This window comes from Mesoplodon mirus (assembly GCF_964341445.2).
Source record: "Mesoplodon mirus genome assembly, chromosome: 2".
In the NCBI taxonomy this organism is placed as follows: domain Eukaryota; kingdom Metazoa; phylum Chordata; class Mammalia; order Artiodactyla; family Ziphiidae; genus Mesoplodon; species Mesoplodon mirus.
This window is the reverse complement of record NC_138977.1, coordinates 109,397,318-109,541,496: the sequence shown is the minus strand read 5'-3', so window position 1 is coordinate 109,541,496 and position 144,179 is coordinate 109,397,318. Positions and strand designations below refer to the sequence as shown.

Below are 144,179 nucleotides of genomic sequence, written 5' to 3'. Positions count from 1 at the left end.
AAGGGTGTTGGCGGGTCCCGAGGCCGAGGATCCTGAACTGCTGATTCTGAGGGTTGCGACTGGAAGAAACGTTAGAGGGTAGTCAGAGGCTGGAGCGAGGGGCGTCCCTGGGTCTGTGGCCTCCAAACGCTGTTGCAGCAAGAGAGATCCATGGGACCATGGACCGTACTGCTTGTTTGCCTATTTTTTGATTGTTTAGTTCTTACTGATTTATAGGAGTTACTTATGTTCTACATACTAATTCTTTGTTGGTTATACGTGTGGTAAATACCTTCTCCCATTCCTTGTCTTGTCTTGCCATTTTTTTCAATAGTATGTTCTCATGGACAGACGTTTCTAATTTTAATGTAGTTTTCACAAAGTTTTAGTGTTTCCCTGAGTTTCACGGAACATTGCTGATCAGATGAGGGCCACCAGATGTGACCAGCCTACCTGTATTGACAAAATTCTGCAACCCACATCCCCTCAACAGAGCATGTGCAGAAGGCAGCTTGCAGTTGGCTAGTCAGGAACCCTATGTCAGCATTTCCCATTAGAGTAAATGGACTCCCAAGAGGAAGTCTGAGGCTCTATTTGCTGCAGATCCTTCCTACCTGGGAGCATGGAGGGGGCCTGGCCGCACTGGGGGCACCTCCCAGGCTTTTCTAGCCCAACTGTATCTCAGACTCAGCTGAATGCAAGCCTATAAAGGGAACGTGTTTTTGTTTTGTTTGTTTGTTTTTTAATTTGTACTGAGCCTGGCTTGGAAAGTGTATTGAACAGGGTGAGTCCCTGAAACATAGCCAGCTGTGTTCAATGTGACCAACTGGCAACCAAGAGCCGTGCTGGGTTGGAGCAGAGAACGTAGGCAGTGTGCAGCCGGGGACCCGCGCTGCCACAGGAAGCAGATAAATCTTAAGCACGACTACACAGCAGGCTGAGGAGAGCGAGTCCAGGACCAGCCTGGTGCCTCCACGCCGCCCAGGCCCGCACATCCATCTCTCCACTGGTGATGGCAGCCTGTAGCACAGACCCACTGTGAGGCCTGACTCCCCAGAACAAAGGTCAGGAGCTCTTATAACATGTGCATTTTAGGCTAGTTATTACTTGCACATGATATTTTAAAAATTCAAACAGTATAACGAAAAGTACACAGTCCTGCTTCTTTCTTGTCCTCATCACCTGGGTTCCCACCTCTCCTTCCCCCCTGATATTTTCTTTATGCAAGTAAATATGAATGTATATTGTTATACCTCTCTGTTTTTACCCCAAAGTAGCATATACAGACAGATTAGGTGTGGTGTCCTAACCACTGGACTGCCAGGGAATTCCCTCATTATCGTTTGTAAATTTTCTTACAAAAGTCTGTGGTCACCCACCAGTCCAAGACAGATGTAAGTCAGGTATAAAAGGGTGATTTTTTTTTTCTTTTTAAATACTTCAGAATCAAAAAAAAAGTTGTGTGATGTGTTTATTAAAGAAGATTTGGAAAATAGAGAAAAGCACAAAGAAGAAAATAAAATTTAAGAGTAATTCTACTAGCAGAAATATTCCAGTGATAACCATTATGGTGTTTAGGATACAGTATTTTATAATGGGTATATTGCATGTCCCAATAAAACACATATACAATTAACATATATTTTAAACTGTAAAATGGAAAAACATTAATCAATGCTTGTTTATTTACCATAATATCACAAACGTTCAATATTTCCAGTCCATTGGTGACAATAATGTGATGTGTTGATGTATGCATTAGCTTGCTCTCTCTCTATATATATGTATATTTAAGTTTTTTTCTATGTGTATAAATATATTCTCTAATGTGTTATTTTTAAAAGGAGTCTTAAGTAGAGGCACGTATTGATTTTTTTGCCTAGTGTAAAGAATTGCATCACCTCTCTATTCAGTTCAAGGCGTTTCAACATGTATTTATTCTCTGCTTTAATTATAGTAGTAATTCCTTACATTTGTATACAGTACCACAGTTTGCAAAAGTCTTCTTTGCTCTTTTGAACAGCCTGTTGAGTGAGGTAGTACTATCCTTATTGGCTGGATAAGGAAACTGAGGATCACAGAGGTTAAGTGTCTTGTCTAAGGCCATCTAGCTAGTTGGGTAGAAGACATGTAGGTTTGGATTCCAAGTCTAGTTCTCATTCCACCAGACCATGGAGCGGACAGAAGAAGAAGAAACACCCTGTGTTCCCAGACCTGTTTAGGTTTACAATGTAGCTGATGAGACGAGTCACAAAACCATTAGACACCCAGAGAAGAAAACACTTGGCCTAACAGAGGCAAATATGATCACCCTCATCAGGCCCTATGCATCATCCTTCATTTAGCCAGTTTCCATCACTTCTCCCTGTTGCCTTACTTGGTCTTCTGGCCTCTGTGGTACCCACCTAGACCTCAAAGGCCTTTGAAGAAAAGCTCCTGATGAGAAATTGGAAAGAACTTTAGCTGATTTCTGGTCCTGGGAATTCCAGACTGTAGGCAAGGCAGAAGATGGGCACTCCTCCAGCAATGGAGATTTTTCATTGACAAGTGAGAATTACGCCTTAAATATTGTGTTTCTCCTGTAGCTTAAAAATGTTTGTCATGCATTTGTTTGATTGTTCAGTCATTTACTCGATCATGTTTGAATTCAACAAGCATCACTGAAGACCCAGCATGTCCTTGGTGTCCTAGGGCACCCTGCTAGTCCTAGAAATGAAACATGAGTTAGCCCCTTAAGGAGTTCCATTTCCACATGACTCTTTTGGTTACTTGGGCAACAGACTTGAGTGCAGCATTATTCTCCTTTTCATACTGTAGTCACTCCTGTGAAGATAAGGGCTCTGTTCCAGGACCAAGATTGAAGGTGGTAGAGTCCAATATGTACAAGACAACCCACATAGGGTGCAAAAAGAAAATATTTTGATGTATCCTTGTAACATTTCTTTTATTGGGAATATGTTCTCCATGATGTATAATATGTTAGTGTTACATGCAGTAGTGCACATATATACTTTCTGAATCCATAACTACACATATGTCATGTGCTCAATAGTGTTTTATCAATGGGGGGGCAATCAAGAGTTTGGGTTTCCCTGCTCTACAGCCACAGCTACACTGCCTCTCCTTTCTCAACAGCATATAAAACTGCTGAAAGGCTCATTTGGGAAGCTTTCCAAAGTCACTGGGTTCAGATTTGGCCTGATGGCTGAGGAGAGACTTATACAAAGTTTCTAGAGCAGTAAAGTTTGAGTGAGGTCCTACAGTCTGTGCCAGATCTTCTCTCTTACACAGAGGAAGGATAGATTTCTTCTTAGCTCAGTAATCCCTTCCTTCCTGCCAGGATCTTGAATTTTAAGAGCGTACTTTTTCCCCTCATACTTGGAGAACTCGTTTTATGTTTATTTGATGTTGGAGCTCTTCTGCAGAGTGAGTTTTCACCTATTTTCCCAAGTAAGCACCGTACTTTATCAACCCCCTTCACTCCTGCCCCTCATCTGGAGTTGGAAGGGAATCAGCTGGGGTCCGAGTTCCCCTCTCTTCTATGGCCAGACATTTACATTTGGCAATAGATGCCAAGCAAGCATCATCTATCATTATCATTCTATCTCTGGAATAGAATTCTAGAGCATTCTACCAACTTCACCAACGAGTTCTGCTCATTTATCCAGTGTCTGGGCACCGAACACTCTTCGCCTACTTTCTTGCCCAGGAATCCTTTCTGCTGTACCATAGTGGATTTCTGGGCTGAGGATTATTTTCACTTTCATCTAAGTGTTCTATTTTCTTCTTTCTCCACTCCACCTCCGCTCTCGCTTCAGTGATATCGTGGAAATCATTACAGCTTCTGAAAAATCTAGGTTGTGTTTCACTAAAAGAATTACTAGTCTATGATATTTCAAAAAGTACTTAGGTGGGGAATGTGGATTGTGATTATTTGAATTGCAAAAAGGTCTTAAAAGATTCTTTTTTATTTTCTTGACATATGATCAGTTTGATAAAAATTTCAATTTTGATCAACTGTTCCAGAGACCCATCTGTTGTGCAATGTGAATTTTACTTGAAGTATCCCTTTCTTCCAGTTCAGGCCTTTGCTAAAGTCCTTGCATAGAGTGTCTGTGTTTTGAGATGAAATTTGGAAAAATTGCTCATCCACGTTAGAGGTAAGCCAGATGATCCCTAAAAACATCCCCATCTGGTTTCGGACAAGAATTCTGAGCTTATCAACTCCCAGGGCCACCTGGGGGCAAAGGCAGTCTGGCAGAATCGTTTTGAGTAAGCCATTTTGTGAGATCTTTTCTTCTAAAGCAAATGAGGGATTCCTGTCCTTGATGCTAAAGTGTAATGATATGTTCATGACATCTATAATTAGATAGGGAAGGCTCACTGCCTACCTATAGTGTAAAATGGCACAAACACAAGAGAAGTTTTATTTTATTTTATTTTTTTTTGGCTACGCCGTGTGGCATCTTAGTTCCCCAACCAGGGATTGAACTTGTGCCCCCTACAGTGGAGGCGTCAAGTCCTAATCACTGGACCGCCAGGGAATTCCCAAGAAGTGTATTTCTTGCTCTGATGAGAGCACTGGGTAATGAAAAGGATGACAGGATGACTCTCCTATAGGCAGTCATTCAGGGACCCAGACGGGTGATGCTCTAGCATCTTCATCCCGTGGCTTCTAGAATTGCCCTAGCAGGCATCTCCATACCAGCCATCCAGAAGGCAGATAAAAACATGGAGCAATGTGCCTGGCCAGGTGTGGACACGGCACACCTCACTTGTCACATTCCATCATCTAAGACACGGTCATATGTCCATGCCTAACTGCAAGCCAGGATGGGAAATGAGGGCTAGTTGGGCGTTGAAGAAGAAAAGGAGAATGTGGGTGCCCATCTCTGCCACCACATCCTTACGCTTTGGCTCATGGAAACATTTATTCCAAAGTTCCCCTTTATTAACCAGTGAGAATCAATTGTGTATTCAGAAGTAGCTCACGGATCCCTTTCCTCGGCAGGCCAGGTACCTTATCATTTTATAGAGGATGACAAACCCATTCTAAATGGCACACAGTGGATTTGAGTGTCTCACCAAAGGATTTCAGATGATCAGCAAATCTCTACGGGAACAAGCAGGGATGACCTCTCCGGAACTGTACACACGAGTGTGGCCTATCTACCTTCTCACTGGAGGCTTATGATCCAGTGTTCCCAAGTGTCTGAAAAGCTGATATACACGGCCTTTTCACTTGATCAGGGGAAATTCTGGTCTTATCTTTGCAAATAAAAATAATTCTTCTGGTGAAATTGCCTACTTGTTATCTGGAAAGACAGCAGGAATTCCTTATCAAGAAAGGCCCTGGCAACCGGCCTCAAACCTGGGCAATGGAAATAGATGGTCTGGGCAAATGCCAGAGACTTTCATCTTTTGGAGAAACTAATACATAGGGCATCAGCTGAGTTTCCATTTCAGTGCAACTTAAGCCTGAGTGATAAAGGCAGCCTGTTCTGTGAACCTTATATTACATAACCCTCATGTGATTCAGGGCTGCTATTTATAGTTTTCCATTGTGTGGAAATGGAGCCGGTTACAGGGATGCAGCTTCCTTCTTCTTCAGCGTCCCAGAAGGAGATCAAAATGACTCTGCATTTATGACCTAGCCTAGGACTTTCAAAACTGCTCTTGCTTTATTGTCAAAAACAATTTTGGCTCCTACCTTACCCTGAAGTTCGTTCATTCGTTCGTTCCTTCCTTCCTTCTTTCATTCATTCATTCATCATCCATTCATTCATTCATTTAACAAATATTTAGTGAGTGCCTACTAGGCACTGAGGATGCAAAGTTGAATAAAACACACATGGAGTGGAGGAAGGGGTTGAAAACACTGATTCCTAGATCCCATCCATCCCAGACCAATGAAAACAAAGTATCTGTGGGTGAGTTCTGGTGGGTATTTTTTTTTTTTTTTTTTCGGTACGCGGGCCTCTCACTGTTGTGGCTTCTCCTGTTGCGGAGCACAGGCTCCGGACGCGCAGGCTCAGCGGCCATGGCTCACGGGCCCAGCCGCTCCGCGGCATGTGGGATCTTCGCGGACTGGGGCACGAACCCGTGTCCCCTGCATTGGCAGGTGGACTCTCAACCACTGCACCACCAGGGAAGCCCAGTGGGTATGTTTTAAAATCTCTCCAAGAGAGTCCAATGTGCAGCTCGGATTGAGAACCACTAGAATTTGTAGACATTGAAGCCAGAGGAATGTATAAGGTTTGATATGTCATGGAGGAGCACTAGAAAGAGAACCAAATAAAGAAGGCATTAAAGAACAGTGCAGGGCTTCCCTGGTGGTGCAGTGGTTAAATCCGCCTGCCAATGCAGGTGACACGTGTTCAAGCCCTGGTCCGGGAAGATCCCACGTGCCGTGGAGCACCTAAGCCCGTGCACCACAACTACTGAGCCTGTGCTCTAGAGCCCGTGAGCCACAACTACTGAGCCCATGTGCCACAACTACTAAAGCCCGTGTGCCTAGAGCCCATGCTCCACAACAAGAGAAGCCACCACATTGAGAAGCCCACACACTGCAACGAAGACCCAACGCAGCCAAAAATACATTTAAAAAAACCCCAAAAAAACAACAGTGCAGAGAGAATTGAAAGTTGCTTGATACAGATAAAGAGAAATAACTTTGGCGTCCGATCCATCTGTGGTGGAACTTCAGCCTTTCTGCTTTTTAGCTTGTGTGATGCTGAGCAAACATTTAACCCTCTGAGCCTCAGCTTCCACGTCTTTATTATTTATTTATTTATTTATTTTTTAATTTTAATTTTTTATTTTTGCCCGCGTTGGGTCTCCACTACTGCGCGATGACTTTCTCTAGTTGCGGCGAGCGGGGGCTACTCTTCGTTGCGGTGCGCGGGCTTCTCATTGCAGTGGCTTCTCTTGTGGAGCACCTGCTCTAGGCGCATGGGCTTCAGTAGTTGTGGCACGCGGGCTCAGTAGTTGTGGCGCATGGGCTTAGTTGCTCCGCAGCATGTGGGATCTTCTCAGACCAGGGCTTGAACCCGTGTCCCCTGCCTTGGCAGGCAGATTCTTAATCACTGCGCCACCAGGGAAGTCCAGCTTCCGTGTTTTTAAAATGAGGATAATAATGATCTTCACATCCTAGGATTGCCGTGAGCATCTAATCAAAATGCCTGGCGTGCAACAAATCTCAGTTATTTTTGTTATTATTTGGAATTCAGGAGGAAAGATCAAGCATAAAAAGTTGGGTAGTTAAAGATGTAAGCATGGATCCCAAGCAATTCTCTCTTGCTGCCAAAACTGGGTGAAGGCCACCATATATCTGTGAGTATCTGAGACCTCAGCCCCATATGGTGCATCTTCCTTGGGGAAAAATAAATCATTATTTTTATCTTAAAATGAATGTAAATATGTTGTTGATGAGAATGTATCAATGTATCAGATTTGTATCAATTAATTAAGAAAAAAGTGTCCACATGGTTTGAAAAGATCCCCCCGTTCTGGGGAGGACACGGTAGTTGGAGTGCTCGGGCCTCCCCGAGGGTACTGTTCACGCCTCTGCTATTAGTCTTCTCTGACCTTCGGGTGGAGAGCATAGCCCTGAGCATCATGAAGGTCTCACCATGTTGAGTGAGTTGAGACATTCAGAGGTCATTCTTTCTGGCTATTTTTTTTTTTTTTTTTTTTTTTGCAGTATGCGGGCCTCTCACTCTTGTGGCCTCTCCCGTTGCGGAGCACAGGCTCCGGACGTGCAGGCTCAGCGGCCATGGCTCACGGGCCCAGCCGCTCCGCGGCATGTGGGATCCTCCCGGACCGGGGCACGAACCGGTGTCCCCTGCATCGGCAGGCAGACTCTCAACCACTGCGCCACCAGGGAAGCCCCTTTCTGGCTATTTAACTAAACACTATTAGCACTTCTTCAAATGAGAGATTATGTAAACATCAGCCGATATGTATATTCAGTGCATTCCTTTTTTGATTTGTAACACAAGATGAAAGCACAGTCTATGCACTTTTTTTTTTTTTTTTTTTTTTTTTTTTTCTTTTTGCGGTATGCGGGCCTCTCACTGCTGTGGCCTCCCCCGTTGCGGAGCACAGGCTCCGGATGCGCAGGCCCAGCGGCCATGGCCCAGGGGCCCAGCCGCTCCGCGGCACATGGGATCCTCCCAGACCGGGGCACGAACCCGTATCCCCTGCATCGGCAGGCGGACTCTCAACCACTGCGCCACCAGGGAGGCCCAGTCTATGCACTTTTAAGCCCTGAATTTTACCTTAACAATATCTCTTGGAGATGATCTATATCCACCCATAAAGAGTGTCATCCTTTTCTTCTTTTATAGCTGCATGGTAGCCTTTTACGTGGGTGTATTATAACTTACTTAACCAATATTCGGTTGATGTTTTCAGCTTTTTGCTGTTTAAACATTGCTGCAATGAATGACCATGTACTTAAGTCATTTTGCATACGGGAGCATCTTTTGTTCTATAAATTCCTGGGAGTGGAATGGCTGGGTCAAAGGATATGGGCATTCACAGACTGCCCTTCACAGGGGCTGTTCTGATTTCCACTTCTGCCGGCAGTGTAGGAGCAGGCCTCTTTCCTCACAACCTCACCAGCACAGTCTCCTACCAAAGTCTCAGGTCTGCCAACGGGCCGGGTGCAAAATGACGCTCCCTGATAGTTGTAAAGTACATCTCTCCAATTGTGAGTGACATTGAACCCCTTTTCAGATGTTTTAAGAACCTTCTGTCTTTTCTGTGCTGGGAAGAGTTGGTTCATATCATTTGCCTATTTTAAAATTTATTTATGTATTTACTTATATTGACGTATAGTTGATTTATAATGTTGCGTTAGTTTCTGGTGTACAGCAAATTGATCCAGTTATACATATGTGTGTGTGTGTATATATATATATATATAAATATATATATTTATATACACACACATTCTTTTTCAGATTCTTTTCCATTATAGGTTATTACAAGATATTGAATATACAGTAGGTCCTTGCTGTTTATCTATTTTGTATATAGTAGTGTGTATCTGTTAACCCCAAAGTCCTAATTTATCCCTCCCCACTTTCCCCTTTGGTAATTTTAAGTTTGTTTTCTATGTCTGTGGGTCGATTTCTGTTTTGTAGATCAGTTCATTTGTATCATTTTTTTAGATTTCACATATAAGTGATATATTTGTCTTTCTCTTTCTGACTTACATCACTTAGTATGATAATCTCTAGGTCCATCCATGTTGCTGCAAATCATTTGCCTAGTTTTTAATTGGGCCATTGGTTTGTTCCTTGTTGATTTTTAGGAATTCTTTATATATTTCGAAAAATTAGCATGGTGTCTATTATAAATATTTTTTCCTTCCAGTTTTGTCATTTGTCTTTGATTTTTTCTGCAGAACATTGTGACTTCTGTGTTTCGTGTGTGTCATAAATGCAAAGGTATTCTGCACTCTGAGATTATTAACTAATTCTCCCATGGTTTCTTATGTCACTTGTCATATGCTATTCTTTTTTACATTTAAATTTTTGTACCACTCGGAATTTTTCCTGGTGAAGTTGTGAGGTATGGGATCCAACTTTATTTTAGATGGCCATCCAGTTGTCCTAAAGCCTTTAATTGAAAAACGTATCTTTTCTCCATGGATTTGAGATACTGTTCTTTAAGCTATATTAAATTTATCACATACTAAATTTCCATGTGCTTTTAGGTCTATTTATGGACTTTTTATTCTCTTTCATTGATCACTTGGTCTATTCATGTATCAGCACTATACACTTTTAATCACTATAGCTTTATAATATGCTTTGATTTCTGGTTTGGAAAAAATCTGGTAATTATTCTTTTTCAGAATTTTCTCAGCTACTTTTGCCTGTTTATTTTTCCAACTAAACTTTAGAATTAACTTATTTAATGTGAAAAGTTAATATTTTATTGGCTTTGTATAACACATTGGTTAACGAAGAGAGGACTGATGGCTGTATGTGTTACCTTTACAGTCAGGGGTCCTGCCCCTTTGTTCATGTGATCCAAAGGATGTTAGATTCTCACAAGTATCACCACTGAAATATCACACTACTCTCCCTAGGGGGTCGAGTGAGTGATGGGGAAGAGAGGCAACCAGAAGGATTTACCGCTCTTTTTTGGGGGGAGTGGAGAAGAAAACCTCTTCTCTTATGGAAACACGAGGAGCATGTGGATAAAGGTGTTCACCATAACAGTGGAATTTGAGGGGCACCTGACAGGAGTTCTTCTCAGGATATATTTCAATGGCTTCTAAAGGAATTTGCTTTTATGATTCTGGAGCTCTGAGACACTAAAGGTGTGTGTAAAGTATTTCATCTGCTGAAAAGGGCGGTGAGAGGCAGGTGTAGTGTAAAGAGCAGGGGCTTTAGAGCCCACTGAGACTGAGTTCAAATCCCAGTCCGACCAGTTGTGTGATTTGGGGCACTTAATTTCTCCAACTCTCACTTTTCTCACTTTTATAGATACCTTGGAGAATTGTCAATCTTAGTACTAACATATGTCAAGATTCTAGCAAAGCACCTGGTATACATTAGGTACTGAAAAAAGAGATGCACATTTTGCACCAAAGACAAACTTGAACTATTTCACAGTTTCTCTGGAGGCCTTGGCAAACCTCTCCTGCAGAGAGTGGCCCCATACACCAGAGAGACCCCGTATCCTCAGCTCCACAGGGAAGGCACCTAAGAGACAGGACAGACCTTTAGGTTTCTGGAATGCCAAGCATTTTAGCTCTCCCTGAGTGACTTTGATCTTGGTCTATGATTCACTCCGGTTCCCTCATCTCAGTGCATTACTATGCGTCTCACTTTGCAGGAATTTTTTTCATGTTTCTGTGTCATCCTGAAATGGAGATATTTTACATATAAACAAACAGAACATTGATCCTTTAAAAAAAAGTGCCAAGTATTTTTCCTGATTATGATTTTAATATATGTTCAGTCAAGAAAAAATAGATAATCGAGAACAGCATAAGAAAGTAAATATTAGTTATTAGTTATAATGCTATGAAACAGAAAATGTTTGTTAGTATATATGTTTTTTTCTGGGCTTGTTTCTGCATCTATGCCCTCCTCCACATGGACCTTGATATTGACATTTATATCCACACTTGTGTAGACTTCTACACCCATGCTGATCTTCACATTGATATGTATATAGGACCTCAACTGATATATAACTTGGTGTTTTGCTCTTCTAACATTACATCATATTTTCTACGTTTTACAAAATTTCTGGTAAGCATAATTTTTTTTCTGTATAATATTTGCTACATTTTTCTTTTAAAAGTCAAGAATTATGCAAGCAGATTTTTATCTCCATTGACACTAGTTAGGGAGAGGAAATAAAGATTGGAGGGTTATTATTTATAGGTTTTCATCTAAATACTAAACAAGTGAAGTAAACAAACCGCCTGTTAGTTTCTGAAAGCTGAGAATTAGAATAAAGAATGAGAGCTTATTTAGAATCACTCTTTCCTGTCCGCTTTTAGGGAGAAGATTTGGGTATTTTTCAGAGTTATTACTGAGTAGCTTGTGCAACATTGTTTTCATGAAGGGGTCCAACAAAAAGCCAAAAAGTAAGAGTTATGTGCTTCTTTCCTCTTCCAGAACACAGCATGTTTATCCTTCCTATGGGGGTAAAGTTCAGTATTTTCCGTAAAGCAAAACAACCTGGAAATCTAGGGTGATTTGAGCCAAGTGGTAAATAAAAAGCAAATAAAGTAAATCAAGAAATACTTATGGGAGAATGAACAGATCACTTCTGTCATCCCACCATGACCACTGTTTGCTGTGTCTCTGGCAGCTGACCACAAGATGTCAGTATGGCATCTTTAATCCTAATAATCATGTAGCTGGCTGGGGGTGGGGAAAGAACAGGGAAAGAAAATCTTACAGTTTTATGCAAAATGGAACAGTTTCCCCACCTACCCCTGGCAGGCAGCCAGGCTAATAAAAAATAAATAAAATTTTTTTTTAACCAACACTGTGAATTGAAAAGGCTTTCAAGAAACATCTGCACAGTGAAACTGTTAACTCCAAAGAAGTCCAACATCATATTTATACTGTATAAATTAAAATGGAAAATAAAAACCCATTTGGGCCAATGTGAAAAATCTCCAAAGCAAGAGAAAAATACTTCTGAAGTCAATCCATTTTCAAAACGATGGCGTTAAATATGGAGGATGTAATAGCAGAAAACAACTGAAATCTTGCCCAGTGAAGCTTTAAACAACCAGTGTCCCAAAACAAATATTGTTAATTAACCAAATTTCCCTCCATGGACTCAAATTTTAGGGGAAAGAAACAAATCATTCTTTAAAAAATGCAAGCTCATCTCATGTTACTTGGGTGAAATGATCTTCAGAAATGGCTAGCACAGTCTGCAGCGTCCCTTCCACAGGACACATCTACAGGTCAGGGGAGGAGAGTCACTGTTCTGGATCATGATTCTGAAGAACTGAAAGTTCCCGAGTCATCAAAAAAAAAAAAATCGTATTTCTTTATGTACGTAGAAGGTGAGAAAGTGCTTTTACAAAGCAGATGTACACAGGATGGATCCTTGTTCCAAAAGATGGAACAGCCATCTTTTGGGTGATCTGCCCAGCTCCCCACCTGGATGTGGGCATCCATACTGCACCCCTCCCCCCAACACCGTCATGGTGTGACTGGCATGCGCTGTGACCCACCCAGCGTTCTCACCAGTGGCTAGCAGCCTGACCAATATCCCTTTTTCAGGAATTTGGGATTAAGTCAGTTGAGTCTCAGTCCTCATGACTGGACAGTGACACATAAGCTCTGGAACTGCTGGCAACTGTATTTTCCATCTTGCCAGCCAAGAAGCAAAAACATAGGTCTACTGAGAGACTGAAGGATGAAGGGGGCACTTAGGACAGAGAAGGAGCCTTGGTGGCATCCAGGTGTCCAGTTCCAACTTGTCCTTGGGTCCCAGAGTCCACGCTTTGGCTGTGGGAGAAAGCCCTGCATCCTCATAGTAAATAATCATTTTGTTCAACCAGACCACTCATGACTTTTCAGGACAATCTGGAACTCAAGTCATTGTAATTTTTTCTACTTGCACCCTAACCTTCCCCTGCTCCCCAGTTGTCCTCTGTGCCCCCCCGGCCCCATCATTTATCCAGACATTTAGGTTATGGGATATTTTATTTAGTCATTTGAACCAGCTCTTATGGCTTGTCGAGGGACAGTGAGAGTAACCTAGAAAGGTCTCAAGGGATGCTTTGAAAGATGACTTTTGGTCTCCATTATTTTTGGGTGAATTGGATCTATAAATTAGGATTCTACAATAGCACTTCCCAAAATTTGTTCCTTAGAATATTAATCCTGAAAATGTTAAGGAAACAAAGTATTCCATAGTAAAATAAGTTTGGGGAAAAAATGCAAAATATATCTCCCTTTTGGAGACTTAGAGGTCATGTTAATATATTAAAGGCTCTGACAAGTCCTGCAGCAAAGAAAGGGATCAAAATTTGTTTAGCCTAGGATTTTCCAAATTTATGTGACAGTCGATTTCTTTGGTGGGGGGAGTTAATCCTTACTGGCAACGTTTTAAATGTTACTTAAAATGTCTGTTTAACTCTGCTTTACAGCCAAACTTGAGTCTGAGGTGGGCTGACCTTGGGAATTTTGATAGGAAAGTCCCTGGAAAATTCCACTCCCTCACCTCCTACTTCACAGCCCTTTATTAGTCAGGCAGTTAGTCAGAAGGCTAGGGAATGGCCTAGACATCCAGTGCTGTGGGAGAGACTGCCTTATGGCCTCTCTCGAAGCCCCTGCATTTCCCAGAATCCTGACTTTATGCCTTAATTTTATGCCTTTTTCAAAATATACACAAAGAAAAGCACATAAATCACAAGTGTATAGTGATGAATTTTTCCAAACTGTTTCACACACTACTGTAACCAGCATTAGGTCAAGAAATGACATTACAGGCTCCCAGAAGCCCGTTCATGCTCTTAGTCACTTTACCACACAAGGGTAACCACTATCCAACTTTATGCCTTTTCTTTCCACATAAATGGCTACATCCTGGAGGATAAGGCACAATCCTTGACCTCCTTGTATCCCTGTGGTGTCTAGAATAGGACTTAGTAAAGGATAGATAGTTGGGCTCATCTATAAAGCAAAAACCATAAAAGTACAAGTGCCCATCAGACTCCTGTACACGGTAGCGGAGGGGCCCTGGAGTCAGACTGCCTGGATTCAAACCTTTGTCTATGAGACTCTTACCTGTCTGGCCATGGGCAGTCACTTAATCTTTAGGAACCTCAATTTCCTGATATGCAAAGAGACTAGCTTGGATTATCTGGGTGGGCCGTGAACACCATCACAAGTATCCTTATGAGAAAGGCAGAGAGAGATTTGAAGGTGGCCTTGAAGACTGGAGTGATACAGCCACAAGCTAAGAATTGACAGCAGCCACCAGAAACTGCAAGAAGCAAAGAACCGATTCTCCCCTACAGCCCCTGGAGGGAGTGTGGCCTTTGCTAACACCTTGATTCTGGCTCAGTGAAACTGATTTCAGACTTCTCGCCTCCAGAAATGTAAAAGAATAATTTTCCGTTGTTTTAAGCCACCAGGTTTGTGGCGGTTTGTTAGGTCAGTCATGGGAATCTAATACAAGTATCAGGCGATCGGTGTTGAGGAGAGAGCAAGAAAGAAAAAGCAGCCTTCATGGAGCTTATATTGTATAGTGGAAGACAGACGATGAACAGATACATGGATGCACAGTCTAATGCCAGAGAGTGCTGCTGTCTACACGGTAAAAATAAAGCAGGTGGTGGAAGCCCATAGAGCTTGGGAGCAGGTTAGAAAGGAAGTTGGGCGGGGTGTGCAGGGCTTGCAGGCCCTGAGTGATAAGGAGATAAGGGCTTTGTATTTTCTTCTAAGTACGGCTTTGGGGATTCTCCGTGTGTGCCAGTGGGTCCCTCTTCAAGTTTTCCTGGGAAGGGCTCAGGACTGGGGTCAGTTGACTGATGTGCCTGTCCTGGGTTAGCCCTATAATTTGCTGTGTCCTCGGGAGATTTCGTTAACCTCTCTAGATTTAAACGTCCTTAGCCCAGGGTGGAGTAACTAATTTATAAGGCTCTGGCTCTTAAAACAAGAAACCAATGCTCACGACCCTCGTCCGAACAAGGAAGCCACGGTCAGAACAATGGCTCCTCCGGCTGTGACGATCCTCCTCGGGGCCGCTAGAGGGAGGCGGGAGAGGCGACCTATGCAGAATTGAATTGTTAAGAAAAGACGGAGGGCGTGTTGTTCTAAAAAGAAAAAAACAAAAACAAAAAACCTTCCCTCACTCCAGGATCTGCTTCTAATTATCCGTAGGGCTAGACTCCTAACCACACACGTTTTTCAGCCAATCCTAGATGCCCCAAGCTCCCTTTTCACCCTCAAAGCAGTCGAGCCACAAGCGGTGCACTTTCAGACCAGAGGAATGGAACGAAGATTCACGGATCCGGCGTCCCACCCACCCTGGCCCTGCGGTCCAGAGCCTCCTGGAACTGAGAGCCGCTGAGGTTAAGCTTCCCTGCAGGCTGTCCTAATTCCTGATGGCCAAAGCTAAGATGGGACGCAAGCGCCGTTCTAAATTCTTCCAACAGTAATTCTCTAATTACTCTTCCTCTTCATGTTGCCTTAGAGACTGGCAAACGATCCTCTTTCCTGCCACATCAAAGTAGGAACAAAATAATTTGCAGTGCATGTAATGAAAACCTCAATTTCTGGGGTTTAAAGGCCCTTTTAAGAAAAATGACAGGGGGAGGTAAATTTTGGAGGCACTTTTAGCACGTATTGTTAAAGCAATGTAAGGATATAATAATAACCTTAAGAGACTTTTTGGTTTTGTTTTTTTTAAAAAAATTTATTGATGTATAATTGATTTGCAATGTTGTGTTAATTTCTGCTGTACAGCAAAATGACTCATATATATATTCATTTTCATTTTGTTTTCCATGTGGCTTATCACAGGATATTGAATATATCGATAGTTCCCTGTGCTATACAGTAGGACCTTGTTGTTTATCCATCCTATATGTAATTGTTTGCATCTGCTAATCCCAAACTCCCAATCCATTCCTCCCCCACCTCCCCTCCCCCTTGGCAACCACAAGTCTGTTCTCTATGTCTGTAAGAGACTTTTCGTTTTCCTCCGTTTAATCCCTCTTAGATCTAAATCCAGAAGCTGAAAAAAGTGGAGTATCTAGAAAAAGATTCACTCGTGTTTTTGTTGAGTAAACTTTCTCCCTTTTAACTCCTTATTTTGACAGTTTCGGACTAACAGAAATTGCACTAATAATGCGAGGAATTTCTGAACTTCCTTTTCCCAAATTCCAAATATTATTTTACCATGTTTGCTCTTTTCTCTCCGACCCCCTCTCTCTCATATTGTTTTCTGAAACATCCGAGTCAATAACAGAAATGATACCTTTCCCCTATTCACGGTGTATTTCCTAAAAACAAGAACATTCTCTGACATAACCGCTGTACAATGATCCAGATCAAGAAATTAACATTGACTATTATTTTCTAATCTACAGACTTTATTCAGGTTTTTCCAATTGCCATTAATATTTTTTAATATTTATTTTATTTATTATCATTTATTTATGGCTGCGTTGGGTCTTCGTTGCTGCGCGCGGGCTTTCTCTAGTTGTGGCAACCGGGGGCTGCTCTTCGTTGGGGTGTGCGGGCTTCTCATTGCAGTGGCTTCTCTTGTTGCAGAGCACGGGCTCTAGGCATGAAGGCTTCAGTAGCTGTGGCACGCGGGCTCTAGAGCGCAGGCTCAGTAGTTGTGGTGCACGGGCTTAGTTGCTCTGTGGCATGTGGGAATCTTCCCGGACCAAGGCACGAACCCATGTCCCCTGCATTGGCAGGCGGATTCTTAACCACTGTGCCACCAGGGAAGCCCAATATTATTTTGTAGTAAAAAACCCCTGGATGATAGGTGGCATTCCATTGTCATATCTTTTTTTTTTTTTTTTTTTTTTTTTTTTTTTTTTTCCGTACGCGGGCCTCTCACTGTTGTGGCCTCTCCCGTTGCGGAGCACAGGCTCCGGACGCGCAGGCTCAGCGGCCATGGCTCACGGGCCCAGCCGCTCCGCGGCATATGGGATCCTCCCAGACCGGGGCACGAACCCGTATCCCCTGCATCGGCAGGCGGACTCCCAACCACTGCGCCACCAGGGAGGCCCCCATTGTCGTATCTTTTTAGCCTAGTTTAAACTGAAACCATTTCTTGGTTTTGCTTTGTTTTTATTTGTATTTTTTTAAAAAAATAATATTGTCCAATTGCCTTCTTTTTTAGTATTTATTTTTATTTTTTGGCCGCATCGGGTCTTAGTTGCAACACTCGGGATCTTCACTGAGGCAAGTGGGATCTTTTGTTGTGGCGTGCTGGCTCTTCACTGTGGCGCGCGGGCTTCTCTCTAGTTGTGGCGCGCGGGTTCCAGAGCGTGTGGGTTCTGTAGCTTGTGGCACACGGGCTCTCTCGTTGAGGCGCGCGAGCTCAGTAGTTGTGGCACTCAGGCTTAGTTGCCCTGCGGCATGGGGACCTTAGTTTCTTGACCAGGGATCGAACCTTCGTCCCCTGCATTGGAAGGCGAATTCTTTACCACTGGGCCACCAGGGAAGTCCCTGTTTGTATATATTTTTTTATTTTTTTGAAATTTATTTACTTCTATTTATTTCTGGCTGTGTTGGGTCTTCGTTGCTGCATGCGGGCTTTCTCTAGTTGCAGCGAGCGGGGGCTACTCTTCGTTGCAGTGTGCCAGGCGGATTCTTAACCACTGCGCCACCAGGGAAGTCCTGTATTTTTTTTCATATATTGACATTTTTTTAAAGTACAAGTAAAATATTTGGTAGATGTCAGTGTTTGGGTTTATCTGAAGTTACTTTACGATTAGATTCAGGATGTACATTTTTGTTAAGAATACCATAGAAAAGATGTTGTGTCTATCTCAGTACATTATTTGGGAAGCATATGATGTTGATTTGTCCCATCACCGGTGATGTTGACTTTGATCACTTTTTAAGATAATAGTAAAATATTATGAAAGCTATAAAATATATTATATATTAACACATATAATATGTAAGCAAAATATAATATACGAGTAAAATATAATATGTAAGCAAAATACAATGTGTAAGCAAAATAGAATAGAATAGAATAGAATAGGAAATGTGCTAGACTGGTGGTTCTTAAACTTCTGGTCTCATCTCAGAAATACTTTACACACTTAAAAATTATTGAGGGTCTCAGAGCTTTTGTTTATTTTAGTTATATTTATCATTACTTACTGTATTAGAAATTAAAACAGAAATTAAAAAATTTTAACTTATTAATTTATTTAAAAATAACAGGGCTTCCCTGGTGGCGCAGTGCTTAAGAATCTGCCTGCCAATGCAGGGGTCACGGGTTTGAGCCCTGGTCCGGGAAGATCCCACATGCCGCGGAGCAACTAAGCCCGTGTGCCACAACTACCAAGCCTGTACTCTAGAGCCTGCGAGCCCCAACTACTGAAGCCCACATGCCTAGATCCTGTGCTCCGCAACAAGAGAAGCCACCACAATGAGAAGCCCGCACACTGCAACGAAGAGTAGCCCCTGCTCTCCACAACTAGAGAAAGCCCGCACATAGTAACGAAGACCCAAAGCAGCCATAGATAAATAAATAAATAAGTAAATAAACTTATTAAAAAAACAATAAAAAATAACAATACTGAACTTGTTACATAGAAACATGAATAATATACGTTTTATGAAAAATAACTATATTTTCCCAAACAAAAGTGAATGGAATGTCATTGTTTTACATTTTTGCAAACCTCTTTAATTTTGGCTTAATAGAGAGCAGCTGAATCCTCATATCTGCTTGCAATATGGATTCAATCTGTTGCAATATGTTTTTTGCTTAAAGTATATGAAGGAAAAGAAAAAAATAGTACGCATTTGGGAAAGGGAGGGATATCTTGGTAGCATTTTCAAATGATTGAGGATAATCTTTGATACTATACCAAAACTCAATAAGTATAACTTCCTAAAGGTTAGTTGCAGTATAAAATCTGAAACCACATCAATGAACATTTTGTTCTCTCTTACGTTAAAATCCACTGTTTTATCCTGCACTTTGAGTGGATCTTTTACCCATGCATGATTTTGTTAACATTATACACTGGTCATTTGGGAAATATTGGCTCCCTGAGCTATACATATCTTCCAAATGTTGCCACTTCTTTACATAACAACCAAAAAAATTTTCACATTTGTTAATATCACCACCAACTTCTCCGGAAAAGTGTTTAGATATTGAGAAGCTATGAAATTCACAGTGGTAGATATAAATTTTCCAAAATTTGAGTCTTCACTTGAAAGCTCAAATTTTTATTATTGTCAATAAATATTGTGAGTTGTTTTCTTTGAAGTGACAGGTTTACTTTGTTTATTTTGAGAAAATGTCCACTAAATTCCCAACTCTGAATAATCATGGTTTGTCTGTCAGTTGTTCTTTCAAGTAAAAACAGTGTTACATGAAAAAAGCCACTGGCTCAGCTCACAGCTCAAACAATGGCACAAATGCTTTTCTGGGACAACACTTGCACGTCAATGTGCAGCAGAAGTGCTTTATGTGTGTCCCCATTTTTCACGCAGAATATTAAAAAGATGAGCATTCAAGGGTCAAGATTTAATAAAATTAATACATTTTAATGCTTAATCAAGGACTTCTTAAGTGCAACTTTCTTTTTTAAAAAAACCAAAAGTGGGCTTCCGTGGTGGCGCAGTGGTTGGGAGTCCGCCTGCCGATGCGGGGGGCGCGGGTTCGTGCCCCGGTCCGGGAAGATCCCACATGCCGCGGAGCGGCTGGGCCCGTGAGCCATGGCTGCTGAGCCTGCGTGTCCGGAGCCTGTGCTCCGCGGCGGGAGGGGCCACGGCGGTGAGACGCCCGCGTACCGCAAAAAAAAAAAAAAACAAAAAAAACCCGAAAGTTCATGGCATTGACGATTACAATGACTACCAGTGCTGTATGGGGCTACTCCCTTGACTTGTGGTAAGGTGCCAGCGGTTTTACACACCATTGCTTTCGTGATTTGTGCAAATGTCAGCCTATGAAAAAGGCAAATGATGGCTTAATATTATTATAAAAAACACTTTGAAATAAAAGTGTCTCAGGGACTCCCAGCATCTAGGGACCACACTTTGAGAAGATAATGAAACATAAACATCTATATAATATGCATCTTCTGTTCTCCATGGACTCGACTTCTAGTTGGGCCAACAGAGCAGATGACAAGAAGCAGGATGAGGGAAGCATCTACAGGTAGACATAAGTTATTGGTAGTATTTTAGTTCTTGTTTTTGGTCATGTGTGCATGGAGTTTGGCTATATTATAAATCTGTGCTGTCCAGTGTGGTAGCCACTGGCCACATAAGACTATTGATCATCTGGAATGTGACTAGACCCAATTAATATATGCTCTAAATGTAAAATATATACCAGATTTTGAAGGCTTCATATGGAAAAAAATGAATGTAAATATCTCATTAATAATGTTTACATTGATTATTTATTGACATAATAATCTTTTGGCTATATTGGGTTAAATAAAATATATTGTTAAAATTAATTGCATACGTTACTTTATACTTTTTTAAATGGGTCGACTAGAAAATTTAAAGCTACATATGTGTCTTCCATTATATTTCTACTGGGCAATATGGTTACAAATAAATACAGAGATAAAATAAAACACTTAACTATAAAACAGGGCCAAGCATAGGCCAGCAATGATAATGCATTACAAACCAAGGATTATTTTTCAACCAATTCTGTGGCTATGAAGTCAAGAGCAAAAAAAGAACTTTATTTAAACAGTGTGGTAAAGATTATTTAAATCATTTGCTAAAGACTCAGGTTGCTGAGGGAGCACAAAGGAGGGGCAACTAGCCCACTTTTGGGGAGAGCACAGGAAGATCTCTTCCCAGAGAAAAGGTTGTCTCGGTTGTAACTGAAAGAAAATTAGAAAATTTTCAGGTGAATTAGGTACAAGTAGGGAGGAAGGGAGAGGGTACTCCAGGGAGAAGGAACAGAATTTGCAAAGACTCAGAGCCTTTGTTCAGAGCACACTTGGAAAACTCCAAGAATTGATAGGGGCTATTGTAATACTGTTACATGACCACCTGCAGCTATTTACATAAAATTCTGTTTTCCCTGAGGCATGTGTATATAAAAGAGCAGATTTATTTTACTTCCCTGAATTTTTTCTCAAGAGGATCATGGATTTTAAATTATATATTTTAAAACCTGGGTAACAACATCCCGGGCTCATACTAGGAGATACCTTGGAATTACTGTTTAGTTTTATAGACACACATGGGGTTTTGCTTATCCACATCTTGCCAGAAATGTGGCCTTTCACATTCAGAATAGTAAAAACCTGACTCCATGACACTTACAGCTGCATATGGCTCTCAGCAAGAAGAAAAGTAAAACAATACAGTCTGCAAAGACATAAAAATCATATTATGCAATGACATCACATAGATATTATGGTTGATGCCAAATCGAGCAGCAGATCCTGGTGTCAGGACCTGGAGAAGTAGCTACCTTCCAGCCCAGCTGCTCCTCCATCAATTGAGAGAACAGGCCCAGGTGAATGGTGGAGACAGGATTTAAACTGCCTCCTATTTTGACGTCTCCCCTCCTTCTCCTTAGATGAATATCATGTCTGAAGTCCTCAATCTTTCAAAAAACTGGAGACTAGGACATCTTCAATCTGAAAAAAGCATAGTCAAACCCTAAACCAACCACTGGAGCTCCCCAATTTACCTCATAACTATCTCACTCAGGCAGCAGCCCACAAACATGATCCTACTTCTCTGTGCTTGCTTGTTTATGGTCCACAGGAGTGTAGATGCTTTGAGAGCTGGGGCCTCATCTGCCTTGTTTGCATGTTGAGAATGATAACGTGTTCTCTTAACCCAGACGCTCTCTCTCCCCCAGGAGGCTAAAGAGGGCAAGACTTAGCACCCGGCCTTCAGCAGTTAAGGCACTGGCAACACTGGGAGAGCGTGAGGTGGGAACAAATGCCACTCCCCGTCTCATCTCTCCCAGCCCCTCCTGCCCTCTGCATCACAGTCACTTCCGCGGACGCAGCGCCTCCTCTGTGCTAAGCTGCGCGCTTCACAAACACCATGTTTAGTTCTTACCGTCACCCTATAAGATGGAGACATTGTCACTGTCTTCATTTTACAAATGAGGAAACCGAGGCCACTTGCTCAAGTCCATGCTGTTGGTAAATAATCCACTTAGCTGGGATTTTTTTTTTTTTTTTTTTTTGCGGTACGCGGGCCTCTCACTGTTGTGGCCTCTCCCGTTGCGGAGCACAGGCTCCGGACGCGCAGGCCCAGCGGCCGTGGCTCACGGGCCCAGCCGCTCCGCGGCATGTGGGATCCTCCCGGACCGGGGCACGAACCCGTGTCCCCTGCATCGGCAGGCGGACTCTCAACCACTGCGCCACCAGGGAAGCCCCACTTAGCTGGGATTTGAACCCTGCTCTGATTTCATCCCAGAGTCTGGCCTTCCTCTTCCATCCCCAGGTAATCTGGTTTCAGGTTCTGGAAGGCCAGCAGCTGGAGGAGGAGAATCAGTGTCTTTGGGGGCACCTGGAAGAAAGTGAAGTGAAGAGCAAGTGGAATCAGGGGCCTTTAACACTTCCTGAGCACGTGCCATGGGCCCGCCCTACACCAGACATGTTACTGGTGCATCTCAATTACTGGTGGATATGATTTTTATGCAGAAAGAAATCTCAGCCTCGGAGAAGTCATAAATTTTGTAATTTTGTGCCAGGCTTTGGAGCTAGTGAGTGGTAGAATCAGAGTTCAGACTTTCATGAATCTGAGGTTCATACTTCTTTTTTTAAAAAAACTAACAATATATATATTTTTGAAAAGGCATTAAATCCATGTGGCTCAAAAAGTTGAAAGGACATTCAAAGATATGCACTTAAAAAGTTTCTCCTATCTATGTCTGGCACCACACACCCTCCTCCTGTTAGTATTTTTCTAATGCTGTTCTGTGCAAAGAAAAGCAAATACAAATAGGGGTTCTTATTTTCTCCCGTTTCTTACACAAAACATAGCATATTATACACCTCCAAACTTTGCTCTTTTCACTTCATGGAATATAAAATTAACTAACATTTATATGGTTCTTCTCTGCTGTGTGCCAGACCCAGTTCTAAGCATCTGATGCATATTAACTCACTTAATACTCTCAGCAACCCTATGAGATAAGTGCTATTATTATCTCCATTTTATAGATGATTATATCAAGACACAGAGAGGTTAAGTGAGTTGCCCAAGATCACACAGATGGGAAGAGGTGGGGTCAGGCTTCTGACTTAGGTACTCTGGCTCCAGACTCTGTGCTCTTAACCTCTCTCCAAGCTGCCTTTCTCAGTATGTATATATATATATATATATATATATATATATATATATATATATATATGGTACACACATATATATGGTACTATACATCATGCATATATAATATAGATCACATATTATAAAAAATCTATTCACTTTCATATAACATGAATTACGTATCTTCTGTATATAGCATTAAATATCTACTATATCAGTACATAGAGGGCTTTCAGACTTTTTTGTTTGTTTTGGGGGTTTTTTGGCCATGCCATGCAGCTTGCGAGATCTCAGTTCCTCGACCAGGGACTGAGCCCAGGTCATGGCAGTGAAAGCGCCATATCCCAACCACTAGACCACCAGGGAACTCCCACCTTCTCACTTTTTAAACATCTATATAGTATTCCATTATGCTGATGTTCTGTAATTATTTAACCATCCATCTTTTACTGATGGATATTTTGGTTGTTTCTAAATCTTTTGCTATAGTAATAATAATAATATAGAATAGAATAATATACACTTATATATAACATACCATAATATAATATACCATTATCATGTATGATTATAACAAAGTAATATAATACTAATATAAATGCTACAATAAATATCAATAATAATAGTATCAATAGAATATAGAGTATAATAATATATACTTATATTATATTGTAATATACAATTATACCATTGTACTATAATATATAATTATAATAAATAACATAATAATAATATAAATGCTACAAGAAGGATCAAGCTCACATTCATTTCCTATGTGTGCAGGTCTATCTGTGGGATACATTCCCAGAAATGGGATTACTGGATTGAAGGCTATGCATTTGTAATTTTTTTTTTTTTTTTTTTTTTGCAGTATGCGGGCCTCTCACCGTTGCGGCCTCTCCCGTTGCGGAGCACAGGCTCCGGACGTGCAGGCTCAGTGGCCATAGCTCACGGGCCCAGCCACTCCGCGGCATGTGCGATCTTCCTGGACCGGGGCACGAACCCGTGTCCCCTGCATCGGCAGGCGACTCTCAACCACTGAGCCACCAGGGAAGCCCCTGCATTTGTAATTTTGATAACTAGTGCCAAATTACCTTCCAAGAGACTGGATCCTTTACCATCCCCACCAGCTATGTACCAAAGTGCCTATTTCACCATTGCAGTGCGCACGCAGCGTGCTGTCATAAGACTCACACTCCTCACACTCACACAACTACTGCACCGTACTGTGTCCCAAGGACAAATTAGTTTGAAAGCTGATTGAGTCCAAGGAAAACTAAGTTATGTAAGAAAAGGTCAGAGAGATTAGGATTGACATATACACACTATTATATATAAAATAGATAACTAAAAGGACCTACTGTATAGCACAGGGAAATCTACTCAATACTCTGCAATGACCTATATGGGAAAATAATCTTAAAAAGAGTGGATATATGTATATGTATAACTGATTCCCTTTGCTGTACAGCAGAAACTAACACAACATTGTAAATCAACTATATTCCAATAAAAATGTAAAAAAAACAGAAAAAAGGAAAAGATCAGAAACTTGACCTGAGTCAAATGTCTGACACAAAGTACTACAAACAGGAAGCAAAACAGAAGGTACTTGATAATTACACTCATGGGAAGCAGTATAAAGACATTTATGCCAATAACTGAGTTCCCATTCTGGAGAGCCTAGGTTTCTAAACGGTTCACTTCCTCTGTAGAGAGAGGAAGGCAGTTGAATTCCAGGAAATGCCACTGGATTCGAAACACAGACAGGAAGCGTGGTACCCTCTAAGTGATGAGGGGCTGGAACTACAAGTCTGGGCTTCCAAAAGCCCTCTGAGCTTACACGAGATAAAACTGCCTTTTCTAGTGCCAACTCTGGTGACCTGGTTGAGTACAAATTTCTGGGAGCTGATCAAAAAGGACCAGGCAGGACCCAGCTTCTTCCGTGGGCTACAGATGCCACGGGAGCTCCAGCTGAGGGTACAGAGGCTTCTAAGTAAATGCCCTGAGCTGGTGATGCAATCCCGGTGATTTGGTTTCTTTCTTAATTCTTTTGGAGTTAGTATTTTCCAGATTTTTAATAGGGAGCATATATTACGTTTACAGCCAGGACAAATAAATAAAGATCATTGAAATGAAAACAGTTCTTTTTTTTTCTTTTTTTTTTTTCCTCCAAAACAATTCTTTCAAAACAGGCCAGCAGGCTTCTATCAATACATGGTCAGATTCAAGGGCCCCAGGAAGTTCCTGGCTACCCCTAAGGCCTTCCATCAGCCTTGTAGCTCCCAGGAATACTGCAGATGCAAGTATGCAACTAAGATGAGCATACCTTCCCTTTTATCTATTTCTTCCAAAATGTGTCTCCAACAATTAACTTCACACTAGAGTACACAGGCCCAGTAGGGATTCATGTGGTGAGGCAGAGGCACTATAGGGCTGAAGGGGAAAGGGACACGGGAAGGCAAGACAGAGGTGGATCAAGGTGGCTGCATGAACAGGAGTAAAGAGCAAATGATGTGGCACCAAGGACATTCTTTTTTTTTTAATTGGAGTATAATTGCTTTACAATGTTGTGTTAGTTTCTGCTGTACAACGAAGTGAATCAGCTATACATATACATATATCCCCTCCCTCTTGGACCTCCTTCCCACCCCCACCCCCAATCCCACTTATCTAGGTCATCACAGAGCACTGAGCTGAGCTCCCTGTGCTCTACCCCAGGTTCCCACTAGCTGTCTGCTTTACACTTCTCTGGCTCCTACAGATTGTCTGCAGCCAGCCCTACACATCACAAATGAGAAGAATCCAGAAGAAAACAATCTTGACTGAGGATGGGTTGCTGAACCTCCACAGCTGGTAGGAAGAGAAATCAATCCAACCTTCATGGAACTTTGGTAAATACAGATGAAGATGCTAACAATGTAATTCTATTTTGGGGTATTTATTCTGAGGACATAAGTTGAAATATGAAAAATGTTGTTAACTGAAAGATAATGGCAGTATTATTCATAAATCTGAAAAATAGGATATAACTTAAATGTCCAATAATAGGGAACGAGTTATATAAATTAGGGTGCATGCGCAAAACGCAGTATTAAGCAGCCATTAAAAAATTTAAGTTATAATTTTAAGTGGGAAGCAATGTGCAAAAGTGATTTACTTTATGATTAAAATTATGCAAAAATATGCATAGAAAGAAGACTATAAGGAAAAATACATTTTAGTATTTTTCCTTATAGTCTTCTTTAAATGTTAGCCTTTGGGTGGTTGGGATTACGAAAATTTTAATATTTTTTCTTTTTTCTAATTTTCTGAGTATGAATATTTTAAAATTAGAAAGATATACTTATCAAAAGCATTATTACATTATTAGCAGATTAAAGATTTAGCTTATATGTATGTACAGTATGTACATGATTAATTGTACTTCAATATATGTGTGTGATTAATATAACTCTGTATATAAAAGTGGGTTAATTTTCTGCACCACCAGTGAACTAGTGAAAGGTTGACTCAGAGTTCAGTGCATTGTCACTGAAGTCAGCACCAGGTACCAATAAAATGCTTCAGGGGGTCTTATTGGAAGTATTTTAAATAACTGGAGATTGATTTTAATCAGTATAAGTTGCCTATAAGAAATAATAGAGTCGATAAAGCCCTTAATTTTTTTCCTTCCTGCTAAGTAGGTTAAACAAACTCCTACAAGTTTTGTTTATGCTGTTATTTTGCTTGGCAAAATATACCCTCAGAGAAAATTCATAGGTCAGTTTCAGACTGGACCATTCCAGTCTTCATTGGATAATCAAAATTAATAAGGTCTTAGTGTTCATATGTATGTACCTTTTTTTTTTTTCTTTTGGCTGCGCTGGGTCTTCATTGCAGTGCACAGGTTTCTCATTGCAGTGGCTTCTCTTGCTGTGGAGCACAGGCTCTAGGCGCGCAGGCTTCAGTAGCTGCAGCACGCGGGCTCAGTAGTTGTGGCTTGCAGGCTCTAGAGCACAGGCTCAGTAGTTGTGGCTCACAGGCTTAGTTGCTCCACGATATGTGGGATCTTCCCAGACCAGGAATCGAACCCGTGTCCCCTGCATTGGCAGGCAGATTCCCAACCACTGCACCAGCAGGGAAGCCCTTGAGCATTGTTTAATAACAGCTATTGATAAATAATTCATATACCATATAATTCACTCATTTGAAGTACACAATTCAGTGGCTTTTAGTATGTTCATAGAGTTGTGCAACCATCACCACAATCAATTTTAGAACATTTTCGTTATCCCCCGCCCAAAGTAACTCTGTATGCATTAGCGATCACTTCCCATTTCCCCCAATCCCTCCATCCCTAGGCAGCCACTAAGATACTTTCTGTCTCTATAGATTTGCCTATTCTGGACATTTAGTGTAAATGGAATCATACAATATGTGGTCCTTTGTATCTGGCTTCTTTCACTTAGCATAATGTTTTCAAGATTCATCCATGTCATAGCATGTGTTACTACTTCATTCCTTTTTAGTACCAAATAATATTCCATTGTATGGATACACCCCATTTCGTTTATCTGTTTATCAGTTGATGGACAATTGGGTTGTTTTCACTTTTTGGCTATTATGAATAACGCTGCTATGAACATTCATCTGTGTATACCTGGGAGTGGAATTGCATGGCTACACACTGTTTCGAAAGATTAGGGTTTTAGGTTGAAGAGGCAGGGAGGGTCAGAGGAGGGAGGAAGAAGGAGGGTGAGAATTGGAAAGTATTTTGCATTTTGAGCAAAACCATGGAGGTATGGAATAAAAAGGCATGTGCAGGAAACTTGAAGTGGTTCTGTATGGGGAGTGGTGATAAATAAGTTTAAAGAGCAAAGAAGAATCCAGGTCTTGGAGGGCCTTGCTGGTCTACCCTTTCTTCTGAAGGTACTGGAGAGCCACTGATTGGCTAAAAGCAAGGCAGGGGCAAGAACATTCTGGAGGTCACGTGGAGGATCGGATTTGGTTTCACAGCTGGGATCCTACCTGGCAGGCAGCTCTGGTCAACATGTTGTTACCTGCAGAGAATTTTGCTCTTCAAAACTATCCACATTAAATATTTGGACTGGCTTACTGGAATCAAAATAATATAATATGGATTTGTGATATGTGATATATTCATAATATGGTTAAGGGAGTTTTAAGATAAGCCATTTTGTTGTCTTGAAAGACACTGCAAAATTGGGTGAGGCTTATTTATGTTGGTAGCACAATGTGTTTGGATTAAGTTTTCGACAGTGAGTGGGCCAATTTGCTTAGATTCTATTCGTTTTCCCCTGCAGTAAGAAATATTCATTTTAGCTAATAAAAAGTATGCCAGAATTGTGATTGAAATGGAGATGACTCATGATTTGAACGTGAATCTTCTGAAATTAAAATCCCTTCTGCATTTGTTGCTCTTAAAAATAGGACATTCAGAGGGTGCTCCTTGTTTATTCCAGGTTGAAGGACAAGAACCTGAATTGACATGTTGTCATTCAGAATGAATACTTTTTGTGTCCCTGTGCTATGAGAATTATTAGACATTATTAAGAATGCTGTTGTGTATTTCCTCTTTCAAAGCTGCAGATATCAAGCTACGATTGATTCTGAGTTTTATTTAATATATTTTCCATTCCTTTTCAGTTAAGGGCCTTCAAAAATAGAATATCTTTGGGCTTCCCTGGTGGCGCAGTGGTTTGAGAGTCCACCTGCCAATGCAGGGGACACGGGTTCGTACCCCGGTCCGGGAAGATCCCACATGCCACGGAGCGGCTGGGCCCATGAGCCATGGCCGCTGAGCCTGCGCGTCTGGAGCCTGTGCTCCGCAATGGGAGAGGCCACAACAGTGAGAGGCCCGCGTACCGCAAAAAAAAAAAAAAAAAGTAAATGAGCAGTATATTAAAATGGCTAAGAGTGTCTGAGCTGAAAACCAGGATCTTTCTCTTATCTATAGTGCAATTTTGGTCAAATTATTTAACCCTAGAGCGTCCTCATCAGTAAAATCAATGTATTCTGTAGTAGTAAGGGTTAAATAAGACATATACGGCAATTAGAACAGCCTGGTATAGAGTAAGCTCTCAGTAATGATTATTCTTGTAGAGCAGAACTTCTCAAGCCCCGAAGTACTCACAGGCATATTGACAGAGGAATAAAGACAATGTGGTATATACATACAATGGGATATCACTCAGCCACAGAAAAGAAGAAAATAATGCCATTTACAGCAACATGGATGGACCTGGAGATTATCATACTAAGTGAAGTAACCCAGACAAAGACAATTATCATATGATATCACTTATATGTGGAATCTGAAAAAAATGATACAAATGAACTTATTTATAAAACAGAAATAGAGTCAGGGACATAGAAAACAAACCTGGTTACCAAAGGGGATGGGGGGGAGGAGAGAGAAATTAGGATTTGGGGATTAACATATACATACTACTATATATAAAATAGATAACCAACGAAGACCTACTATACAGCACAGAGAACTATACTCAATACTTTGTAGGGGCTTCCCTGGTGGCGCAGTGGTTGAGAGTCCGCCTGCCGATGCAGGGGAAGCGGGTTCGTGCCCCGGTCCGGGAAATCCCACATGCCGTGGAGCAGCTGGGCCCGTGAGCCATGGCCGCTGAGCCTGTGCGTCCGGAGCCTGTGCTCCACAACGGGAGAGGCCACAACAGTGAGAGGCCCGTGTAACGCAAAAAAAAAAAAAAAAAAAAAAATACTTTGTAATAAGCTATAAGGGAAAAGAATCTGAAAAAGAATATATATATATATATATACACATATCTGAATCACTTTGCTGTACACCTGAAACTAACACCACATTGTAAATCAACTATACTTCAAGTTTTTAGAAAAAGAAAATAATAAAATTCAGTTGTGAGAAATAAAAAAAAAAAGAGAGAGAGAGAGAGAAAGAGAGAAGTCATGCAACTTCTCCCAAATCTGTTTGACCATAGGACACTTCTGGGATAGGGAGATGAGAGGTAAAAAAGACAGCCCTTGGGCTGGGCCTTGTAAGATGGGAATGCCTAGGTCCAATAAAGATGGGGTACAGGATATTCTAGGGAGAGAAAAGCAAAAGCAAAAAACAAAGTGTCGTTTTAATTGAGGGCAGCAAAAATCTTTTGTAGAAGGTATATTTATTCATGGGGGAAAACATGGACTTAGTGGTGGAAGGAATAAAAGCCAACATGATTGTAGTGGACAGCTACTATTTTGACCTGCCAGAATCCATTCCCCCTTCTTCAGGAAATAGCTTCAGAATTTTCCTTGGGGAACCACCAGAGGTGGGTATACTGTGAAGCTACCGAAGCCTAAGCCTCCAAGCTCTCATTGGCACCACTCTATCTTTCCATCCTGACCTTCCTCATTCACACTTTCCCTTGTGTTTAAAGTATTAGAAGGGCTGAAGGCATATTTTTGAGTCCAGTTAAGGGGAAGTTGAGTTTGTGTTTCAATGGATAACTTTATGTGGTTCATAGTCACTCGATTATAGTTCAGTGTTTGCTGGCATCCTAATGTGACTCCTGACTTCCAGGAATACTCACTACTGCCCACTGCGGTGACTGATCTGATATGACAAGAGGACACTGACAGCAAACTGGTTAATGACTGTGGTCAATTTGAAGAGTATTTAAGATGAGTCAAATTTTGTGAAGCAAAATTGAAATATCTTGAGATCATCCAGCTCATTCATAGGAGAAATATGAAGAAAAGTCCCAAATGTGGCAATGATAATAATATAATAATAATTTGGCATAAAATACATAGCAAATTACCAATACAATATGAAGTTGAAAGTACATTTTAAAGTTATCGGTGATTTAAAAAAATGTTATTCAACCGTAGTAGAAAAAGGAGTGAATTATCTTTCTATTCTCCTTTAAAAAATGATATTTTGGGGCTTCCCTGGTGGCGCAGTGGTTGGGAGTCCGCCTGCCGATGCAGGGGACGAGGGTTCGTGCCCCGGTCCGGGAAGATCCCACATGCCGCGGAGCGGTTGGGCCCGTGAGCCATGGCCGCTGAGCCTGCGCGTCTGGAGCCTGTGCTCCACAATGGGAGAGGCCACAACAGTGAGAGGCCCGCGTACTGCAAACAAAACAAAAAAAGATATTTTGAAGTGATTGTTGTATGAAGAAGTGATTGAAGAGTATTCAGCCAAAAACTGTAGGAAAAAACCAACAATAATAGAGATATTCTAGGGAGGATTTTGTGATAATGGTGACCTTCTTTTGTTTGGGGGGATTTGGGGTTTGTTTTTTCTTCTTTGAAATATTTTCTTTCAATATCTAATTTTGAAGTTTTGAGTTTGTAATTTCTGTCTTTTTCTTATAAAGCTCCCCCTTCCCCCCAGTTGAAAAAATGTTGTAACTCACAAAACTTGATCTGCCTCTGGGAACCACCCGTCTTATCACACTCACTTTATGACATTCAGGTGGAGCTGGGTCCATCCCAGACTCTACAAGGGCAGGTCTTTGAAGGCTGGCCTATACTACACTGCATTTAATTGGTTGGAGAGAATTGTTCAGGGGTTCAGGGTCACATAACCCAATCAGAGCCAAAGAGACTCAGCTCTGGCTTCTGTTGGAAGCTGGTGGGTTGGGAAGCAGAGCCTCTGCTGACAGCAGAGCTGCTGTGGCAAGGGCACAGATCAAGATCATGCCTTACATCTAAAAATGATGAAGTTATAAATCAAGGTACCAAGGTGGTTAATGAGATATTCAGTCCTCCTACCATGACAAATACACCTTCATTATGACAGAATCAAAATGTGTAAAACAGTGGGTTTTATATGATGGAACACTGTCAAATACCCAATGACATAGGAATTAAATTTTTACTGAGCATAATTGGACATTCTCTTAGTGGGCTAGTGATGATTAGATAAGTAATAAAATGAACATACACACACACACACATACACACATACACCACAAATTATGTACTTATTCCATAGCTTTATTTTCCTTTTATTTATATCAGCAAAAATCACTATTTTATTATCAAGGTTTTCACATAACTTATATTCTGTTGACAGTAATGATTGAATGAATTAAAAAATGAAATTTGGGGCTTCCCTGGTGGCGCAGCGGTTGAGAATCTGCCTGCTAATGCAGGGGACATGGGTTCGAGCCCTGGTCTGGGAGGATCCCACATGCCGCGGAGCAACTAGGCCCGTGAGCCACAACTACTGAGCCTGCACGTCTGGAGCCTGCGCTCCGCAACAAGAGAGGCCGCGATAGTGAGAGGCCCGCGTACCGCGATGAAGAGTGGCCCCCGCTTGTCACAACTAGAGAAAGCCCTTGCACAGAAACGAAGACCCAACACAGCAAAAATAAATAAATTAATTAATAAACTCCTACCCCCAACATCTTCTTTAAAAAAAAAAAAAAAAAGAGAGAAGGGCTTCCCTGGTGGCGCAGTGGTTGAGGGTCCGCCTGCCAATGCAGGGAACACAGGTTCGTGCCCCGGTCCGGGAAGATCCCACGTGCCGCAGAGCGGCTGGGCCCGTGAGCCATGGCCGCTGAGCCTGCGCATCCGGAGCCTGTGCTCCGCAACGGGAGAGGCCACAACGGTGAGAGGCCCGTGTACCGCAAAAAAAAAAAAAAAGAAATTTGAACATATTTTCATCAAAAAATATAGAATTAAGGTAAATGTAAATTTAAAAACAATAACAATATTTGTATGTTTTCAAAGTTATTTAGCTTTTAATATTTTAACATTATCTATTAAAATAAAATAAAAATACATATTATAGTTAATATTAAAAATGATAAATCAAAGATATATAATATAGCTTGTTTAAAATTAATTTTGAAATTTTAATTTAATCTTATTAAATTTAAAAAACACTACTCACGATTCTAGTGTTCATTGTTCTTCTAGTTGCCACTGAATTAAATCAGGATCCATTTGTGTGTGTAATAATCTAGACCCATGTGTAAAAGACTTTAATATGATTTCTTGAATATTGTGAAATGTTTCTCAGCTACCATGTGCAGATATTGCAAACACCGCTCTAATTGTTGACTTGCTCTGTAACGATAAATTGGAACATGAAGAAAAAAGAATCCTTGGCACTCCTGGGAATTAATATTTCATTTGCTAGACTTACTGCATTCATGCCAATTGAAAGGATTTGACAAATGAATTCATTTGTCTTTTCTCTTACCTAAAGTCTTCCTTCTTTCAAAGCCCCCCTACATTTCCAAGCAGTCCCCATCTCTGACATTGTCAGTGGGACAACGTGCAGAATTTCATGGCATTCAAATGCAGTTAGTTTGAGGAAATAGAACAAGAGATGGGGAGAAGTATTTCCTTGGGACCTAGAAGTCGTTATGCACAAGAGCGGATTTTTAGCACGTTCTCTCATGAATATAAACATAGTTATGTGTGTGTGTGTTTGTGACTAAATGGAATCCTCTAAACCATGGGGCCCAGGGCAGGGGTGCCTCTTGCCTCTGGGAAGAACTGCCCATCATTCTATTGCTCCACACAATTCCTGGGGCTTAGTCTCCCAGATATACTTCTCCTCTCCAGGGTTGAGAGGGGTGGGTGGGAGATGGAGGTGAGGGGAGCTGTGAGTGCCAGAAGGCCATCTCTCCCCTCGATCTCACTGCTCTCAAAATCTATATTCTCCTGTCTCTCTCAAGGACTCTTTGTATAATCTCTCTAATGAGTTAAGTATTTCAAAAAAACTGACTTCAGCTAACCTCAGATCTCTGGGTGGAGGTGGAGTGGCGGGGAGAGATGACAATCCTGAGGCAAGGAGTTGTGAAGGGTCCGGATGTCTGCTTAAAATAGGAAGAGGGAAGGTCACAGGGAAACCAAACAGAAATTAGTATCTCAGTAAATTCCCCTGCCAGTAACTGGCATGGCTACTTACTTCCCAGCTGATTGGTGGGAAGGTAACTTTCAATTGTTATCTTCAGCCCCTGAATTGCAATGGGGGCCATTCTGGGAACCAGGTTAGAGAAATGGAAACACCTGCAAATCCCACCACCTGAGAGTGATGGCGTTTCTAAGGTCAGCTGACAAAGGGCGTGGGTGAGGCCTGAGTCTGGAGGTCTTCAGTCGCTGGGAGAGGTTTTCCCAGAAGCTTGGAGTGACCCTTTGTCTTCAGGAACGGGTGTTTTTGTTTTTGTTTTTGTTTTTGTTTTTTTGGCGGTGGCTTGCGGGATCTTAGTTCCTGGACCAGGGATCAAAGCCGCGTCCTCGGCAGTGAAAGCTCGGAGTCCTAACCACTGGACCGCCAGGAAATTCCCAGGAACAGGTATGTTTAAACAGCACAGTGACCAGCTAGCCAGCTTGTATTTTATAAGCCTAGCATAAAAAGAGGGGCTGTTTTGCGTCAGATTGAGCAGGCATAATTGCAATATGGGTTACAAAAATGGTAAAAGAAAAAAACCCAGAGGGAAAAAATATCAAAAGTGAATTGTAATTTTATGTTGTGAACTAATTGGAAGCTTTAAATGGCAATTGAAATTCTTTCTGGGCCTCAGGGAGATGAGACTGCCTTCTTCAGGATGTTTGAACTTAATTACCAGGTGCAGCAAGAATGGAATAGATTCTGTAAAATTACTTAAAATAAATAATCATGTTGGGCACCAGAAATGATTCTATTTATCTAAGGGCCTTCACACACCTTTCAAGTTGAAAGATAATTTGTATCATTGAAAATTTAGTAGAATTTTAATGCGTCTACAGATGAGTGGGAGGATGTTTGAAAAATGTGCTTTGTATGGTATGAGAAATTCATTTGGATTTAAAAATGTATATAGCAGCAAATTGATTTTATGTTCTTAAAAATATTTTTAAAAGGTAAAAGTAATACAATAACATTACAAAGTTTTAGAAAAACAACAACAAAAAAATTCACTTATGATCTTACCAGCCTGCTACAAGAGCTCATCTTTTTATAATCTTTTGTGGACATATGGTTTTCATATTGTTATGCAATTTTGTATCCTGTTCTTTTTTTCCTTATTATAAAATAAGTTTTTTCTTATGTTGCTACATATTCCACATTTTAATTTAAAATTTCAGTGGTTACATGATATTCCTTCTAGGAGATGTGCCAAAATTCACTGTTTTCTGTAGGATGAAACATTTAGATTTTTTTTCCATTAAAAAAATGCAATGAATGTATAAAGTGCCCCTCCTTCATCTCTTGTCCTGGTTCCAGACTTTCAATTATTTCTAAGAAAAGGGATTAATGGGTAAAATGGTATAGGACATTTTCTTGGCTCTGAATATTTATTGTTAAATTACTTTTCAAAAGGGTTGTTCCATTGAAATAAAACACTATAGTATATCAAACCAGCACATTCATTATACTCACTAGCATTTTGTCTTTCTCTTTTTTCTTTCTAATTTAATAATAGCCATTTTTAATGTGTGTTTTTTCATTGTGAGCTAGAGCTAAATGTTTTTGCTTGCATTTATTTATTTTTTAATGTCCATTATGTATTTAGGGCTTAAAGATGTGAACCTAAATTCAATTGATGACAAATTTATTAACTTTCTGAGAATTGTAGAAGACAGTAATTTACTCCCAACTTAAGTGAAAAAAAATTTAGTTATATTTGAATTAAAAATTGAATGTTTCTAATGAAGTTCAATACTTTTAGATAACTGTTTGCTCTGGTTACCTCAGCCTCAAACTAATTTCTCTCAAAATGTTAATAAGGATTCACTGAAGAAAAGAGTTCCGTGATCAAAAATGTTGGGAGAAAGCACTCAGGGGGATGGTAGGCAAAAAGAAGAAGGCTTTTTCTGAATAGTTTAGACAAATTGAATCATATAATCCTATATTCGCAGTTTGTAGGGTTCTCAATCTCTTCCAGGGGAACCAGGCTCCAGCCTCCCGGGGCTTTCCGAAGCGTATTAGCATATTAACAGCTCTGGGAGGTCCTATGCTAAATTTTTTTTTCTTTAAGAAGATGTTGGGGGTGGGAGTTTATTAATTAATTTATTTATTTTTGCTGTGTTGGGTCTTCGAAAGCAAGCGGGGGCCACTCCTCATCGCGGTGCGCGGGCCTCTCACTATGGCGGCCTCTCTTGTTGCGGAGCACAGGCTCTAGACGTGCAGGCTCAGTAGTTGTGGCTCACGGGCCTAGTTGCTCCGCGGCATGTGGGATCCTCCCAGACCAGGGCTCGAACCCGTGTCCCCTGCATTAGCAGGCAGATTCTCAACCGCTGTGCCGCCAGAGAAACCCTGCTAAATCTTTTTAACAAATCACTTGATCGTACTATTCACGTTTTTCGTGGGTGTGATCTGGAGAGGTACCTATGACCTTCTATTCTTCAACCAGAGGCATTTCCCTCCTTTGACTCTGCCTCTGCCTACAAAAGCCAAATGAGTAGGAAGCGGGTGTCGGAGCAGGGGTTGCTTATCTGGGTCTGAGGGAGAAGCCTTCATTTGCCTTGGATCTCCGTTTTCTTGCTCTTCTTTGTCATTAAGTGGTAAAATCTGCAGCGGTGGTGGTGGCTGAGGATGCTTTGGGGTGCATAAGAATGTCCACTAGAGCTTTAGGAGAGTTGACTAGAACCTCTAATTATGTTGATTTTTTTCATTTTATCTTTTGGGTGTTTCTATTTCTGTGTATTTGATCACGTAGTGTTGCACATGTTTATAATAGATACACATGTATTAGGGGTACACAACCGAATCTGGATACTAGTGATCTAAAATGGCTAAGAATAGCTTGTGAGTTTAAAAAGAAATAAAGAGGCTGTTCAGTCATTTATTCAAAATTATACTTCTTGAGCAAATATTGAGGGTCAAAGCTACTAGGCACTGAGGATATGATAAGAAACAAGGGTCCCTACCTTCACAGAGCTTTTAGGACTCAGGCTGGAGGGACAAAAGTTCTAGTACCTCCCATGTAATGAATGTGGCTCATTAGACAAGAACTTTGGGATTTGGAGCAAAGGTTTACCTAGAGTTTCCTTTCTGCACATGTCCGTCTTCAAACTGTGATGGCAAACTGTGATTCTCATTAAGAATTTGGGACTGCTATTACCTGGCCTTCTTTCTTGCTGTGTGTTTCCTTATTAAAGATATGATGTACAGTGTGCTTGATTCTAAAATCCGTGATTCGCAAAACTGAGTGCACTTTAGAATTAAGTCTAGCTAAGAGGTTCAACATTATATGAATCGTCCAGTTGATTGATAGCAACTTGGGGTCATATGATGACATCAGTTTGCTAGGGCTGCTGTATGTAACAAAATGCTACAAATGGAGTGGCTTAAAAATTTTTATTTTCTGGAGGCTAGAAGTCTGAAATCGGGGTGTTGACAGGTTTGGTTTGTTCTGAAGGCTCTGAGAGAGAATACGTACCATCCCTCTCTCCTAGCTTCTGGTGGTTTGCTGGCAATCTTTGGCGTTCCTTGACTTGTAGATGCATGCTCCCCATCTCTGTTTTCATCTTCACATGGCATTCTTTCTGTATGTGTCTGTCTCTTGTGTCCAAACTTCCTCTTTCTAGAAGAACACCAGTTATATTGGATTGTCTCACCCTAATGACCTCATCTTAACTCGATCATCTGCAAACACTCCATGGCCAAATCAGATCACATTCACTTGTACTGGGGTTAGGACCTCAACATCTTTGGGGAGGGACACAATTCAACCCATAACAGATGGTTAGAATGTGCTGGCAGCTGGATCTGGAGTCCTACTCTGAACCTGCCCTTGTGGTGGGAACTCGGGCCACCCACCTACCTTTGTGGATCTTGCTCTCCAGGGTGATGGATCCTATCCTTGTCATCCTGGCACTGGTTTCTATTGGAAAAAAATGTGGTTATGTGGGACGGGGAACTGCAGAGGACTCTTGGTGCCTCTAGAGATTTGAGAAGCTTTGTGCTGATATTGAAAATGAGAGAGAAATGGAAAAGGTCATGAAAATATATTGCCACCATAAACACAGACGTGGCAGAAGACAGGACATATACGTAAGTGACAGTGATTTTTATCTTGGAGGGGATGCATTACTCAGTACTCTCTGAAATTATCCTCCACACTAAGGACTCTCTGGGGAATCCTGCTGTCTGTGACTAGGAGTCTCATTTCCTACCCTGTACTTACCTTTATTACAGGTATTACTAGAGTCTGTGCATTTGCTTATCTGCCTGTCTCTTTGCAAGACCGTGAGTCCCTCAGTACTTCATTTTTACATCCTTACCATTTGGCAGGGCACCTGGCATTGAGTAGGTGCTCAATAAACATTTGGTAAATAAATGAAAGATTTAAGTCACTTTTTATTAAACCACGTGGTAAAGGTATCAAAAATTTAAAATAGCCAAAAAATCAAAACAAAAGAAATAATCAACATTAGAGGTGTGGATAGATACATTATGACCAGAACCACACAACAGAACTTCACGATGTGAACAATTATGTTTTCAAAGAAAGTTTAATGACATGAGATAGTACATACTTAAGTTAAAGAGCAGTGTATAAAACTCTATGGCATCATTCCCATTTTATAAAGGATGTTCTATATCTTGGTGCATACGTATGCAAGGGCATAAAACATAATTGTGTGTATATATTAGACATACAGGACATACATGAGGTAGGAAGGAAACAGACCCACATATAATCTGTGATCATCTCTGCTTGGTGAACTAATTGTAATTTTCTTTGATAAAAGTGTCTGCATTTATATTACAAATTTTCTACATGTATTTTTATGTTCTGCGAGAAATTGATGGACTGGGTTAAAAAAATAAAACACAATCTAAGAAGCCTTCATGAAGAGCTGTGAAGGCTGTTTTCATGATGAATACAAAGGGGAACAGGATCATTCATTACTCCAAGGGTAAATTCGAAATTTATCCTCAGGCCTTGAGCGCCTTAAAGGAACCCTCTGCTGTTTCATTTCTAAAAGCAACTCCCTGGAATAACTCCACCTGCCCCGGGACGACCGGGGTCAGCCTGGCTGGTGCCATGTGAGGCATGGCAGCTGCTTGCAATTTTGCTATTTTCCCTGTTGCAGTCCAAGGTGCCATTAGGACAAGAACTCTACACAGAACTGGCCCCAAGTGGTGGCCTCCCCTCTGTCCCGCCGACTCCTTCTGCAGGTACACAGACAGCCTCAGAGGCTGGAGTGGCAAACGTAGCACAACCATGTGCCTGTGCAAAGCGACTTGACTGGCCACAGCTTAAAACCTTCAGGCAAATAATTTCTTATTTAGAAAGAAAAAATGGCAAGTCTTCTCAAGTGAGGGCTATTGACACATTCTGGGACTAATTTAAGAAGGAGGCAGGGTTTCAGAATTGGCCCTGATAGAGGAAGATGAGGAAGGGACTGGAAGCTTCTGAAAGGAGAGGTGACCAAAGAGAGCAGGAGACGAGGCTAAATTTACACTCAGCTCGCGGGTCAGGCTGACCTGCTCGGGAGAGGGAAGTTGAGATTGGGGCTGAGCGTGAACCGTGTGGCAAATGCAGAAATAGGAGTGGCTTAGGCCAGTGCTGCTCTGACTTTCACAGGCACACAAATCCCCCCCCCCCCCAGGGCTCTGGTTAAAACGCGACTTCTGATCCAGTCAGTCTGGGTGGGGTCTGAGGGTCTGCTTATCTAACAAGCTCCCAGGTGGTACCTATGCTGTCGGTCCACGGACCACACTTTGAGAAGTGAGGGCTTGGGAGGCAGAGGGGGCAAACAACGAGCGGCCCAGAGCGGTGCAGTTCACCTCACTGTCTGAGCTTGCAAGCTGTTGGGACTTCCGAGTGACAGGAGACATTGTTTCATCAAGTGGGAGGCCATCTGGTCAGAGCCAGTCATATTTGGGAAGCTTTATGGTGAAAAGGAGGTCAGGGTTTTGAGTCTTGTTGACACGGGTGTGAATCTTAGGGAGCTTAGTGTTTACCTTGTAGGGGATGGGCAAGCTTTGAGGGTTTAAGCTTCTACTGGTCAATTCCTTCCTTGACCTCCTGGCTACGTGCCTCCTTTGTACTTGAGACATGGCCAGGTCTTCGGTGGAAATGGCCGGCTGCCACCATCCTGGCCAGACTGAGGGACGCCTCCCGCCCAGAGCCACTTGCCCAGAAAGGGAGAAAGGTTTGAAAGGCCAGACTTATAGCTGAGATCAGGGTACACACTGGACCCTCAGGGCCTCTTCTCATAAGGAGGTTGGCTTCTTGGCAATGTTATCTATGCTTTACACCCTCCATACTCAAAGTCCGATCCACGGCCCGGCTGGATCTGCATTACCTTGTTAGAAACACAGAATCTTTGACTCCATCTCAGACCTTCTAAATCAGAGTCTGCATTGTAAGAAGCTCCCCAGGTGATGTGGGTGCACATGAAAGCTTGAGAAGCACTGCCTTACATGACATGCCCCTTGGCACCCTTCTGTCCAGGAAAAGAAACTCAGTACAGTAAACAAATGCTCGCATAGCCGTACTGTGGACTAGGCAACGTTCTGAACACATTTCCGATATTAACTCTCTAAGACCCCATCAGTCACACCGTTGCACTCTTCTCTCACCTGATGCCTGTGTCAGGGCTACCCGGAGGGCAACAGGTGCCTTGTCCCATGGAGCCCCCATACTGGCCAGGCCAGCTGGGGGATGACTGGAGCCTTTTTCTGGGACTCATCATAAGGCAGAGGATAATGTGGGAGGGGGGAGATTTGTGTGAGAGGGGGCACCCTATCTGGACCAGCCTTTTCTAAGCGCTGTGGAAAGCTTTCTGGATTCTGCCTGTGACTGCATCTCAGAAATGGGGTTGGTAGACTGGCTTGCATCCTCTCTCCAACCACTCTTCAACCTCTAGAGGGAGGGGAAAATGCTGTTTTAAATCTCAGGTCATGCCGATGGGGTGAATCTCTGGAAGGGGAGAACCTGAGATGGTGCTTCCAGCTTCTCACTCTCAAGGGTGGGGACTTTGGCTGCACAGAGAAGTGGTTTAGAGCTTGGACTCTGAAGAAAGCCTTCTTGAGTGCAAATCTGCATCCTGTCCCTTACCAGTGGTATGGGCGTTGGATATTTTACTTAACATCTCTGTGCCTCAGCTTCCCATCTGTAAGAGGGGGATATAAAGTACCTACCTTATAGATGTGTGGTGAGGATTAAATGAATTAAGACTTGTCACGTACTTAGAAGCAACCAACTAATGTTACCTATTGTTGGGGCGGTTGTGTCCCACGTCAGACTTGACTTCTTCTCTCCTTCATCCAGGCACGTTGGGTTAGGGCCAGAGCCAAGCTGGAGGATTCCAGGGATGCTCCACGATGTGAGGGGATTGGCAGGTCTTCCAGGGCGGACAGGGATTAGAGGCTGTATTCGTTTCCCATTGCTGCGGTAACGGATTACCACAATTTAGTGGTTTAAGACATCACGAATTTATTATGTTACAATTCTGGAGGTCAGAAGTCTGAAATGAGTTTCACCAGGCTAAAATCAAGGTATCCGCACAGCAAAGTGCCTTCAGGAGGCTCTAGGAGAGAATTCATTTCTTTGCCTTTTCCATTTTCTAGAGGATTCCTTGGTTCATGACCCCCTTCTTCAAGCCTCAAAGCCAGCAGCCTAGCATCTGCAAACCTCCCTTGCATCTCTCCCTTTGCTTCGGTTTTAACCTGTCCTTCCCTCTCACTTCCCTACCTTCGACTTTCGCCTGTAAGGACCCTGGTGATTACACTGGGCTCACCTGGATAATCCAGGATGACGTCCTCTACATCTCACAATCCTCCACTTAATCACTTCTGTAAAATCTCTTTTGCCGTGTAAAGTAGCATTCATAGGTTCCAGGGACTGGAACATGGATATTTTGGGGAGAAAAGCATTATTTTACCTACCACAAGGGCTAAAAAGATTAAGCAGCAGTTTACTTCACTAAGTAAATGAAGAAAACCCATGTCAATGCTCAGATGAGGTTGGTAAGAAGCTCTTGGTCATCAGAGGGCACTACCGTTGTTGGGCATTTCTATATGCCAAGCTCTGCTATAGGTGCTCCTGTGGTTTTTAGCATTGAATTTGCATACTAACCCAGTTTACAAATGAGGAAACAGAGGCTGGGAGAGATGGGTCCGTACTCTGGTGGCAGAGCTGGTGTTTGAACTCCAGTGTGTCTGATTGCAAAGCCCATCCTCTTCCCGTGGCGCCATGATTTTTTTCAGAGTAAATAGAGCCCAGCGAGGCACGCTCATTCAGAAGGCTAAACCTCCTCCCTGGAATCCATGTTTACTAATACTGCTTGAATATTTCTACAGCTGGGAGCTGGCCAGAGTGGAATTTGGCAGTAGCCTTTGGAGTCTCATTACCCAGTGCGGGGGAGGGCTGGGGGAGCCCCTTAGGGAAGAGGTCTCCATTTGCTATGGGCACCCCCCCCCCACCTTGGGCTTCATCTCAAAGCCTTGTGGTTTCCAAGGCAATGTGGCCCAGAAACCTAGTGCCCTGCACTGCCTGGCCCAGCTTGATGCTCAGCCTAGGGTAGGCTCCTTTCACATAAATAAATGAGAAGATCTTATATATAGTGTGCAAACCACTCCACAAAATCAATTCGGCCCCTCTGGCAGCAAAGCTTTTGGCATTAAGACTCCTGGAAGAGTTCATGAATAATGGAAATCACACTAAACAGCAGGAGAGAGAAACATGGTTTGGCGAGAGTGCTGTTTTCTTGGAGAGAGAATATTCAAGAGTGCAAACAAACTTGGGCAAAGCCCCTCCCCGATGGGATGATGGGCGAGGGGAACAGCCCCAGGAGTGACTGTGATGAAGGCGCTCTTGTACGGGCAGGGGGCCTGCTCCGTCCCTAGAAACTGGGGAGCATCTCTGTATGGTTCTCCTGGAAGCAGCTCTGGGAGATGCCAGTGACCAAATGGGTTCATGGGGGAAATGACAGAGAAGCAAACTTCGGCTTCATGTGGGAAAGAGCTTTCTGGCACCTAGAGCTGCCCGTGGATGGAATGGGCCAATACAGAGAGCAGTGAGCTCTGTGTTCAGAATTATTTAAGGAGAGGCCACACACAGATCTGTTAGGAAGTCTGGAGAAGGAGTTTCTACTGTAATCTCCAAGTCCCTCACTTGTGGGTTTATTTTATTTTATTTTTATTATTTTTTTTATTATTATTATTATGTTTTTTGGTACGCAGGCCTCTCACTGCTGTGGCCTCTCCCGTTGCGGAGCACAGGCTCCGGACGCGCAGGCTCAGCGGCCATGGCTCACGGGCCCAGCCGCTCCGCGGCATGTGGGATCTTCCCGGACCGGGGCACGAACCTGTGTCCCTTGCATCGGCAGGCGGACTCTCAACCACTGCGCCACCAGGGAAGCCCACTTGTGGGTTTAAAGAAGGCGACAATAGCCTCTAAGTCCACACTTGAAAAGTGTGTTCCACCTGTAGAAGCCTTCTGGGTTATTGCTGGAGTCCCCAGGTGTTTTGTATATGCTCAAATCAGTTCTCCTATGTTTTTTTTTTTTAACTTTCCAAGGCAATTTTTATTTATTTTAATTTATTTTTCCTTTTTATTTTTAAAAATTAAAAAAAATTTTCTTGGAGTATAGTTGCTTTCCTATGTTGTGTTAGTTTCTGCTGTACAAAAAAGTGAATCAGCTATATGTGTGTGTATATATATATATATATATATATATATATATATATATATCCTCTTTTTTTAGATTTCCTTTCCATTTAGGTCACCACAGAGCATTGAGTAGAGTTCCCTGTGCTAAACAATAGGTTCTCATTAGTTATCTATTTTATACATACCAGTGTATATATGTCAATCCCAATCTCCCAATTTGTCCCACACCCCCCTTCCCCGCTTGGTAACCGTAAGGTTGTTCTCTGCATCTGTGACTCTGTTTCTGCTTTGCCAATAAGTTCATCTGTACCCTTTTTCTAGATTCCACATATAAGTGGAATCTGTATACTATAAGTGTATAGTATACTATAAGTGATATTTGTTTTTCTCTTTCTTTTTTTTTTTTTTTTTTTTTTTTCGGTACGCGGGCCTCTCACCGCTGTGGCCTCTCCCATTGTGGAGCACAGGCTCCGGACGCGCAGGCTCAGCGGCCATGGCTCACGGGCCCAGCCGTTCTGCGGCACGTGGGATCTTCCCGGACCGGGGCACGAACCCGTGTCCCCTGCATTGGCAGGCAGACTCTCAACCACTGCGCCACCAGGGAAGCCCTGTTTTTCTCTTTCTGACTTCACTCTGTATGACAGTCTCTAGGTCCATCCACATCTCTGCAAATGGCGCTATTTCGTTCTTTTGGATGGCTGAGTAATATTCCATTGTGTATATGTAACACATCTTTTTTTTAACATCTTTATTGGAGTATAATTGCTTTACAATGTAGTGTTAGTTTCTGCTTTATAACAAAGTGAATCAGCTATACATATACATATATCCCCATATCTCCTCCCTCTTGTATCTCCCTCCCACCCTCCCTACCCCACCCCTCTAGGTGGTCACAAAGCACTGAGCTGATCTCCCTGTGTGATGCAGCTGCTTCCCACTAGCTACTTATTTTACATTTGGTAGTGTGTATATGTCCATGCCACTCTCTCACTCCATCCCAGCTTACCCTGCCCTCTCCCCGTGTCCTCAAGTCCATTCTTTACATCTGCATCTTTATTCCTGTCCTGCCCCTAGGTTCTTCAGAACCTTTTTTTTTTTTTTTAGATTCCATATATATGTGTTAACATACGGTATTTGTTTTTCTCTTTCTGATGTACCACATCTTCTTTATCCATTCCTGTGTCAGTGAACATTTAGGTTGCTTCCATGTCCTGGCTGTTGTATATAGTGCTACAGTGAACACTGGGGTGCATGCATCCTTTCGAATTATGGTTTTCTCTGGCTATATGCCTTTCCTGTGCTCTTTTGAATCATCCTGCTTGTTGATGTCATGTGCCTGTGAGTTGCTAGAGGAGGGCCTCTCATGCCCATCACGACTCCGTCTATGCAGCTGATTGCCAAATGCTTTATGTACCAAATGCACTGTAGTCCCAAAGAATGGGAAGAAGGCAGGAGGGTGCTAGTAAATGTTTAGTCATAGGTTCTCCAGAAAAAAAGAAGAAAGTTTCTGATTTATAGTATTTTTCACTTTCTGTGGTATAAATACTTCCACCATGGCTGATTGCAAGCTACCAACTTGTTGTCAGCTGGCTTGCCGAATTCCTGAGACATTAACAGGTACAGGTCAGCCCCAGCACACCCCGGAAAGACGTTCTCACTGTTTCTCTTTGTCATTCAGAGCCCCTGCTTCTTGTGAACGGAATGCATTGTGAGAACAGCCACTGGGTTTCTGCAAGTGGCACCCTTTTCCACGGGGGACCAGTCTGAAGTTCTGGGGCAGTCTGGGGGGTGGCATGCCCTCTTCTTGCTCATCCCCACGGCACGGTGTTTTCCTGGCTCTGGACACAACTGGAACACACACTCACCATTTCAGGAGAGACCTTCCCACGCGTGCTAATAGTTCCCTCAGGGGGTCTCTAGATCATCACCCTTCCATCTCAGTTTAAGTTTAGCTGCTTCTGCAAAGTGGCCGAACATCAGAATTTAATGGCGGGCCATAAAAAAAGTAGAATCCTGTGCTGCTCCTTTCTCCAGAGATTCTGATTTGGTAGATAAGGTATGGAGCCTGGAAAAATGTAATTATCTAAAGTTCCCTGGGTGATTCTCTTGATGAGACAGGTTTGGAAGTCACCATGCATCTTTGCTTTGGGAAGGAGTTTAGTTAGGGAGCATAGCCTTTAATAGCCCTTCCAGAAGAGTCAGCGCCATCAAATCTGCTTCTCAATGGGAATGATGTCCTAAGAAGTGAAGCAGTGAATCCAAGGGATAAGACTGTATCTTCCTTCTGCTTATAGCAGAGCAGGTTCAGAAAGCCACACCACAATACAAGACAGCAGCTAAGTAGCAGAGTGAGGTGCCTAAGTAGCTCTGAACCACGTGTTATATTTGTTTAATTGGAGTATAGTTGCTTTACAATGTTGTGTTAGTTTCTGCTGTACAGCAATGTGATTCAGTGTTATATATATAATATATATGTATATATATATATATATAGAGAGAGAGAGAGAGAGAATTTTTCATATTCTTTTCTGTTATGGTTTATTATAGGTATTGAATATAGTAGTTCCCGGTTCTATACAGTAGGACTTTGTTGTTTATCTGTTTTATATATAGTAGTTTGTATCTGCTAATCCCAAACTCCTAGTTTATTCCTCCCTAACCCTTTCCCCGTTAGTAATCATGTTTATTTTCTATATCTGTGAGTCTCTTTCTGTTTTGTAAGTCCGTTCATTTGTATTATTTTTCTAGATTTCACATATAAGTGATATCATATGCTATTTGTCTTTCTCTGTCTGGCTTACTTCACTTAGTATGATAATCTCTAGGTCCATCCATGTTGCCACAAATGGCATCATTTCATTCTTTTTGATGGCTGAGTAATATTCCATTGTGTATATGTGCCACATCTTCATTATGCGTTCCTCTGTTGATGGACACTTTAGTTTGCTTCCATGTCTTAGCTATTGTAAATACTGCTGCTATGAATATAGGGGTACATGTATCTTTTCAAATTATAGCCCAGGAGTGGGATTACAGGATCATATGGCAACTCTATTTTTAGTTTTTTAAAGGAACCTCCATGCTGTTTTCCATAGTGGCTGCACCAATTTACATTCCTACCAACAGTGTGGGAGGCTTCCCTTCTCTCCACACCCTCTCCAGCATTTATTATTTGTAGACTTTTTGATGATGGCCATTCTGACCAGTGTGAGGTGATACCTCATTGCAGTTTTGATTTGCATTTCTCTAATAATTAGAGATGTTGAACATCTTTTCATGTGCTTCTTGGTCATCTGTATGAACCATCTATTCCCAATGACCAACACCCAGTGCCCCTGGGCTGTGGCTGGACTTTCCCTCGGGCTCTGCTAACCCTGCCCTCCTCCCTCATCCTTTCTCCCTAAGTCTTCCTTGGCACCTTGCATGCCCGCTGCACAGCTTGGATACTGTGTTTCTCCAGAGGGCAGAGGAGCTTTCTTCTCAGCCTGGCCTAAGAGAGAATGATATCAGACACAGGCAAAGAAGGTAGAAAGGGCAAAAGAACTAAGGGGGCTGTAGTGGGAAGAGACCGGGGTGAGGGGAGGTCTGAAACGTTTCAGAGTCCTCACCCAAAGTGACAACCCAGGCTACAGAGCCTGCTATGAGCAAGGTGGGTTAGAACAGCAAGGCTGTTTACAGGAAGAAGGCTGAGGGCTTATGGCTAGGGCTGGGGATAAATCATGAATGAAACCTGGGTAAGGCTCTCACTAGCCATCTGTCTCTGCATGTGGCACCTCATTCTCTCTTCCTCTGATCTTGTCCTTCTCTGAACTCTAGCACATTCTGTGCTGCACACACCAGCGTTGATTACTAGGATTGCTTACTGGGTTCACACTGATGGCCTCCTTAAAGGCTAGCTGGCATTTTGTTTACATGACCTCACAGGTCCCTTCCATCCTCGTAATTTCCAAATTTGCTGCCAAGACACTTGAGGGTAGGGAATAGGTTTTCTGTGTCATTGTTACCTCTCCCAATGAAGTGTCTCCTAAACAGGGGTTACCGGAGAAATACTGTGTCCAGCTGGCCTCCTACCTCTCCAGAGAACAAAGATGCAACTGCAGAGCCCACGTCTGCCAGACTCGGGGCTCATCTGTTATCTATAGCTGCAGATTACAGCTCTGGTGAACTTTGGATGACTTCAGAATCCCATTATAGGTTAAACTTTAGCCAACTAGTGAGGTGGAAAGGAGATGCACATTTCATTCAAAGGATCCTGGAACCTAACACTGGGTTCTGTGCACATAGTGATAAGAGGGCTTTGTAGGTGTGAGAGACAGTTTGCAGACGTGGCCTCGAGAAGAGAACAGGAGGGTTATGGGCAGTAGGGGAAAGTCACGGGGACAGCATATGGAAGTACCCAAGAGTGAGGTCAAAGAACCTGGCCTTACCCTCAGGAGCTTACACTAACTCCCTGTGGCCTGGGTGACGTCACTTACATTCTCTGGCTCTCAGGATATAATTTTGATTTTATATAGTTGAAACTATCAGTTGTTTCTTTTATTTCCTAAAGATTTGAATCAGACTTATAAATGTCATCCCACTCAGGAAATTCACCCACAGTTTTGTATTAGTTCCCTCTAGTTATATTTGTTTTATTTTTACATTGAGATCTCTAAAGTTAAAAATGATGTGGAAGTATGGATGTTTCATTTTTTTTCTTTGCAAATGGCTATCCAGGTGTCCCAACACCATGTATTAAAAATTCCATATCTTGGGCTTCCCTGGTGGCGCAGTGGTTGAGAGTCTGCCTGCCGATGCAGGGGACGCGGGTCTGTGCCCCAGTCCGGGAAGATCCCACATGCCGCGGAGCGGCTGGGCCCGTGAGCCATGGCCGCTGAACCTGTGCGTCCGGAGCCTGTGCTCTGCAACGGCAGAGGCCACAACAGTGAGAGGCCCACGTACCGCAAAAAAAAAAAAAAAAAAAAAAAAAAAATTCCATATCTTCCCCAGTCCTGTGAAGTACGACTTTAATCATAGGCTAAATATACTCTGCAGGTGTTTATTTCTAGACTTTCTATTGTATTCTATTTTTATGTCTGTTCTTGGGCTGGCATTAACTGTGTTAATTGTAAAGCCTCCTTAGACATTTTCATATCAAATAGGGCTATCCATCTCCTCCTATTTTTTCCTCCTTGTTTTTAGAGCTTTCATGGTGTTTTAGTCACTTGAGCTGCTATAACAAAAATCATAGACTGGGTGACTTATAAACAACAGAAATTTATTTCTCACAGTTCTGCAGGCTGGGAAGTCCAAGATGAAGGCACCAGCAGACTCTGTGTCTGGTGAGAGCCCACTACCTGGTTCATAGATGGCTGTCTTTTCTCTGTGTCCTCACATGGCAGAAGGGGGGAGGGAACTCTCTGAGGTCCCTTTTACAAGGGCACTAATCCCACTCCTAGGGCTCTATCCTCATGACCTAATCACCTCCCAAATGCCCTACTCCCTAGTACCATCACACTGGGGGGGGTAGGTTTCAACATATGAATTTGGGGGTGGGACACAAATATTCAGCCTATAGCACATGGCTATTGTTATCTGTCTCTAAGAACTTTAGAATAAATTTGTCTAACTCTAATTAAAAAGTAAATAAGTAAACAAACAAGCGAAGGGTGCAAATGAGGTACTGAAGCGAGTTAAAATCCCTGCTCTGGTACTAAGTGTGGAAACTTGGTGAATGATCCCGCCTCTCTGGGTCTGGTTTCCCATTTGTAAAACAAATAGGAAGATGTATCGCAGAGCACTGTAAATTGTTGTGAGGACAGTGCAGGCTCTGAGTGAGTGGAAAGAAAAAAAGGTAGCTGTGTGCCTGGGGAGCCATTCCACCGTCTCTTCCTGTCTGCAGGCTCTAACCACTAGAGAAAAGATATAAGCACCCAGAAGGCGATCATTGTTAGCTACATAGTGTCAAGTATGCAATAATCCTGAATTTCAGGGTTTCCTGGTGAGGTGGGACTGGAGACCAAGCGAGGGCTTCCTGCTGCTTCTCAAACCCAAGCCTTCGTCCCTGTCTGTGGGGAGCGCTGGGTGGCACAGTGGGCTCCGGGCACTCTTACCCAGTGGGCTTCAGCAGGGTGGGAGCCTGCTTACAGCATCCGTTGCTGGCAGAGGAAGGAAGGTCCTTGAGAGAATGGCGGTCCCCAGGCAGCCTCTTGAAGTCCTGACCCAGGTGTTCTCTCCATTGGGGCAGGGAATAGAAAGGGTCCTTTCCCTTTCTGCACTTCCTGGAGGCAAGGGAGAGGGACTGAGCCATCCCATCCTCTGCTGCTCTGTGGGGAGGAACCACAGGGCTACAGAGAGGCTCCGGGACTTTTGCACCAGGAATCCTCCACCGTGGAGAGGGCTGTGAAAACTCTGCCGAAGCATGGACAGGAGGCTGAGGGTTCCCGTCTAAGGTGGTTATGCCTGTAGTGATGAAAATAACAATTAGACTCTTATGAAGAGCTTGGGCTCGAGGTATTTGCAAGTCTGGTGGTTGGGTGGCACCAGGAAACCTATTGGATGAATACCCTTTCTGACACCTGTCTTAGACATAATCTGCCACGTGTCCATCCACCTTGCATGGTCTGAATATCAGTTCCTGTTGAAGTTTGTGAAAGCCAAGGGCAGAACAGCTGGAGCTTTAGAGTGCCAGATGCCCAAGAATACATAATGAGTTGGTGATTTTGATAGAAAGAAACAGGATATCTGTTGTTGGAAAGGGTACCCTGGGGGAAGGGGGACTTTTTCCTCCCCAGCATGCCCGTCCTCTGGCCCTCACTGCTATACTAGGACTTCCTAACTGGTCTCCCTGCTGGTCATTTCTTTGCCCTCCACTGTTTCTGCACCTGCGTTCAGCCTCCTTAGACCCAGAGGGAGGGGGGAAGCCAGAGAACAGCTGGGGCTGCAGCCAGGCCAGAGGGCTAGTTTGAAGGTGGAACAATGAGTTTTCTAGAAATCATCAGCACTCGTTTCAGGCGTGTGGGAGACTGGGTTGCTGCTTCGTTGCACTGATGGTAAAATTGACAAGCGAGCCGTGATGTGTGTAATTACAGAACTTGCAGGCTGAATTCTTTTCAACCCTAAGCTGAGATGGTTTCTTCTAGTTATCACCTGAGCCTCTTGAGCCTCCTTGAAGATGGTTATACAAATGGATAGAAACTCAATGAGGTTTATATGGTGGGACATCCAAGGAGCAAGAGGGGTGCTTCTTGAAGCTTTATGGTTCTGGTGCAGGTCCCTGAATTGAGGAGTGAGTCGAGCAGTTAACCGGGGAAAGAGCCTCTGATGGCTGAGGGAACAGCATGTACAGAGATCACAGGACAAGGACACAGCCTAGTAAAAGCTTGTCAAGAAGACCTGTTTGGGACTTTCCTGGTGGTCCAGTGGTTAAGACTCCACGCTTCAACAGCAGGGGACCCGGGTTTGATTCCTGGTCAGGGTAAGATCAGGATGGCCGCCCCCGCCCCCCGCAAAAAAGAAAAAAAAGATGTGTTTGACTATATATAAAACAGATAACTAATAAGTACCTGCTGTATAGCACAGGGAACTCTACTCGATATTCTGTAATGACCTGCATGGGAAAAGAATTTTAAAAAGAGTGGATATATATACATGTATAACTAGCACAACATTGTAAATCAACTACACTCCAATAAAATTTAATTAAAAAGAAAAAGAGGAAGAAGCCCTGTTTGGCTGAAGCATGGTAGCCAGGGGAAGCAGGGTCAGGAAGGGAGTCAGGACACATCAGATGGACAGAGCTGCTCAGCCTCCATGCACGTTGGAATCACCCGGAATGCTTTCAAAACACAGATACCCTGGCACCATCCCCTCAGTCTGAATTGACTTTTGGGCTGTCTGGTTCCTCTACTGAAAAGAATATTGTTCCTGTTATTGTTGTTTGTGAAGAAATATTTGTTCTTTGAACTTTTACTGAACAAAAGGCCGTTAGCTCAAGAAGGTCAGACCCTCTCTGAAGAGTTTGTGTGAGGATAATGAGAGGACATAGCCTTTAAAGAGGTTTTGTCTTTCGTGGGAGATTCAATAGGAAAATAGCTGGGCCTCCAGGTGAATAATTTTCACACAGTTGAAGCTGCTGAAATACAGTAGCTGCCCCTCTTGGGGAGGTAACCATCTTTTTTTTTTTTTAAATTTTATTGAAGTATAGTTGATTTACAATGTTGTGTTAATTTCTTCTGTCCAGCAAAGTGACTTAGTTATACACATATGTGTGTATATATATATATATATATATATATATATATATTCTTTTTTATATTCTTTTCCATTATGGTTTGCCACAGAGTATTGAATATAATTCCATGTGCTATACAGTGTGACCTTGTTGTTTATCCATCCTATGTATAATAGTTTGCCTCTGCTAATTCCAAACTCCCAATCCTTCCCTCCCCCACCTCCCCTCCCCCTTGGCAACCACAAGTCTGTTCTCTATGTCTGAGTCTGTTTTTGTTTCATAGATACGTTGATTTGTATCGTATTTTAGATTCCACATATAAGTGATATCATATGGTGTTTGTCTTTCTCTTTCTGACTTACTTCACTTAGTATGATAATCTCTAGGTCCATCCATGTTGCTGCACATGGCATTATTTCATTCTTTTTGATGGGAGTAATATTCCATTATACACACACACACACACACACACACACACACACACACACACACACACCACATCTTCTTTATCCACTCCTCTGTTGATGGATATTTTGGTTGTTTCCATGTCTTGGCTATTGTAAATAGTGCTGCTGTGAACACAGGGGTGCATGTATCTTTTCTAGTTTTCTCTGCGTATATGCCCAGGAGTGGGATTGCTGGATCATATGGCAACTCTGTTTTGGGGGAGGTAACCATCTTGATGACCAGAAGCTTGGGTGCAGTGGGTGGAGTTCCTGTCAGTTAAGTGAACGTGGGTTAATGCAGGAATCGGGCAAGGAAGTATAGAGAGTGGTCCAGGCAGTTTCTTTCTTTTTCAAGAAAAAGAAGATGTCACATAATAAAGCAAGCAGTGGCAGAGCTTTGCTTCCTTGCTCTGAGCCCTGACTCCACCTCAGGCTCTCCTTTTCTCCCTTTGGGCATAGAGTATTCTTCATGTCTCTCCATCTCCTTTTTCTCTCTCCTCCAATCAAAAGCCAGCTCTGGAAAACCAGTGAACTCTACGTTGTCATGGCAGAAGACAGCAACAACATCTCCCATTCCACATGTTCTTCTTACAAGTTACCACTCCTCCCATTGAGTGGTAAAGTCTGTGTCCTTTCCCCTTGAACTTGGTGGACCTTTTTGACTGCCTCAAACAATAGAGTATCATAGAAGTGACACCATGTGAGTCCTGACACTGGATCAAAAATATACCATGTACTTCTGCTTCTTTATCTGGGTACACTCATTCTTAGAACCCAGCTGCCATTCTATAAGAAAGCCCAAACAAGCCCGTGCAGAGAGACCAGATGGAGAGACCCTATAGAGGTGGTGTAGTCAACAGCCCCACTAAGGTCTCCTCTGAGAACCAGCATTAACCACCATATATGTGAGAGTAGACACTTCTAGATGATTCCAACCCCTAGCCATTTAGTAACCCTTGACCTCCAATTCTTGGCTAAGGCCCAAACATTGGGAATTAGAGACAAGCTGGCCCTGCTATGGCATCTCTGAATTTCTGACTCATTTAATTTGGGTGTCTTCTCCAGTAATACCTCCTTGGAGAGGACTTCCCTCACCACCTTCCTTTTTCCTGCATAGCAATTATCTGATAAAAATACATATTGGTTTGCTTTCATTGCATGCCTCCCACAATGGAATGTAAACTCCATAATGATAGGGACATTGGTACTTAGAAAAGTGGCTGCACATATTAGGCAGGTATCTGTGCAATAAATATTTGTGGAATGAATAAAACTTGACAATTATACTACCAGCTCTTTCTCCCAGTTATGTCAGACACATGATATGTTAAGCTATCCCAGCACTCTTTGCCCTGGAGCCTAGATTATGCTTCAGAGGAACTCACAACATAATCATGCATTACAGAGTATAATTTTGGCATGTTTATTATTATTGTTGTTATTATTTGGGTGTGTCCAACCAGATTTTATATGCTCACCTGGGTCATAGACCGAGTCTCATACTATTTTTGGCACATAGTAGAAGTTCAGAAAGTCCTAGGTGAATTGAATTGATTTGTGATAAGCTTTAGATCAACCCTTTGGTAAAGTAGAAGGAGGACTATATCAACATATAATCATGAGGCTTCCCAAGATAAGGCGTGGATGATTGGCACCACACCAGTAGAAGACATTTCTAAGACTGAATGAAATGAAGCTACCTCCTGGCAAAATATGGTAGATGAGAAAGTCAGTTCTGATGTCAGAGATTTTGGGTTATAAGGTGTTCAGTATGAACCTCTGTAGTATTTGGAAAGTGGACCTTTTTCACCTATCCTGCCACAAGGCATCCAGACCTTTATTTGCATCAGCTATTTGGGTATGGTATGATGTTGGTCAAATAGGATTTCTACAGGGCCAGGCCTAGAAGCAGGGTCAGGCTTGGGGCGAGGGAGAGGGTGGGTTAGGAACGTGATAGCTATAATGCATGGCTTCAGACTTGAGGATCCAAGGGACCCTGTTAACAGATTTTGCTGAGAATGGGTGGGGTCTGTTTTAGGAGAAATGAGATATGGAATGATCTTGAACCTGGAAGGCCCTAACTTGCTGGGTGGATTTTGGGTCCAATATGCCCTCAATAGAAGCATGTTTTCATGGCTGTCATCTGAGGGCCTCACTCATACCAAGTGTTTTTAAGATAAGGGAGATATATCCTAACTGGTTATGAAGGCAATCATTTCTGTTTTAGGGCATACATAAGTCGAGAAGAATGTCCCTGTTGAAAATGAGAGATGAATGCCATTTTCATTTTGTTTATTTTTTGTTTTCTTGTTTTTTATAGTTTTTATTGGAGTACAGTTTCTTTACAATGTTGTGTTAGTTTCTACTATACAGAAAAGTGAATCAGGAATATATCCCCTCTTATACATATATGCCCTCGTTTGGGGATACATCCTCATATACATATATCCCCTCTGTTTTGGATTTCCTTAAACATTTAGGTCACCACAGAGCATTAAGTAGAGTTCCCTGTGCTCTGCAGTAGGTTCTCATTAGTTATCTATTTTATACATAGTATCAAGAGTGTATATGTGTCAATCCCAATCTCCCAATTCATCCCACGAACCTCTTTCCCCCTTGTATCCATTCGTTTGTGAACACCATTTTTGGAAAGAGTTAGTTTCAACAAAGATGATCATCACACATAGAGACATCATTCACCCTTATTACCAATATATCCATCAATCAGAAACAACCCAAACTCTGAAAAGAAAGCAGAAAGATACCCCATTGGGGGGCTTCCCTGGTGGCACAGTGGTTGAGAGTCCGCCTGCCGATGCAGGGGACGCGGGTTCATGCCCTGCTCCGGGAAAATCCCACATGCTGCGGAGCGGCTGGGCCCTTGAGCCATGGCTGCTGAGCCTGCGCGTCCGGAGCCTGTGCTCCACAACGGGAGAGGCCACAACAGTGAGAGGCTCGCGTATTGGGGAAAAAAAAAAAAAAAAAAAAGATACCCCATTGGGAAGAGCTCAGATATTTACTCCTCCCAGCCTCCCTCAGCAAGTTGCAAGAAGATATATGGACCAATAAAACCGTTCTGTTCCCACAGGATTTTCTGAATAAACAGAAAAATGATCCAAGGGGAGGCATTGCTCTATGGCTGCAGCTGGAAGCATTGCTTAGCATTTGGGCAGTTGGAGGAATACTCTGTTAACATCCTAAAATGAGGAGTTAGGTCTAGATTCCACTGTGTAGGCTCTGAGCAGCGACTTGACTTTAGGTCCTGTGGTTAGCTCAGTAAAAATCAGGCAGTGAATGCTGTGGAAATCAAGCAGTTGGTATTGAAATAAAAATTTTAAAAGACTTAATCTTTAGACTTTGATCATTTCCTCTGGACTGATTCTGGTGTGTGTAGGGAGATGGTGGGTGTGTTGAGGGAGAATCAGAATTGCCATCCTGGGCTTTTTTCTGAAATTGCTGTAAATCTAGAAAATGTTGTGCGGCAGAAATTTGTTGAGGTTCAACTAAATCGTTATTAAAGTTGTTTTGCACAATCTAGGGGAAATTCAATGACGCCCTTTCCAATAAGGTCTTGGGTGCATTTTGGGGGAGGATGGTTATGTTTGAGATTCGGTAATTTTGAAAAGTTAATCCAAGATTAATTTCTCTTCTTATGCTCTTCAAGTTGATTTCTGAAGCTTTTTGATGGGAAGCAAAAAAGGATGCAATGTTTTGTCAGCACACAAGACTTCCATCAGTGTGCCCCCTCAAATAGTCCAGGTAGTTTTTCAGAATTTCAAGACAGAGGTTAGTGGCCAGAGTATCCTGACGCCGTTAGGTCCATTTCAATTTTCTGGGTGTCCCTCCCCGGCTTTTGCGTTCTTCTGCTTACCTTTAACAGCCTACACCCATGACTCACCTCAGAGGATTTCCTACATGCTACTGGAGCCACTTAATTTTTATTTTTTACAACTCATTTAAAAAAATTGAAGTATAGTTGGTTTCCAATGTTGTGTTAATTTCTGCTGTACAGCAAAGTGATTCAGTCATATATGTTGAATATAGTTCCATCTGCTAGACAGTAGGACCTTGTTGTTTATATATACATAATAGCTTACATCCTCTAACCCCAACCTCCCACTCCAGCCCTCCCCCAACCCCCTCCCCCTTGGCAACCACCAGTCTGTTCTCTATGTCTGTGATTCTGTTTCTGTTTCATAGATAAGTTCATTTGTGTCATATTTTAGATTCCACATATCAGTGATATCATATATTTGTCTTTCTCTTTCTGACTTACCTCACTTAGGATAATCTCTAGTTGCGTCCATCTTGCTGCAAACGGCATTATTTCATTCTTTTTGTTGGCTGAGGAATATTCCTTTGTATATATGTACCACATCTTTATCCATTCCTCTGCTGATGGACACTTTAGGTTGCTTCCATACCTTGGTTATTGTGAATAGTGCCGCTGTGAACATTGGGGTGCATATATCTTTTTTTTTTCCCACTCTGTAGATTTTTACTTGCACCCTGTGTGCATATATCTAGGGCACAGAGGGCCACCAACATGCGCCAGTACAGTGTAGGAACCCTGCATTACATCCATTAACTTAAACATATCTTTAAGATCATGCTTTGAACAAAAAGAAAGCTTAGAAGACAATATGTTGAGTGGGAATAAACATTGAGATATAGCAATCATGTCTTCAACTTCTGCAATTGTCTTTACGTGCCAACTAACATTTATGCAGCCTCTTACAGATCTTTTACCATGTAATTTAAGTTTTAGAAGTTTTGATAAAATCACTAGTAGTATCTAACCATGCAGAAAACACATCACACTGACAGCACAGAGGCAAAGATTTTGCACAGCTTTCCACATTGTGCAGGTTACACACAATACAATATCAATCTTATTCTTAACAGATCCTAAAAAGACATTTCAAGGCCTAGCTGTAAACTACAGTACTTAATATCTATATTATTAATAAAAATAAAATCCACAAATCTTAAAAAGGAATTTTAAATGCACGGCTATAATGAATTGGTAAACTGCAACACAAACTGGCGCAACAGAGGTAACTGAATACCAATCTCACTCTATGTGATGCAAGCATGCTACTTTCCCACTAATTCTTTTTTTTATGTAGTTATTTTTTTTTTAACATTTTTTACTGGAGTATACTTGCTTTACAATGGTGTGTTAGTTGCTGCTGTATAGTAAAGTGAATCAGCTATACGTATACGTATATCCCCATATCTCCCCCATCTTGCGTCTCCTTCCCACCCTCCTTATCCCACTCCTGTAGGTGGTCACAAAGCACCGAGCTGATCTCCCTGTGCTATGCGGCTGCTTCCCACTAGCTATCTATTTTACATTTGGTAGTGTATATATGTCCATGCCTCTCTCTCACTTCATCCCAGCTTACCCTTCCCTCTCTCCGTGTCCTCAAGTCCATTCTGTAGTAGGTCTGCGTCTTTGGGGTGCATGTATCTTTTTGAATTATAGTTTTGTCCAGATATATGCCCAGGAGTGGGATTGCTGGATCATATGTAATTCTACTTTTTGTTTTCTGAGGAACCTCCATACGGTTTTCCACAGTGGCTGCACCGACTTACATTCCCAACAACAGTGTAGGAGGGTTCCCTTTTCTCCACACTCTCCCCAGCATTTGTTTTTTGTAGACTTTTAAATGATGACCATTCTGGCTGGTGCAAGGTGATACCTCATGGTAGTTTTGATTTGCATTTCTCTAATAATTAGTGATATTGAGCATCTTTTCATGTGCCTGTTGGCCATCTGTATGTCTTCTTTGGCGTAATGTCTATTTAGGTCTTCTGCCCATTTTGGATAGGGTTGTTTTTTTTTGTTTGTTTGTTCAATGTATGAGCTGTTTGTATATTTGGAAATTAAGCCCTTGTTGTTTGTGTCATTTGCAAATATTTTCTCCCATTCTGTGGGTTGTCTTTTCATTTTGCTTATGGTTTCCTTTGCTGTGCAAAAGCTTGTAAGTCTGATTAGGTCCCATTTGTTTATCTTTGTTTTTATTTCTATTGCCTTGGGAGACTGATCTAAGAAAACCTTGGTGTGATTTATGTCAGAGAATGTTTTGCCTATGTTCTCTTCTAGGAGTTTTATGATGTCATATCTTATGTTTAAGTCTTTAAGCCAGTTTGAATTTATTCTTCTGTATGGTTGGAGCCACTTTTTTCAACTCGCCAACACAGGCCTAAAATGCTCAGAAGTTTACACTAATCCCCTCCCCTGCCCAGAGCACTTAACCTTTGACTATCTGTGCAGGAATAGGAAAGCCAACTCCAAGGTGTAGTTTATACTGCAGGGCACACCTCAAGACCAGGCTGAGAGTGGGATTGTCTGAAACTGTGCCCCTGCTTGGCTTCTTACCTCCCTGCTTCCTTCTCCCTCCCATGTTGGTCTCACCTAAGGGCACTTCCTAAATAAATCACTCGCCTGTGACTCTCTGACTCAGGGTTAGCTTCTGGGGAACCCATTATCTTCCCCATAAGACAGTGTTGTGAGAATTAAATGAGGTAATTGCATGTAAAACACTTACTGTTTGGCCACAATATGTACTAAAAATTGTTAAATATTATTATCATGGTTCTCATATCTGTGTTTTGGACTCTGATGGATTGGTGTCAAACTTGGAACATCAATCCATCGGGTTGGGCACAGTGAGGAAATAGTGGAATAAGACTGGAAGAGCATGTGAAAGTGCATTTTAGCCTTCCAAGGCCTCACCACCCTGGCTACCTATGCAAATGTCAGCAAAATGGGTGCAAGGGTACCAGCAGTACAGAATTTGCTGCGGAGAGAGTCCAGCTTATTATTTTTATTTTTTAAAACATTGGTAAGCCCATTTCTCTAAGAGTTGGAAATTTCAAATATTTGGCCATTTACTCTACTTACTTTTAAAGAATTCTCTCCAATACATAAATTGAAAGATATATTAGTGGTGGTCATGTGGTCCCAGTATCCCAATGGGCATGAGGCTGGGGGAGAAATCACAGTGGTCTGAACACCCTCCATCTCATGAATTAGGTAGTGTTGCTCTGTGGTTCACCACCCAGAATGGAAAACTAAGTTTTATATTCATGTTGATATGATTCACAGAATTCAAGAGACTCTTTGAAAAATCTGTAGAATTTGTACTGGTAGGTTACTTTTTCTTTTGACTTCATATGTGAAATAAAATTAGAAGGCAACCTTCAATGCATATGCACAAGCTCTCTAGGGATTTATTTATTTTTTTGGAAAGGTTTATTGCAGGGCCAAGCAAGGAGAACAGGTGGCTTGTGCTCAAAAACCCCGAGCTGTTTGATGGTTTGGGGGGAAAGGTTTTTTATCTCTAGGGGTTTTTTTACAGGCAGAAAATCAGTAATCTTAGTATTCAAGGGGCTTTTGAGATGTCATCTCAAACTTGGCTCAGCCAAGTTTCACTTTAGGGTGGTCCAGGCCTTATTCCATGGAGAGAAGGGAGGAACAGTGAGGGCAGTGTCTTCTTGGAAAGAGCCATACTCTCCTCCATCCTCCTACCACTTGCCTTTTCTCTTTCCATAGCTCTTATTTTGTAACTCTTTAATCACTGTCACGAAGCACTAAGCAGCCAGGCTGGCACACGGCTTCAGAGAAATGCAGGAAAAGACAATACTTTTCCATTTTGTAATGTGCAGAGTTGTCCTCTCTCCTGGATTTCTTGCCTGGGTATTTCACATGCTGAGTACACAGGTTTATTTACTGAGTGATAACTATGTGTCAGGCATTGTTCCAAGTTCTTTACGTAAATCATCTCACTTAATCTGCACTAAAAACTCAGTGAAAGTTGTTTCCATTCTTTTTTGGACAACTAAAGCTTGGAGAGGTAGTGTATCTTTTCCCACACCAGTTAAACTTAACATTCCATGGGTATTGTCCCTCTGGTTGGGACTACCATGAATCATCAAATAAAAAGGATGTTTATTTTTATCAGATTGGGAGGAAACAAAAAAAAATGCCCAAACTTTGGTTGGCATCCAAGCAGAGAGATATGAATCAAGTTCTTTTCTTATTGATTGCCTGCTCCGTCTAACCATTCTTGTCTTTGAGATTGAGAATGTATTCAGACTCAAAGAATTTAAATACTCCTTCCATGGGGCCACATTTGGGAATCACCCATTTCATCTACGTTCTGGAAATGCATGTCACTTACATGTTCTGTTCCTGGAGAACTGGTGAGCAACAGGAGGGAGTTGCTGGCAAGTCACTTCATGTCTCCTACTGTCGTTTCTAACACTTTCACGTCTGTGGATGTGCAACTGTATGATAGATTTGTTTCCACCCAAGAGTTATCTGCTCCCAAATTATTTCCATATTTTGTAGACTATAGTCTGTAAATGTCTAACTGATGAGGCACGTGCACATGAACCCAGTGAAAAATCCCGCATCTAAATGGCTTAAGTAAAAATACCCAACTTAAAGGCACTAGCAGCACAGGGTGAGATTTTCAAATGCAGCCAAAGGGAAGAGCATGGCTTCTCCTTTGACAGGAGGTCAGCAGTGTTGCCACGCCAGTGCATACATCACCTGCCTCCTAATTGGAAATTTAAGAGAGCAAAGTCTTCATCTGAAAATTAAGTCATGAGATATGGAATAATCTCATAAATCAGCACTTTGGAAGAAAGAGGTGCATCCAAGGCTTACAGAGCTTAATTCAACTTCGGTGGCTCTGGTCAGTGCCCCTTCTCCCTCTTTATTTTTTAAAATTGTGTTTAGCCTTTTTTTTTTTTTTCTTCCTTGTGTTGTTTCTTGATTACTTACACACATACACACACACACAGAACACAAACACATTCTCCCTGGCTAACTTTTAACTCTACATCTTTTATGCAATAGTCACATTCTTCTAGAAAAGAGGAATTATTGCTACTTGCCCACTGGCATCCAATTAGGGCATTCAATGAAAGAAACACCCCATATATTTCCATAAGAAAAAGTCTGGTAAATCTTTAGCTTGCAGAAAAGCATTCATTTCAGAAATGCTGCACTCATTAAGTTTCCAAATTCAGAATTCACTTTGTTTTTTCCTCTGACTAGTAGAATTTATTCTACTTAGCCAATGTCACAGTGATGAAAAACTGAATTTTGACAACTGATATACCTACCATACAATGGAAGTAAGTGTGAAAAAAAATCTTAGAAGCATAGAATTCCTGCTTTTGAATGTCTATAATGAAAATACTTGAGTTACCTCTAAACCAGTAGAATTTGTGCTTCCTATAATGCTGATATAGGGTTGTTGAAATCCTTGATGGTTTGCCAGGCATTGCCATAGGAGAGATTTAGACCAAGACTTTCTATATGTAAGACCCCACTCATATGCGTTATGTAAAAGGTGTCTGATCTGGACCACCCACCTTTAAAAGGTGTGTAAATGTATTGGGAACTCACTGTCTTTTTCCTGCGGTTATTTTTTATAGTTGTCAACTCCGTTCCATGGAGTCATAGGGAACTTGCCACTCAGAAAATCCCACTTTGTGACCTCACTGGAGACCCTTCTTCCTTCTGAGCTTGGGCAAATATTACACTACCTAGAAGTCCAGACATTTTTTACAGATTTTTCCAAAGGCTTTTCTGAGATCTGCTTCTGAAGAAAAGACTGATCTTCATGAGTCCACCAATGCAAACTTTGACTTAATTGCTGGTGGAATCCCCCAAAATCCGATTATAAGAAGTCCATTAGGGTAAAGACATCATTTTTGTTTTTTCCAGAACTGTACCATGTCTAATGACATAACCATATTAGCCAAGAGCAAAGATCCAGACCCCTCATTTACATCATGGCATTGCACTCTGCTGGCAATACTTAAGACAAAGATGACTGTCATTCAAGCTTTCTGGTTCCTAGAGGACACACAGCCCCCATGACCCAGCACCTTTAAAGTTCTGATAGTTTTTTAAAAAAGCAATGAAAATTATACACATGATAATGATGGTAGTCCTTAAAGAAAAACTGGAGGCATTTTATAGCTAAACGATTTTACTGGCTTTTCGTGAAATAAAAAACACAAAACAAACCACCATGGTTAAAAGGCCATAATCAGCATCAACCAAATGAACCAGCCACTTGGTTACAGTAGCTGATAACAAACACTAGTGGATATTATTGCTTATACCCAGGTTCATTTATATGTCCATTACATTTTGGCAAAATTACAATCACATGGGAGCTTTGGTTGTGTAAATTCAATTCTGACTACTCATCGAAAACTCAACTTCTACCATTTTATGATGGGATATATGCCGATTCTTCCTCTCATTCTGTCTCCTTTCTCCTTCCATTAATGACTTACAACCTATTGACCCAAAATTAAAGTAGATGCATTTACAATCATCCCATCCTTCCCTACTCTACTGCCCCCTCTTTGTCATGAGAGGGTGATAAAGGAGCCTCTTTATTGCTGGGCCTCTCCCAGCTTTCGAATCTCGTGTGTATCCACTGCCAGTAATAAATGTCCATCTGTAATCTGGATAGATTTTCAAATATATTTGGCTGTCAACATTGGAGTTTGGATTCAACTGTCTCTTTTCCAACTTCTGAAAGCTAGAAAAAAAATCAACAGCTTTTAGCATCAGTAAATTGACTTCCTGACAGAATAACTCCCAGCCTCCACGATACAACATCCCATGACAGGTATGGAAGTGTGGCCTTAAAATGCTCTGCGTGAGTGCTGTAACATTTTAATTTACAGAGAAGCAGTGATTGACGGCCTCTCAAAACTCCCGTGCTCAGTACTTTCTTTTTTAACACTGAAAACTCAGAATGACAAAGGGTCAGAACTAACTCACAATAGCACCATTTCCTAGACTCTTGGAGTAAAATTCCCGTCTGCGTTGGAGAATGCAGTGACCCTAGACGACCCAGCCTCCAGCTTCGTGCCTTCACAGGCCCTGCTGAATTTCAGCAGCGGTGGGTGGTCTGCCTTCTTATACTTCTGCAGCAACGTGAGTTTTCCCTGGGAAGAGTTAAAAATCTGGGTCTTACAAAGTGAAGTTGGCCGCAGGTGAGAGACCTGAGGAAGCCTGTTTCTGGTGGGGAGGTGTGACAAGCCTGCAGATGTTGGGACAGAGTCCGGGGACCCTTTCCCTTGCCCATCTCGATTCAAGTCAGCGGAGAATCTGCATGCAGAAACATGGCAAGATCAAGGAACACTGAGAGATGTACATCCTAACACAGCAATCCGAACACCAATGCTCTTACGGTATCTTCTGTATTCAGGTCCACCAGAGAGTTTGCCCTGGATAATGCTGGGATTTAATAAGCCCTTCTAATGATTATAAAGATTATCCTCTTAAATCTAGATGTTTTACACAACAGAAGATGTGATATCACTATATTTTACATGGCACATATAACCATATAATTACTAGCACTTACATGGCAAATATTGTAAATATTACACATTCTTGGAGTTGACTTTATAATTATACCGATGCCATTCGGCAGAACAAAGATGAAACACTCCCTAATTTGCACTTTGGGAAATTTCATTCCAACCCTTTACTTCAAGACAAAAGGATAACCCTCTAAGTAATAACGCTTGGTGATCACATGGGCAAAGAGAATCACAGGGCGACTTCATGGTTAATGTGTGGCTTGTAAAATAAAGTAATACACAGTATTTTCATTTACAAGAGACCATATAAAAATATCTTCCAATTTGGAATTCGAAACATGAAAGCTGGATTTTTTTTCCTTTGTATAAAAAGAAATGAGATAACGGACTAAAGTTTATTAAGCCTTCTAACAAAAAATATACAAGTTTAAGGAATGCAGTGAGCGTCAACTTCCCTTTTTGTCCAGGCTCATGGATGGTGAGCTTGTGCTTTGATCCCAACAAAGATAAATGCATGAAAGTGGAGGAAGATCAGTGCCTGACACCTGAACTACATCTTATCTCTAATAGTAAGACCAATTTTACAGTAGTGCTTTTAAAAGTGGTGTGTCAGATTGCTGATCTCTTTTCTGCCTCAGGCGACCGCTGGAGATGAATTCCAGAAGCACCACTTTCGTCTCGAGTGATGTTTATTTAGTGCAATATCTTCCTTCTCTCTTTCCCTTTTCACACGCTGGTAGTGGTCTTCTTCCTTCAGGTACCACACAGGGGGCCAGCGGTGCCGCTCAAAGTATTCCTGATTGTCTGGGGAAGGAAAGATGCAGATGGTGATACCTGCTCTTCATTCATGGCTTCTTTGTGCTAGGTTCTGTGCTTAGGCTTCTCATATATGATTATCGTGTGCTCATCTTAACAACCCAATAATGGGCAGGGACTATGAGTAGGGCCAGTGGCAGACTGTGACACCAACGTTTTGAGAGGTAGAATCACTTGCCTAAAATCACACAGCTGGACACAGAGAGCCTGAACCCAGGATCCCTTCATTTCAGAGCGTAAGCTCGCTCCCAAGCATGCCTCCCTGGACAAGGGCGAGCCAGCGATCTCTGCTCGCTCCACAGCAGGGCATCCTGATCCCCACCCCCCCGCCCAGATCCCCCCGGCCGTGAAGTTCTCCAGAGACGATTTCCAACCTCCAATTCCTTGGGTCACACCACATGAATCTGTGACTACCGTACAAGGAATTCTCCATGAGCTGGGGGCTGCCCGTGTTCCTTCTCGAGGGCAGTCACAGGTGATGAGAACCGGACAGGTGGGGACCGCACGGCCTCACCTGCAGATTTCGATTTGATTTCCTTGCGGAACTTGGAACAAACACTGTTGTAGTTGGTGCAGATGTGGTGCAAACACCAGGCGGCCAACTGGTGGGCATTGTGAAACTGCAGGGAAGTGACCAAAAGGGGGTCAGACTCTGTTTTCTAAAGTGGGGCTACAAAGAAAGAAAAAGCCACGGTACGGGTCAAAGAAATAAAGGGCCCAGATGACTAATTCGGAAACCTCTCGTTTTGACTACAGGGTTTCGACTTTGGCCATGGTTCCGACACCAGCCATGTGTAAGCATTCGGCACACTCCTACCCTCCCCACCCCCCACCCCCCACTGGGATATGTGCCCTAAAAAGAATCACTGTATCAGATCAGGGGTCTGAAGTATGCCTTGCCCTCCTCCTCTCCCCTTCCACCTGCCCTCTAATGATAAGTGGCGTGGCCTCTGGAAGGCACCAGCCCACAGGAGAAAGCAGCGATGTCATCTCTGTTTAAGGAAGCCTCGGCAACAGAATCCTCCGTGTTGCATGTCAAAGCTCAGCTGGCTGGGGCCAGAGATCTAAAAGAGGAGCATGAAAGATCAGTGCAGGAGCACTGCAGCATGGGTGACTGTCCTATACCTGTCGTTTGGTTACATAAGAAGAGCAGGCAGTGTGGGCGGGGAGGGAGACACTCGATCCACCCTCTCCTTTCTGAGCAGATGCTCAGGACGGTGGCAGCTGAGGAAGCTGTGACTGCAAAACACCCGATGTTCAGAAATCCGGAGTCCACTCCTCATTCCCTCCCCAAATTTGGCAGGTCCCCCCATCCCTCACTCTTTCTGTCCAGGCCCCTTTCAGACACCCATTCTGTTGTCTGTTGCTCTTGAAGTTTCTTTGAGCAGGTGAACCCCTGAAACCTACAGGGCGCTTCCTCCAGGGCCCCCGTCAGTGCCCTGAACAGAGGCCAAGAGAAAAGCCAACGTCCTCAGAAACTAACTCAAGAAACTCTCTGCAGATCACAAGCCCAACATGACAGACAGTTTTAGCAGGTGCTTCCAACTTGTCTTGATAATAGATTTCCTTCTGAAAGTCAGGGCAGAGCAGTGCGGTACTGGAGTTGGCTTCTTGTACCTGCTTAAGAGCATCCTTGGGGGCACCCCTTCTGTACTCTGAGCTCGGTGACTTCAAGTTGTTAAAGTTGGCCAGGTAGGGGTATTTACACCCCAGAAACTGGAAAATGCAACAGATCAGGGTCCCACCTGTCCCCAAGCGGACTGTTAAATACTTACCCCTTGGGTTAGGGTCTAACAAATGAGCTAAAATGTGGGAGACTCTGTCCTAAACTCTTCCGGCCAAGGTTTGTCAGAGCTTAGCAGGAATCATATTATTTCTTTGCAGGGTGTATGTGTGGGCGGGGTCAGCGGAGGGCACAGGGTGGGAACACAAAGCAAACAAATAGACACAACGGTAAATCATTACCTCAAGTGGGCTGGCCCTATATGAAGTTCTGGGTCATTTGATTGTTCTCAAGGAGGAATACTTACTGGAGAGGGCACAAGTCATAAGCTGTCCTCCAGGCCTGTTTCAAAACACTCCCAAATTCCAAATTTGGACAGTCAGTGTTGATGGGGGCTTGCTGATTTTACTTGTGATTGATGTCTGTTCTCAGTTTTAACTGTAACCCCTATGAGGTTGTTTTTCACATTGGATTTTCATAATTTGTGCTTGTGTCTGTTTCCCTCAGTGGCCTAGGAAGGCCCCAAGGGCAGAGAATCTACCGTGTTTGTATCTCCATGTCCTCTTGTCTAGGGTGGTGCCTGGTACAGGGGGAGAAAATAACAAATCCTTGTTGAATGTTAAGTCAGAATGAGCAGGTTGCTGTGAAATCCTGATCCACCGTTTTCCCTTTTGAGAAATCTCGATTGAAACTGCCTGACCTAAGACTTAGTAAACCACTGCCCTGAGAAAGGGAATGAAGAAAGCCAAACCTAATAGGCCACAGAAAAAACTAAAGAGTTTATTCTTAGTTCCTTCAGAGTGTAAACTCATTGCCAGTGAGTCTAGGCCAGGGACTAGATAACTCTGCATACGTGCCTTGTATTATGAGAGGGCTTCCTCTCTTTGGTGCTCTTTCTGGAACATTCTCTCCCACCTGATTCTCAAAATAATCTGTAAGGTTGACAGGGTGTGAATTACCACCCTTATTTCCTACAGATGAGGAAACTGTGGCAGAGTTTAGCTTTGTGCCTTAAGTAAGTTATGCAGCGACAAAGCTGAGGCTGGATCTCAGACCCTCTATAGAGGAAGAGGGCAAGTGTGTATGGGGATTATGGAATCACAACGTCAACAGTAACAAGTGCTGATGTAAAAAAAAAAAAACCCAGGACAGCTGCAGTGAGATGCGAGGCATCCATCACTGGACTTCACGAAATTCTAGACACTGTCTGATCTCGGCCAATCCGTGTTTGAGAATTCAAAAAAGGAGAGAGAATGCCTTCTCCTCCCATGCCCTGAGTTGTTCTCCCACATGTGAAGCTGGTGCCTCGGGGCAGGGGGAGGGGGGCACAAGGGGGCTGCCGTGTGGGTGGGGTCCTTGTTGTTTTATTCAAACAAAGCCCAGCAGGGTGAACGGTGCATGAAACGTAAAACTCTCAGATCTTCTCGTTGCACACAGTGGGGGGCCTCTGTGACTCGGTGGTGACATCTTTATTTAGACAGATGCAACAGTGGAATGTTTCAGCAGCGTTAAACGAACTGGTTGAACACACTGAAAAGGTGAAAGGCAAATGGCTACAAACCTGGGCCAATTCCAAATAAGAGAGCACTTCCCCATCGATGCCCACGCCACTCATGGCGGTCCTGGTCAGCTCCTGGACAGCGTGTTGCTCTGGGGAGGAGAGAGGGAGCGGAAGAAAGTTAGTGCCTGGAGGCCGTGGCCCGGCAGCAGCCAAGAGGGGAGTAAGCACGGGTCACAGCTCCACGTGAACTGAATCCAGGGCCCACTCGGACGCGCGGCCTTTCAGCACGGGGAGTCCTGGTCTCCAGCCAGTGCACCAGCGACTCCGGGGATACTTGTTAGCCTTCTGAAACAGCCAGAGTCCTCCAGACCCTCTCTGTCCAATATGGTAACTACTGGCCACCTGAGACTATTAAACTTAAATTAATAATTAAAAGTAAACAAAGTAAAAACTTCAGGTCCTCAGCCACGCAAGCCGCATTTCATGTGTATTGGCCAATGTGGACACAGAAGGTTTCCATCACTGCAGATAGTTCTGTTGGAGCGTGCTGCTCTGGACAGGCCAGTACCTGCCTAGAATCCTCTAGACTCCGTCATATCTTCCTGCTTGACAGTTTCCCCATTCACATCCCTCCAATTCTCATTACCCTCTGACCGTGGAGAGACTGAGTAACCGAATGAGTCCAAATGGGGAATTAAAATTGTGAATGTGTACATGTGTCTCATCAGCAGCAGACAAGGGACATGCTCAACCTCTCAGATTCCAAAGGCTGGGGGGGACCTTCAGCCAGAAGTCAGACAAGTCTAGATGGGAGAGCCATTTCTGCTTCGAAGCTGTGTTCCAGGCTTCTAAGATGAATTCAAACTGTGGTTCTGAGACTGAGCTGTCTCTTGCCTCTGTTAGGCTGGCACTGACGTGTGGGTACAGTCTTGGCCCGGCATTTCTGGCTCCTTGATGCCAATGTATTCTTTTTTCATCTCTAGCACTGCACCTATTCTTCTAGTATATGGTCCAAATCATGCTTACTTTCTGCTCTGGTTCTATCCATCCATACTTGTTAGTCAGTACGCCCCCATCTGGTCAACAGGGTATCAAGATTGGGATGGTTTCTTTGACACAAGCTTCCTCAGCTCGATTGACAAAGAAAGATCTATTTGGAACTAAATCTCCCAGAGGAGTCACTGGGGTTTTTTTTTGTTTGTTTGTTTGTTTTCTAAAAATAAATTTATTTATTTTATTTATTTTTTTTTGGCTGCGTTGGGTCTTCATTGCTGCGCGCGGGCTTTCTCTAGTTGTGGTGAGCGGGCTTCTCACTGCGGTGGCTTCTCCTGGTCTGGAGCAGGGGCTCTAGGTGCACAGGCTTCAGTAGTTGTGGCACGTGGCCTCAGTAGTTATGGCACATGGGCTCAGTAGTTGTGGCACGTGGGCTTCAGTAGTTGTGGCACGTGGCCTCAGTAGTTGTGGCGCACGGGCTTAGTTGCTCCGTGGCATGTGGGATCTTCCCAGACCAGGGCTCGAACCCATGTTTCCTGCACTGGCAGGCGGATTCTTAACTACTGCGCCACCAGGGAAGTCCAGTCACTGGGTTTTAAATTTTAGGGAACTGCAATATTTCTTGATATTCATTTAACACTTTGCCTTGCAGGGCATTTTCACCCCAGAAACTGACTTTTAAACACTATGGTCTAAACACTCTATACTACACACCAAACACTATATAAAGGATTAAAGGAATCACCTTAGGAAGCTATTTACTAAATAAACATAACAGTTAATAATAGCATTTAATAAGAAAAGTAAACATATATAGAAGTCTATAGTTCACACAAGAAGGTTTCTTTGGGTCAGTTTCTTTCATGGAGAAATCAGTCCCATGTTTTCATCACCACACTTAATATTTAAGCAAAAACGGTACTACTTCAAGACTGATCGCAAACCTTGTTCAACAGATGTGCCTCCAAATTACTTTTGACTATTTAAAAAAATTCAATTTATTTTCAAAGGACAAATACTTGTAAAAACTGGATAGTCAAGTGGCTTGGGACTCTTACTTCTGAAAAAAAGAACTGCCCATTGCAGCCTCCTAGAGTTAGTATTTAAAAAGCAGCAATACTCATTTGAATCTATGACTTCAGGTATATTGGTTAAAAACCGTTTAAAAAAATGAATAGCAATACTTCAACCATCTCTTGTTATCCAACTGGTGAAGACGGCAGGTAAGGAGAAAACTTTGATCTCCAGTTGGTTGAGTATAGTAGAAACCTGGAATACAGAGAAATAAATCTTTTCTCTAAAGACACTGGCAGAAAGTCAAGGGCAGATATGACTGGTTGGTTTGTTCATACATTCATTTTCATTTAATGATTCAACAAATCTTTACTGAGAACCTCATATGCTCAGGCACTTTTCTGTGTGCAGGGGGTAAGCCAGTGAGCAAAACAGGCACTATTCTGCTTTCACGGTTAATAAGAGTCAACTAAATGTAGCAATAAACACACTTATTGCTAATCGACACCTTTGGTGAATGAAGCACAAGGTTTAAATTCAAGAAAAAATATATTCGAAAGCGTATATCTTATTTTGACCTGCTTTGGCTTACCAACTGAGCAAATCTAGAAATAATACATAAGATTCTGTGAAGTTAAACCAAGTCTCCCTTTTTCTCTTTCCCAAAATGATCTCGACAATGTCAGAACATTTTCTAAAATAGCTTTAAGAAAACCACTTACATAACACTTACTAGGTGCCAGACACTGTTCCTAAGGACTCTCTCTCTCTTTATATATATATAATCTCTTAACTCATGTAATCTTCATAACTCTGTAGTAGAATATTATGATCCCCATTTTAAAGAGAGAGAAAGCTGAGACGGAGCAGTTAAATCAAGTAGGAAATCAGCCAGTAAACAGTGGAGCCAGGATTTGAACCCAGGCAATCTGGATCTGTAGCCTGTGTTCTTAACCACTGCCTCCCACTGCCTCTTTCTTTCTTTTATTTTTTTCGTGGCTGCGTTGGGTCTTCGTTGCTGCGCGCGGGCTTTCTCTAGTTGAGGCGAGCAGGGGCTACTCTTCGTTGCAGTGTGCGGGTTTCTCACTGTGGTGGCTTCTCTTATTGCGGTGCACGGGCTCTAGGCGTGTGGGCTTCAGTAGTTGCAGCACGCAGGCTCAGTAGTTGCGGCACTCAGGCTTAGCTGCGCCGCGGCATGTGGGATCTTCCCGGACCAGGGATCGAACCCGTGTCCCCTGCATTGGCAGGTGGATTCTTAACCACTGTGCCACCGGGGAAGTCCCCTGCCTCTTTCTTAGACACTGTGTCTGAACACACATTATGGGGATAACTGGACACAACAGCTTTATTTCCAATTCTGTGGTTCACCCACAAATGAGGCAGAGGGCATAGAGCATGGGCCTCGGGGGCAGGGGCCATGCATTACTCAGCTTTAAATTGTGCATCAGCAGGACCTACTACAAAGTAGGTGCTTAAAAAATAGTTGCTGAATTGAACTGGACTGTTTGATACATTTGATCAGTTCATATCACCCTGTACCAGACAGTCCTACATTGGGTGATAAAAAATTAATTTTTATTCCCTGGAAATCTTATTTTTGCTTAAATGCGATTTTGATAAATATGACAGTCAGACACCACATGGCCCTGAGTCATCAGCCTTACCTGCAAGTGCAACCAAGTGTGGCAGGCAAAATCTGTTTGCCAAGGCAATTAGTTCCAGTGGGTCCAGGTCCAAGTTAGGTGACAACTGCTTGGTATAAAGATAATCCAGTACCGCCTGCATTGACATCTTGTTTATGTTCGGGAGATATACCTGAAATGTTATTTGAAAAGGTAAGTTCTGCTGAAGAAAGCAGTGGGCATATTTTCAGGCGCTACTGCTTGTAAATATCCCCACTGTGTGATTCATTGTTAGTGAGTCTGGGACACCTTGCTTTGAGGCTGTGCAGGGAAGTCATTTACTATTTATGGCTTTAAACATAACTGTTTGATTTGTAGATGACAAAAGAGTGGGGCTGCCTGACAAAGCCTGATTTGGAATTTTTAAATGGCTGTTTGGGCTTATAAATCAGACAAATGGGCTGTAAATGTATGACATTATAGGCCCTCCTTGCCAAGTACCTTATAATACTCTATTGTGGGGAAAGAAATCTCCTAGCAACATGACAGGTGTTGGGGGGAGCTGCAAACTGCACTGTTGCTGACACATGACAGAGCCCAGCTCTCTAAGATGTCAAAACAAAGGATGAGCAGCCACCCTAGTTGCCACAGTGACTGGCTTGACTCCAGCCTTCTTTCACTAAATGCTAGCATGGAATCAACTATACGTCAATAAAAAAAAATTAAAAAGTATATGTTAGCATGACATACACACTTTATTTTTCCTATGGCATAGACATAGAACTATTGGAATATTATCAGATATCAGCAGATGCAGAGAATCCAGAGAAACCTGCACTTGGGACACCTAGGGGAAGGGCTGGGTATGGGGAATTGTCCCCTGGAGGATCCCCCTAATCTCCTTCCTGAGTACCTGTAGTTGTTGCCCATATTCCTACAAACTAGAGTTTGCTGGGAAGCAAGGGACTGCCTGGGAAGTAGAGTTCTGAGTGACTGGGCCTGGATCAACAGGGATATACACGTTATAGCAGGTATTCTTCACTTCAGGATTCTAACTCCACGAGACGTACCCTGGCATGACACAGAACGGTGCCACTAGTGCCTGCTATTTGGAATGATAAGAATGAACCTAATAGAAGGCCTCCTGTGCACAAAGTACTGTGCTAATAAGCTTTCCACATGCATTATCTATTTGGATCCTTATATCCTCCCTAGAAGGAAGAGACTCTTATTTTTGCCATCTTACAGGTAAAGGAATGGAGGTCCAAGGAGGTTAAGTCCGGTGCCCAGGGTCACAGAGCTCGGAGGTTGGGGCTGATATCTGAACCCAGGAAATATGATTCTAAAGTCTATGTTCAGAACTGCTGTGCAGGACTGGGAACCCTTCATGGTAAGGAAGAAAGCTCCATGACAGCACCTTATTTCATTAACAGTTTTTTAGAATTAGATTAGTAAGTTTAAAGGGATGAACAGTCATACACTTCTTAACTCTGGTACTTAATAAACCTCTCTATACAGCATAGAAAAATATATATCTATATATGATTACATTTATGAATTATATATGATTATATCTGTATATTATATATGATTACATCTATACTATATATCTAATCTCTCTCCATACATTTGTATGTATGTGTGTGTGTATGTATATATATATATATATATATATATACACACACACACACACACATAAAATGCCTCCACAATCTACAAGGGCCTTGTGGCCATTGCAGTCTTCTAGTGGTGTGGTTGCAGAACTGTTTAAGTTATGGCAACCATCTATATAATTTTCCTGCATAGACACCAGCCACTTCAGAGAGGGAATATCCTTTCAGTTAGAGTTTCCCTAAGTGTATCAAAGGGAGGGCCCAGAAAAATTCCTAGAAATATTAAGAAAATTACCCCCTCCCCTCTCAGACAGAGCGAAAACAATTATGATTCTATTAATAAGCTGCATGGCTTACTACCATCAATGACTTGACAAGTGTGATCATTTCAAGTTTCTAGCACAACCTCTACAATAAATAAAACCTGGCAAGTAGAAACTATTACTTATGTCATTTTGAAATAAAGAAGCTGTCATATTGTAATTGCTATTCCAGTGAATCTAACACTGGTTATATTTGTGTGTATATATGTTTATGTACACATGTGTTTATCTTATACAGATATGAATTTATTTATGGCAAATATGGCAAATGACATGGCAAAATTTCATTTCTCTAGAATGGTGCTTGGATTAGTACACCTTTTAGATAACTGAACGTTAATTAACTTGTGAAACTTTAAAATTTGGGCCATTGTGATAGTAAAAATATATACATTTTACAAAGTGCTAAGTGCTCTAAAGTGTTAGTGATTATACATATAAAAAAGTCCCAGAGCTTCCTATGAGCACATGTTCTCTCAGGGATGGGGATGTCTGCTGTTTCTGAAAATAATGGCTTGGAGGACAGGGCAAGAGGCTGGGGCAGGCCCAGAGATGTGCTGCTAAGATGCTCTGTGACCTGACAAATCATTCACCCTCTCTGAGCCTCAGTCTCCTCATCCGTGACATGGGAGAGGTTTGGAATAGATGACATCTTAAGCTTCTCTTCACTGAGATTATGGATTTTGAAGATACCCAGATGACTTTAGCAATTTTTGCTGAGTGTGTTCTAAGTAATGGCAAAATGGACATCCTAAATGAAAAGAAGTTGTTTCTGGCAGCCGGAGATGACAGTGGATTCCAGCAAGCAGCCCTGGCCCAACACTTGCACTGTCTTCGGAGCATTCTGATATTTGTAATCATCCATGACCTACTGTTTCCTTCTTGCTTATTATAACACTAACTTTTTTTTTTTTTTTTTTGCGGTACGCGGGCCTCTCACTGTTGTGGCCTCTCCCGTTGCGGAGCACAGGCTCCGGACGCACAGGCTCAGCGGCCATGGCTCACGGGCCCAGCCGCTCCGCGGCGTGTGGGATCTTCCCGGACCAGGGCACTCTCAACCACTGCGCCACCAGGGAAGCCCTAACATTTTTTTTTAAAGCAATGGCTCTTTTTGGCAAATAATGTTAGGGACCCTCAGAAGTAACCAGCAAATGAGAAAAAACTAAAACACTTTCAGAACACGCATTTTTTTCCCCTCACTGCTGATTTTCTTTAAAAGGCTGTTTCTGTGATTTCAACATTCATGATGAACTGAATAGCAACAGAGCAACCGTTTTTATAGAACTTTAAAAAATAATACAAATAAAAGAAATGGAATTTAAAATGTTGTGCCCAGGCTTCCCTGGTGGCACAGTGGTTGAGAGTCTGCCTGCCGATGCAGGGGACATGGGTTCATGCCCCGGTCCGGGAAGATCCCACATGCCGTGGAGCGGCTAGGCCCGTGAGCCATGGCCACTGAGCCTTCACGCCTGGAGCCTGTGCTCCGCAACAGGAGAGGCCACAACAGTGAGAGGCCCGCGTACTGCAAAAAAAAAAAAAAATGTTGTGCCCTATCTGCTGAATGTAGCTTTAAAAAATATAAGAATATAATGCTACCCTAAACAACGACCCATATTCCAGTTTAGTTGGTTTAAAATTTTAATTGCGAAGATCAGCTCAGACTATCAGGCTTATAATTAGAGATGGTCTCATAGAGAATGAGAAAGTATTCTAGATCCAGAGCATTGCTTCCTACAAGCCAGGCATGCATTTTTAATGAACCACTTGCTGAGTACCTCTGGGGAGAAAATTATGCTTACTGCTACATTAAAAGTAATGAGAAAAACAGAAGTAAAATACAGTGTCTTCTTAAATATTAAACGACAAAAAAAGTTAAAGGAACATCAGTGGGCATATTTTATTCCTTTCTGGATATGCATGTGAATTCTATTAATGCAAAAAAAAAAAAAGAGAGAGACTGGATTTTGTGGAGGATGTCAGATTTTCAGAAGACAAAGAGTTAAAAGGTGGCCTAGAAAGAAAAGGCCCATGTGAATACGCATCTCAATTAACCATTAAGCATTTATTGAGCCTTTAACCAAATGCCTCTTCTTACCCCCATAACCATCTCTACTACATTTCGCTAGTTTAGGAAGGGAACTGGGGGCTTGTTACCTGAAGGCTTTTGGGGGACAAAGATCTTGAGCTCCTCATGGAAACAATTTAATAAGAATCCTCCAGGATAATCGTCACTGACACTCCTTGAGCCTTTGCATGTTCTAGGCACCAAATCTGATGCTTTACACGCGTATCCTCATGCCTTACCTGCCCTTTGAAAAAGGTTCTCTTGTGGTCCCCATTTTAGAGATGAGGACACAGGTCTAAAGAGGGTCAGACTCTTGCCCAAGGTCAAGCTGAGACTAGAGTTCATAACTATGTAAATTACAGTCTACCCTGGAAATCACGAGAAAGGGCGGGAAAGGCTGGACATATCCATAGCTCATGCCATTCTTCGTATATGAGGTGCCCTGGCACAGACCTTCAGTTGCTTGGTTCCATGGCCTTTGTCTCTTGAGCTGGGTTGAATCTCTACATCCCTATCAGGCTCAGCTGCAGTTCTCCATGGTGAGTGACCTAGTCCTTAGGGGGTGGGGGGCAGGGTGAAGCTAAACAGGTGCCGTCCCTGGGAGAGGCTGTGACGCCGCATACACGTGTGGTTCACATCAGCTGCCAAGTTTTTGTTTTGGTCACCTCTCCCGCACATTTTAATCTGGAGACAATTACAGTCCATTCTGGGAAGGGATAAAGGGGATTAGCATTTGTGAGGTCAGCTCTGACAGTGTCCCTTTGTGGGACAGTGGGCTCTTGACCTCGATCAACTTCTCTCTGCTGGGTGAAGAGCAGGCTGTCTGTGGCACACATTTCAGAGAGCTGGAAAAAGAAGGGAAGCGAGCCTCTGGACTCTTTATCTCAGGAGATTACTGAAGTCGGCGACGCGCCAGTTGGATGAGGTGTTATGAATTGGTGGCTTCCCCCAATTTTCTTGGAAGTGAGAGGGAAGGAATATCATCAACGCTACCAGCATCCAAATAGGACTGAGGTCATTTTGCATTTAGCACTTACGACGTGCTTTGCAAGTATCAGCTCTCACACCTCACAACCACATTATGGGTTACGATCGCCTTTTCCAGATGGGGAGGCTGGAGCCCAGCAAGGTGGTCACTTGCCCAAGGCTACTCAGCTTTTTACGTAGGGGAGTTGGGGGATCTGAGCCTCACAGCCCTTTCTTCACTGGGCGGCGTCTACCAGCTGCTGTCATCTCAGTAACGATGCTCCCAAACACCTCTGATGGCCCAGGAAAGATTTCATTTAGCTACAGGTAAGGACCTCCTGATTTACAAAGGCTGGCAGACACCAGAAGAGGTCATCAGGATAATTCTAACATCTTTTCCCCCAACAGCAGACAGTCTTTGGCTGGGGGTCGGTTTAGGGGCAGCTGTAGTTTTTTCTGGAAGCAGGAGTGTGGCCTAGTGACAGCTGGCTATCCTGGCTTGTGATTCTAGGATTCTGTTTCCCTACTTGGGGATGCAAATGCAGGCGTCTGGGTCACAAAGGGAGTGCTCGGATTTCTGGTGTGAGGGCACCCCTTTGGAAAAGTTAGCTATTGTTTTCTGTATTTCTGTTACAAGTTTGGAGAGATGCTGAGATAAGCATAACAAGCCTCTTAGGACAATAAGCTTGTGTCCCCATGTTTTTTTTTTTTTTTTCTTAAAAAAGATGGTTAAGAAATACCTGCAAAACTCGACAGAAAAAATGCCTACCTCTAGACTAAAGTTAGAAACGCTTGAAGGGAGTTTTTCTGTCTTTTCCAACAGTTTGTAAAAAGGTAGAGATACAGGGTCTCCAAGACACTGCTTGCTCTGCTGTAAGAATATCCCTCTTTTGGAGATAAGGCCAGCGTTTGTCAGGTTACCCAGTGGCTTCTACTAGATGTAACAAGCATTCCAAGAGGACTTTCAGAGGAGTCACACTTTGCTCCATTACTGTTTCCCTAGAGTTGACAAACCCTAGAGTTGAGACAGATCAGGGCACAGCCTCAGGGAGAGTTGCAGCTCTAGGCACCTTGAGCGTGACCTAGTGCATCCCCCATCTTGCGGATAAGGGGACCGAGGCCCAAGAAGGTGGCTTTTTAAGATTCCCCGTCTGTTACTAGCAGAGCTGAGCCCAGGACATAAGTCACTAAAGACACTTTTCAGTCTCCACCTTCTGGAAGACAGTCTGCCCCGCTTCGATGTGATTTTGAGAGTACTTTGCGTGGTGACATTTGTTAAAAAATATAGCTGAGCATGTTTTCAGGGGCAAGGAGAGCTGTGAGGATGGAAGGATACAGGAGCACATAGGGGCTCACACAGAACAAGTGAGCGACAGACAACAGCTCCTCATAATTGCAGAATTAAGACGGTGAAGGGGCTTCCCTGGTGGCGCAGTGGTTGACAGTCCACCTGCCGATGCAGGGGACACAGGTTCGTGCCCCGGTCCGGGAAGATCCCACATGCCGCGGAGCGGCTGGGCCCGTGAGCCATGGTTGCTGAGCCTGCATGTCCGGAGCCTGTGCTCCGCAACGGGAGAGGCCACAACAGTGAGAGGCCCACATACCGCAAAAAAAAAAAAAAGAAAAAAAGGAAGACGGTGACCTGACAGTGAAGCACTGCCTAAAAAACTATTCCAGGGCTTCCCTGGTAGCGCAGTGGTTGAGAATATGCCTGCCAATGCAGGGGACATGGGTTCGAGGCCTGGTCTGGGAAGATCCCACATGCCGCGGAGCAACTGGGCCCGTGAGCCACAACTACTGAGCCTGCGCATCTGGAGCCTGTGCTCCGCACCAAGAGAGGCTGCGATAGTGAGAGGCCCGCGCACTGCAATGAAGAGTGGCCCCTGCTTGCCACAACTAGAGAAAGCCCTCGCACAAAACAAAGACCCAACACAGCCAAAATAAGTATATAAAAAACAAAACAAAACAAAAAACTATTCCGGATTTCCCTGGCGGTCCAGTGGTTAGGACTCCAGTCTTCCACTGCAGGGGACCACGTTTGATCTCTGGTCGGGGAAGTTCTGCGTGCCCGGCAGTGTGGCCAAAAAAAAAAAAAAAGAAAAATTACAAAACAAACAAACCTATTCCAAGTTAGCAGTTAAAGAATCGAAGTCCTCTGGCCAGTTAAACATTTTCTAATATAAATACGCACGCACATTCATAAAGATGACGCTTGGGCTTTTCGGAGGCACCTACCTCACTGTTGGCGCTTTCGACGAACGACCCCCCGAACATGGCAGCCATCCACTTGCAGCTGCAAATCAGCAGCGGTTTGTGGGCACTGATGGCTCCATCGTCCAACTTAAATGTCACATCTGCCCAAGGATGGAGGAAGCATAAGCGTGAGCCAACGTCCCCGAGAGACTTCCACCCACGCGCCTCAGCCTACGTCTCTCATCTTCTCTCCTCCATACCTTTAATCACTGATGTTGTGTCCACCCCTCCCCATCCTCCCCAGCACCCCCCGATCCCCCGCCTTGGGCACACCCAATTCTCACCGTGTCCTCCGAGGATTAAGGAGTAAGCAGTTAAAATTACACAAAGGGTCACAACACAAATTCTCTGAACCATAAAGTAACGTAAAGGAGAGGAATATATTTTCATCCTTATTATGAAAAATTTCAAACATAGAGAACAGTGGAAAGAATAGTACAACGACAACTTGCTTTTCACATGCTTAACATTTTGTCGTGTTTGCCTTAGCTCTACATATATTTATATATATTTTACATTTATGTAGACATTTTTTAACAGCATGATACTTCACTCCTAACTACTTTATTAATAAAGAATTTTCTAAAACTAAGAACATTCTCCTAGATAACCATACCATTATTCTTAAGAAAATTAGGAATAATTCCCTAATATAATCCATTATCTAGTTCATATTCAAATTTTTCTAATTACCCTCAATTGTATTTTATAAGTATTTTTTTAATTAAACAGAATCCAATTGAAGCTCCCACACTGTATTTGGTTAATATACCTCTGTAGTAAGGAAAGGGAGATTTCATCACTTTCACTTAAGGTCTATTGTTTACTGTGGGTTTGTAACATTTTATTAACTTTCAAGACTGCTTCTGTACCATGATGGTCAATGTCTGGAGTAAATATTACTCAAAGCTTCAAAATTAATGAACGGATTCAGCTACCACCTATTACATGTATATTACTATGACAGGCATTATGAAAGAGAAAAACAGAAGTATCCCTATAAATAGAAGTCAGGAAGTCAAAGTTTTACAATGAAACATACACAGAGAGGACAATTACAGAACAAAAATAGCACAAGCCTGTAAGATAGGACAAGCATGGGCCAGTCGCCCGTCTTGGATACAGGCCACCAGGGTGCTTAAGCAATTACATAAGGGCACTGTGGGCAGCCCTCGGCACAGTTATCAAAGACAAGGAAGGGGCGAGAAGGATACAGATAAGCAGCGTAAAGGAGGGTGAGAAGTGAAAGGAGAGGGATTAGAGACAGATGAGGCTTTCCAGATGGGAATGCAGAGGGTCACCAAAACGGCCTCAAGGATTTCAGTGGCCTCGGGAACAAAGGTCACTGATTTTTGTCATGGGTATGTGCCGAAGGGTCAAAACACACTTGATCAGGGAAGGAATCCTGAAGGGCAATTGTGAGCATCAAACTGACTGGCTGAGGCTCAGGGGTAGCTCGACCTACCCTTGAGAAGCACTGTGATAGCATGGGGCTTTAGGGGGCAGCTTGCATTCAAATCCTGGCTCAATCATTTACTACCTGTATAACCATGGGCCAGTTACCTAACCTCTCTGTCCCTCGGTTTCCCCATCAGCAAAACGGAGATCATCACATTTAACCCTCAAGTCTGTGAGAATGAAATAAGTAAAATACATGTAACTTAGGTACGTGGGGGAAGAGTACTTATGTATGCTAGCGATGGTTACCCTTCCCCTCCTCATGTTTGGCTAACGTTTGATCAAAGGCAACCAGAGGTATCGGTGACTTTGCCATTGGACCCACTCACCTGAGAATGTCCCCTTGCTGAGACACTCTTTTATCCGATTGGCTTTCCGGACGTGAAACGCTTTCGTAATCTCCTGGTTCATGAAGGCTTCCTTGTTCATGATGTTTTCCACCATCATCCGCAAATCAAACATCTCTAGGACCTCTGCAATCTGAGCCAGGCCCACCAGATCCTTTTCCTTTTCATCCAGTTGCCCTGTATAGAGAAACTGGAGCAGGGTCCGGAAAGGGCCTGGCTGGACAGATGGGTCCATCCTGACCACAGTCATGGGGCCCACCCGCTTTGAAATGGGGTTGACCTGCATCTCCTTGTGCATGCCAACGAAACCCTTACTCCAGCCTGACAGGGTCTGTGTCTCCGCCGCTGAGCCCTCAGCTTCCAGCCCCGGGGTCTCCTGTTGGGACAGGTTCTGGCTTGAGGATGTCCACTGATCGGCCTGAGGTGTCCTTGGGGTGCCCTCCTCCCTTTCCTCGTCTGGGTCAAGACTCAGGGCCCGCCCCTGGACATCCCTTCTCTGCTTCTCTTGCTCAAAAGCTCCTTCGCTCCAGTGGGGGGTTTCTTCACATTCCATTAAAAAGAGATCATAAAATTTGGAAGAGGAGGTAGCGAGGTAAATTCGGTGTGCGAAGATCCGCTCCTGGTCCTGGAGGATGAACAGGACGTCAGCACACAGAGGATTGTCCAGTAAACAGGCGGCTTCGTTCGTCCCTGTGGAGGGACATTCTGGAACTTTGATGACCGGTGGAGGGGCTTTTGGAGGTAGGAATGGTGCCTGAAGTAAAGGTTTCTGGACTTTCTTTAGGTGGGATTTCCAGAACTGCAGGTGCCGGCGGGAAATGAGGGCGGCTCGGATTGCATTGTCAAACACATCCTTGACTCCAAACTGGTCAAATACGCTTGTTTCATAGTAGGGTATGCCCAGTTCCTTTGCAACCTCTCGGCCTTTTTCTGGGGGCAAAATATCCCCTCTTTTTATGGGCCTGAAATAGAATACCTTAAAAATTAGAATCAGTCTTATTTCAGGAAAGAAAATAGTAACCAGGGCCTATCTAAGCACCTAAATGGATTATACATTTAAAATCCTATTCAGGCTTTTAACCAGACTCTTGAAAAATCTACCAACCTTAAGACTTGCAAATAGAAAGGACTTACGACTGCAGGAAAAATAAAATGCTTCTGGTAGTAACAACAATAACTCAAGTATCAGCCATTTGCTAGCTATGTGATCCTGGGCAAGTTACTTAACCTCTTTAAGCCTTGGTTTTCCCATCTGTAAAATAGGAAGAATAATAGTGAGTACTTGCATCTTAAAGGACGATTGGAAGGTTTAAATGAGATATTTGCCCAGCATAGTACCTGTTCCACAGTAAGTGCTTGATAAGTGTTAGCTGTTATCATCATTGCCACCATCATCGGCATCATTTTCATCATTATCCCCTTATGCTTACATTTTGCTTTATACCTTAAAAATCAATCCATATTCATTTTCTTACTTGAGCCTCACAGCAACTCTATGGGTATTATATTTGTTCTACATTCTGAAGAAACTGAGGCAGAGAGTTTAAAGGGTTTTTGCCTAAGGTCACATTTGCAAGTTGCTGAGAGACCTTTCCTAAGCAATGAGAATCTAGAACTCCCTGGTTCTAGACTAAATGATCCATGTCCAACAGCTCATTAAGTCTCCTCTATTAGGTTTGTGAGCCTTCTATCATATCTCACCGCTTCTCTTTACTTCCACACTCTTCAGTCAGGCCCTCATCATCTTTTGCCTGGACTAGTACATAAGCCTCTTAACTCATCTTTCTTCAGATTCTCCACACTTTCGCTCACAGTGCTCACGGTTGCACGAAAATTCCTCACATAATACAAGTACGACTTAGCCGCAGTTCTTTAAAGAAACTTCCTCTGGTTCCACAGAGCCCGTGGAATAAAGTCTACACCCTTTAGACTGGCACACAAGGCCCGTTTACAATCTAATCGAACCCCAGGAAGCCAAATGTTTGGATGCAGTACTGGCAGAATAGTGCTGTAATGATGGCAGAACCGTGGTCAAGACACAGATGGATTCCAGAATGTAGGCAAGAAGGGATCTGTCGTTATACTCTTCACACACACATCCTTGATTCTGAGACACACTCTTAGGAGATGATCTTCCTAAATAAATACTTGGCTTACAAGACCAAGGGTGATGTGTGTGACAGGCACCGGCCTTAGGAGCAATAAGAACACTGGGTAGAATTTGGATTTGAGGACCTAGATGGAAAAGGGGGAAAACTGCAGCTTGTTGTAAAGGCGGAAGGGAAGTGAGGAGAGGAAGAAGGGATAACTTCATCACTAACTGATGAATCTCTTTAAGGCTTAGCTCAGATGCCACCTCCTTCATGAAATCTCAGAACTGTCTATGGAAAGGACTGTCCCCTGAAGCTCTGTAACCCTCCTCCAGGCCTCCGCACATCGACGGTGTGAGGCCCGGCTATCCTAACCTTTGAAACAGAAAGTTCCGAGGCCAGGGGCTAATCCCTCATTTGCCAGGAGTCCTCTTTCCCTCTACGTGGCTTATGATATTCAATTCCTAGTCCATGCATTTAAGAATAGAAGGAACATGAACTGTTTTCAGAACATTCATCCAAGACATACCTAGAACATCAGAAATTATCTCAACAAAGTACCATTTGCTTTTGCTGTGAGAGCATAAAAACTTGTATCTGTATAAAATTTTCTAACAACCCTATTAAGGCAAGTACCTACCTGGAAGGAAGGTATTAATATCAACATTTTGGGAAAAGCTATGCTCACCAGCAAAAAACGGAGTTGAGCATAAAACGTATAAAATTATTTTTAAAAAGAGAATATTGAAGGAGCACAGCTTTTGGAAAAGCTCTTATTCCATGCCCCTGCCACCAAGATTGGTATCCACATTTTATACAGAATGAAACAAATTCTCCTTCAAGTTGTATTTTAAATGTGTGACGCTTTAAACATATCACCACTAGAGCCATTTAAAAGGCAGTGTTGCAGTTTTGCAACCATAGGTCTATATAGTTTTTAAAAACTGGACATTGCCAACTTTGGAATGAAATACTCTCAGAGGTTGGATGGAGGAAAATGAGAAGATTAAAAACACCTGGATATATGTGTTTGCATGAACCTAATGTTCCTGGGGGCAAGAATTATGGCTGATGGCTCTGAATGTCAGTTAACTTTACTGTAATATAATTTCCTGAAAGACATTATTATGAGTAGCTAACATTTTGTTTAATACTTTGCAAAGTTCAAAGCACTTTAATACACTCCATCTCATAATTAGAGAATTCACTTCAATCGCTGGTCAACCATTTTACAAAAATGGGTTCCTGCCTAAGAAGTGATGGTGAGCTTGAGAGGGGTCAGGGACATACACCCCTTCCTCATGTTTAACAAGCAAACCTCAAGCATATGGCTGATTGATGGGGTCCCAGAGCCACTGAAGAACAGAACCCAAGGCTACAGAGACGACTGCAACCTCTAAATTTTAATTTGGCCGGCACAGTGAAACACTGCGTCCCTCGGCTTACCTTGCTAAAGGGCGTCTGGCTCTATTAACAGCCTCAAGATCAGCATAGCGGAGATCTAGCTGGCAGCCAACTAGAACAACAGGTGTGCGAGGGCAAAAGTGCTTGATTTCTTGATACCACATCGTTTTCACATGATTTAGGGAATTGGGATTAGCGATCGAAAAACAGAGGACCACAACATCGGACCTAAAAGGAAATCACAAAAGAAGTTGTATTGCCTTTTAACTTTTATTTTCTCTTTTATCATTATGGTTCCTCCCCTCCCCCATCCATCTAATGCCATATCATGTCACAGTTTAAAAAAAAAAAAGACCAGATATTAAAATACATCTTGGTGTCATGCAAACAGCCCATTAAGCCTCCACATTCCAGCACCCACACAGCCTGAGTTCATTTCCATGTTGCACTGCAGAAGGCCTATGCATTGAAAGGTTTCCAATGATGTTATTTTACAGTACAGATGGTTATCCAAACTAGACTCAGGTCTGGAACCACCACATGCTGAACTATTTCTGTTCATCACAAGAAATAGTTTCAAGATAAAAGAAAATAATAAAAAATACCATTTACCACTGTAAACAGAAAGGTGATGATGACTCAATGAGATAAAGCAAACAGTTTAAACATTACAAAAAAATGTAACAGGTATTTGCTGTACAGGGTCGGCAAATACACAGAAGGATTTCTGCCCTTCTTCTCCCTTAAGCGCACATGGAGAGAGCACAACCACTTATCTTTTTCTGAAAAGGAAAAGTCCTGAATTTGCAGGAGTTTCGACTTTTTGCTAGGTATAAGGCAAGAAGGCAGTGTTTAACGTAAAACTAGCCGGAGTTAGTCAGACAGCTAATAAGATGGATGAGAAAATGTTGGAAGCAGATTTCTCAAATGTGATATATGACACAGAGCAGATATATGGAAAAAAGGAAAATTGTTTTATAGTCAATTGTGACATAAGGATCTTCCATGTTTTATATAATAACCTATCATTCTAGGAGCCAAAGAACCGTTTTACAAAACAGTTGTCAATTATGGTGTTTGACAGATAACTGCTAAAAGGTATCTTTAATAAGAATTATAAACCATCTTTCTAGGTTCAAATATGTAGAATGATGACTTTGAAAACATGGAGGCAGAAGAATATAAAGAATAGAAAAAGTTATAACCAAGGATTCAAGACTATTTTGCAGCTACATTCAGAAATAAACTTACAATTTTATTAGATGTTAATTTATTGCCTTTATTGTTTATATAATGAGAAGAATCAAGTCGATGAATCAAAACACCATCTTTTTAAATCATTAATGAGCTTCTCTCCCTACATATCAATGAAGACAAACAAATATATCCAGGCAACCATAAAATTTCTAAAAATAATCATTTGCAATGCAGCAAACTGCAGGGTGCTTACATAAAATGTAATTCACAAGTTGAGTATTTAAATTTATATCCAAGAAAAACTGCACCAGACCACAACAAATAGAGGGGAAAATCCTGACATTAAAATATTTACTAATTATAAAAGAGGACCCTAGGACTCAAAGCAGATGAGTGTATTAATCTGCATGTTTAAAATGCCCTTGAAATAAAGATCTTATCAAAAATTCTTGGGTACTGGAAAATATAATGTGTGTAAAAATATGCATAACTATATAAATGAAAGGGAAGCATGTCTTGTCTTTGGGATTCTGATTTAGTTAGCAGAATATTCTGTGCACAGTCTCACTCCTAATCAGCATAAATAATAGTATCCAGTAAAGTCAAGAATGCTTTGAATTTTACATTTTTTAGGAGCTGAGTTTTCTATTATTCATAATCCTATTTATATAGGATATCTGATGCAGCTCTGCTGTAAGCTTCAGCCTGATCATAAAATAAAGCTGCCAAGAATTCTGCACAGTGAGAATAATATGGCAGTATCTCAGGTTCAAAATCATAGGGAAAGAATTGAGAAAATGTATCCACCACCTAAATGTGGAACAGTACATATTGATATATGTATAAAATTTTTTCTAATTGGTGCCTTCTATTTCCATATTAAGGCACATGGCTATAAAGAAAATCATTCTCAGAGTTTAATTTATATGACAGACATGTAGCAAAATGTCAATTCTGCTATCTAATTTTATGATACAGCATGTGAGGTTTTGAAATCAGAGCAGCTCTGTTGCCAAGGTTACCGTGATAACACTCATGCCACTGAACCTATACTAGTTTCTATCCACATGACCTGTAAACAAGTACAGACAGGACCTTGGGGGCTGGAAAAAATGGCATCTCCTGATGATAGCAGCACAATGCCATTGCACAATACAGGTCCGGAGGGCCCAACTTCTAACTATGTCAAATCAATATTTCAGTGCATGAAATGCTGTTGGAAAGCTAGAAAAAGAATTCAATGCTCTGTAAATATTTTGCCTCAAAAGGATGATAGTTAAAGAGAAGAGGCTGTACTGAGAGCAACGCTACCTCTGAAGTGAAAATAACTTGAGTCAAAATTCTATTTGCATCCTTGGAATAAGGTTATTCTTTTTCCTTTTTTGAAATGCATGTTTAGATGCTATGAAAATCTGTCCCCATGATTTTACATTAAAAGTAGTTTAAAAATTAGATCATATTTTATCTACCAACCTGCTTAAATATCTTTAACCCTTGTTGATTTAAATACAAATTCAAGTTAAGAAACATTATGTGCAGAGGCCTGCCATATGAATGTAGTGTTCTAAACCTGATCTTAAGCAAAAGCCTGAGAATCAATGGCCATAGGGATAGAGCTATAGAAAGACGCTGCTTTGACATATTCCTTCTCATCCCAGCATTCTTTTCTAATTCCTAATTCTCAACACATCAGGATCCTCTATGATATAAACACCTATATAATCAAGTAGCTATTTTTAGAATGCCATTTATTCCCTGTAGATTTTGAGCCATTTTTCTATCTGGTCAAAGAAGGCACAAGACCTGCAGCTAAGAATATCTCCAGCTTTAGGCAGAATTCCAAGGAGCCAGAGATACTAAATAACTTTTAATCAAAACATTCATTCCTGGGTGGAGACTGTTCAATGTCTGACACAAGCTGGTGTTTAAAAATGCCATTCCTGTAAAAGATAAAAAGAAAAAGGCAAGTTCTAGCATTTCTGCTTCTATGGGCTCTGTTACACTTTTTTACTTTGAAGAGTTGAGTTTAAAAATAATTGGGAGGGGGAGGTGTGATGAGGACATTCTCACAGATTAGGCAGCAGGGTTGGCCTAGAAATGACCTCAGGGTTCCTATTTCAGCTGTAAAAAGAATCTGATGGGATTTAAGTGGAGTCCTACAGCTATTTGGGGTAGAAAGCACGAGAATTCAGAGGCAAAGCACATAGGAGACAAAACTCTAAACTCCAGAACTTGAAATATTGAGAAGGAAAGGAAAGATTTGGATTTTTTTGGACTGGGCTAAGTGGCTTTATTAAAGAAAGCCAGGATTACAAAGGATTTTAGAGTGCTGCTTGCCTATGAATGTTTATTTTTTGGAGAAAAATGTGATTTATTGTTTCTAAGGGGAAAATATCAATATAAAAGTTTCACTAGGATACTGACACATCCAATAATGCCCATGAAATAATGTTTTGATTAGACAAGTGAAAAACAATCCAAAGTAAATCTATGTGTTGAAACAATTGCGGATCTCTAGTTTCATGGAGGGGTGGGACCAGAGGGAGACCTAGTCATCCCCAAAATGCTTGAGCTGATAAAGCCAACCTCAGTTGTAGCAGTTCTTCTTCAGATATTAAACAAACAGAAAAGCATATTTTTTTCAGCTATCTTTCAAGAACACTGGCCAAAGATAGCATGTGAAAGATTGGCAGAGATATTTGGATAACATAAGGCGTGCATGCAAAGTTGGGACCAATCTTTGTTGGAGGATTAAAGAAAACAAAATCTGAAAATGGTGCACCATACCCACATATCTTGGCCTGGGATAGACTTTTTAAAAAGTGTACTTTATTCATTACACTCTTTATTATATACGGCTATGGGCGTAGAGTAAAAATTTTTTTATGTGAAGTCTTTAAAGAATAGATTGAAATTAAATACATGGCGGATTTTCCTTTTAAGGTAATAATGTGTGTATATATACATTTCTTTTTCTTTTTCAAGCTAGACTTTAAACATTAAATGCCACACGTTTTCATGGCCTGTCTTTATAATATCTACGGTCAAATTAGCAAACTTGGTGGGAAAAGATCAGGGAAGCAAACAGAAGCTAAGTTTATCCTTTGAAGAAGTGATTAAAAAGGGTAGATAGAGCTTCCCTGGTGGCGCAGTGGTTGAGAGTCCACCTGCCGATGCAGGGGACACGGGTTCGTGCCCCGGTCCGGGAGGATCCCACATGCCGCGGAGGGGCTGGGCCCGCGAGCCATGGCCGCTGGGCCTGTGCGTCCGGAGCCTGTGCTCCGCAACGGGAGAGGCCACAACAGTGAGAGGCCCGTGTACCGCGAAAAAAAAAAAAATAATAAAAAATTTTAAAAAAGGTAGATAATCATTATCAAAAATTTGCTGTTAGGAATAAATTTTCTATGTTCTTTCTTATCACAAAAGTGCTTTCCTATCACAAAAGTGCTTTCCATCTTTTTAGTTTGTCTTCCGTTTTCTACTTTGCCATCATTGTCCAGCTAAGGAGCCATGGGCCTTGGGTTTTCTTATCTGCTTAGGTGAAAAAAAAAATTGCTAAATTATCCTTTATCTAAGTAAGACCAGGCCAACGTGGGCAACATGAAGGATAGTGGATTCCATCCAGTCCTCCAGATAGCTGTGAGCAGGACATCCAAGGGCCCTTCTCCAGTGTGCCAATTTTGGTTGGGTCTCTTGCTGATGAATACTTGGTAACCAAGAGTAAGCTACCAATTCTATTTACCCGAGTCTTGCTTGGAAGTATCTCCTTTTAACATATACTTTTAAGCCTTTCTATGTCACTACTGCCTATTATTGTTTCTTTAGTAGAGACTACCATATCCTTTATATATTGGTAGAGATCATGATCACATTTCAGTGGGTTTCTTTGTCAATGTACACAAGTCCTCTTCTGGCAAAGACTCAAGTAGGAGTCCCTGACCTCCTTCTCCCCACTGATAACCGAGGTAGCCTCTACGGAAACGTTTTCAAAACCATTCATGTCAGCAATACACCTTTCATGCATATAATCTGACAGCGCTGTGCAAACAGACAGATAAAAACAGCACAAAACAGCTGGGAGCATGGCAGAGAAAAGGAATGTGTAACACGTGGCTTTGGAAAATTTTAGTAGGGGAGCAGCCCGGTGTGTATGAGATGCGGAGGGAGTTGTCAGTGATGGTGAACATAACCACCTGGAGATGAATGGCTGTGTAAGCTCACACTCATGGAAAATGGAGAGGCCTGTAGGGGAGTGCCTGGCAGGGGATCTAGGGAGAGCAGGGCAGTACCATGCAGTGCCCTGGATGTGAGCAGAGAAATCAAGTCAATACTTTACCAATAGCAGTGAGGCTTCTTAAGTACAGATGTTATGTGGGGAAAACTGTGAAAACACCCTGAAATATATCCAGATTGGGGAGTGATTAGCATGCGTAACTATTTCTTCCAAGCCCATAACTGCATGTTTAGTAGGAAGCAACATTTTAAACCAGTCTTCCCCCACCCTCCAAACATGGGACCAAGCAATGCACACTCTCAAGTACAGGGAAGCCATGTCAACATCCCACCAATGCCACCAAATCCTAAAATAGATAATGCTCAAGTCTTAAAAATGGTTGGTTCTGCCATCATAGTGCAGATATCACAGAAGGCAATGGCCTGACCATATAGAAAGCTGTGGGTTATCATCTGATGGAAACCAGCTATTTTTTTAACTTGGTATCCCATTTTTCTATCTATGCTCCCTTTAGTGTACAAATCTGCTCTGACTTATAATGGGGTTATGTCCTGATAAACCCATCTAAATTGAAAATATCATAAATCAAAAATGCATTTAATATACTTAACTTACCAAACATCATAGCTTAGTCTCACGTACCCTAAATGTGCTCAGAACACTTACATTAGCATACAGTTGGGCAACAACTAACAAAAAGCCTATTTTATAATAAAGCATTGCATATCTCATGTAACTTATTGGATATGGTACTGAATGTGCAGAGTGGTTGTCTGGGTACAGAGAGTGGTTGTAAATTTATCAGTTGTTTACCCTGGTGACTGCGTGGCTCCCTGCCAATGCGCAGCAGCATGAGAGCATACAGTACCACAGATCGCTAGCCTGGGAAAAGATCAAAATTTAAAGTATGTTTGCTACTGAATGTGTATCACTTTTGCACCATCGTAAAGTAGAAAAATTGTAAATAGGACTATTATAAGTCAGAGACTGTCTGTATTCTTACACTGCACACAATCATCAGAAAAAGTGGAGTGCGTGTGAAATTGGGTGAAGCACAAGTAATTAATTAAAAGAATGGACTTGAGGATATGGGGAGGGGGAAGGGTAAGCTGTGACAAAGTGAGAGAGTGGCATGGACATATATACACTACCAAACGTAAGGTAGATAGATAGTGGGAAGCAGCTGCATAGCACAGGGAGATCAGCTCGGTGCTTTGTGACCACCTAGAGGGGTGGGATAGGGAGGGTGGGAGGGAGGGAGATGCAAGAGGTAAGAGATATGGGGACATATGTATATGTATAACTGATTCACTTATAAAGCAGAAACTAACACACCATTGTAAAGCAATTATACTCCAATAAAGATGTAAAAATAAAATAAAATAAAATAAATAGCTTGGGCCTCCCTGGTGGCGCAGTGGTTGAGAGTCCGCCTGCCGATGCAGGGGATACGGGTTCGTGCCCCGGTCTGGGAGGATCCCATATGCCGCGGAGCGGCTGGGCCCGTGAGCCATGGCCGCTGGGCCTGCGCGTCCGGAGCCTGTGCTCCGCAACGGGAGAGGCCACGGCAGTGAGAGGCCCGCATACCGCAAAAAAAATAAATAAATAAATAAATAAATAGCTTAAGCAATCTCATTTAACTCCTGATCAATGAAAGCAGGAAACACTGATGCAGAGAAAGCCTCCTTAACAGGAGAAAGTGAAATTGTGGTAATAAATTCTCTGCCTAAACTCCACCTCATTCTCATTTCTCTTCGGCTTGCCCTGAAGCTACATGACTGAGGAACTGCCTTCCAGCACTGTTTTCTACTAAGAGCAAGACTAGCTGCACATGTAACAATGCCTACATGTCAGCTAGACGGCCAGATGGGAGGGCTCCGGGATTAACCTCACTGACTCTTCTGAAACGAAACTGTGTGAACCAGCAAGATCATCCCACCACTTTTACCCAGGCCTCTCCCCAATCCTCTGGGAATCGATAAAGGTACAAGGACTTGCCAAGTCACTTATTCAGTATCAATAAGCAATCATTCAATCATTCCTCCCAGAACTATTAACTGATAACCTACTATGTGCCAGGTGCTCTTCCAGACATTTGTGTCTTTAACAAGTTAACAAGTTAAAGACACAAACCACTGTCCTCATTGTGCTCACCCTCGTCATGCTTATATTCAGCTGGAGAACAGAGACAATAAGCAAGACAAATAGGTAAAATATTTAGTATGCTAGGTGGTGACAAGTGCTAAGGAGGAAATATAGTGGGGAAGGGGGACAGAAATATTGGGGAGCATAAGCTGCTGTTGAAATGAGGTGGCCATGGAGGGCCTTACTGAGAAGGTGACATTTCAGGAGAGACCTGAAGGAAGTGAAGGAGCTGACATGTTGATATCTGTGGGGAGAACACTGTGGAAGAGGGAATGGCTAGTGCAAAGGTCCTGAGGCAGGAGCATTCCTGGGTTGTTTTCCTGAGGGCGAGGGGGAAAACAGCAGGAGCTGAGCTCAGAGAGGCAATGCTGGGCTGAGGTACAGAGGGCCTAATGGGTGTCTGGCTCTTACTCGGAGTGAACTGGTAGACGATTAGGGGTTTTTGAGCAGAATGATTTAATTTATGTGTTAACAGGATCACCCCACTGCCGTCATGAGAACTGACTAAATGGTGGTGGGGCGTGGGTTGTCAGGAGGGATAAGATAGAAGGAGAGGCCGGTTAAAAAAAAATAATCCAGAGGGAGATGGTGGTGACTTCGGCCTGGGAGTGGTGCAGGTGGTGAGAAGTGGCTGCATTCTTTATACACGTGGAAGCTAGAGCCACCAGGGTTTGCTGATGGAGCAGGTGTCAGATATGACCAAAAGGAGTCAAGAATGATGCTGGAATTTTTGCTCAGAGCAATTCTTTCTTCCCTGTTCCTGGTACTGACATCTTTAGCTCAGCATTTTAACACTGAATTGTACCTCTTTATGTTGCTGTCTTTCCCCACTACTCTTGAGTTTCATTTTTAGGGATTTTGTTCTGTTCCTACTAGTTTCTCTCCCATTGTGCACAACACAGTGTTTGTAACAAAAGAGGCCCTCAAGGACTGTTTATCAAATAAAATGGCCTTATAGATATTGCAGGATGTAGATGCAAATATGTCTGCAGACTCAAAATCTAAAAGAAATAAATTTAGGCCTAAAATAAGTCAGTTAGGGGATATGCTTAAAGTTTTGATGAAAAAAATGATATGCGAGCTATTACATTTCTTCAGACAATTATGGCTGAAAGATAGCTATATAATACTCTCTGGTATATAGCAGAGATTATCCACTAAATATATATCTTTAAATTATTTGAATTTATCTTAAAAATCTATTTACCCATCTAATTGGATACTTTCATAATGCCAGAATAAAAATGGATTAATGATCTCTTCTAGGAATTAGATTGTATCCAGAAGCAAAGGAAATATAAAGAAATGGACAGGTTACTTTCAGGATTAATTCTGGGTTAGTTTCACAGAATTAAGGCTTAAGATATCACCCTCTGTTTCACAGACCATGTTGTTTTTTAAAAAAACATGCCAACTCTCCCGCCCCAGCCCAAAAGTACTAAAATAGAAAGATAACCAAGGTGATAAGTTTAGAAGAGATTTTTGCTTATTTGTTTTATCTTTTTGGTAATTCAGTACTTTGTCCTTCTAACTATATTTTCTAGGCTGAGAGGCAGAGGAGTTCTGGGGAGAGAACAAAGCAGTGGAATAATTTTGGAAATCTAATAAATGGTCAAAATTAAAAGTTATTGATATGATTATTGTTAAGATTCACTAAGAAAAATATCTAAGTGGTCTGTAAACCATATGGTACCAATTATTGTCAGACAAATACGATTATGGGTTCAAAAGTCACCAAAGACATATCTTGTATATTGCAGCTAATAAGAATGGCAGGACATTCTCATCAAGAGATCTTTCCCTTTTGGCTGACTAGCTCATTGATATGGAATTGCTGAAAGATGGTAATAGAATTATCCTCTGAGGACACTGCAGAATTACCCAGCAGCTGTCTCTTTCTTCTTACCACCTAATTTATAAGGGACAACTGTACGGGCTGAAATACATATTTCTTCATCAGATGATTCCAGTATAGAAACATCACAAACTGATGTTTTCTCTTTGTCCAAGGATGAAAAGTCAACAAACTTAGCTGTATTTGACCCGACTTGTCAAGCTTGAAGTTATTAAGTAGTAACAGCAAAAAGGTAAAAAGAAGGCAGAACACACGGTGTTAATGTATTGAACAGTATATATGTTCCTTATTCTCCTTACCCATCTCAGTGGCCTCATTATTCATATGTCTGCCGCATCTTTTGGGTCCACAAGTGCTTTTCTGGGCTCAACCATAATGGACCACCTTTCCCAGTCATGTGACCAGTGTTTGGGCAGCAGCCAGCATCCTTCCAGGTCCCAGAACATGACTGACCCCAGTCATCAACCAAGCCCTGTTCCTGTCTCATTTGGCACTGCTGCTTCCCAAGGACAATTTCATCCCGGGAACAGGAATCCCGGCTCTTCTGATATTGCGTCTTCTGGTTACAATAAAAGATGTACCAGTTCAGAGCAGGAAGGACAGTGGAGGACAGTAGGCTGAGGATGGCACAGAGCACGGCACAGACATATTTTCTCTGTGCCAGATGATTTGGCATCACTGCAATCCTATGCTTGAGTACTTTAGTACAGAATCCATAAATTTCCAGTACATTAAAAATTTTAATTATTTGTATGCATTTAGTCTAACATATTTTTGTTTTGGATTAGCACAAAGCAGTAATAATCCACTTTCAACTGTTTTACTTAATGCCCTCATCTATGGGTAAATGGATTACCATAAGTATATAATTATTTTTTTAAATGATTCTTGTAAAGATCTTGGAAATGATACCCAGAGGAGAAACAAACTATAGCTGGAAAAACATTAGTGTTAATACATGTAATTCTGTTTAAGAATACTCATTCAAACAAGGCATTCTCCCCCTACTCCAATTTATAAATTCAAAAATTTGGCAAAAAAGGGGGAGGTTTGGGGTGGTGTGGCTTACTATGCCTCCCTCCTTTTTCTCTTGGCCTCGCACCATTCTCTAGTTCCAGAAAGAACCAACTACGAAAGACAAAGTTGTTACTATTTGATGGAGAAACGGAAAACTTTCAGGAATGTGGTGTCCTTTATTCAGTTATCACAGGGTACCTGCTCAAATGTATCTTCTCAGAAAAAGATACAAACAGAACCACAGCCAAAGACACAGGCCACTTGGGTGAATTATGATCCACACAGCTGAGGGCTCTGTCTCTGGGAAAAGGGATCCAGCATGATTTGGGGACAATTTGATAGTGTCCCATCATTAGCTTTGAGATGCCAGAACCATTTCATTTCCCATGTTCAGCTATTAAGGATCTCGTCTTATTTTTTTCACCCCTAAGTTCATACAAATGATTTCTATTGATATTTTCAATGAGAACTAAGTTTAAGTTCTATAAATAATCAAAACATATATTGTCAGCCATGAAAAGTTCCTCACATATCATAGACTACTTAGATTGTCCATAAAAATATTTTATTTAAAAAATTATTGAGCTACAATTGAAATACACTAAACTTTGTATACTAAAAGTGCTCAATGTGATTAGCTTTGACATAGGTATACACTCTCCATACTGTCATCCCAATCAATAAAACAAATATTTCCATCACCCTGAAAGTGTCCTTGTGTCCCTTGGTAATCCCTCCTTCCCTCCATTCTCTTTCCCAGGCAGCGAGTGTTCTCCTTTCTGTCAGTATAGATTACACTGCATTTTCTAGAATTTCACAGCAAGGGATTCACACACAATATGTGCTCTTTTTTCCCCTGGTTTCCCTCACTCAAAAGCTCTCTCCAGTCTTCATGAGATTCTTCCCGTTTGGCTGAGGTTCAGTAGAGAGTATTGTGATATTTCCGTGACCGTGTTTACCAAAGCGTGGCCTGAGGACTACTAGCTGCTTTCTGATCATCCAGGTACTGGCTAAAACATGCTGATTCACCTCTCCCCAGATCTCTGACATCAGATAACCAGTAGCTTCAGCATAATCAAGTATGAGAACGAGCAGTTTTAGTCGAACCTCTTAGGGAACAACGATTCCTGTCCCTTGGTCCAACTAGCTGCTCTTCTAATGTCTTTCTACTGTTTTCTATAACTCGGGCAAGTCTTAGTCCTTTATGCTACAGCAGGACTAAATATCTTTAGGAAACAAGCTGCAGTAGTTTTGCTAGATCCCTCTGGACCACACATTTAGAAGTGTGGTTTGGATGACTTTTCCATCAAGTACCCGCACTGGGAACTTTCCTCCCTTTGCTGCTTTGTTATCCATTTATAAAGTCCACCTTCAGGGCCAGGACTTGGGTGAAGAGTGAAGCACTGGCCTCAGGTGCAAAATTTAAAGAGGTGCCCCAAACCTCAGTAATCCAGATGAACACTATTTTTTCAAAAATCAAAATTAAGGTAAAAAAAAAAAAATCCATGATGAGCAAAATACCAAAATTTTAAATAAGGTCAGGACCAGTAACATTTGCCATGCTGAGCCTGAGACAGAACGAAAAGATCAGTTAACAGTGATCCTATCTTTTAAAAATTATTATTATTTACATTTTACACCCAAGGTGAGTGCCTTACTTGCCTCACCCTCATCCTGGCCCTGGTCCACTTCCACTTGCTATGTTTCTCTGTCTGACAGGCTGTTTGCCATCCTGAAATCATCATCAATGTTAGTTCTGGCCAAGCGTTTAGAAAGTGCCATGGACGAGAACTACTTCAAAATACTTTATTGAGGCACATTAGTTGTTTCTTGCTTTTTTCCCATGCCATTAACTACAAGTTCAGCCAATCCCAGACAAAGACATAAACACTGGTCACCCACAGTCCTGAATTTTTTAAAGGGCCTCAACCAAGCATTCAAGATGAGATGTATTCATGCTGTATCTGATTACATGTGCCTTCAACGTGAAACTAGAGCTGTCTTATCTAAACAGATACACAGAAACCATGGCTCTGATTGATGTTATCACTTAAAACATGTAGTGTACTTCTCATTGGATGTAAAAACACTTGAGAAAAATCAGTGTGTAAGAGTAATCTATATAATAAGAGTTCCAACTGCACTGAAAATATGCCTAGAAACTCTTTGGCGTGAGGGTAAATACAGTGATTCTGCATGCTTACGTAAAATTGGGGGGAGAAAACATGCCATAGAGAGTACCCAAGCATCCCACTCACTCTCAGAAAGTTTGCTGGGTTGTAACATTTTTACTGGAAATGAAAGGACTCATGTTTAGTCACTCATGGATGCATACAGAGAATTAAGTCATTTGCTACGTATTCAAGAACTCAAGAGGAACAATGGAATATAAGTTGGAGCTGGTGATAGATGGTGAACGCTGGTCTTCCATGTCCACACAGAATAGTGTAAGAATTAGACTGGACGGGGAATCAATGTAAAGTAAGCTGGCCATCAGTCATCATCATCAGCCACAGAAGCCTGGGGGGAAGGGAAGAAGCAGACTTTGGAGCCAGACAGAACTACCAGGAAAAGTTCAGTCCCACTCTCTCCTAGCCATCTGACCTTGGCCCCTTTCTGTACCTGCTTGCTCAACTGTGAAATGAGCCTAGTTTACAGGGTCACCACAAGAACGACGTGGCAACAAGATTCGCAGAGCCATGAGCACAGGCCCGGCTCATGGGGAGCCCTGATTAAACTGTAGCTGCTCTTATCACCACCTCCAGCCCCATAGGCTTTATGTGTTTGAAGGTTATGTGACCCCGAGACACAGCAATGGTGAAGGTTTTCAAGGAAAGTGAACAATAAAATGGGTAATTATTTATGTGTGGTGTGACTGTAGGATGGCGGCAGAGGGGCCCAGGTATTCTGTTGAGGGCAGAGCCCATCCTACATGCCTACATTTTCAGTGCCAGGTACCTAAGTGTACACACTTCCTTCTTTTAATAGTTCTAGGGGAAAACTCTTGAGTGATATCCCTTTAAAAAGAAGCTATTTTTTTTTCTTGCCAAAAAAGAGCAGCTGATCACAGTCATGGCTACTATGTACAGTTTTGTTCTTGACATTTTAAAAGATCCAGGAAAGAGCTTCAAAAGTTCATGCAAAAATGGATAGAAAGTAGGTGGTAGGAAGAAGAAAGGCTACTAAAAGTTGGAGTCATTTGCTCCAGACAAAAGAGGGTTTGAAGTATTTCAAATGTGTTAGGTAAGTGTCAGGATGCTAATGCCACTCTGCTACCTTTCATGTCCATCGAACAGAAGGACTCCTGTCACTACTTTTTCTTGGATGGATGATCTCCCTTTCTGGAGAAAAGGGGTTGACCAGATGACTTTTTGAGATCTCTTCTCATTCTAAGCCACCACACAAATATGGAAGAGCAAATGGACACCCAGCTCATCAATGTGGGGTGGTGGTTTCAGTTGCATTCTGTTTAAAATGAGGTCAAGGTAGCTTGTCACAATAGAAAGAGTGGGAGCCTGGAGTCAGGAAGAGCTGGGTTTGAATCTGTTTTTGAAACTCACTATTGGGCAGGTTATGGTAGTAAAAGAACTCAACTCTCTACTCAACTGCGGCATGGAGATAATCTCTACCTCCTAGGGTTCCTGGAAAGATTAACTAAACTAGTGTTGGCAAAGCACCTAATATTTTGATTGACACACTGTAGGGCTTTGATGAATTGGAGCTATTAATCTAGTTGGCTAAAAAAATGGGTTGAATAATTACCTTTAAATTATAACAAGAGCTTTGACATTCTGGTTGTAGTTATACCACATGAGGAAAATTGCAAATTCAAGTCAGCACACTGGCACCACCCTGGCCCACCCTGCAACCTAGAATGTGCCTGTGCCAAAGAAGGTTTGAGGCGGTAACTTGTTAACTAGCTTGGTGCTAAGGAGCTGAGGAAACTGAAGGTGAGGTCTAAGGCATCTTGGTATGAATCTGGTTTCTCTCACTGTCTCCAAAAGAATCAAATGAATTATTTTAAAAAGGTTCCAAATACATTTCTGCATCTCAGGAATATATCACATCTCGCTGACTTGTAATTCATACCAAGTATAGTAAAAACATCAGTGAAAAAACAGGTTTGCAAACCAAACTGAATGTCAGAAACTTAATTATGATTTTTCTCCGTAACGAATGATAGGGAGCTAAAAATGGAAGTGATACAGAAATTAAACAGGTCTCGCACAGCAATGAGATCCAGTGGTTGGAGCCCTATACTGAGTAAACGAAACTTCTACGACTACCAGACTTTGCCATACACTGTAACTTTTTGGTGCTACAGCAATGCGGTCTGACATATTTAGCGTTTATAGACAGAGGCTGGAATCCGAGACAGAACAGCCCTGGTTTTCGTTCTTTACCCGTGGTGGGGTCTGTGGCAGGAAGCCTGGAGGCTGCGGAGAATCAGAAAAGACAGAGGAAATGCAAGGCCAGACATGCACATAAAGTGAGGCCCACAGAGAGCTCGGTCAGAAACACGGGAGGGCTTCCTGAGCCCCTCTGTGTTGCTTAGGGAGTCAGACTTGGCTTGGAAAGCGCGTCCTGTTTCCACCAAAGGGGCGGGGGATGGCTACAGTTGACAGAGCCAAACACTGTCAGAGCCAGAACACTGCACTTTGAACTGATAGAGTCACATGAGAGACCAGCTTATTTCTGTTGGGAGGGACCAAGCAGAGGCATGACATACATCAAGGAGCTGGATGAGGCCCAGTGTAGATGCCTGTCAGTATCAGACCTATGAAGGTCACTGTGCCATTAAATCAGCCCTAAGCAGGAACCTCCCATGATAATGAAGCAGCTTTTCTATCACCACAAAACAAGTTTTACATGGTGGAACCAAGTTAAAATTCATCATCCCAAATGCATAAATTTCAAGTGGCAATAAACCACTGAGCTGTTGAGACAGCATGTAGAAGCTAAACCCAATACCTCAGTAAGCTCATCTCTATTCACCACACCTGTTTAGAAGTTGGGGTACAAACAGTCCTTTGAAATCTATTGTGCTGTCCTTACTTTGATTCCAGTCCACATTTTATTATGCTTCCTTAAAACCACAGGTATTACAAAATCTGACTGCATAGTACTTACAAGCAGGTTCACTGATTCTTATTTTTGTGCGTGTGTAATGATGAGACAACGGAAAAAAACCCAAATGGCAACTAAGATAAGAATCAAGAACATCATGGAAAGGGAAAAAAAAAAAAAAAAAAACAGGAAACTCAAGAAGAAACATATCTGTAATGCTGGATATTAAGTTCAACAGTTCTCGTTGTTCAAGGGGACATTAAAATCACAGTCTTACTTCTACATGCCTCTTTCTGAGACCCCCTTGAACAAACTGGCCTAAATTGCAGATTCTTTCAGTGTGTGAACGACTTCTCAGGACTAGGGCAAACCCTTTCAGCAGTTTATTCAGTATTTTAGACCACTTGGATAAATGCCAATAGAAGTTCAGAGGCTTAAGAGGGCCACTGGCTTGAAGAAAAGAGAGGTCCTTTCAGAAAAGCTTATCTCAATACAAAGGAGTAACTCGTTTGGAGTATCTAATCCAATCCTGTGAGGTAGCATGATGTTTGATGTTAACAGAGACCTAAAGTCTAAACTTTCTAAACTTAAAAGGAAATGTCTTCATTTACAATTAAGGGGTAAGGAAATCTCCTCCTTATCTGGATTTTGATAGTTATAACAGATTCACTGAGATGGACTTTAAGACAGCTGGAGTCCCGGAGACTCCCTTGGAGTTATGGTGACAAAGAGAAGTTGCTAAATATTTTATGGTACTTTGACCTTGTTCCCACTCATATTAATGTCCTAGATTTATCTTCCCTTTACTGGATTCTTCCTCCTCCTCCTTTTTTTCTTTTAAATGAAAAGTAAGACATTAATGCTTCAGTTCATTTTGGAAATGTGCCTTTGTGAAGGACTTCAGAGATATTTTTCTTTCTTTTTTAAAAATGACCTTCAAATAAAAATAATCGACTTTTCAGACAACAAAGCCCAAAGCAAGTAACATCAGACTGCAGTATGGTCACAAAAAGACCAAAGAGACCTTTTGAAGTGGGGTGGCCAAGTGCTAAAAAAACTTAAAACATTCTAAGAGAAGGTAAATTAAGTATTATTCAGGAAGACAACAATCAAAGCAGCCCAAGGTTGGAGAGCACAACAGAATCCACATCCAGCAAACGTCCAGTTTAACTAGCACTGGTTGTTTTAAATAAAGTACTTCCTGGGAGGAACCAAGTGGCCACGCAGAGTGCTTTTCTTGACATCAGGAAACAATGCTGTTTTGGGTTGTTCTTTTTTTTTTTTGTCTTCTCTTTTCTTAGACACATTGCAGAACCCAACATATCTCAAGGCCATATTATGTGGTTTGTGTTGATTTACGAAGCAGAGATGGGTTTGGGAAAGGAAATTGTACTGAAGTTGAACTGAACTGCACTAGTCTTGGTTTACCTGCCATATGCAAAACGCCTGTCTTTGTGGTGATCGCCAAAAGTATCCCAAAGCCTGAGAGAAACGCTCACTTCATCAACGACATCCCGGGAACGCTCCAAGACCTGCAGGAGAGACAGCACCCACGCTCACCGTCAGTCAGAGGCTCCCCCTCAGAGCCCCCGAGACGCACTTGCATTTAGTCTTCTCCTATCTAACAGGACTTAGCTAAGTCCTAATTCTCTTTCTGGAACCACGTGCCTCAAAAGCCCTCCCTCAGGATACCATAGCCATACTCCAAGTCGGCCTTCTGGCTTTTGTTTTCTCTTGTGACACTAAAAAGGTGAGTTTTGTCTCGAATATACAAGTTAACCCCTTCCCCTGCTTTTTAAAAATCAGACTGGCTGTATTCAATAGCCTGTGGTAAACTGTAATGGAAAAGAATATAAAAGAATGTATACACAGGTATACCTGAATCACTCTGCTATACAGCAGAAACTAACACAACATTGTAAAGCAACTATACTTCAATAAAAAAAAATCAAGTAAACAGAAATCCAAAAAAATAAACAAATAAAAATCAGACTGGCAACAGCAATGATGTACCCTTAGGATTCTAAAGAAACGCCGTCTGTCTTACCTCCTGGCAGACCCGGTACTGGTCAATGGCCCACACTGTGGGTACGTGGGTGGCCAGCAGCTGGTACTGTGTCAGCGTTGTATTACACGCTCTGGCGCAGATCAAGCGCGTCTTCCCCACGGCGTTGTCTCCCACGACCACGCACTTGATGGTTTCCACGTTGGGTCTTTCGTAGTCCATGTCAGTGTCCATTTATAAAACTCTAGAAGAAGAGAGCGGACACCACATTCAAGATACTGGTGCTTTCCAGAGCAGTCAAAGATGGGAGGGGGCCAGGTGGTTTTCCCTTGGTCCAGGCACTTCTTTGGAGGTACCCAGGCAGAAGCTAGAAGTTTGGAAGTTCCTACTAAGCCAAACTGAAACTCAACTTTTCTTTTTATATCTCACACAAGTATCAAAAACACCGGATTGTTATTTTGACCCCAAACGGTTGATTCCGGTTAACATGTTATTTTCTCCTTGGTTTTCTCTAAACACAACCTGCCTACGGGAGCTCCATCCAGGCGAGTCAGGGCTGCTTGCACACATTTCTAGCTCACTAGCTACTCACGTCGACCCGCTAAAGAGACTGGGCACCTGCAGGTTTAAGCTTACACATTCGGGCATAAGCAGCCTTTGCAATATGAGTGTCCATTACAATCTTCCGGTGATCCAAGATCTCTCATTAAAAAGCAATTTCCTATAGGTTCTAAACTATCCTGGTGACTTAGGGGAGAATCCAAAGTGTTAGCAGAAAGGGACTACTTGACTTTAAAGAAGAGTGAACTGTAAGTGTGAGATTGGATACATTATTATTATTTTAATTAATTAATTTATTTTGGCTGAGTTGGGTCTTCTGTTGCTGTGTGCCGGCTTTCTCTAGTTGCGGCGGGTGGGGTTGCTCTTCATTGCGGTGCGCAGGCTTCTCATTGCGGTGGCTTCTTGTTGCGGAGCACGGGCTCTAGGCGTGCGGGCTTCAGTAGTTGTGGCGCACAGGCTTAGTTGCTCCGCGGCATGTGGGATCTTCCCGGACTAGGGATTGAACCCGTGTTCCCTGCATTGGCAGGCGGATTCTTAACCACTGCGCCACCAGGGAAGTCCCTTGATACATTATTAAAATTAATTTATCCTTATATTCATTCATTAATTTTTATGAATCAAATTCATTAAAAGATATTCTTAAGAGGAGCACTATTAAGAAAGATTTTGAAAAAAATTCCCTTCCTCTCTGTTTTCAGAGAAGAAATCTGGAGCATGTGGTAGAGAATGATTTTAACAGAATGAGGAGCTACTTTGGAATCTTCCTGAAACTATCAACAAAGGTTAAAAGAGCGTTGCTGGGTGAGGGGTGAAGAGGCAGAAGAAAGCTGCTGGCAGCTCTGCTTCCCCAAAACAGGAACCCCACAAGCTGCAGAGCGGACTGCTTCCTGGTAGCAGCTGGATGGGTGGCCAACCATGCAAGATTTTAAGATTTTAATGTATTATGATTGCTCTTCTGAGGAAGTCTATTGTTAAACTGAGAAAACTGTTTTCTTAAAAAGAGTCCATAATGGTCTTAACAGCCATGGTAAAAAAAAAAAAAAAAAAAAAAAAAGCTCAGAGTAGGGCGTAATACATAATTGGGAATCAAAACATGTTTAAAAAATTTTTTTTAATAAGTTTATTTATTTATTTTTGGCTGCGTTGGGTCTTTGCTGCTGCACGCAGGCTTTCTCTAGTTGCAGCGAATGGGGGCTACTCTTCCTTGCAGTGAGCAGGCTTCTCACTGCGGTGGCCTCTCTTGTTGCGGAGCATGGGCTCTGGGCACGTGGGCTTCAGTAGCTGCGGCGTGCGGGCTCAGTAGTTGTGGCTTGTGGGCTCTAGAGCGCAGGCTCAGTAGTTGTGGCGCACGGGCTTAGTTGCTCTGTGGCATGTGGGATTTTCCTGGACTAGGGCTCGAACCCATCTCCCCTGCGTTGGCAGGCGGATTCTTAACCATTGTGCCACCAGGCAAGTCCCTCAATACATGTTTAATTCAATTGACTTAAGAAAAATGATAATTTGGATAATATGAGATTAAGGGTATAGAGGGAGAGATAGAAGAAGAATGTTAAAGAAGAATGCTTTTGCACAGTTAGGCCCATCTGAATGTGGATAACACCATCACAGGAGGTGTTAAACCCGAGGCTGGAGAACTATCTGGCAGGAATGGAGTGGAGTGATTCAAGGAACAGATGTGTGGTGAGGTTAAGATCTGATCCTACACCCATGAAGAGGCTTAAAATAGATATCTGTCCCCGACCTGGTAAATGCTGACTTTGAAGGTCTTGGGTGGGAAAAGAGTCTTTAAATATCTCCAATTCTGGTGATTAGCCAGGTGTGGTGATTCCAAAAATCAACCTCTTTAAAATCCAGCCTTAAAATTCTATGATTGTATTAGTTCTCAATTTAATAGTATAATGTGGCAAAAGCATTACTTTGGCATTAGATGGGTGGTGCTTAAATTCTAGAACATTTGGCAATGTCTGGAGGCATTTTTTTTTGTGGTACGCGGGCCTCTCACTGTGTGGCCTCTCCCGCTGTGGAGCATAGGCTCCGGACGCGCAGGCTCAGCGGCCATGGCTCACGGGCCCAGCCACCCCACAGCATGTGGGATCTTCCTGGACCGGGGCACGAACCCGTGTCCCCTGCATCGGCAGGCGGACTCTCAACCACTGCGCCACCAGGGAAGCCCCAAAATTTCATACTTTTGAGTGAATTTTATTTTATTTTTTAGATAGATAAAAGTCAAAGAGAACCAATCCATAAAATTTGGGAGAATGTTTGGATTTAGTAAAGATTCAGACATGACACAAAAACTGTAATATTGGTTTTCTCGTTGGCTTGCAAACTTATTACTCTGATAGCATCCCCCCAAAGAGGAGTCCCCCAAATAATTTGAATAGTGGCAGCTCAGGTGGAATAGCTGTGTAGCTTTTACAGAAGATGACTTTGAGGGGGATAAAAGCCCTTCTGGTTTTATATTAAGGCCATGATTACAAAAATATCATCACTTTACTTATTTATAGGCACATCTCATGCACAGTCCTAAAAAGAATTTCTGTATCAGAGGTGAGAATAACATCCGTTGGTCCTCTCATCTCTAGCAATCTGCGCAAAACTGAAGTGACTGCCAAAGGTGCTGAACTTTGTGCAAAGGTAACAACATATAAGGGAAGTGAAAGGCAGGCAGAATTAAATTCTCATAGCCCGGATCATGCACTCTACATGGGGCACTTCCAGGAAGAGTTTGCTGGGTTTCCAAAATCCGAGGCTCCAAATCTTTCCTTTTGGGTAGAAATTTACTTAGTGGTACTCTAAAAAGTACTTTAAGAGTATGAAGTCACAGCCAAGGATGTAAACTCATGCTATTTTTGTACTGTAAACCAATTATTCATCTGTTACACATAAACAAGTAAATATTATATTATGGTCTAATTATAAAAATATGCAACTGTATCCTTCTTTGCTTGTTATGGGCTCAAATTTATCCATATCTAGCACTCTTATGGTTGAATGCGCGCTTACGACCATCTGGATAATGACTCTCTGGTTTCTGATTTTTATTTATCCGGAAAAGACAGTAATAAATATTCCTTTAATATTGTTAATAAATTTCACCACCATAAATCCTGCTGATCTATGAAGATACCCTTTTGCCTTTAGATCCATATCTGGGGAGACAAGGAAGGTATAAAAGGGAAAGAATAGCTAGGCAGAACTGATACTGGTAACCTGATACTGTGGCAGCTCTGTAATGTCACTCAAAACCGACTTGAACTTTATTTCATACTTTCACTGAATCTTCAGGACATGGATGCTGATAGTTAAAATGCTACCTGAAAAATCTACTTGTACACTCTCTGAAAGTCAGAAGTTTATTTAAAAACAAGTAAGTGATAAAAATAAGAAATGAAAGAGGAGAAATAATATCTGATACTGCAGAAATAAAAAAAAAACATAAGAGAATACTATGCCAACAAATTGGGGAAACCTAGAAGAAACTGACAAGTTTATAGAAACATACAGCTCACCAAAACTGAATCAAGAAGATATAGATAATCTGAACAGACCAACCACTAAAAATGAAATAGAATCTATAATAAAAGAAAAAATTCCTTGCAAACAAAAGTCCAGGATGGGATGGCTTCTCTGAAGAATTCTACCAAACATATAAAGGAGAACTTATACCAATCCTTCTCAAACTCTTCCAAAAAACTGAAGAGGAGGGAACCCTCCCAAAGTCCTTCTATGAAGCCACCATCACCCTGATACCAAAACCAGACAAAGACACTACCAAAAAAATTATAGGCCAATATCCTTGATGAATATAGATGTAAAAATCTTCAACAAAATATTAGCAAATTGAACCCAACCACACATAAAAAGGATCATACACCATGATCAAGTTGGATTCATCCTAGGGTCACAAGGCTGGTTCACCATACATAAAATCAATGTGATATGCCATAATCAACAACAGAAAAGACAAAAACCACATGATCATCTCAACAGATGCAGAGAAAGCATCTGATAAAATTCTACATCCATTCATTATAAAAACTCTCAGCAAAGTGTGTATAGAGGGAACATATCTCAACATAATAAAAGCTATTTATGACAAACCCACAGTCAATATAATACTCAACAGTGAAAAGCTGAAAGCCTTCCCACTAAAATCTGCAACAAGACAAGGATGCCCAGTCTTACCACTTTTATTTAACATAGTATTGGAAGCCCAAGCTACAGCAATCAGACAAAAAAAAAAAAAAAAAAAAAAAGAAATGTGTCCAAATTGAAAGGGAAGATGTAAAATTGTCTTTACATGCAGATAACATGGTATTTCTATATATGAAAACCCTAAAGACTACACACAAAAACTATCAGAAGTGATGAACGAATTCAGCAAGGCAGCAGGATACAAGATTAACATACAGAAATCTGTTGCATTTCTTGACACTAACAATGAAATATCAGAAAGAGAAAGTAAAAAAAAAAATCCCTTTTAAAATCATGTACAAAAAAAAGATACATAGGAATAAACCTGACCAAGGAGGTGAAAGACTTATATACCGAGAACTATAAAACATTGATAAAGGAAATTGAACATGACTGAAAGAAATGGAAAGATATTCCATGCTCCTGGATTGAAAGAATTAATATACATATATATTTTTAGCTTCATTTTTTATTGGAGTATAATTGCTTTACAATGTGATGTTAGTTTCTTCTGTACAATGAAATGAATCAGCTATATACATACCTATATCCCCTCCCTCTTGCACCTCCTTCCCCACCTCCCATCCCACCCATCTAGTTCATCACAGAGCACCAAGCTGAGCTTCCTGTGCTTTATAGCATGTTCCTGCTAGCTATTTTACGCATGGTAGTGTATATATGTCAATCCTAATCTCCCAATTCATCCCCCCTCCCCTTCCCTCCCTGTGTCCACCTGTCCGTTCTGCACATCTACGTCTCTATTCCTACCCTGCAAATAGGTTCACCTGTACCATTTTCTAGATTTCACATGTATGCGTTAATATACTATATTTGTTTCTCTCTTTCTGGCTTACTTCATTCTGTATGACAGACTCTGGGTCCATCCACATCTCTACAAATGACCCAATTTCGTTCCTTTTTACAGCTGAGTAATATTCCATTGTGTATATGTATCACATCTTCTTTATCGATTCATCTGTTGTTGGACGTTTAGGTAGTTTCCATGTCCTGGCTCTTGTAAATAGTGCGGCAATGAACATTGGGGTACATGTGTCCTTTTGAATTATGGTTTTCTCAGGGTATACGCTCAGTAGTGGGATTGCTGGATCATATGGTGGTTGGCAGAATAAATATTGTTAAAATGGCCATACTACCCAAAGCAATCTACAAATTTAATGCAATCCATATCAAAATTTTCACAGAACTAGAACAAATAATCCTAAAATTTATATGGAGTCACAAAAGACCCAGAATTGCCAAAACAATCCTGAGGAAAAAGAACAAAGCTGGAGGCATAACCTTCTCAGACTTCAGAATCAAAGCAGCATGGTATTGGCACAAAACCAGACATATGGATCAATGGAACAGGATAGAGAGCCCAAAAATAAACCCACACACTTATGCTCAGTTAATCTATGACAAAGCAGGCAAGAATATACAATGGAGAAGAGACAGTGTCTTTGACAAGTGGTGTTGGGAAAGCTGGAGAGCCGCATGTAAATCAATGAAGTTAGAACACTCTCTCACATGGTACACAAAAATAAACTCAAAATGGCTTAAAGACTTAAATATAAGACATGACACCATAAAACTCCTAGAAGAGAACATAGGCAAAACATTCTCTGACATAAATCGTAGCAATGTTTTCTTAGGTCAGTTTCCCAAGGCAAAAGAAATAAAAGCAAAAATAAACAAAAGGGACCTAAACTAACTTAAAAGCTTTTGCACAGCAAAGGAAACCATAAACAAAACAGAAAGACAACCTACAGAATGGGAGAAAATATTTGCAAACGATGCAACTGACAAGGGACTAATTTCCAAAATATACAAACAGCTCATACAACTCAATATCAAAAAAAACAAACAACCCAATCAAAAAATGGGCAGAAGACCTAAACAGTCATTTCTCTAAAGAAGACATACAGATGGCCAACAGACACATGAAAAGATGCTCAACATCACTAATTATTAGAAAAATGCAAATCAAAACTACAATGAGGTATCACCTCACACTGGTCAGAGTGGCCATCATCAAAAAGTCTACAAACAATAAATGCTGGAGAGGGTGTGGAGAAAAGGGAACCCTCCTACACTGTTGGTGGGAATGTAAATTGGTGCAGCCACTAGGGAGAGCAGTATGGAGGCTCCTTAAAAAACTAAAAAGAGAGTTACCATATGATCCAGCAATCCCTATTCTGGGCATATATCTCGAAAAGATGAAAACTGTAATTTGAAAAGATACATGCACCCCAGTGTTCATAGCAGCACTATTTACAATAGCCAAGACATGGAAGCAACCTAAATGTCTACTAACAGAGGAACTGATAAAGAAGACATGGTATATACATACAATGGAATATTACTAAGCCATAAAAAATGAATGAAATAATGCCATTTGCAGCAACATGGATGGACCTAGAGATTATCTTACTAAGTAAATAAGTCAGAGAAAGACAAATTTCATGACATCATTTATATGCAGAATGTAAAAAATGTTACAAATGAACTTATTTATCAAACAGAAACAGACTCACAGACATAGAAAACAAACTTATGCTTACCAAAGGAGAAAGGGAGGGGGAGGGATAAATTAGGAGTTTGGGATTAACAGATACACACTACTGTATATAAAAGAAACAACAAGGTCCTACTGTATAGCACAGGGAACTATATTCAATATCTTGTAATAACCTATAATGGAAGAGAATCTGAAAAAGAACATATATGTATGCATAACTGAATCACTGTGCTGTATACCTGAAACGAACACAGCAGTGTAAGTCAGCTATACTTCAATTAAAGAAAAAAAAAACTGGTAAGTGAACAAGATATTGTGGAGGTTGGGAAGTGAAGGACTTGGTGAGGAGGTGCAGGGAGGCCCCCGCTCTGGGTACCGGTGCCCTCCACAAGGCTGGCTTAGAACAGCATGGTCCTGATCTTCTAGCTCTCAGGTTACGCCATCGGTTTGGTTATCCCATATCTGCCCCCGCCATTATTACTGCCATCTACTGGACTTCTCGTCACTCCTGCACATCCACCACCAACTCAGTCTTCTTGCTGCATCCACAGGATGATGCACCCCACACCCAAGCCTCAGAGCTTCCTCGCCTCTTCAGTGCCAGTGACATACACCACACCGTACCGGAGCCATTCGTACCTTTTGGCCATGTGCTGGATATTGCTGTCCTTCAGAAACATTTTACCTCTGAAGTCTCCAATTTCAAAATCCTACTCTAAGAGCAAAAAGTCCTGTCTTTACAGCCCGTGCTGGGTGAAATATGGCCACGGCAGCAACTCCCATCAGGAGATGGAATCTATTTCCCTTCCTTTTGAATGTGAGTGACTTCCTGGCCCAACCCAAAAGAATGTGGTGAATGTGACGCTGTGTGAGTTCCAGAATAAAGGCCTCCACAGGCCCTGCATCTCCACCTTCATGCTCCTGGAGCAATGTCAAGGCCGTCCTCTGAGGCCCGCCCAGCAGAAGATGAGGATTCAGTGAGGAAAACCGAGGCAGTCCGGCCGTCGGCCATCACCAAATGCCACATAATGTGAGGCCATCTTGAATCTTCTAGGCCGGCCAACCCTCCAGCTGAATGTTGTTTTATGAGTGAACCGGCTGAAACCAGCTGAGGAATCACCTAGCCAACCTACAGAATCGTAAGAAATAATAAACTGTTGCTTTAAGCCACCAAGTTTCGGGGTGGTTTGTTACAGAGCGATAGTTCATTGACACATACTCGTTATTCTTTAGGAAAATCTCCAGAACCTCGACTCCTCCATTTAAAAAATATATACATTTCCATATCAGATTATAGGCCCCTCTTGGAGGATCTTTTCTACCTAGGGTTGATGAATCATGCCAACTCTTTATCTACACTGTCACCCTCAACTTCCTGTACTGCATTGTGCAGTAGGCAAAATAATGGTCCATGTTCTAATCTCTGGGACCCGTGAATATGTTCTGTTACATGGCATGCGGGAATTAGGTAGCAAATGGGATTGAGGTTGCTAGCCAGCTGACTTTACTATAAAGAGATTATCCTGGATTATCTGAGTAGGCCCAGTGTAATCACAAGAGTCCTTTACATGTGGAAGAAGGAGGCAGAAGGTCAGAGAGTTGGAGAGAAATAAAGGACGACTTTGAAGATAGAGGGAAGGGCTCTAAACCAGGAAATGCAGGTAACCTCTGGGAGCTGGGACAGGTAGGGAAGCAGATTCTCCCCTGGGGTCTCCAGCAGGAACACAGCCTGCCAACACCTTGATTTTTACCCCAGTGAGACCCGTTTCAGACTTCTGACCTCCAGAACTATAAGATAATAAATCTGTTGGTTTAAGACATTGAACTTTGGGTAACTTGTTACAGCAGCAGTAGGAAACTAACACAGCTTGCTTTAGCCACACAAAATGGCTTTCAAAATTCTAAACATTGGGGACTTCCCTGGCGTCCCAGGGATTAAGACTCCGCACTCCCCATGCAGGGGGCGTGCGTTCCATCCCCGGTCGGGGAGCTAAGATCCCACGTGCTACACAGCGTGGCCAAAAAAAAAAAAAAAAAAAAATTCTAAACGCTGTGTGTACCTCCACAATTCTTCATCTGCCTGGTGAATTCTATTCATTCCTTAAAATCTTATTCAGATAATACCTCCTCTAAAAAGCTTTCCTAATTGCCCCACCTCCCCACAGACTAAATTACTTGCTCCTCCGTACCAATAAACGGTTTTAGGAGAAGCAATCAAAAACATAAATACTCTCTTTCTCTTCCTCTCTCTCACACTCATTTTTTCTTATATTAGCAAATCACTGAATGGTGGTCTGTGACCTTTTAATTTTTTTCCCTGTGGCTGTAACTTCAAAGTGCCCGTCTTGTGCACTGAATGAATCATCAACTGTTTCTGGGGTACTACTATATACGGAAGTGCTTGGAATATATGAGCATACAATGCCCCTCTTCTATAAAGCTCTGTCATGGGTCCCTAATCTACTCCTGGGCAAACTATGGGCAAAACAGTGATGGAGCCTAACATGACCCTAGTTGCCCTAGGCTCCTTTTCAAAGCATTTTCCTTCCTGTGATGGCTCCCCACACCCACCTTCAGTCCTTGAGATGATGGCCTTTGTACTGTCCTGTTCTTCTCTTAAGAAACAGGTTCTCAGGACGTCTCAGACACGTTCGCTTCCTCAATCATACGACAGCTAGGTGACCATCAGAGTCTCGTCTCCATAACTGAATAATTCAGAGGCACCGTGGCTTATAAAACTCTAGATGTTTCTGCTTGTCCCAGGCGGGTGCACATTAGGATAGGGCCACTATCTGAATTCAGGTAAGGGTGCAAATCTCTTCTAACACTAGAAATTCAGATAGTAGAGAGGGTGAGCAAGGAAAGATTTATCACTTGTCTAAGATGCCTCACTGAGCATCTCCTAATTCCTCCGCATCACCCCACTCTCGGAATATGCCGCCTCTTACTGTCACTTTTTCCATATCTTTTGTTATATTTGCTACTGCAGTCAAGGCCAGGTGAGCAGTCTGCTTAAAAGACAGAAATCTAAGGCCCATAGAGGGGCCTTTGTACTTTAAGCTCCATTCAGCTGTTATTAACAGTTTGAACAGGGCTATTGCACAGCCACTAAACTTTCTTGTCCTTTAGAAAAGCATATACTCTGAACTTTAGGAAATAATTTAACTTGGTCATTAAAAATACTAGTGGAACAAATTTCAGCGTCTTTGAAGAGTTAACTGAAAGAAAAACTGAGAATTTTATATTATTGGTAGGAACAAAAGGGAAATGTTAAGAGTTGCATAATAACTATAGCCAACAGCCAAGTTTCAACTGTGCAGATTTCATTATCCTGAGCTCTTAATCACCAGTCCTAGTCAGGCAGGAGCTGCCTTATGCATTATATAAACATCTCAGCTGGAATGGAGAATGGGTCCAGACCTGGGAAAAGAGACAGTCAGGGCTGGGCTGGGCTGGGCTGGGCTGGGCTGGGCTGGGCTGGGCTGGGCTTCCCTAAATCAAAACTTCACCGAAATATATCTCCAGGGTAAAACTGCCTTTCATCATTCAAAGCAACAATATTTTTTCAATTGAAAGTTGTGATCAAAACAAAAAAGAGATTAAGTAACAGAAAGAGCACTGCAGAGAAGTCCAGGAATACAGATAATACAGAGACACTTGTAGAAACACTCACTCATTCTCAGCAGAGCCCTGTACAGACCTACACCAGGTCACGTTCCTTCATTTTTTAAAACTCAGTGTCAGTGGGGAAGGTGGGCCAGGATTAGAAATAGACTTCTTCTTCTGTCTATCCACTGCCCTTAACAAATGCTGTCTCAGTGAAAAAATAAACAACAAATCGAAAACAGCTTAAAAGGTGCATACAAATTCCAGGGTAGGTTTCAAAACCACCATAAGTAAAGTGTGTGCTACATGCCTACAAACATGCCATGTAACCTCGCCTTTGATGTTGATTGTGCCATTATTTCTGCTCAAATGCCCTTTCTCGTGCCCCTGACCCATCCGCTGAAATAGTTCTTAGGACTCGGGCTGTCATAGTTAAAGAAATAGAGGCTGCACTTAGTGAGTGCCAGGCCTACAGGTGGACAGCAGCAGACAGGCCAGGGGTGGTGCTGGCCCTCAGGGACCCTCCCAGTCAGGTGGGGAGAGACCACTAAACCTGGGGCCATAACTGTACATTTGATAAGCTCCCTGAGGAAGAACGAAAGGGGTTATGAGAGGAAATGATGGGTGGGAGGTCTCCACGAGGAGGCTCCATTTCCCTGCTCTCTGAAGAATGAGAAGGGCCCCGTCATGAGATGGGAACGAAGCAGGTGGGAAAAGCTCAAGTGTAGGGAACTGGGGCAAGAGAGGGCTGCAAGGCAGGCAGGGGCCAGGTCATACACGGCCTTTTAGGCCATGGTCAGGAGTTTGGATGTTATTCTCAATGAAGTGAGAAGCCACTGAGGCGTTTTCAGCAGAGGAATAACAGGTTCTGATTTGCTTTTTTTAAAGGATCATTGGTTTCACTGAGACTGCCGTGTGGAAAGCATGTGGGGGGTGTTCTGAGCAGTGGCTGAGGCCCAGCTAGGTAGCTCCTAAGTTCTCCAGGAGGGAAAGGGTGGCGGCTGGGACCAGGGTGGAATCGGCAGAGATGGAGCAAAGCAGACAAGTTCAAGCTCATTTTGGAACGAGATGCACTTAACACATTCTCCCTTTATCCTGTCTCCTAGGGTATTTATCAAATCCTTGTTTTGTAATATTCACAGTTAGGCTTATATGTATCTCATTTCCACCTCATCAAGATTATGCACTTTTGATAACAGAGACTGTTATTCACCTTTAAATCCTCAGATCTTTTCATGGTGCCTTGGCCGTATGTGGCTTGCTGTAAATATCTGTTCACTTGCATATACAGGCACAGTCATTCCACCTTCCTTAGGAAACCTTCTACCTGGGGCTGGCAGAGACCTGGCGCTTGGCTGTCTCTGGTGACTGATCATTAAGCCCATGGCCTCGAAAGCTGCGGCATGTTGCCAAGCCTGCAGAGGAACACGTTGAGGGACATCTGTGTGGCCCATCATGAGAGCTGTTTCTGACAGATGGCAGTGCACCACCCATGGCTCCCCCAGCAGGAAGAGCATCAGTAACCATGGGAACCACCACGGACCAAGGTCCAGGCCCCTCCACCAAACGGGAAGGCAGGGGGCAGGGAGGAGCCCCGATATAGGCAGATAAAAGTAGCTTCGGGCTGGATCTGATTTAGAAAAATAACAGAATGTGGTCTTTCACTGTGCTCTAGTGCCTATAGCCAATTTATGAATCTTGATAATATTTATGTATAAGGGACATATAAAGTTCTCATCCACTTTTAGACTTTGACATCCTAATTCAAGGGATTCCCAACTCTATTCACTGCTTGACTGAAAAAGAAGAGGAAAAGGGAGGCATATGTATCCACTACATAGGGAGAAAGATTCATAACTGATATGAACATGAGTCTGGAAGACAGAGTTCAGTCTATGCCTAAAAGAGCCACATCACAAAAGGCAATTAGTTGGACTTAAGGCAAGTTAGCCATGAAAGCACAGATGCCTTGGATCCCCCTCTACCCATGTCTCACTAAAATTAACCTTATCCTGTACAGATAGCAGACTCCAAAACAGTACCAGAAACTAAGAATAAGAAGTACCCATTCACCAGAAACTGAAAAGATCTCCACCCAATTCACTTCCATGGAGCCAATGAGAAGGTCACTCTTTTCCACGGGGAAAAGAGTTGGCCTGGAGGGAAGCAGGAGGCTCTTTGCCACAGATGCCTGTGATCTGGAGTGATGCGAGCTGGACTCACTGGGACAGGGTGGAAAGAGGAGATTGTGGAGCCACTGGAGAGCCATTATGACACCGGCAGGCTGCAGTGATGGCCCCTTCCTGAGGCTGGGCCAGGCAGACAGCACCGAGCATGGAGGAGACTGGTTTTTGCTTCCTTCAGCTGGCTCTCCCAGGCTGTTTCAGCTTTGACACCGCAAACAGAAGTGACTGAGCTTGTGATATTGACGGCAGAGGGAGTGTGGTGAGGGCGTACAAGGCTGGACGTCGGTATATCCTCCGTGGTGACACTTCTCACGTTAGTCCTTGTCTCACCCTCCTAAGTCCTCTCAACCTGAACCAAACTGAGTAGCTTTGCTTGTCTGCTGGGGACTGGGTGGGTTCCTGGATCTCTACAGAGCCCTGCCTTGGTCCCTGAAAGCCTAAGCTTATTCCAAGCATGTGGAATGTAAATATACTTCAATCCTTGGCCAGCATAAATCCTTTTTTATATGGATGGACTAAACAGTGACCATTCAACAGATGGTCTATTAAAAACCCGGACACAAAAAAATACATGCACCCCAGTGTTCACTGTGGCACTATTTACAATAGCCAGGACATGGAAGCAACCTAAATGTCCATCAAGGGAGGAATGGATAAAGAAGAGCTGGTACATATACACAATGGAATACTACTCAGCCATAAAAAAGAATGAAATAATGACATTTCCAGCGACATGGATGGATCTAGAGATTCTCATACTGAATGAAGTAAGTCAAACAGAGAAAGACAAATATCATATGATATTGCTTATATGTGGAATCTAAAAAAAAATGGTACAAATGAACCTATTTACAAAACAGAAATAGAGTCACAGATGTAGAAAATAAACTTATGGTTACCAAAGGGGAAAGTGGGGGGAAGGATAAATTGGGAGATTAGGATTGACATATACACACTACTATATATAAATTAGATACTAATAAGAACCTACTGTATAGCACAGGGAACCCTATTCAGTACTCTGTAAGGACCTATATGGGAAAAGAATCTAAAAAAGAGTGGAGGGACTTCCCTGGTGGCGCAGTGGTTAAGAATCTACCTGTCAGTGCAGGGGACACGGGTTCGATCCCTGGTCTGGGAAGATCCCACATGCCGCGGAGCAACTAAGCCCATGTGCCACAACTTCTAAGCCTGCGCTCTAGAGCCCGCGAGCCACAGCTACTGAGCCCACATGCTGCAACTACTGAAGCCTGTGCACCTAGAGCCTGTGCTCTGCAACAAGAGAAGCCACTGCAATGAGAAGCCCGGGCACCACGAATAGAGAAAGCCTGTGCGCAGCAACGAAGACCCAACGCAGCCAAAAAAAAAAAAAAAAAAAAAGAGTGGATATATGTATGTGGATAACTGATTCACTTTTCTATACAGCAGGAACTAACACAACATTGTAAATCAACTATACTCCAATTAAAATTAATTAAAAAAAGAAAAGTACGAGCAATTAGCTAAAGACATAGAGAAAATTCTTCTACTGAAGTAGATATGCTCTAAGAAACATAAGAAAAAAAAATCCTATCCATATACTTGATCACGCAAAAGGAGATAATGCAGGTATACTAGCAGCAGATGAGGCTATACATAGGCAATAGAACATGGTAAGTAAAGGCCATGTATAAATGGAATATGAGTCAGCCAAATTCAAAATCATACTGGCAACAGTCAATAGCAGCCTTGAAAATGTAGTAAAATGAATTCGTAAGGTAGAGGCCATACATGAGAAACTCTAAATATAGAAGGAAGGCCATCTGAAAATGATGTAACGGAAGATACCAGGTAAGAGGCTAACTGTTGAAAAGCAATCCCATAGGTAGTAGGGCTCTTGAAGAAATAAGGTGGCAAAATGTGATTTAATAGAACAAATTTTTCCCAGTATTAAAAGGAGGATGTAGTGGGGAGAAAGAGAAGAAGAAGAAGAAGATAAGAAGACTCCAAAGCTATACATTTTTCAGCAAAAAATAATTGTATAATAATCCTGTAAGTATCTTAGCAAAACATCTTCTAAAACTAATGGCGAAAAACTTTCTATCAAGAAATGATAATACAGATGACCATATGCTTCACCAATACATTATTTTAATGCAATAGAAACCACAGAGCTTTCAAAGAAAAAGGATATAATAACAAATTTGTGAATCAGGTCAAATTAATATTGGTGTGAAGGCAACATAAAGTTATTTTTGGATATTAAAGACTCAGGGGGTGGGACTTCCCTGGTGGTCTAGTGATAAAGAATCCGCCTTCCAATGCAGGGGACATGGGTTTGATTCCTGGTCGGGGAACTAAGATACCACACGCCACATGCCGTGGGACAACTAAGCCCACACGCCACAACTACTGAGCCCGTGTGCCTCAACTAGAGAGAGAAAACCTACACGCCACAACTAGAGAGAAGACCGCACGCTGCAACGAAAGATCCCACGTACCACAACTAAGACCCGACGCAGACCAAAAAAAAAAAAGTCATCTGCATTACTAAAAAAAAAAAAAAAAAAAAGAAAAAAAAGACGCAGGGGGCAAAAACTCAAATATCTTTAAGGAATTAAACTGCTCAAAGATACTTGCCAAAACAACCAGAGATAATTAAAAATGAAAAAAATGGGCATTTCAGTTTCAAAGAACTGTGGAAACCAAAACCAGTCGAGAATATAAGACTAGCCTACAGTTAGCCTTTGGTTTCAAATTTATATAGAAAAATTATCTGTAAAAGATAATTAGAAGGTAAAAAAGGGCAATTCATAGTAGAAGCATAGCAGTAATAATTACCCTTCATAGATTAAAAGGCATGTAATAAAAAGGAAGACAAATTCTATAAGTAAAAAGAGAAGTTAATGCAAATAACTGACACAAGATGAATAATCAGAATCGCCATCAGATGAAGAAAGCAAAAATGAAATACAACACATGGAGGCCTTGAGTAGCATAAAAAGTGGGATTAAGTTAATAGATAACCCACATTTTAAAAAAATCTATAAGAGAGTGCTTTCTTTTCAAGTGTTCTTGGCACATTTATAAAAGTTGACTATATATGGACTGATCATAAAGACAAATATCCTTCAAAACGTAAGTTATAGCAACCAAATTCTCTAGCCACAAAGAAATAAATGAAAAAGTTAAGAGGAAAGGTTTTATGACAGCAAGCAAGAAACTCAACCACTTGGAAATTTGAAAAATACCCATCTAAGGAAATAACTTTATAAATGGAAAATGTTTTAAAAGCAAATATATTTATCATATCTTTATTAAGAATAAGGAGGGCTTCCCTGGTGGCGCAGTGGTTGAGAGTCCACCTGCCGATGCAGGGTACACGGGCTCGTGCCCCGGTCCAGGAAGATCCCACATGCCGCAGAGCGGCTGGGCCCGTGAGCCATGGCCGCTGAGCCTGCGCGTCCAGAGCCTGTGCTCTGCAACGGGAGAGGCCACAACAGTGAGAGGCCTGCGTACCACAAAAAAAAAAAAAAAAAAAAAAAAAAGAATAAGGAAAAATTGCAAACCACCTGTCTATGATAAGTTGGGGGATAATTATTTAAGGTACTTGGTATGTGATCTTGGGCAAATTACTTAATCTTTCTAAGCCTCTATTTCCTTATCTGTAAACTGGGGATAATGACTTCCCTCAATGGTTGTTTTGAAGATGAAATTAGATAATGCTTGTAAAATATTTTAGTCACTATGCCAGCCATCAAGAGAACATTCCGTAAGTCTGATCTGTTAAGATCATCATTATTTAAAAATTATGTTTACATTAAGTTTGCAGTCACTGAGAGAAGTGCTAATGTACCACTACGGAGGGGAAAGTGCAGGAGAGTCATCTGAAATATAGTTGACGAAAACGACATAAAATGAATATGTGTAACTCGAATAAAATCAAGCCTCCTTGTTCTCTCCCTCTAAGTACCACCTTACCACAGTGACACATCTAAAAGGGACAAAAAATGTGACCTTCAGAAAGCCTTGAAAACAATACAGGTATTGAAGAATAGAGAGATGTGGTTCATATAATGTATCAGGCATCTTGCAGCGAAACTTCTAAAAAGTCTCTTTGGGATGTTTCCCTGAAGAGTTCTGCCTCCATGGCAACTGCTCAAACCTGTCTTTTTGCCTCTCAGGACCCTAGAGCTTTTCCCTTCAGGTGTTGCTTCATCCCCTCTCACACGGCTGGCCACTGCTCTCTGCCTCTTTCACGTGCATTCCCCTCAGCCAACGAATGGATCTTCCTTGGGGACCCGCCCTTTGTTTGGAGGGGAAGAGATGGGTGGGTTTTGATAAGTGAATACTTAAAATTTAATAAATTGTGCCCTTGCCATCTAAAGGGCAATACCAGTCTTCTTCTCCTGCAACAATACATGGAAAATAAATTGGAAGGAAGTACACTAAACAGATGCCAGTGATTGTGGCTGGATCATGGGGCTGTAACTTGTTGCCAGGTTTCTGCTTTCCTGTAGTTTCCAAACTTTCTACAGTGAACATATATTACCTCTTTTTGGTAAACTGAGAAAAAATTCACATGCCATAAAACTCACCCTTTTAAAGTGTGCAATTCAGGGTGTTTTTTTAATTTTTTTTATTCACAAAGTTGTACACCTATTCCCACTATCTAACTCTAGAACATTTTCATCATCCCTAAAAGAAACCTTGTGCCCATTAGCAGACATTCTCATTCCCTCCTCCCTCCAGCTCTGAAAACCATTAATTTACTTTCCGTTGCTATGGATTTTCCTACTCTGGGCATTTCTTATAAATGGAACCATACAAGAGATGGCCTTTTGTGTCTGTCTTCTTCTACTTAGCACAATGTTTTCAAGTTCATCCATGTTGTAGCATGTATTAGTACCTCATTCCTTTTTATTGGCTGAATAATATTCTTAGATGTATTACTTCTATAATGGGAAAACTATTTTAAAAAAAGTAATGAGTACATAAGCATAACCCTTGATTGTTAATTCTACTAAGAGTACACTGGTACACTCCAGTAATAATAAAAAATGAGTTTTGGGGCTTCCCTGGTGGCACAGTGGTTGAGAGTCCGCCTGCCGATGCAGGGGACACGGGTTTGTGCCCCGGTCTGGGAAGATCCCACATGCTGCGGAGCAGCTGGGCCCGTGAGCCATGGCCGCTGAGCCTGCGCGTCCGGAGCCTGTGCTCCGCAACGGGAGAGGCCACAACAGTGAGAAGCCTGCGTACCACAAAAAAAAAGAAAAAAGAAAAAAAGAAAAAAAAATGAGTTTTGATGATACATTAATTGTTTTTCAAAATCATGTATTTAAAAAGCACAGTGAGCCTATTAAACCTGTTTTTTTCTGACTCAACCTCTCGACTAAAAAGAACATAGGAACCTAAATGATATCTTGCTGAATATCAGACATAGCAATTGAGCCAAAAGAGACAGCTGTGGACAACCAGGATACTTAATATATGATTCTATCTCAAAGAGATGAAAAATTCTTGGCTTTTAAATTTTGAGTGTTTAAAGGGAATACTTATGGTAACGAAAATGAGCAATTTTAAGAAATTGTTGGGAACTCAGCCCATGAACTATTCTGTGGCAATCAATTGTAGTTAAGATTTTTTTAAGTTGGATAAATGTAGTACAATCAGCTTTATATTCATTAAGAAAAAAAGTTCCAAATTCGTTTGTATGCCTGTTGTGTATTTGTATACCTGCAAATCACAAACACATAAATATTGTTGCACACTCAGTGCATGAATTTAATGTTATAATCTTTACTTGGAAAGGCAGATTCTACATATTCTCAGTTACAAGGGAGATAGTTCGATCAAAGCTGACTGCAGCTAGCTCATATTAAGGAAGGGTTCAGTCAAAAATCAAATTCTGGGGGCTTCCCTGGTGGCGCAGTGGTTGAGAGTCCACCTGCAGATGCAGGGGACACGGGTTCGTGCCCCAGTCAGGGGAGATCCCACATGCCGCGGAGCGGCTGGGCCCGTGAGCCATGGCCGCTGAGCCTGCGCGTCCGGAGCCTGTGCTCCGCAACGGGAGAGGGCGCAACAGTGAGAGGCCCGCATACCGCAAAAAAAAAAAATCAAATTCTGTAAATGAGTGACTTACCCAGGACATAAAATTTGAAGCGGTTCAGACATACTGAGGGTGCAGTGGGGTGGTGACCAGAAGTGGGGTTCTTGATCTAGGTGTTGGTTACAGACGTATGTTCTGTTTGCAAAAATTCATCAAATTGTACACTTGTGATCTAGACACACTTCTCTATGCATGTTATACTTCAATATCCTTTTTTAAAGTCAAAAAATATATATAAAGCAACAAAGGACACTATACATTGTTTTCAGAGGGTCTGTAGTCCTGATGTGGGTGAGCCTTAGCTAAGGGCTGGATCAGGAAGCTTTGTCAAGAATTGATAATTAAAATATTGGTCAAGTCTTTAAAGAGATGTCAAAGTGCTCGTCTGAGAAAGCTCATGTCAAGTCTGCAGACTAGATGCCCTTAAAAATCCGTCCTTGTATAGAGAAGTCTCTATAGTCCTCTGTCATAAATTGTTCATTCCAAGTATTCTCTAAAGATGTCACTTGGGTTAGCGTCTGTAGCACCAGAAAGACCACCTGCTGTGAAACCTTCAGATATGATGACAATCAAACAATTGCATTTAATCATTTATGAGACTATAACATGTCGGTTAGGATTAGCTTATGCTCTCATTCAGGCAAATGAAGAAAACTATTCCCCCACCACTACCTGCCCCCCAGGATTTCTTAGCAACATTAGACAATAAACGCAAAAATGCTGGTGGACAAAAACCTTAAAAATCTCTTATTTTATTCGAGGTTATTGGCTGCCAGCAATGTGTGGATTCTAGCTAGTATTTTCAGGCCATGTTCTTATACCCTCCAACTGCAGGTAGGAATTATTACATGAAAGATTGTACATTATTTAAAAGCAGGATGAGGCGCTGTTTGTGGGAGTGGAAGATGGTACCATTATTTTGGAGTGCCACTGGCACTCAAAAGACTTTAAAATGTCCATAACTTTCATCCAATTATAAGACTTTACTCCTAAAAAAATATTTAGGATTAGAAAAAGATTCCATTAAGGGAGTGTTCATCATATTACTGTGGAAACAAAATATTGGAAACAATTTTAGAAATCCAACCACAGGGGAGGGATTTTTAAGAAGTGTCCATATAATGGGAGAGTATATAGCAGTTAAAAATATGTTATAGGAGTACATTTACTATTTTAGTTAGAGGTTCATGAGTAACACCATTCCTTAAAAATCACGTACCTAAAAAAAATTATGGAACTAAATATACACAAAAATATTTGGGATAGAGATACATTAAAATATTAATGCCAACTGGGATTATAACTGATTTAATTTTTTTCTTATCTACATACATATTCCATCTTTTCTATAATGAACATATGTTATTTTATAACAAAGACATTTTACAAAAAAGTGAGGGTGGGGAGGTAGGAAAACCAGGGACTATGATATTTATGTGTGTGGGAATACATTCTTCTTTCATTAAGTGGAATTAGTGTCTATTCTTTACTTTTTCTCTGCATATCATGAAAGCTGTAAGTGACGTGTCTTTCATATGGCAGGAAACAGCCTTGCTGCTGTTGGCACCTTTCTTTCCATTCTGAGCACCCATCCTACTCCATCAACAGCATCATCTTGGAGCTCCTGGTCATTCAGCTCCTTTGACTTCTATCAAAGGAACTAATATCTCAATAGGCCCAAAGACACAAATTACAGAGCCACTCAGCCTAGAACAATGCAGCAAGGCTACACCAGCTGCACACTAGGTGTAGAACAAGCCCAGGGGAACACCTCCTTCTGTACTCTTTCCAGATCAAGTCATGAGACTTTGAGAGATGTCAGTTCTCGTGTCAGAAGTGAGTCCCTGGTCTACTTCAAATAAATCAATTTTGTAAAAATTTAGAATCGGAAATATTCCAAAGGTTTGCTGTTGATTTTTGTTTGATACACACAAAGGGAAACAATTTCCCTTCCTTGAAGCCTCTTTCCAGGAGCCTTAACGATCGGCTGCCAAATTTAGCCTTGGCTCCATCTCCACCATGTCTAATATTCCTCCATGCTATTGATGTGAGGCCAAATCTCATCTCTATTTAGAGTGCACAAGAGCAGATGTCTTGATGAAAGGGGGTGTTGGTGAACCTATAGTGAAAAGAGCCAGGAGAACATGCTGTAATGAATGGAAGCACACAGCTTCACGGCCTAAGGTGTTAAAAGTACATTCACATGAAACAAGCAATAGCGTTGGTCACATCATATGAGAAATAAAAGACAGGAGGGGAAATTATAGAGAAGGCAGTCAAGAAATCAGCTGCTCATTCGAATCACTGGAGGAATTTGTTTTGTTCCAAATACTGCTGCCTGCACAAGAACGTCCTCGGCAGCACTATTTGTAGTAGCCAACAACTGGAAACAAACCATCAACAGTATGATGGACATAGAAATAATAAATTGAGGCCTGTTCACACAATGGGATATTATATAGCACTAAAAATGGATGAACTGGGACTTCCCTGCTGGTCCAGTGGGTAAGACTCCGCATTCCCAGTGCAGGGGTCCGGGTTCGATCCCTGGACGGGGAACTAGATCCCACATGCATGCTGCAACTAAGAGCCTGCATGCTGCAAAAAAGATCCCACGTGCCGCAACTAAGACCTGGTGCAGCCAAATAAATAAATAAAATAAAAATTAAAAAAAGATAAAATTGAAGAATTTCTTTAAAAAACAATGGATGAACTACTGCTGCATACATTATAATGAATCTTCCAAACATAATATTGAGGGGAAGAGGCCAGACACAAAAGAGATTGCATTTCTATAAAAGTTCACAACCAGGCAAAACTAATCCCTGGTATTAGAAGTCAAGGCAGTGGTTGCCTTGATTGGGTAGTGATTGAATAGGGGCTTAAGAAGGGATTCTGGGTGCTGGTGATGTTCTGTTTCTATATTTAGGTGTTGGTTAGATTAGGTGAAGGTGTGTGGTCAGTTTGTGATAATTCTTTAAGTTATATACTTATGATTTGTGTATTTTTCTTTAAATAAGATACAGTTCCATAAAAATGTTTTAAAAATTCAGATTCCTGGGCCCTAACATGAATTTACTAAAACTGTAGGTTATAAATTCTTGGGGGTATTCCAGTGTATAGCAGAGGTTGAGAATCACTGGGACCAGATGATCCATATCCAGTGGTGTGCTGGAGCCAGCCTCTACTGGCCCACGAACCAACTGTTAAATTTTCAGGACTTTTGCAAGCCTGTTAAAATAGGGTCAGTATTGAAAATTAAAGTAGATAAAGTTTCAATTCAATAAAGTATACTAAAAACAAAGGTACTAAATACTCAGAACTCACCACTTTGTATTTATTTTACTGTTATCTATATTTTGAGGTTATTTGTGCAAAGTTTATCTGTATGGTGGAAATGCTATATAACGGCGTGCTACTGTACCATCTCTTTCCAACTCAGTCACAATGGTGGCTTCAAATTGGCCATGATGGGAGTATTTATACCAGTGAAATTGGCAACCGCTTCACATCAGGGCTTGCTTTATCGTTCTGTTGATTGTCTTGACTTAATAAAATGATTTTAAAATGTTAATAATGCAGATTAAATTTAAAAGTGTGTAATATGTTTAGCTGTTACATAATGAATAGTACATTTAAGGAAATATCTTTATAGTATTTAAAAGCTATTATCTGGTTCAGCGAAGAAGTCATTCATATATTTGATGAATGCATACAGTTCTGACATCTGTCTTCGTTATCTCACTTTTATCTTACTCATTAACATAAGGGAAAACATCAGCCAACGTTTATATGGGAATTACACTCATCAGTTGTACCATAGGTGAGTTCTCAAAAACCAACAAGCGTTTTGTGAGACCCAATTAGCTAGATGGAGTTCACAACAAAGAGTATTCTTTATTTTATTATGATTTATAAATTGTATGCTACACACATCCTTTGTCAGTAAAATTTATAATCAACTTATGTATGCACAGAAATGCATTCCTTTTTTCCCCAGAGTGCTGGTTGATTTACCAGCATATCCCTTTCAAGTTTAAGATTCCATGACTCTCTATTACAATTTAAGAAAGAAGCAAACAAAATAAGATGGGAGCCTTACAGCCTCCAAGGCATGAGTTTCAGCATAAGACAGAGTAATGACTATACTTTAGAGAGTACAGTATATTTCACTACTCAAAATGCGGTCCTCGGACCAGTAGCACTGGCATCAGTGAGAAGCCCTGGGAAACGCATCATCTCAGGTCTCATCCTAGAACTTCTGAATCAGAATCTGCTTTTTATCGAGATGCCCAGGTGATGTGTATGTACACTGAAGTTTGAGAAGCGCTGCTTTAAAAATAAACTTCTTAGTATGAACTGAAACTTATATAACCGATTCGAGACTAGTCACAATCTAGCAGTTGGTGATCTGTAAGCATCTCGCACCCATTGAGCCATAGCACTGGGGAAAACAACTAATTGCTACACCTAAGCCTGAAGAAAAGGACATACATCTTGCCATTTGTCACATTTGTCAAATACTGAAAATGCGAACTGAGCCACTAGGAAAATAAAGGCTATTCTAGGCCACTTGGATTCTTAATGTCAAAAACGGGGGAAAAGTACAAGTAAGAAAATAATCGTTATCAGTAGCTTTCCTGTATGTATATGATGAATAGGACACATTGCCAAAGGCTTGGTTACTAAAACCCAAAGCAGGGCAGCAAGTGCCACATGACAAAGTGTGGTAGCTGGAGAGAGGAGTGTGATGAAACACTTCCCAGGGATGTAATTCAGGCCAGGGTAGCTATCAAGTGCTGAGGGTGAAAGGGGGAAATTGTAGTGGTTATGTTTTTCCCAATCAATAAAGCAGTCGGCAACCCAGGGCAAAGAGAAAAGACAGGGCCAATGCACAGGAAAGATTCAATACTAGAGTTAATTGAAATGATGGGAGGAAACTCTCACATGTTTTGAAATTGAAAGCAAAAATGTTTTACTGGCAACACTATTCTCTGGAAATATTTCTTAGTTATTTGGCTGAAAACATAGTGGATGCTTTGAGATGCAAAGGTCTATGTGGAAAACACGTTAGATACTTAAACAGTGTCCGGAAGGAAACGAGAACCACAAATCTCCAAGAGGAGCTTGGTACTAGTCTGAGGCAGAAACTGAAGCAATAAAATAATGCAAGTAAACCCTGGCAACCCTAGAGCATGAAGAAGACAAATGTAATTGTACCCAGGCGTGCCCACGCCACTGGTACTCAGAGATGCCACTGGTACTGAGACACGACTGGGCCCATTTTTACCCAAGAAAAAAGGTCACTGTAATCATCCCTTGCAATATCAGACTCCAAATGACTGAAGAACATTTAGCAGCAAAATGACATGAATGCCCTTATGTGTTATAACATTTTCCGTTAAGATACTTTAGCAAGGCGAGGAAGAGAACTCACCCTTATTGAGCACCTACTATCTGTTTTACATGTGTGATTCCATAGCATCCTCATAATCCTCTGACAGAGGTGATACTGTTAGCATTTTACAGACGAGCAAAATAAGGTTCAAAGAAGTGTGTCACCCACATCACATAGTTAATAAAAAGCCAGAACTCCACAGACAAAATTAAAAAGCTCCACACTTGATGAAAACAGGTATCTCAACAAAGACAGCTTGGAAGGGATCAAGAGTATGGAGCTGTGGGCTTCCCTGGTGACGCAGTGGTTGAGAGTCCGCCTGCCGATGCAGGGGACACGGGTTCGTAGCCCGGTCTGGGAAGATCCCACATGCCGCGGAGCGGCTGGGCCCATGAGCCATGGCCGCTGAGCCTGCGCGTCCGGAGCCTGTGCTCCGCAACGGGAGAGGCCACAACAGTGAGAGGCCTGCGTACCGCAAAAAAAAAAAAAAAAAAAAAGAGTATGGAGCTGTTATGTTTCGAATACGAGGCAAGACTGGTCTATACTGGTGTCAGTGAAGATAAGTGAGGCTTCTCCTAGTACCCACCTTATTTTTATACTGCTGGAATCCTCTTATCACCCATTTCCGGATGTATATTAGGTTTCAGATGTATTTCAAACTTGATAGCTGTAATTTGGGCTAAGTTGGAGGCTTCAGAAGACTTGGCACATTTCAGGCAGTGTTATGTAATAGAATTGAGCCCTGGGCTGGGCCTTGGAAACCTGGGTTCAGTTCCAGCTGTGCCACTTATGAACTGTAAGAGTGGTGAGTTACATTGCTTGTCTGGGTGGCAGAGTTTTTTCACCAACATGAGGTTGGATTAAGTATCCTTAAGAACCTTTCTGGGTCCATGATTCAACCCTCCATGACTCAACTGCTTACAATTGTGACTTCCATCAAAATATATTAGAAATGACCTGAAGAGTTAACAAGTTTGTCCAGACAAGACTGCTGTGTGGTTCAAGTTACCAAATATAAAACAAAAAAAACAACAAACCCCCCCCCCAAATTCACAAAACCCTATAAGAATAATTACTTAACTCCTGTACTCTACCATCTGCAAGAATAACCTGGAGTTTAATGTTTTTAAAGTGTTTTTTCCCCCTAGGATATATTTAAAACAAATATATATTCAGGTTCTTAGACAGATCTGGGTACAAATCCAAGCTCTACCTTTAATTAGTTCTCTGACTTAACATATCTGAGTTTCCCTTAGGCTTCTGTAAAATTGGAATTAACAATGAATATTAGCTGTAATGCAGTAAAGAGTCTGGCATCTAGTAGGAGCATAATAAGTACTGGTTATTGTTATTCCAGTGGTCATTAGGGGTCTGGACTGCCACTGGGTAACAATTCAAAGGAAATTTCTCCACAGAGGTATGGAGCCTGAGACTGTACCTCATTAGCACTGGGAACTTGCCATTAATCTGTGTCTATGCAATAACAAACTCAGGTGCAGAGTGGAGAAATGTAATCATGCTTCTTCTGGCCCTACTGGCATCTATCTCTTTCTTTCTTTCTAAAACCTTCTAATTCACCCTCAGTGGATAAAACCTTATAAGAGAATTGCTGATGTATTTGACAGGACAGCTGAAGGGAGTGTCTGAAGACAGGAGTGTCCTGGGACATCTGGAAGAGTGCCTGTCAGACCCACATTTCATTTTAGTGGCTTTTTTTTTTTTTTTTTTTTGCCTATTTCCCAGTTTCTGCCCAATGCGCACAAAGAACAAAAGATTCTAGGAGGAGGTGACTTTACTTTGTTTATAAGCCCCACCAAAAAAAACCCAAACAATTTTGATGCTGACATATCAATAACCAATCCATACACATCCCATCCGTTTGAGTGACTGCTTCTTGCCCTTCCTGTCAAAGCTCTCCCTTTCCCCATCCCCTCCCCCAGCACCCAAACACTCTCCCACCCCCTCCCCCTTTCTACATACACCACACTTTTTGTGACTTATTTTTCCTTCCCTGTCCAAATTTTGTTTTGGTGTTGCCAGGTTGGTGGGAAGCCTGGGTGAACAAAAGAAGATGAACACAAGAACCAGATTCAAATCGCATGTACTCTTTGAACCCTATCCTTCACATAATGAGGTTGAACTGCCTGTTTTCTAAAAGGAAGACCAATAGAAAGGTTAATGAAAAAAATCCTGTTTTCTACAGGTAAATTTCCTGAGCAAAAAAACCATAGTAAAGTGTCAAATATTTCCAGGCATGTTTTAAGATAAGTCAAGCGTATTAACCAAAGCCTCTGAAGTTCAAAAAAGCAAACAAATGATTGCTAATTAACTTACTACTAGAGATACCATGTTCATTCTGAAGCTTCTTTTGGTGCTAACATTATATGATTCAGAGTATAATTTTACTCTTTAAGTAATTATAGGTTTATAGTTGTTATATGGATAATTTACGACATACCATGGTCATAGCTAAGCAAATATCAGTTGATAATGAGGCCTTAACCTGTAATGGGATCTTCCCAGTCTAACAGTGCTCTTATGATCTATTTTGTAATGATACACTATATAACAACTTTCACAGGACAAAGGTGTAATAGGACAGCTTATAACAACCCCTTAAATGCTTAAAAGTATCTCTTAACTAGTTAAGCTTTTAGGGTTATTAGCTTGAGTTGGGGTTTTTCAGTACATTAAAAAAGATGATATAGTAAAGCTTTCTCTAGTAATTTATTCCCCATTTTATTTTTTATTATCCCTTTATATAATACCCTCTGAGAAGGATTAACAACTGTTACAAATTATTCTACAAAAAGTAGGAGGGGAGTATGAAAGGGGGGAAGGAGAGGGTTGTCAACCCCGGCAAAAACTGAAAATGTCCTGCTTAATCTTTAAATACTGGCCATTTTCAGAACTTTAGTTGGTATTTAACTATTAGGTATCCAGATCTATCTACGTGGCACATATCAGACAAACTGAGGTTTCAGAAGGAATCCAGTATGCCAAATTGTAATGCTTTCTCATTGATGCTGTGAAGATTCAGACAGCTCACAATTTTGTTTCAATGCTTTTGAAGCAATAACATCTTGAGTTTGAGATACTGTAATTTAGCAGTTCTAAATGAATGCATGTCTCCCTCTTGGTTTGAAATTCTACATTCTGTCTTTCTTCAATCTCTCACCCTTTTATTATCTATCCTGACAAAAATGTGCTTGGAAATTTTTTTCCATGCATACATAGAATTGCAAAGTAGTCCGACAGGGTGGAAAACACTGAACTTCTCGTAAATGTACCATTGACCCTCAGTTCAAACTTCTGGCATGTAAGATCTTGATTTATTTTCTCACTTTTCCTACATGAAAGTTTAATATCTTGTCTTTTAAATCTGTTTGTGAGATCCTTAAAACCAGAGACCCCATGGTAAAAACTTTCTTAAATTTTTGACAGGGCCATGCCAGAAAGTACATATGAATATTTCATATTTTGCTGTTTTACAATACTTAAGAGAATGGAATTTATTCTTTTGTAACAGCTGTGCCACTGAATGTTACTACATAAGCTGTAATTATCAAGTTATCTTAGGCAAGTCGCTTAACCTTTCGTGGTCCCAGTTTCTCTACTGGAGATAAGATTTTTCCAATTAGAGAATTTAGGTTTTGGAGTAAGAGAGCACTTGAAAAAAAATATTATTTCTTCCATTTACTAGAGAAGCAGGAATTGAACCTATTACCTAACCTCTCTGAACTTTCAATTCCTCACCTGTCCTTTGGCGACCAAGGGAGTAGTTACACCTAACAGGGATTTTTTTGATGCACATTGAGAACATAGTATAAAGAATGCGGCACGTTACCTGAACTTTGGTTCATGCTCAAAAATGTCACGTATTATTGTATCAATTTTCTTTCAGCTTTAGAGAGCTAAGATTAGCATAGATGTAAAATCTTAATTATCAAGCACCCAAATCCCCAGTATCTTCAGCTATTTTGGCACCACTTGGATCCCCAAAGTGAAAATGAAAAGTCTTATAAAGAACAAACTGATTCAAGGCCCATTTCAGTACCATTTTGCTCAGAGTAAATAGAATAATTTTAATAATCATTGAAATTGTGATATAATTGAGTCAATAAAAACATGACAAAGACAAACTGTTTTAAGACAGATGACTAAGAAACTTGTTCTGAAATGCATGCTCAGAATTAGACACAGGATGTCAGCAATTTATGGTCATGGGTTTGCACAAAGAACACTGACCTGGCTTGCTGGAAGTGAAGAACACAACACCCTGCTCACAGCTGGACTCACCTACACAAAAGAGAGAAATACTTTATAAATCCTACTACTTGCTAGGAGCACATGGGGAGCCACTGACATTTTTAACATACATTGTTTTCCTTTTTTCCCCCCAAAAGGGCAGAATCTGCTTTACTTTTGCCAAGTGTCAGTGTTAAAATGGCATTTCTTGGGGTCATATACATCCTGAAATAGCTAGGTTAACTTTTTGCAGCATTTCTGAAAGTCTGTTTCTGAGCCTTTGGGGATGATACAGAAAAAAGCATTTAACCCCAAACTCAGGAATAGGAACAAGGAAAACCTTACAGGCATTTAACAATATGGAAGTCAACGAAGCGGACATGCTATTCCTCCAAAATAGCATTTTTTTGGGACCATATTATCATAAGTAAAAGTCCAAATGATTCTGGTTTTTACTATTTGATTACACTTGTATAGTTAATAAGTTATGCTGTTGTGCCAGTGACATCAAACTACCTATGTTTCTATTTTCACCTCTCTGATCACACATAGCCCCTGTGTACTTAAATTTACGCTCCTCTCAAAACAACAATCAACGGGGCAAGCTTAGGGTACTATGATTTCATTGCTTCCGACTGAGTTTTCAAAGTCTTCCACGCTGGGATGAACAAGTTAAATCCCCTTCCCACGAATACGTCCAAATACAATCCAGGCATCTCAGAGGAAACCCAGTTGAATAATAATTCGCTGCCCACTTCACCTGTGGAGCGGTGTGTAGACATTATTTACATTGAAAAGAACTTGTGTTTCTTTTCTAGCAATCAGTGACCCTCTTGGGCATCTACAGAGTTACCGGAAATGACATATAATTTCAAATTTCTAAAGAGTGTTTTTAAACAAACTTATCTGTATGTTTAGAAAAGCCCAGCGTTTGCTGCACACACAACCTATTGGCTATTTATATCTGCTGATAGTGAGAGCACAGTTAGAGATGAAAACTACTGATAACATACTTCTGCAGCTTAGAGAGGATCCACAATACGGTGTAGAATATGCAGCACTGCCCCGGTTGGTGGTGGGGAGCCCCAAACTAGTGAAACCTCAAGCTGAGCGTCTGGCTGGGGTTCAACAGAGCTGCGTGAACAGCACGGGTTGGGGGAAGTTCAAAGTCAAGGCGACTCCTCTGGTCCTAACTTCCTAGGTCTTCCTAGGTCTTCCTAGGTCTGGGTGCCTTTGTGTATATACCGATCTTCGTGCCTTTCCCCGCCCCCAACCCCAGCAAACGTGTGCAGTCAGCTCGAAAGGCAAAGCTCGTGTGCTGACGTGCAAAACCAAGTCAGAACCCTGCGCCTGGCGCTCCCCTCTAAGTTTCTGGCTCGTCCAAGTCTAAATATTGACACTGCTTCTCAGTTGAGATGTTTGATACTGCTGAGGGTAGAAACGGCAGAGCGACAGTAGGATCAGGTGGTCCATTTTTACATAGTTGGGCCTTCCTTCCACTTCGTCTTCTGTAGTAGGGGCTGGATTCCCTGTCTGCATATCCCCACCCCCCGTTTTTCTCCCCGAAAGCTGAGCGCGCAGAGACAAGGTAAGGTGTTTTGCCAGCCCCTCATGGCAGCTCCTACTGTTGTCACAGCAACTCACAACAGACTCCATGGACACCGGCTGGTGGTGGGGAGCGCCGAACTCTGGGTTGACCGGTCAGGGGGGTGCAAGCGCCCAAAGGGCTCGGATATCCCCCTCTGCAGCCCCACCACCGTCCTTCCAAGGAAAAGATCCCTCTGGTCTGCGCGGCACCCCGCCCCGCCCGCCTGCTAAGGGTGCCTGTTGTGCATTTTCTCAGCTCCAAGTTAGGGGTGCGGCTGGACGGGCGCTCCTAGGAATCTCTTCTGCTTGCCTCTGATGGCGGGGCTCCCGGCCTCGCGAGACAGGCGAGGGCGGCTCCCAGAGCAGCTCGGTCCCACGACTCTCGCTCGGGACGCTGCCTGCCGCGTGGCGCGCGGCCCGGGGCTCCCACAGGCCACCCGCCGGGGCCGGGGCGGGTGGAGCGGGGCTCCGCGGCGGCCGCTCGGAGAAGAAGTTTCACAGCATAGCGCACTCACGACACAGAACCTACCCTGAAGCCGAGCGAGACGCCAGCTCTCTCCGCCTTCAAGGGCTGGGGGAGCGGGGGGGCGGGGGGGCGCTGGCCCCCGCCACTCAGCAGCAGCCACGACTGCGCGCGGTCGCGGGTGTGCGGGGCCCCTGCGCGCGGCGCGCCGCCCGCCGCCCAACTTTGCACAAAGGCAGCATGGCAATGCCTCGCCTCCCGGGCTCGCCCGGCGCCGCGGCCGCTCTTCCCGCTGCCGGGCCGGAGGGGCTCGCCCCTTTCCGCCGCCGCCCCCCAGCCCTCCCCTTTTCCTCCCGCCCCCACCCGGCTCTCAGGCTGGCTGGCCGGCCGGGCGGAACAGAGCGCTCGGCACCCAGCTCCGCCGCCTTGGCGGCCGCCGCTCGCTCCGTGACGTTAGCAGCCTTCGCGGCTATTTATAGCCACACGGTTGGATTTCATTCATGAAACCGGGGCCTGGTGTGTCTGTGCGCTGGGGCGCGGGTTGCAAAGGTGCCTCCGCTTGACGCGGACCCGGGGGGGCCCGGGCTCGGAGGCAGACTGCCCGGGGCTGACGTTCGCAGGGCCTGGCAGACCCCAGTCCAGCTCGCTAGCGGCCGGGCAGGGAGGGGCAGGACGACCAGCGGGCCCCCCCCCCAACCTCCACCCCACCCCGTCCTCTGTCCCCAGCACTCCACCCATTCCCGTACAACTGCTGGCCCTTTGTCCTAGGCTCCGGAAAAGTAAGTTGGGCCACTAACCGGCTGGGCGGCATGGTTTTCTTCCCCCTAGGAGCTGACCGGCCGCGGACTCCGAGGGAGGACATGGGCTTTTGTTTCAAAACCGAGCCCAGCTGCTGACTAAGGGCTGCATTAGCCCAGCCTCCTCCTCCCCTGGGCGCTGCACGTGTTGGCCGGCTCCCCCCTCTGGGTTACCTTCCTCTGTGACTTGGCTCGTGGGGGTCCCCGCAGGGGGCGGTAAGGTCACATGGGCTGCACCCCCCCACCCGAGTAAGTAGGCGATTTACAACCGCCTACAAGTGGCTGAGTGAGGAAATGAAATTGACTTCTGGCCGCTCGTGGGTTGTCAGAATTCTTGGATGCCCACGACAGTCCGTCCTTCCTCGTGAGCTCTTTCTTACTCTTCCAGGCTGACTCTGAGCTTTGAGGACAGGACCAGGGGCAGTTTTCATGCACGCACGTAAAAGGTACTTATTTAGTGTCTACATACAGTGTGTCAGGCACCCTGTCAAGCTCTAAGGAGGTGACAGCGAACACAACCAACCTGGTGCCGGCCCTCAACGTGCTTTCAGTCAGCCTATTAAAATTACTGTGTTTTAAACCTCCTTATTCCCAGCTTATAAAGAGGCAATTAGGAGATAAAGGTATTGATGTGTTCAGCTACCTTAAGGGGCTTGTTCATTTAATAAACCTTCACCGAGGAGGCTGTCTGTGTACTAAGGGCTGGGGATACAAAGATGGCAACAGTGTGTCCTTAGTCCTCAAGGAGTTCTCAGCTAATGGGTTCCTGAAGGTTTGCAGGGCTGAGAAAGAGGGACCCACATTCTATTGCAAAGGCTGTCTCTTTGTGTTATCTCTCAAGAAACAGAACATTAGAAAAAAATTATACATGCAAACATACCCCTCTGTCCCTCAGTTTCTTCCAAGAAACCATCTTCAGATTCCCAGATGGAATACTTGCTCTCCCTTCCTAGGCTCCCCAGATGAGTTTTACTACATTGGATATTCCTACTCTTCCTCACTAGTTTATATTCCCTTTGGGGACCAAGTCTTGCCTGGTGCTCTCTGAATTTCCCAGAGACCCCAGAATATAGTGAAATTCAGTGTTTTTACAAGGAAGGTTATTAAGGGCAACCTGCTTTGTTTAAGCCAGCCTCACTGAACTGTCTTTTGGGAATGGAATTATTAGTCCCTAATCTTTGGTACCCAGAGGAGAGGATAATGAAAAGTCAAGTATGGGCGTCTACTCTTAAGACCTTCAACACAGATACATGAGGGGGTGATCATTTACTTGGCACAAAACAGACTTTGCTTAGTCTGTTTAAAAGTGACTCCATTTTGAAAGGTTTAATCAATATATTATACATTTTTTTCAGGAACACATTTCTTTCTTGGGAAAAGTTAATTAACCCTGTTCACTCCTAGCAATCAGTTCTCTTTACTGCAAGCCATTTCTCTTCAAACTGCCCAGAGGTGCTAAGAAATAGTGTAAAACCTCAAAAGAAATAGGAATCAACATGTATTATGGCCTTCATATGTGGCAGGCAATTCGTTAGGCTAGGAGATTTCAAACACATTGTCTCAATTAAGCCTCACAACAGTGGATGAGGTAGATGCCATTGTTAACATAACCATTTTATAGATGAGAAAACTGAGGCACACAGAGGCAGTTTCCTGAGATTTTGAGAGTTGCATTTGCACCTGGGTCAGCCTGTGCTAAGGCCTTATTTTACCACTAATTGGCTTTTTGACATCCTGCCTCTTCTCAATTTCTTTCATTTCCCCAGTTATAAATTAAAAAGAATTAAATGGCTTGTTTAAGCAGCAGGTAGGTGGTAGGACCAGAAGGACACCTGTACAAAGACCCCAGTTGGTAGGCAACTGTTCAGACGTTGCCCTCCACCCCTAGGGGGCACTGAGGCTCAGATAGGCCTTCCAAAGGATGCTTCTTCTCCAGGGGACAAAGAATTAACAATCATTACGGAATTACCCAGTTGGATGCCTACATCTGAGGGAAAATGACCGGAAGAATGTCCAGGAAAATAAATTGGTGTAAACAGTAATTCAGGTGTGGCAGAGGAAAGGTCATGATTTAAGGAAGTCCTTCCCAACCAGGGCAGTGATCTGAGAAAGAGGTTGCCACAATGGTGCTATGTAGCCCCCAAATTTTACACATAAAACTCAGGATTCTAGAAAAGTTGGACAAAATGAGTACAGACTATATTTTGCCAACAGGAAAGGAAAAGAACAATAGCAAATAATCCTCTGAAGCACTGCCATGAATCTTGTTATTGCCCTGTTCTTGTTATTACCACAAAATAATCCACATGTGTCTACTAAAATTGTGGCTTGCTAATAAAATCAATACCATTCACTTTTAATAAATATAAAAATTGGTGGGACTTCCCTGGTGGTGCAGCCGTTAAGAATCCGCCTGCCAGTGCAGGGGACACGGGTTCGAGCCCTGGTCCAGGAAGATCCCACATGCCGCGGAGCAACTAAGCCCATGCGCCACAACTACAGAGCCTGCATTCTAGAGCCCACGAGCCACAACTACTGAGCCCACGTGCTACAACTACTGAAGCCCGTGCACCACAACTACTGACACCGTGTGCTGCAACTGCTGAAGCCACACACCTAGAGCCTGCGCTCCACAATAAGAGACGCCACTGCAATGAGAAGCCTGCACACCGCAACGAAGAGTAGCCCCCACTCGCCGCAACTAGAGGAAGCCCAAGCGCAGCAACAAAGACCCAATGCAGCCAAAAATAAAAGAAAAATTTGGTACTTAAGCTTAATTAAACCAACACTGTGTATTTAAACACTCAGGATTGTACTGCACAAAAGTGGTGTAAAAACTTCTGACTACCTTTTATGGTAATTATTTACCGAAGTCACAGGATTAAAAAAAATTTCTCACAATCAGGATACAGAAGTTTCATCATCATAAAAGAACTCCTTCATGCTAAATCTTGGTATTTGCATCCCCCCACCAACCATTAATCTTTTCTCCATCTCTAGAATTTTGACATTTTGAGGCTTACGTTAATAAGAGCATACAGTATGTAACGTTTTGAGATTGAATGAAAATTTTTTTTTACTAGGCAGAATGCTCTTGAGGTTCATCCAGGCTGTTGCATATATCAGTAGTTCATTTCTTTTTATTGCTAAGTAAATTTCTATTGGATGGATATACCAGAATTTGTTCATCCGTTTTCCCATTGACGGACTTTTGAGTGGCTTCCAGTATTTTGCCATTAAGAATAATACTTCTGTAAACATTGCATTGTAGGTATTTGCGTGAACTTAAGTTTTTTATTTCTTTGGGATGAATGCCCAAGAATGCCATTGCTGGGTCAGATGCTAAGAAACTGTCAAACTATGTTCCAGAGTGGCTGTACCATTTTACATTCCCACCAGTAATGTATGAGAAATCTAGTTTCTCCAAGATCTCACCAGTATTTGGTATTATCAGTATTAAAAAAATTTTGTTTTCAATTGTTCAACAGCTTTGTAGGGACAAGTCATTGTGGTTTTAATATGGATTTCCCTAATGACTAATGATGTTGAACATCTCACGTCCCATGTCTCTTTTTGCTGAAATATCAGTTCATCTCTTTGGCCTACTTTGTAATTGGATTTTCTTAACTACTGAGTTTTGAGATTTTTTTTTCCTTCAAAAATATATCCTGGAGCAGAAGCAAGAAGAACTACAATCCTGCAGCCTGTGGAAGAAAAACCACATTCAGAAAAAGATAGACAGGATGAAAAGGCAGAGGGCTATGTACCAGAAGAAGGACAAGATAAAACCCCACAAAAACAACTAAATGAAATGGAGATAGGCAATCTTCCAGAAAAAGAATTCAGAATAATGACAGTGAAGATGATCCAGGACCTCGGAAAAAGAATGGAGGCAAAGATGGAGAAGATGAAAGAAATGTTTAACAAAGCTCTAGAAGAATTAAAGAACAAACAAACAGAGATGAACAATACAGTAACTGAAATGAAAAATATGCTAGAAGGAATCAATAGCAGAATAACTGAGGCAGAAGAACGGATAAGTGACCGGGAAGACAGAATGGTGGAATTCACAGCTGCAGAACAGAATAAAGAAAAAAGAATGAAAAGAAATGAAGACAGCCTAAGAGACCTCTGGGACAACATTAAACACAACAACATTCGCATTCTAGGGGTCCCAGAGGGAAAAGAAAGAGAGAGAAAGGAGCCGAGAAAATATTTGAAGAGATTATAGTCGAAAACTTCCCTAACAAGGAAAAGGAAATAGCTACCCAAGTCCAGGAAGCACAGAGAGTCCCATACAGGATAAACCCAGGGGGAAACACACCGAGACACATAGTAGTCAAATTGGCAAAAATTAAAGACAAAGAAAAATTATGGAAAGCAGCAAGGGAAAAATGACAAATAACATACAAGGGAACTCCCATAGGTTAACAGCTGATTTCTCAGCAGAAACTCTACAAGCCAGAAGGGAGTGGCATGATATACTTAAAGTGATGAAAGGGAAGAACCTACAACCAAGATTACTCTACCTGGCAAGGATCTCATTCAGATTTGATGGAGAAATCAAAAGCTTTACGGACAAGCAAAAGCTAAGAGAATTCAGCACCACCAAACCTGCTCTACAACAAATGCTAAAGGAACTTCTCTAAGTGGGAAACACAAGAGAAGAAAAGGACCTAGAAAAACAAACCCAAAACAATTAAGAAAATGGTAATAGGAACATACATATCGATAATTACCTTAAACGTGAATGGATTAAATGCTCCAACCAAAAGACACAGGCTTGCTGAATGGATACAAAAGCAAGACCCATATATATGCTGTCTACAAGACACCCACTTCAGACCTAGGAACACATACAGACTGAAAGTGAGGGGATGGAAAAGGGTATTCCGTGCAAATGGAAATCAAAAGAAGGCTGGAGTAGCAATACTCACATCAGATAAGATAGATTTTAAAATAAAGAATGTTACAAGAGACAAGGAAGGACACTACATAACAATCCAGGGGTCAATCCGAGAAGAAGATATAACAATTATAAATATATATGCACCCAACATAGGAGCACCTCATTACATAAGGCAATGGCTAACAGCTCTAAAAGAGGAAATCAACAGTAACACAATAATAATGGGGGACTTGAACACCTCACTTACCCAATGGACAGAACATCCAAACAGAAAATTAATAAGGAAACACAAGCTTTAAATGACACAGTAGACCAGATAGATTTCATTGATATGTATAGGACATTCCATCCAAAAACAGCAGATTACACTTTCTTCTCAAGTGCACATGGAATGTTCTCCAGGAGAGATCACATCTTGGGTCACAAATCAAGCCTCAGTAAATTTAAGAAAATTGAAATCATATCAAGCATCTTTTCTGGCCACAATGCTATAAGATTAGAAATCAATTACAGGGAACAAAACGTAAAATACACAAACACATGGAGGCTAAACAAAACGTTACTAAATAAGCAGGAGGTCACTGAAGAAATCAAAGAGGAAATCAAAAAACACCTAGAGACAAATGACAATGAAAACACAATGATCCAAAACCTAAGGGATGCATCAAAAGCAGTTCTAAGAGGGAAGTTTATAGCTATACAAGCCTACCTCAAGAAACAAGAAAAATCTCAAATAAACCATCCAACGTTACACCTAAAGGAACTAGAGAAAGAAGGACAAACAAAACCCAAAGTTAGCAGAAGGAAAGAAATCATAAAGATCAGAGCAGAAATAAATTAAATAGAAACAAAGAAAACAATAGCAAAGATCAATAAAACTAAAAGCTTGTTCTTTGACAAGATCAACAAAATTGATAAACCGTTAGCCAGACTCATCAAGGAAAGGAGGGAGAGGACTCAAATCACTAAAATTAGAAATGAAAAAGGATAAGTTACAACAGACACTGCAGAAATACAAAGCATCCTAAGAGGCTACTATAAGCAACTCTATGCCAATAAAATGGAAAACCTGGAAGAAATGGACAAATTCTTAGAAAGGTATAACCTTCCAAGACTGAACCAGGAAGAAACAGAAAATATGAACAGACCAATCACAAGGAATGTAATTGAAACTGTGATTAAAAATCTTCCAACAAACAAAAGTCCAGGACCAGATGGCTTTACAGGTGAATTCTATCAAACATTTAGAGAAGAGCTAACACCCATCCTTCTCAAATTCTTCCATAAAATTGAGGAGGAAGGAACACTCTCAAACTCATTCTATGAGGCCACCATCACCCTGATACCAATATCAAAGATAGTACAAAAAAGAAAATTACAGACCAATATCACTGATGAATTTAGATGCAAAAATCCTCAACAAAATACTAGCAAACAGAATCCAACAACACATTAAAAGGATCATACACCATGATCAAGTGGGATTTATCCCAGGGATGCAAGGATTCTTCAATATATGCAAATCAATCAATGTGATACACCATATTAACCAACTGAAGAATAAAAAGCATATGATCATCTCAATAGATGCAGAAAAAGCTTTTGACAAAATTCAACACCCATTTATGATAAAAACGCTCCAGAAAGTGGGCATAGAGGGAACCTACTTCAACATAATAAAGGCCATATACGACAAACCCACAGCAAACATTATTCTCAATGGTGAAAAACTAAAAGCATTTCCTCTAAGATCAGGAACAAGACCAGGATGTCCACTCTCACCACTATTATTCAACATAGTTTTGGAAGTCCTAGCCATGGCAATCAAAGAAGAAAAAGAAATAAAAGGAATACAAATTGGAAAAGAAGAAGTAAACTGTCACTGTTTGCAGATGACATGATATGATACATAGAGAATCCTAAAGATGCCACCAGAAAACTACTAGAGCTAATGAATGAATTTGGTAAAGTTGCAGGATACAAAATTAATGTAGTGAAATCCCTTGCATTCCTATACACTAGTAATGAAAAATCTGAAAGAGAAATGAAAGAAACGCTCCCATTTACCATTGCAACAAAAAGAATAAAATATCTAGGAATAAACCTACCTAGGGAGACAAAAGACCTGTATGCAGAAAATATAAGACACTGATGAAAGAAATTAAAGATGATACCAACAGATGGAGAGATATACCACGTTCTTGGATTGGAAGAATCAATATTGTGAAAATGACTATAGTACCCAAAGCAATCTACAGATTCAGTGCAATCCCTATCAAGTTACCAATGGCATTTTTCACAGAACTAGAACAACAAGTTTTAAAATTTGTATGGAAACACAAAAGACCTTGAATAGCCAAAGCGGTCTTGAGGGAAAAAAACGGAGCTGGAGGAATCAGACTCCCTGACTTCAGACTACACTACAAAGCTACAGTAATGAAGACAATATGGTACTGGCACAAAAACAGAAATATAGATAAATGGAAGAGGATAGAAAGCCCAGAGATAAACCCACACCCCTATGGTCAACTAATCCATGACAAAGGAGGCAAGGATATACAATGGAGAAAAGACAGTCTCTTCAATAAGTGGTGCTGGGAAAACTGGACAGCTACATGTAAAAGAATGAAATTAGAACACTTCCTAACACCATCCACAAAAATAAACTCAAAATGGATTAGAGACCTAAATATAAGACCGGGCACTATAAAACTCTTAGAGGAAAACATAGGAAGAACACTCTTTGACATAAGCCACAGCAAGATCTTTTTTGATCCACCTCCTAGAGTAATGGAAATAAAAACAAAAATAAACAAATGGGACCTAATGAAACTTCAAAGCTTTTGCACAGCAAAGGACACCATACACAAGATGAAAAGACAACCCTTAGAATTGGAGAAAATATTTGCTAGTGAATCATCGGACAGAGGATTAATCTCCAAAATATATAAATAGCTCATGCAGCTCAATATCAAAAAAACAAACAACCCAATCCAAAAATGGGCAGAAGACCTAAATAGACATTTCTCCAAAGAAGACATACAGGTGGCCAAGAGGCACATGAAAAGCTGCTCAACATCACTAATTATTAGAGAAATGCAAATCAAAACTACAATGAGGTATCACCTCACACCAGTTAGAATGGGCATCGTCAGAAAATCTACAAACAGTAAATGCTGGAGAGGGTGTGGAGGAAAGGGAACCCTCTTGCACTGTTGGTGGGAATGTAAATTGATACAGCCACTATGGAGAACAGTATGGAGGTTCCTTAAAGAACTAAAAATAGAATTACCATATGACCCATCAGTCCCACTACTGGGCATATACCCAGAGAAAACCATAATTCAAAAAGACACATGCACCCCAATGTTCGTTGCAGCACTATTTACAATAGCCAGGTCATGGAATCAATCTAAATGCTCATCGACAGATGAATGGATAAAGATGATGTGGTACATATATACAGTGGAATATTAGCCATAAAAAGGAAAGAAATTAGGTCATTTGTAGAGACATGGATGGATCTAGAGACTGTCATACAGAGTGAAGTAAGTCAGAAAGAGAAAAACAAATATCGTATATTAACGCAAATATGTGGAACCTAGAAAATGGTACAGATGAACCGGTTTGCCTAGCAGAAATTGAGACACAGAAGTAGAGAATAAACATATGGAGGAAAGCAGCAGGGGGTGGCGCTGGTGATATGGTGAATTGGGAGATTGGGATTGACATGTATACACTGATGTGTATAAAATGGATGACTAATAAGAACAAATAAATAAATAAAAATAAACATAAAAAATATTCTGGGCTCACAGAATTTGCAGATACAAATTAAATGGTACCTTAAGATAAGTCCGTTTTCAGGTCAGTCACTATCGTTCAACACTTCTATTGCCATCCGTTTTATAGAGAATATTCTCAGGTATTTACAGTAAGTATTCTCAAGTATTTACATAAAACTCCTATAGAGAGGGTCTTTCAGGTTTATTTAATGAACTCGGTTTTCAGCTGTCGGTAACCAACACGCAGAGCCCGCCCCACATGTGGCCGCAGGGCAAGTAGTGGGCGTCTCGTCTCCGCGCAGTTGCAGACGCCCCTTCCGGCGATGTGTGTGCGTGCTCGACGCAGCTACGCCTGCAGCAGAAGCCTGAGTGAGGCCGCCTTTGCTTCGTCTGTTTCCTTCTCCTTGGATGCCCGGTAGGATGCTGTACTTGGCTGTTGAGAGGATGTTATCCTGGGTGGCGAGTTCCAGGTGTTACTGAGAAATTTCATGGACAAGCATTACCAGCGTTTGAAGACATGCCCCTCTTTTAAGGAGAGATGTGTTTGGTAGAACGATGTTGAAAAACAGCTATTGGAGCAGCCTCCTCGTGTTAATGTGGAACAGCCAACAACTTTGCCGTACTCTAAAGAGATGGTGGCTGGAGACCTAGTGAGTGGCATGCTGTCTCATGTTTTCGGGTTTTCTGGCTTTTGAAGAAATGCTTCTGGACCGGAGAACAGAGTGAGGCCCGTGGGCACCGGACTTCAGCATTGGCTGAGGGGCGACTTCCTCGTCCCGTACAAATCGTCTTGCTTGCTGGCTGCCCGGGAGGACCGGGGCTCTGGCTCCCACTTGCAGGCAGTGGCGTCTGTCTGGACCTAGCTGGCAGGAGGGGCTGTATGCGGCTCCAGCGAACGGTGGCAGGAAGGTAAGACAGCCCCTGTTCGGGGCTCTAGATTAATGCAAAGTATTGCGGGATCTAAAAGAAAATGACCTGATCCTCCCGGGCCCTCTGTTTCTCCTGAAACTCTTTCTTGTATTCAGGACCTTTAGTACATCTGCCGGAGTAGGTGCTTCTCCCAGATGTCAGACTGCTCTGCAGCCTGTCGAGCATTGTTTCTGGGGCCCCCTCTCCAGCTTTCGTGTCATTGATAGCCACATGGAATTACGTACCATCAGGAACCCTTTCTGTCCCAAATACCACAGGCAGGCTTTGCCCAAATCGCTTTCAATTGGCTAGAGTGAAGACCCTTTAGCTCCAGGAGCCCAGCTGTGTGGGGTTTTGACTACTTGGGAATTTATGTCAGGTGTTACTCAAACCAGCCCTTGTGGTCCCTGGAGTTCCTATTTTCTGGGGAAATCCGAGCTAATCTTGGCCTTGGGGAATCAGCTGAAGGAGATTGGCTTTTACCTAAAAGCTACAAGTGTAAATTAACTAGTCCTTGATGCAGCTTCTAGGAGAAGCTTTTTTTTTTTTTTGAAAATATGATTGAAAAAATATATGTATTTTTATAGGAGAACACTCAGGGTAATCTGGTGGATCCAGTCTTGGCATTTCCTTGGTTACCTATTTAAAGACAGAAGTGCTAAATACAGTGTGCTTTTTAGTTGTCAGTTTTATGAAGGTGAAAATGCTTTTTACATTGGAGTTCCTGTATTACTGGGCACCAGTGGATATAGGCCATGTGTTGGAAATAGACAAAAAGGTATCCTTTGATTATAGCATGTTAAATGTATTTGTGCAGGTTTGCATAAAATCCTTTCTGTATGGATCCCTTCATTAGGTTTTTTGTTACGGTGGGGCAAGTTTGGTAAAAATGTGGTTTTGCGGGCTGGGCAATTCTAACTACATTCATCTTCCTGTCAGAATCTCTCTTACCAAGGTGGTGTTCCACGGGTCTAGCTCAGCATGTGTAAAAGGAGGTAGCAAACAGCTTTTATGGGCCTCTGTCTGGCTTTGTTTAGTATGGCGTTGCTAATCGTAACCCCGGTATGTCACACCTCTAGAAAGAAGAAAAACACAGTAGTCTAATGCACATTATCTTTGCTTTTTTAAAAAAAGTAAAAATGGGGCTCTGTACTGGGAAAAAAGTCTGCATTTG

The 144,179-nt window shown here is 42.0% G+C and overlaps 1 protein-coding gene across 14 annotated transcripts; it reads right to left on the bottom strand.

Annotated features, from left to right (window-relative positions):
* Positions 1 to 62,670: 62,670 nt before the first annotated feature.
* On the bottom strand, positions 62,671 to 133,485 carry RHOBTB1 (Rho related BTB domain containing 1). Of its 14 annotated transcripts, none has more exons than XM_082611729.1 (12): positions 132,672 to 132,910; positions 130,556 to 130,606; positions 101,796 to 101,997; positions 101,177 to 101,280; positions 84,276 to 84,461; positions 80,722 to 81,701; positions 78,917 to 79,035; positions 71,757 to 71,907; positions 70,263 to 70,347; positions 68,146 to 68,234; positions 65,376 to 65,481; positions 64,683 to 64,849 (listed from the first exon to the last, which is right to left on the bottom strand). In XM_082611729.1, exons 3-12 carry the CDS (start codon positions 101,985 to 101,987, stop codon positions 64,831 to 64,833), a joined length of 2,031 nt encoding a protein of 676 aa, XP_082467855.1. In that variant the 5' UTR covers positions 101,988 to 101,997; positions 130,556 to 130,606; positions 132,672 to 132,910; the 3' UTR covers positions 64,683 to 64,830. The 14 variants fall into 14 exon arrangements, 13 of the variants coding, with proteins under 13 accessions (XP_082467850.1, XP_082467856.1, XP_082467845.1 ...); XR_014293256.1 differs by lacking the exons at positions 64,683 to 64,849; positions 65,376 to 65,481 and adding exons at positions 65,745 to 65,925; positions 66,892 to 67,164; XM_082611724.1 differs by lacking the exons at positions 70,263 to 70,347; positions 132,672 to 132,910 and adding an exon at positions 133,403 to 133,485 and having other exon boundaries at positions 62,671 to 64,849.
* Positions 133,486 to 144,179: the final 10,694 nt, after the last annotated feature.

Bases quoted from the DNA above. Each gene is read 5' to 3' on its own strand.
- RHOBTB1 (XM_082611724.1), bottom strand. From the start codon at position 101,987: ATGGACACTGACATGGACTACGAAAGACCCAACGTGGAAACCATCAAG. The intron at 68,235-71,756 runs GTAAGGCTGATG...TCTCCTCCCCAG, and splicing joins ACACTTGGTTGCACTTGCAG to AGCAACACGCTGTCCAGGAG. The intron at 64,850-65,375 runs GTGAGGCCGTGC...TTCCTTCCCCAG, and splicing joins AATCAAATCGAAATCTGCAG to ACAATCAGGAATACTTTGAG.